Consider the following 144,179-nt stretch of genomic DNA (forward strand, 5'->3'; position numbering starts at 1 on the left):
TCAGACAGGTGACTGCACCCTCAGCAAGAGGGCTTCAGCTAGTCAGATATTCACATTGCCTCTGAGCCCAGAAGCCAGTGTCAGGCATTGAGAAGTCACTCCATGGGAGAAAGTACTAGTCATGAAGCCACAGGCAGGGCTGGGCAGGCAATAACTGCCAAAGTAAGAGTCTAGGCCTGGTCTCAGGAGGCATGGGTGGGCACAGAAGAACTAGGCCTTGGGCTCCATGGGAATCTTGCTGGTCCCAAAGCCTGAGGTGTCTGGGCACAGGAGGCAGCTGAGCTTTGAGGAACTGGGGAAGCTGCAGTAAATCCAGAAATGAGGGGTGACGATGATGTAGGGAAGATGTAGGAGTGGAATGAGGTCAGGGGCAACAGCAGTGGGTGTCTGTGACAGGTGGGAGGGCCACAGACTCAGAAAGCTTACGCTTTCACAAGACGTTTTTCTTTTGGAGAAAAGTGAAAGGAAAAAGGGGATCAGCATGAACTCTCAGGTTGTTTTCTGCTGGGGCAAATTCTCTTGCACACAGGCAGTAGGGAAAGAAAACTAAAACCAAAGCACAACTTGTCCGAACAGCCCTGGTGGGCTGCTTTGCCCACTCCCCATGGTGGCCATTTTGTGCCTTCTCCACTCTCCACAAGTTCATAATCAGTCCAGATTCTTTCTCTCAAATAACAGAGAACATCGGTCATGAAACCCCTCTAACTTACAGACTCTGACCTACACCCTCCTGGGTCTCAGCCACATCCCTTCTCCTTCAAAGCCAGGCTCCCACCTGTGCTAATGTGCCCTTTTCCCCTTGACCATTCCAGGACATCTACCTATCAATTATTCCTTCTAGCCTTTTGCTGTCCACTTCCTTCCCTTTACCCTGGCAGCCTACTCAGATATACTCCATGGAGAGACAGGCACTCCCTGTACTGGCTCCTCCTCACACGAATGCCTCATTGTTCTCTCCTTCCACCTCTAAACTTCAAAGAGTTGTCTATCCTTTCTCTCTCAACTCCCTCCCTTGCCACCCACACTTCAGCACATTGCAATCTGGCTAGGCACATCTGATGCAGTCAGATGCAATCAGGACTTGCTGAAAATTAAGTCCTGATTGCATCTGACCTCTCAGCACCATTTGGTACTGTTGACCAATTCATTTCCTTGAATTTCTCCCTTCCTTTGACTGTACCTATCACAATGATATCCCAATCTACTTTGTTGACTTTTTATTTTTATTTTTTGACCTCTCTGTACATATCAATGTCCCACAAAGCTCTGCCCTCAGCACTCTTCTGTCCTTTAGATGCTCTCCGGCAATAACCCATCCACAAAAAAAATTTCCCCTCTGATGATCCCAAATCTATATCCTCAGCTCAGACACCTCTCCTGAGCTTCAGATGCATACTTCCACAGGTCTACCTGTCAACTCCCAAAAGGTATCATAGACATCTTCAGAAAGGAACTTCCCATCTTCTAATTCTCCCTTCTACTGTGTTATCTCTCTCAGTCAGTGGCTTCAATACATGTGGTTATTTAAGCCATAATCCTGAGAGCTGTCCTTCTACTCTCTGCTTACCAACCTGCCCCAATCCTCATCCTTCTCCTCCTCCTGCTTCTCCTCTTCCTCTTCTTCCTTTTCCTCCTCCTGCTGTCCTTAACCACTGCTCAGCCCTGTTCCTTATAACCTCTTACCCCAATCTTTCCAACAGCCTGCCTGGTAGGTCCACTCCTCCTCTTTGACACTGTTCAAATTTATTCTAGGTGACCAGAAGAATCTTTCTAAAGCACACAGTTAATCATCCTCTCCTCTGCTAAACACCTTCAATGGCCTCCCTGCTGCCTGAAAGTACAATCTCCTCAATGTCATCTATAAAACCATCTTTCATTTGGCTTCCGTTGACTCCTCCAACTTCGCCTCTCCTTCCCTGCCCTGCATTTTACACACCAGCAACACCAAGCTGATGCCTCTACAACTTTGCTTATGCTGTTCCTCCTGTCTGGAATGTCATCCCTATGTCATCCCTTCAACTTTTCCTATTAATTGCTTAAGGCTAATTTAGATGCCCCTCCTCCAAGATATACTTGTCTGGTTTACATGCCCTTTTCCTGTCTTGCAACTAGTTAGCTTTTGTCACTGCTACATTGTAGTTACATATGCACAAGAGTGTCCTAGTTGAGCCCAAACTGGGAGTCAGAACTGGTGGACCAGTCTCCCTCTTGGACTCTATTTACATGAGCTGATATGCATGACAGTATGTACTGTCATGGATAATATATAGTACTATAATTGCTTAAATTATAAGCAATTATAACTTAATTGGGATGGAAGACTGAGAGAAGAGGGAGATAGGATATTTTTGGGGGGTGTATATTTTCTGCCAAGCCCCTTGAAATGTCTGTGAGTCCTGATGGAGAGGTGAGTTACAGATGTTGTGAGACTCTGGGCTCAAGCAGAAAGGGAACAGCCATTTCTGGGTGTGTGGATGCTCCCTTATGCAGATGTGACAACAGAGGACATTGACAAGGGAGAACCAGGGCAAGCTGGAGGGTGGGGCCAAGTGTTGGTTAAAACTGATGGATTGGTTCATAATTCTATGCCAAATATTCCTTGGGAACTTCAAGAAGTATTTGAGAGATGGCGAACCAGAGGCAGGACTAGATTGCAGCTCTAACTTGGATGGACGGAGCAGTGTGAGGAGGCTTGCATCATGAATTTTTGCTCCAGAATGACTGCAGGAATAAATCAGGAAATCTGAGAGGTCCCACAGACCCCCTAAAGGAAGTGGGTTGCTCCTGCAGGACCTGGGAGACACCTCAAATGCTGTGCTGGTATCCACAGCTGAGAGACCCACAGATGGTTCATGTCACAGGACTCCATGCAGACAACCCCCAATAACATCAAGGAGCCTGGTAGACTTGCTGGGTGGTTAGACCCAGAAGAGGGATAACAATCATTACAGCTCAGCTCCCAGGAAGCCACATCCATAAAAAAAAGGGGGAGAATACTACATCAAGGGAACATCCCATGGGACAAAAGAATCTGAACAACAGCCTTCAGCCCTAGATCTTCCCATCTGGCCTACCCAAATGAGAAGGAACCAGAAAACCAACCCTGGTAATATGACAAAACCAGGTTCTTTAACACATCCTCAAAATCACACTAGCTCACCAGCAATGGACCCAAACCAAGAAGAAATCCCAGATTTACCTGAAAAAGAATTCAGGAGGTTAGTTATTAAGCGAATCAGGGAGGCACCAGAGAAAGGTGAAGCTCAATGTAAGGAAATCCAAAAAATCATACAAGAAGTGAAGGTAGAAATATTCAAGGAAATAGATAACATAAATAATTAATCAAAACTTCAGGAAAGAATGGACACACTTAAGAAATGCAAAACCCTCTGGAAAGTTGCAACAATATAATTGAAAAAGTAGAAGAAAGAAATTCAGAGCTGGAATTCAAGGTCTTCAAATTAACCCAATCCAACAAAGACAAAGGAAAAGGAATAAGAAAATATGAACAAAACCTATAAGAAGTCTGGGATTATGTTAAACAACCAAACCTAAGAATAATCAGATTATGTTAAACAACCAAACCTAAGAGAAATCTAAAAGTTTGGAAAACATTTTGGGGAATAATTGAGGAAAACTTCCCTGGCCTTGCTAGAGACCTAGACATCCAAACACAAGAAGCACAAAGAACACCTGGAAAATTCATAGCAAAAAGAGCATCGCCTAGGCACATTGTCATCAGGTTATCTGAAGTTGAGAATCTTTTTTCTTTTTTTTTTTTTTTTTTTTTTTTTTGAGACAAAGTCTCACTCTCTCCCCTAAGCTAGAGTGCAATGGCATGATCTCAGTTCACTACAACCTCTGCCTCCCAGGTTCAAGTGATTCTCCTGCCTGAGTAGCTGGGACTAAAGGCATGCACCACCATGCCCAGCTAATTTTTATATTTTTAGTAGAGATGGGGTTTCACCATGTTGGCCAGGCTGGTCTTGAACTCCTGACCTCTTGATCCACCTACCTCGGCCTCCCAAAGTGCTGGGATTACAGGCATGAGCCACCGCACCTGGCCTGAAAGAAAAAATCTTAAGAGCTGTGAGACAAAAGCAACAGATAACCTATAAAGGAAAACCTATCAGATTAACAGCAGATTTCTCAGCACAAACCCTACAGGCTAGAAGGAATTGGGGCCCTATCTTAAGCCTCCTCAAACAAAACAACTATCAGCCAAGAATTTTGTATCCAGTGAAACTAAGCTTCATACATGAAGGAAAGAGACAGTATTTTTCAGACAAACAAACACTGAGAGAATTTGCCCCTATCAAGCCACTACTACAACTGGTAAAAGGAGCTCTAAATCTTGAAAGAAATCCAGAAAACATATCAAAACAGAACCTCTTTAAAGCATAAATCTCACAGGACCTATAAAACAAAAATACAATTTAAAAAACAGAAACAAAAAAACAAGTATATAGGCAACAAATAGCATGATGAATGGAGTGGTACCTCACATCTCAATACTAACATCGAATGTAAATGGCCTAAATGCTCCACTTATAAGATACAGAATTGTGGAATGGATAAAAATTCACCAACCAACTATCTGCTGCCTTCAAGAGACTCACCTAACATATAAGGACTCATGCAAACCCAAGGTAAAGGGTATAAAAAGACATTTCATGCAAATAGACACCAAAACCAAGCAGGAGTGGCTATTCTTATATCAGACAAAACAAACTTTAAAGCAGCAGCAGTTAAAAGGCAAAGAGGGACATCATATAATGATAAAAGGCCTTGTCCAACAGGAAAATATCACAATCCTAAACATATATGCACCTAACACTGGAGCTCCCAAATTTATCAAACAATTACTAATAGACCTAAGAAATGAGATAGACAGCAATACAATAATAGTAGGGGGCTTCAATACTCTATTGACAGCACTAGATAGGTCATCAAGACAGAATATCAACAAAGAAACAATGGATTTAAACTATATGCTGGAACAAATGAACTTAACAGGTATATACAGAATATCCCATCCAACAACTGCAGAATATACATTCTATTTAACAGCACATGGAAATTCTCCAAGATAGACCATATGGTAGGCCACAAAATGAGCCTCAATAAATTTATGAAAATCAAAATTATATCAAGCACTCTCTCAGACCACAGTGGAACAAACCTGGAAGTCAACTCCAAAAGCAACCTCCAAAAGCATGCAAATAAATGGAAATTAAATAACCTGCTCCTGAATGAGTATTGGGTCAAAAACAAAATCAAGATGAAAATTTAACAATTCTTTGAACTGAACAACAATAGTGACACAACCTATCAAAACCTCCAAGACACAGCAAAGGCAGTGCTAAGAGAAAAGTTCATAGCCCTAAACACCTACATCAAAAAGTCTGAAAGAGGCCAGGCACCACCGTGGCTCACGTCTGTAATCCCAGAACTTTGGGAGGCCAAGGCGGGTGGATCACAAGCTCAGGAGATCACAACCATCCTGGCTAACACGGTGAAACCCCATGTCTACTAAAAAATAACAAAAAAATTAGCTGGGTGTGGTGGCGGGTTCCTGTAGTCCCAGCTACTTGGGAGGCTGAGGCAGGAGAATGGTGTGAACCCAGGAGGCAGAGCTTGTAGTGAGTGGAGATCGAGCCACTGCACTCCAGCCTGGGCAACTGAGCAAGACCCTGTCTCAAAAAAAAAAAAAAAAAAAGTCTGAAAGAGCACAAATAGACAATCTAAGATCACACCTCAAAGAACTAGAGAAACAAGAACAAACCAAACCCAAACCCAGCAGAAGAAAGGAAATAACCAAGATCAGAGCAGAACTAAATGAAATTGAAACAAAACACATACAAAAGATAAATGAGACAAAAAGCTGGTTCTTTGAAAAGATAAGTAAAATTGATAAACCATTAGCAAGATTAACTGAGAAAAGAAGAGAGAAAATCCAAATAAGCTCAATAAGAAAAGTAAAAGGTGATATTACAACTGATACCACCGAAATACAAAAGATTATTCAAGGCTACCATGAACAAACACCTTTACGCTCATAAACCAGAAAACCTAGAAGACATGGATAAATTCTTGGAAAGATATTTCCAGGACTCTCCTCCTCCTAGCTTAAACCAGGAAGAATTAAATACTCTGAACTGACCAACAACAAGCAGTGATATTGAAATGGTAATTAAAAAATTATCAACAAAAAAAGCCCAGGACCATACAGATTCACAGCAGAATTCTACCAGACATTCAAAGAAGAATTGGCACCAATCCTATTGACACTATTTCACAAGATAGAGAAAGAATGAACCCTCCCTAAATCATTCTATGAAGCCAATATCACCCTAATACCAAAACCAGGAAAGGACATAACCACAAAAGAAAACTACAGACCAATATCCTTGATGAACATAGATGCTAAAATCCTTAATAAAATACTAGCTAACTGAATCCAACAACATACCAAAAAGATAATTCACCATGATCAAGTAGGTTTCATACCAGGGATGGTGGGATGGTTTAACATACATAAGGCAATAAATGTGATATACAACATAAACAGAATTAAAAACAAAAATCACATGACATCTCAATAGATACAGAAAAAGCATTCCACAAAATACAGCATCACTTTGTGATTAAAACTATCAGCAAAATTGGCATACAAGGGACATATCTCAATATAATAAAAGCCATCTATGACAAACCCACGGCAAACATAATACTGAATGGGGAAAAGTTGAAAGCATTCCCTCTGAGACTTGGACCAAGACAAGGATGCCCACTGTCACCACTCCTCAACATAGTACTGGAAATTCTAGCCAGAGCAATCAGATAAAAGAAAGAAATACAGGGCATCCAAATCGGTAAAGAGGAAGTCAAACTGTTGCTGTTTGCTGATGATACGGTCGTTTACCAAGAAAACACTAAAGACTCCTCCAGAAAGTTCCTAGAACTGATAAAATAATTCAGCAAAGTTTCCCAATAATATATTATCTGGAAAAATACAAATTAATAATACAAATGGTGTACAAACTAATGTACGCAAACCAGTAGCTCTTCTATAGACCAACAGTGACCAAGCTGAGAATCAAATCAAGAACTCAACCCCTTTACAATCGCTGCAAAAAAATAAAATACTTAGGAATATACCTAACCAATGAGGTGAAAGACCTCTACAAGGAAAACTACAAAACACTGCTGAAAGAAATCGTAGATGACACAAACAAATGGAAACACATCCCATGCTCATGAATGGGTAGAATCAATATTGTGAAAATGACCAGACTGTCAAAAGCAATCTACAAATTCAACATAATTCCCATCAAAATACCACCATCATTCTTCACAGAATTAGAAAAAAAAAATCCTAAAATTCATATGGAACCAAAGAAAAGCCCGCATAGCCAAAGCAAGACTAAGCAAAAAGCACAAATCCGGAGGCATCACATTACTGATTTCAAACTATACTATAAGGCCATAGTCACCAAAACAACATGGTACTGGTATAAAAATAAGCACATAGACCAATGGAACAGAATAGAGAAACCCAGAAATAAACCCAAATACTTACAGCCAACTGATCTTAGACAAAGCAAACAAAAACATAAAGTTTGGGGAAGAACACCCTTTTCAACAAACGGCGCTGGGATAATTGGTTAGCCACATGTAGGAGAATGAAACGGGATCCTCATCTCTCACCTTATACAAAAATCAATTCAAGATGGATTAAAGACTTAAATCTAAGACCTGAAACTGTAAAAATTCTAGAAAATAACATTGGAAAAGCCCTTCTAGACATTGACTTAGGCAAGGATTTCATGACCAAGAACCCAAAAGCAAATGTAATAAAAACAAAGATAAATTGCTGGGACTTAATTAAACTAAAGAGCTTTTTCACAGCAAAAGGAACAGTCAGCAGAGTGAACAGATGACCCAAAGAGTGGGAGAAAATCTTCACAATCTATACATCTGACAAAGGGCTAATATCCAGAATCTACAACGAATTCAAATCAGTAAGAAAAAAACAATTCCATCAAAAAGTGGGCTAAGGACATGAATAGACAATTCTCAAAAGAAGATATACAAATGGCCAACAAACATGAAAAAGTGCTCAACATCACTAATGATCAGGGAAATGCAAATCAAAACCACAATGTGATACCACCTTACTCCTGCAAGAATGGCCATAATAAAAAAAAATTTAAAAAAACGTTAGATATTGGCATGGATGCAGTGAACAGGAAACACTTCTACACTGCTGGTGGGAATGTAAACTAGTACAGCCACTATGGAAAAGAGTGTGGAGATTCCTTAAAGAACTAGAAGTAGAACTACCATTTGTCCAGCAATCCCACTTCTGGTTATTTACTCAGAGGAAAAGAAGTCATTTTACGTAAAAGATACTTGCATGCACATGCATGTTTATAGCAACACAATTCACAACTGAAAAAACGTGGAACCAGCCCATCAATCAACAAGCAGATAAAGAAACTGTGGTATATATATATATATACCATGGAATACTACTTAGCCATAAAAAGGAATGAATTAATGGCATTTGCAGAGACCTGGATCAGATTGGAGACTATTATTCTAAGTGAAGTAAATCAGGAATGGAAAACCAAACATTGTATGTTCTCACTCATAAGTGGGAGCTAAGCTATGAGGATGCAAAGGCATAAAAATGACACAATAGACTTTGGGGACTCAGGTGGAAAGGGTAGGAAGGGGCTGAGGGATAAAAGACTACAAATAGGAGGCAGTGTATACTGCTTGGGTGATGGGTGCACCAAAATCTCACAAATCACCACTAAAGAACTTACTCATGTAACCAAACACCACCTGCTCCCCAATAACCTATGGAAATAAAAAATGTTTTAAAAAAGAAGTATTTGAGAGACACATTGCTGGGAATTAAATGATTCTGAGGGGGTTACTTGAATTAATGGACTCCTGTTTATATTCATAGGCTGATGAGGACTGGGGACATTGAGTTTGTTATTTTCAGTCTTTCCACAACTGCACCGCAAACTTTGAGGACTGGAACTATTCTTATACTTTTGTTGTTGTTGCTACCTGGAGCAGTGTCTGCACCTTGCAGATGTTGGATGGATGGATGGATGGATGGATGGATGGATGGATGGATGGATACAGGGATGGATGGATGGATGGATACATGGATGGATGGATAGACAGATAAAAAGGCTATTCTGTTGATTCTTGCCTTGCCTCGCATCCAAGGGATCTGGGGAGGCCACAGAGCACTGCATGGGTCAGTCCCAACAGCAATTAGTCTCTCTTGTTTCTTTATGCATGATAATAGCCCTCTGAAAGTGACTTGGCCCTCACCCAGGAAGGTGCAAAGAAAAATAACCACTGGTGGGTGGGTGCAGCCTCCCGGGCCTGTGGGTACAAGATATTCAAAGAACACTTTAGAAAGAACACATTCCATGAAAAGTAAAGCTGCTCAAAAGTACAAGTCTATTGATATGTTCAATTTTCCTGATAATTCTGATATCTCAAGCATTGGCAGTCTAGATGAAAATGAGAAAGATGAAGAACCTTAGGAAGGCTTTCATCCTCCTTTACACAGCACAGCTATATATGCTGATGAAGAATTATTCTCCCGACACTGTGGATTATCTATCTCTTCAACTCCCCCAGGAAACGAAGCAAAAAGAAGTTCAGACACTTCTGAAAATAAAGCAAGTGAAAACAAATCTGCAAAAATTAGTGCAAAAGGCTGGGCACGGTGGCTCACACCTGTAATCCCGGCACTTTGCAAGGCTGAGGCGGGTGGATCATGGGGTCAGGAGTTCAAGACCAGCCTGGCCAACATAGTGAAACCCCGTCTCTACTAAAAATACAAAAATTAGCCAGGCATGGTGGTAGGCTCCTGTAATCCCAGCTACTTGGGAAACTGAGGCAGGAGAATCGCTTGAACCTAAGAGGCAGACGTTGCAGTGAGCTGAGATCACACCATTGCACTCCAGCCCAGGCAATGGTGCATGACTCCATCTCAAAAAAAACCCAAAAAAACAACAAAACAAAACAAAACAAAAAAACAGTGCAAAAAAAGCCAGGAAGAAAACACAAGCCCATTAATAATGACTGGGAAAGTACTGAAGAAAGTGATGTAAGAAGAAAAGCTAAATCAGCAGAAAAAATGGGTACACAATGACATGAGACTATTCCAACTACAGCATCTTCAGAACTTTCAGAGAAACCAGCTGAGTTGATCACTTCTAAAAAGATAGGACCTCTTAGTGCCCAGCCCTCTGTTGAGAAAGAGACCTTGGCAACAGAAATTTAATTGAAAACTCAGAAAAAAAGGAAAGATGTCTTATGACAAAAGGAAGAAATCAAGAAGTAAAGCCATTGACTCAGATACTTCCAACATTGGGCATATTTGGTGTCTATAAGAAAACCAGTAACATCATGGAGTTGAATATTGTTTTGCCCACATTTGAGAAAATCCTCCTAGAGTATAAACAAAGAATAGAATCTAAAATTTGTAAGAAAGCCATCAACACATTTTATTTTAACATTAAAAAGAACCCATCAAAAAGTTTAAAGAAGTCCAGATGTTGAAAAACTTGAAAAGGAAGAATGCTAAGATGATTTCAGATATTGAAAAGAAAAGGCAACGTTTGATTGAAGTTTAGGATGAACTGCTTCCATTAGAGCCACAGCTGAAACAACTACAAACAAAATGTGATAAACTTAAGGACAGAAATTCTTCCCTTAGGAATGCAGCATATTTCTTATCTAATTTAAAACGGCTTTATCAATATTATCAGATGTTCAGGAGAAAGAAGCAAACATAAAGGAAACGTATAATTCATCCAGCCTTCCAGCTCTGTTATTTTAACAATTTTGGGAGCTGAAAATCACCTGCAAAATATCAACCATCAATTAGAGAAGCTCCTTGACCAGAAAGAAGAAGCACAGCCTACTAAAATGTGCCTATAGAAATGTTAGTTTCATGCTATTGTTACCTTCTGAAACTATACTTTTATAAATAATTTTTTTTGCAAAGAAGTATGGCCTAGTTATCAGAACCTAATATTTGTCATTCAAATTAAATGACTGTGAACAATGTTAAATGGCATCCGTTTTTCAAATAGTTTTAAAGGCCATGATCATCTTTTCTGGCTAATATCTTGAGTAATAAATTTTAAACTGTTGACATCGTATCTTAATCAGCCCCAGATATAAGAGTTTTAATAAACATAAAATTATCTTGATGTGAACATAAACTGATTTTGATTAAGAAGGAGATATCTACTGAATTTAAGTACACCAAAGCTAATTTTCGGTAAAACTGGTTTATAGAAGTAAAAAACAAACATGGGAAAACAAAGTGATAAAACTTAGTTTATGTAAACAGGTTTAGTGACAATATATTTGTTATCAAATCTCACAGACATCAGGCAAATTATAGCCTGGTGACGTAAGTGTCCATAGTGAATTAGGTACTTGTATAGTACTTCTGTGATTAGTTTATCAGGAATTTCATCCATTTCACTGTTATAACTGAGAAGACTGTTCTCTGCAGCTTCAGCTAATTCGACATCTTCAGTAGCTTCTAAAATATAAGCATCTTCAATGCCATTATCCCAGTCAGTGTCAGCAGAAGCATCTGTTGACACCTTACTGGTTGATGGTTTATGAGGATTCTGGGTTTCATTGCTCTTAATTTCATCTGCTTCAACCCCCCTCATCATTCATGTCCAAATGCCCATACCTTTTCCCAAATGGGCCATGTGTATTTTGCACTTTCTTATTCCTCTTCCGGTAACCTCCTCTACTCTTCTCAACCAAGTGAAGATGTCCTTCATAAAACTCCAGCTCAAGTGTCACATCTCCGGGAGTTCCTCCTGTTCCCACAGCCTCCCAAGGGCTCCCACAGTGGCCGGCCTCCCTCTGATCTAGCTGGGATCTCCTCTATTGGATGGGTTGTTTGGGGGTCAATTTCCTTTGTTACACTTGTCAAAAGACAACATTACCACAAATGTATAGATCTAATTGGCTTTTATTCGTGATTGAATTGGGGCAGCCTCCATTCAACAAGATAGAATAAGAGTTCCCACTGGGCAATGGCAGAAGAGTGGGTTTTGTGAGGTGGGGATGAAGAAACAGAATCAAAGAGGAGAAAAGCTGATCGGTTTACATCAGGTTACTTCAGGCTACCTTTTTGTAAGGATTAAAGCAGAGGGGACTTTCTTATTTTGCTGATTTGGGTAGACTGGAATCTCCTGTTTTCAGGAAAAAAAAAAAAAAAAAAAAGAAAGGTCTGTTTTGGGAGCTGTTGCTTCCTTAAAGTTTCAATTTTATTATGTGGCATTTACTGCGAGTGACTCCACTTTGATTTGGTCTGGTCTGTTGGGCCTAGTGCAGGAGCTCAGTCCAAAACAACAGCCTGGATCATTTTTGTTTAACACACTGCAGCTCCTGAAGAGCTGGACCGTGCCTACCAAGTCTTTTTGTATTTCTCACAGTGTCTAGCAGCAAAAAGTTCTTCACCCGGGAGTCCTCAGGGAACTAACTTGTTTTCCTGAACAAGGTGGGACTGCACTTCAGGGGACCTAGCTGGACCCCAGCGTGGCTTTCACTGCCACGTGGCAGCAGACCCATTGTGCAGGTTTTCATGCAAATGAAAAAGCTGCTGGGCCCCAGGCTAGCCAGCCAGAGCAGCTGAGCTAAGGTCCAGTTACCGCCAGGAGCCAGGATGTTACAGTGGCCACCATGATTATTAGTACTGGGACAACCGCTGTCTATGCAACTATTTACACTTTAAAGAGCTTTGATTTCCCTCAAACCACCCTCAATCTTGTGAAGTCAGTGGAACAGCAATTATTATTCTTATTTTACAGATGGGTAAACGGGTGAATAATACCAGTAACAACATCATCTACCACCACAAAAATAACAACAACCTCTCCTCCTCTTCTTCCACCTCCAGTCTCTCCCTTATCCTAACGATTGCATGCTTAATGTGTGCCAGGCAGCGGGCTAAGGGATTTACAAATATCGTATAACAGACTTTTGAGTTTTGTCCAGGCCTTAAAGCCAAGTGCCCATACATTTCAAGGCAGTGCCTATAGAAATATAATGTAAGCCATATATGTAGTTTAAAATTTTCTAGTAGCCACATCTTATTTTAAAAAGAGATGAAATCAATTTTGAGATATTTTGTTATTCCAATATGTCAAAGATATTATTTCAACAACTAATGAATATAAAAAATATTAATAAGATATTTTACATTATTTTATTTATACAAAGTCTTTGAAAGCTGTTGTGTCTGTTACACTTAGTACAATCCCAGTTTGGATCAGCCATACTTCAAAAGCTCATTAGCCATATTTATGTAGCCAGTGGCTGCCATATTGGATGGTACAGTTCTAAAGAAAGGAATTTGGCCATCTAGGCAGGCCTTGCCAACTGGAAATCTCCAACATGATTATGAGCCTTATCCCGCCATTCTGACCATTTGTGAGAGAAAGTAGGGGCTGGACAAAGAGAGCTGGGGAGTGAGGATTTCTTTGAGAAGAGTTGTTGGAGTGCTGTGTGATTTCCTTCCCCTGCCCATAGAGGAGAGGAGGGTAGTGCCCTTCCTCCGATTTCAGACAAGTAAGGGAGGCTTCATGAGTTTATACAGTACAGAAGCTGATGCCTGACTCATGCCTGGAGAATCCAAGAGGTGAACCTGGCTGGAGATGACTCTGATGTCAGAACAAGGAGAGAGGACTACAGAGTGAATTAGGTGGATTGTGCTGATAGCCGGGCAAGGGCCATGCCCTCCATGGGACATTAATCAGCTTGAGGGATCCAACCCAGGGACCTCATGCCACTACAGAGAAGCTTCCTGGAACGTATCAAAGGATCAGGGGCTTCAGGATGGGAGCAGTTGCATCACTCACAGCTGTGGATGGTATAGTAAGGGAGCCCCGGGTAGTGGGTCTCTGAGAAACCCACGAAAAGTATTCCATGAAAGAAAGAGCTAGTACTTTGGCATATGCTACCTACAGGGATCTAAAGCTGGATTACAATATTATGTATGGAAGGCCTTGCTCTTTTCTTCAAATCTTGTTTCTCCCTGCATGTGACCCAAGAGAAGGCCTAAAATCACAGTTTGAGCAAGGGGAAAGCAATGGAGCAAGGAAGGGACAACACTGACCACGGCCCTCCTTTCCTTCTGTGGCTTCTCCAGTAGTGCAGATGTTATATGAGGGCTGGGGCAGGCAAGCACTGAAATTCCTAGAGAAGGATCCGAGACTATGTGGCCTCAGCTGGGCCTTACCCTGTTGTTTGACAAGGCTTTCATTTACTTTGGTGACAATCATTTATCTCATGAACATTTACTGAGCACTCAACAATGGTAGCTGCTGTTATTACTATTCTAGCCTTTATTTGGGTTAAAATGTATTTTAATAAATTTTGATGGCACTATGAGGTTAATATTGGAAGAGGTATAATACAGGTAGATTAATTAGACATCTCTGTTGTGAACAAAAGAAATCTAACTCAAGCTAGCAAAAGTGAAAAAGTTAATAGAGTGGCTCATATAACTGAGAAATTTAGAGGGGATTAACATCAGTAAGTTTGATCCAGGAACTCAGACAATATTATTAGAATTATTTTTCTTCAATAGATATTTTTTTCCTTACTTCTCTTCGTGTGAGGATCATGAACTCTCTTATCATAAATGGCTTCTCCTGCTGAGCTGGGGAAGATGGCTGTCCATTGCTCCAGACTTGCATCTTTCCAATACTGTAACCCATGGGCAAGATAACACATTTCTGGCTAGTGGCTGCAGGAATGTTGGCCTGATTCATTCCAGTGTCCACCCTTTGGAGTTGGGGATCAGAAGAAGATGCGGTATGGCAATTGACCACATCTGAAACACAAGGATTGGGGGTAAGTTCCCTGGAAAATATGAAGGTGCTGTTGCCAGAGGTGAGATGGAGGTGCAGGCTGAAGTAGTGAAACTCCATTGTCCACCACCTACTCCAGGGAATGAATGCAATGTGCCATTGGATCACAAATGAGGCTGTGACCAATATTGCTTTCTTATTTAGCACCTTTTAGTTATAGTACAATAATAAAAATAATAAATTTTATTTTTGATTTCTATAAGTTGGTACTTTACTTTCTATAGCAGCTTTATGTCACATCAATGGCATGTGCTTTGTTCAATCAGATATGTGTATCTGGCATGAATTTCTTCACTTTTTCCTCAAGGAATTCCTGACATTCCTTGTCAAATACCTCACTTGCGTCCAGATACATTTAGAATATTTGATTTCCATAATAGTCTTCAGCTGGAAATCTTCTATTGGCCCCTGCAGACTTGCTTTCCACCCTGTCCACCCTGCTCTGTGCCCCAGGAACTGACCGCATGGATTACATCAATGGCTTTTTGGCCCTCTGGTTGGATTTTCAGTTGAGTTTGGTCAATGGAGACAAAGGAGATTGGAAGGAAAGAGAAGGATGAGTTTGGAATTTGGGATATCTCCAAATTCCCTTAATGCAGGGTCACTTCTGGCTGGGCAAGTGTCTCTGCATTTAGTCCCTCTGTTTACACGCTGCTAGTTCCAGGGTTCAGGCTGCCCCCACCCCTTCATGCTCAGAGGTAGCAACATCCCCACTGTTACTAGCCCAGGATTCTGTACTACTCCTTGTAATTTTTGTACATCGTGTTCACCTTTGTATATAGTCCCTTTATACAACTTTCTTTTAATGTCATCCTAATTTGAGTATGCCATCTGTTACCTGCCAAGACCCTGCCATAAAACCTGTCTGGAAAGCAAATGAAAATTAGTTGGCTGTGATTGCCCTTGGTGAACTGCACTGATTACTTATGATTGTTGCTTTCTTTTCTACAGGCTCACAGACCTTTCTTTTTACCTATTCCATCTAGATTCTTGTAGAGAGCAAAAGTCAAGCTTGGCAGCCTGTAGTTTCTGGAACATTCTTAAAAAAATACCTGTGTTTGCTGGTCTCAGTTCTTCAAGATCCTCTATTCTCTAAAGTGCCCTAGACATTTGGCCATTTCACCCTGTTAGTGTTTCTCAGTCAGAATAACCAATGTTATGCTGTGATAGCAAACAATCTCCGATACTCAATGGCTTAAAACAAAAACAGGTTTCTTTCTCATTCCTGCTATGTATCTATCATGCATTAGGAGGGAGTTCTGCTCACAGAAAACACCCAGGGACCCAAAATGATAGCACTGACACAATTCAAATGGTGCTGATTGCTGTGCCAGAGGAAAAGAGAGCACTGGAAGGTCTTGAATAGACAATTAAATGCTTGGCCTGAAAGTGACACCAAACGTGTCACATGGCTTCATTCCGTAACAGGGGGCTATGAAGGTAGTCTACTGAGTGCCTGTCTCTTTGTGGGGAATGTAGTTATTTCAGGAATATCTGTTACCTTTCCAATCAGGTTATAAGCTCTTTGGAGGGCAAGGATTTTTTTGGTACTGCTTTCTCTTAGCTTATGTCAGCATGCAAATCATGTGATCACCCACTTGAGGGGCAGCTTGTCCAACTATGATTTTTAAAAGTGAATGACATGAAAGCAGGAAAGCGTGCTACATGTTATGCTGTTTAGCCAGCAGTTGCTAAGGATTTGTTGTGTGTGTGTGTTTTATGTCATAGTAAATACTAGTTTTTCTTATAGTAAAATCTCATACAAGAGGTAAAAACTATAATACAAAAACAAAAATGTATTTTGTAGATGCACTGGTTGTACTATCAAGTTTATTTTGAAATAAATATACAATTTTTTTGGAATCAACACAATGCCTAGCACATATTAGGCTAAATATTTGTTGAATGGATGAGTAAATATCATTATCTCTGCTTATTCTCTTAGCCTCATATATCAGCTTTTTCTTATGTTGCCAGGCAACAGAGAATGTATGTTCATTTTATGGTTAGTATAATACGGAGGAGCTGAGCTATGTGCAAGATGATGCCAATAAGGTGAAGTAAAGAGGGTTCTTATTGAAATACGAAACAGTAGAATCCGGACCAGAAGGGCCTTTTATTATAAAGGGGGTTAAGCAGGAGGCAGAAAGCCACGTAAGCCACACTTACTATTTGTTGGCCTTTGCTAGCCTTACCTATGTCACTTCAAGTCCCCTGGCTTCCTCAGCCTGAGAGTATAAAATATGATTGAATTAACATTGAATCTCACATCATGAGAGCTATGAGTCCCATCTGCTCACAGAGGAGTTTCAGGTGCTCTCATAGTGACCCCCAGTTATTTCTGCCTACCTGTGCTCAGGTGTGAGTCCATTCATGCTTTTCCACTCCTGCCTGCACACTGCTGCCTGGAAGCCATCCTGTCCCTGCTGATGGTGCCCTTGGTTTATTGTACTGCTCTGTCAGGTGCAGCTGTCTGTCTTCTGTTGGTGGCCCCCTAAGCCTTCAGTGGGGGTCTGGTGTGGTGTGAACACCCTCTCCTCAACTCTGAGTCACACTGGGTCACCTGGCTCTTAAAGCAGCAGCACAGATGCGTTCGTGAAGAGTATCCTTAGCCTCTGACTCCATGCCCCGACCTTCCCCATCTTCTGCCCCACTCCCCAGCCAAGCTAACTCTATTCCCCTCTATTCCCCGTCACCTCTGGCACACCCTACCCCGACTCTCCACCCCTAGCCCTGGTTGGGGATGGCCCAAAATGAGTCCCTCAAACTAGGCCAGGGATCTATCAGCCTTTTCTTCTTCCCACCTTGGTTCTCATCGTCCCCTTTGCCCCACCAAGGGCCTCTCTACCCCATCCACACTCTCACTAACTCTCAGGATTCTTAACTCCAGCCAATGGATCCTTGGGCAGTGTTAGCTAATTTTACTTGCTAAGGAGCAGCCACAGACCCAGCCAATATTCCTGTGCACTTTCAATATTCCATTTAGCCCTGCAAATTAGGCAGTTGTTATACCAAGAGGTCACTAACATTGCTCGTGGTCAAACAAGTAGTGGGTGGTAGAGGATTTAAACCCTTGCCTGCCTTTGCCTTTTCCCCTAACAGCACATACTGCTACTGCAGAGCCACTCCTGACCCTATTAAGATAAAAATCAAATAGAGCAATTTGCTATTTCAAGTCAAGACTCTTTAGAACCCTCCCTTCCCAAATCCAGTCCTCTCTGTGTATTCCTTATCTCAGTAAATGGCACCACCACCCACCCAGCTTGCTCACGCTGGAAATCTAGGAATTATTCTCCATCCTGCTTTTCCCTCACCCCTCAGAAAGTCCTATCAGTGTTACTTACAAAATGCAGCTCAGATCCATCCACCACATTGCCACTGTCCCCATCCAAGTCTTAAGCAGTGTTCTCCCTCTCTGATCTACTATTAATGATCTCCTTACTGGTCTCCTTGCCTTCAGGATGGGCCCCTTCCACTTAGTTCCCTGTAAACACCCCCTCTGTTAGGTCTCAAACACCATGCCAGCCTCCCTTGTGTTTGTTGATCACATTTCCAAATATTCTTGAGTGTTTTTTTCCCCACCCCACCCACCCTGTGCTCCGTAACTTCCTTTATACTGGATCAGGAAGGCTTCTTCCCTGCTGGGTTGGAGCAGCTAGACAGACATCCCCCACTGTGGAAGTAGAAGAAAAGCCTGCAGATATTCAACTGGAAGCAAGCAAGCAAGAAAATGTTGCTAGTCTAAGCACAAGACAGAATATTCCAGTGTAAACTTGCAGAGTGAGTGTTTTTTTTTTCTTTCTCTTCAAGAGATTAGTTAAAAAGAGGCCAAGTCCTGCCCTGGGGAGAAGACAAGGCAGGGACAGATGGAAAACTCATCAGGCCCTGTGGACATGCCCCCTTTCTGTTGCCCAGCATGCTCAGTTACCCCTCAGAATGTGACGTGGTGGCAGGGGGTTTGGTACCTTGACAGGTGCAGGGGGGCGAGAAGGGGAACTATTTCCCAGTCAACAGGGGCCTGAGTAGAACAAATTTGTAATTTCCCTTCAGTTGGAACAGGAGTCAAACAGCTCTATCACATTTGTGAGACTAATGTCTGTCTCCCCAGCTAGACACTGTGCTCCATGAGGACAGGACTGAGGTCTGATTTTGCTGTTTGTGTGATTCAACAGTATCAGATACATTGTAGACACTTGACACATATCTCTTGCATGAATAAATTGTAAATATATACACACACACATAAGTATATGTATATAAACATACATGTAACATATGTGTATGTGTTTATATGTATGTGTGTATATCTTGAGTTGTAAAAGATTGAGGCTTTCGTTTGGTTAATGTCTACTCTTAAAGAAAAAATTCAATGATTCTTATTAAAGCATGGTAGGGAAGATTTTATTCAGGACATAGGTACAGGAATTGCTGCAGTGGGGAAGACAGATTGGGCTCAACTCCAATTACAGCATGGAGTGGGAATTTATAGCCAAGGAGCAGGTTGGGGGTCAGTGGATGGAAAATTACTAAAAGAGGAAACACTGGGGCTAAGGAGGATTCTGATGTAACTGGCTAAACTGATCTAACAAGATTATTGCTGAAGATAGGCCAGTGTAATCAGACATCACCTGGGAGATAGTGGAGGATGAGGAATCTGGTCAGATATCCAAGGTGTTAGATATGATTCGGGGATGTTCTTGCTAAACTGACTTAGCAGGGCTCTTTGCTAAAATGAGATTTTACAACGAAGTACACAGGTAGGCCTAGGAGAAGACTCAGAAGCCTGACTAAAGTTTGGCCAAGCAAAGAATCTTTGTCACCACTTTGCTTTTCAAATTTAACATTTCTCAGCAAAATTTAATAAACAGCAGAAAGGACTAAAAAAGGTAGTGAATTCTACAAATCTTTATGTGCTATTATTATATGACTATATGAAGTCCTTGCTTTTTTTTTTTTTTTTTTTTTAATCCTGGCTAAGCAACAATTGTCTATAGAGCTGATCCACTGAGGTTTCATCAGAATCTTTTTGGGGAGTGGGTGTGATGTAAAAGTATCATTGCTTTGATTTAATTTTTAGCCAAAATAGTTTGACTATTTCAAATTACCTTAGAAGGCTGGGCGCAGTGGTTCATGCCTGTAATCCCAGCACTTTAGAAGGTCAAGGTGAGCAGATCATTTGAGTCCAGGAGTTTGAGACCAGCCTGGCTAACATGGTGAAACCCTGACTCTACTAAAAATATAAAAACTAGCCTAGTGTGGTGGCAGGCGCCTGTAGTCTCAGCTATTGGGGAGGCTAAGGCATAAGAATTGCTTGATCCTGGGAGGTGGAGGTTGCAGTGAGCCGAGATTGCACCATTGCACTCCACCCTGGGTGACAGAGTGAGACTCTATCTCAAAATAAAAATAAAAATAAATTTACCTTAGAAGAAGAAGATATGGGATTTTTATGTTTAACAAAAGAGGACAGAGGGTAAAAATGATTGAAAAATTCTGTTCTCAAGTGAGGAAACCAGTGAGCACCACAATAAAGGGCTTGTCTTTTTTTTTTTTTTTTTTTTGATAGGGTATCACTCTATCTCCCAGGCTGGAGTGCAGTGGCATGATCACAGCTCACTGCAGCCCTCTATATCCCAGCCCCAAGGTATCGCAATCCTCCTACCTCAGCCTCCCAAGTAGCTGGGACCACATGTGTGCATTACCATGCCTGGCTAAGTTTTCAAATTTTTCACAGAGATGAGATCTCACTTTGTTGCCCAGGCTGAAAATCGGAATTAGATTTTCAAACTGGTTTCAAACTCCTGGGCTTAAGTGATCCCCCCACCTCAGCCTCCCAAAGTGCTGGGATTACAGGCATGAACCACTGTGCCTGGCCATTTTGGGCTTGCCTTATGTATGTTTTTACTATTTAAAAACTCTGGTTGGTCAGGGGGCCAATTCTTTCTAATATAAATAAAGAAGCTTTTTGAAGGGAGGTAACTATCTCTTTCCTCTGTGTAGATCAGGATTACATTGTAGCAGCCAGGATGGCCTAGAGTACACAGCTTTGATGCTGGCAGAACAAAGATAGGTTATGGCTAGTGAAATGTGGCACCACCTGATAACAGAGTGTGGAGAGAGGGTTGACTTAGAGCAGATGAAAGGGGAGGGTGTAGAATACAGTGGAATACAGCAACAATTGTTCAGAAGCTGCAGGAAAGAGACAGTAGAGGAAAGCAGAAAGTTGTTATGATGAAAATGAATCTGCTATGGTTATTCAAGTGGCAGAGACATCACATCCCAAAACAAATACATGTGGTTAGGACCTTTATCTTCCACCATTAGTGAGACAGCAGATCTGCCATTGTGTGTGTGCCTGTGTGTGTCTGCACCTGTGCACCCACGCATGGCCTTCCCACCTAATGATTGTGCAGAGCCCTAGGTGCTTATGGGTCTTTCCAAAAGAAGTCTCCTTGCAGGTAGGTACAGCTCTTGGTAGTACTTGCCTGTGTCCTGTTGGATCCATTCAGAAGCAGTTGAGCCCATGCCTGTTACAGCAGCCAAGAATACAGATCTTTGCCAAGATTCCTAAGCCTGGTGCCCAGTGTCCTTAACCATCTATTTGTATAACTGCCTGATGGGTTCATCCTGCCTGCTGCACAAAGAAAGATTAGAGCATTGCAGTAAAGAAAGAGTTTAATTGACGTGAGGCCAGCCACGTGATGCAGGAGACACAGACTAATCAATCTCATTGAAGGCTCCTAGGTCAGGAGTTTTTTAAAGGCTGTCTGGGGGAAGGGGTGGGAATGGCCAGGTAATGGGTGCTTGCTGCTGATTGATTAGGGTGGAGATGAAATCAAGGGGGTTGAAGCTGTATTCTTGAGCTGAGTTGCTTCTGGGTGGGGCCACAGGAGTCGGGTTAGAAGGTCCAGGTGGAGCCATGGATGTCAGACATGCAAAAAACATGAAAATCTCCTCAAAAGGCCAATCTACAATAGTGATGTTATCCACAGGATGTATCTTGTGACCAGTCTACACTTCAGCAGTATTTGGGTTCCTCTCCTTCTCCTAGCCTGATGGCCTTTCATTAGCTTTACAAGAGCAGTTGAGTTTTGGGGCCTATTATCATTTAAACTATAAACTAAATGTCTCCCAAAGTTAGCTTAGCCTAAGCCCAGGAATGATTAAGAGAAAGGCAAGTTGTGCGTGTGTGTTCTGGGTGGGTGGGGTGGGGGTTATATCAGATCTTTTTTAACTGCTGTAATTTTCTCACCGTTATAATTTTTGCAAAGGTGGTTTCATTTGTAGTCTCTAGTAGTTGCTCAGCATCCATGTCCTCTCTTGGTCCTTAGTTGTAGTATTCCAATTCCCCCCATTTCAGGGAAGACACATGTGACTTGCCAGTTAGAGTATTGTATCTTATGACTTTAGTGGTTGGCTTAGTAATTGACATATACTCTACTGAGAAGCCAATTAGATTTTTTGGGGTGGAGTCAGAGACAGCTGCTGGGGGCCATTTCATGGCTCCTGACAATGAAACCAACAGAGGGAAACACAATATGGAAAGATGGATAGAATTCGTTTTCATGGTATCTTTTTGGATCACTGGATCAACCTATACCTGAAGGTTAGTTACTCTTCGACTTTCCAGTAATGTAAACCAAAAAATTACCCAACTCCTTTTGTCTTTCTTCTTCCTTAAGCCTGTTTGGCTGTGTTTTCTGTCACATGCAATACAAAGAATCCTAACAGATAATGAGTCCTGCCCCACTGGAGGACTTTGTGTGAGGCAAAGGTCATGGACATTGATGAATCCAGCATCTCTCCTCTATTGTTCAAGTCTCAAAGAATGTAATTCTTTTCTGAGTGTTTTCCCTCTTTGTCAACTCTTGGAATACTTTCCACTCGGGAACAATCCAGCTCTATAGGTTCTATGTGGCTAGGCCTTTGAAAACAAAAGCCTGTTAATTCTCCCATAAGGCAAAGGTCACTTAGGTCTCTAAGAGACAAATGTTTGACTGTTCTTCCAGTAATGGGGGAGGGAAATTTCACCTTTTTATTCGCCTACAGCTGCAGGAGGAAGCTAGAATACATATCTCAATAAATTACCTGTTAATTAACTTTAAAGAGGTAGAGCTAAGGCTGCCATGTCTTGATAATAGAGTACCTGACCATTGACTCAGCTTCAGACATGCCAGAAACATCATAAGACTAGGACAGCAGAGCAAGACACAAGGAACCTGGCTCAGCCCTCCCTCATCAGAGAACACTTGCCAGCTGCCGACCGAAGAGGTGTGTGGCCAGAGTTAAACTCACAGGGCAGATTGCAAACTTAAATGCTTCCACCTCCAGGTAGCTAAGCGTGAAGGAGGCTGGAGGGGCATAGGGCATAGTGGGGACTATTGCAGACAGGAGAGGTTGCTTCAATAAAGGGGCAGCTGTTACTTCACACAAACTACTGCTGCCATGTGGAAAAACAAGCCCAGTGTGGCTCCAGTTTAAGGAAAACCCTAAAATGTGCGAATTCTAAATGTTGGCAACTAATTTTAACAATAAAAACAAAAACAAAAAAAATGGTACTATTGAGCTAAACAAAACACACAAGAAGGCCAGGTCAGCTCGAAGACTTTAAACCTCTGCTAGATAGTACATAATTATTTATATACTTCCATAGTAAATCTGCTTATAAATTCATGGTGTGCTGAGATACTATTCTTCTAAGTTCAAGATAAATAGTCTCCTTCAGATAGCATATTCATCAGAAACCAGATTTCCTTGTCAGGTGCCTGGCTTGGACCACAATGAGTGATGGGTGTCTGAGCTGATCTGTTCCCCTTTCCAGGCACTGCCTCTGTCTTCCTTTTGGTGAAAGACATCTCCCTCTCTTTCTACATGTGGTTTGGGTGGGGCTGAATCAATCCCTGAATCCAAGGGTCAGCCTACACCCTGGCCTGGCCAATCAGAGACCACAGTTGGACCGCAGTAGACTGGGTCAAGTTTGGGGAACATGTACAACAAATAATGTCAATGAGACAGTTCCTGGTTTTTGTGTCTTTTTGGCAAAAATTGGGAAAGAAAAGTTCATTTTCCTCTAGGGTTGCTAGTTCTGAGGATTATGAATCTGGAGAATCCAGGTATCATCTGTAGGTGAGGGCTTGGGAAAAAGAGTGACACCCCCCACCACCAAGGGAAGCAGATTATAGGGGAGGGGGAGGTGGGAGAGGGAGATTGGCACAAGGACCAAATTTTCATCCCTGATTCCAGCTAAGCCTGAAGCCACATCGCATCTGAACTCTTTATTAGGTTAACCAAGCTTTTCTCCCTTTCTTAGGACAGTTTTAGCTGGGAGTCTCTCACTTGTAACCAAAATAACCTTGTCAAATACATACTGTCATGCTAACTAGTATAGCACAGCACCTTGGACATCATAGGAGCCTTGGAGCCCAAAGCCATGATTGACCCCATTTGTCTGGCATACAGGGACATGTGTGAACCTGACATTGAGGCATAGGGAGACAGGCCGGAAAGGGAAGCAGAGCTGATAGAATTCATCCTTTTAGCGGGGGTTAGTGTTAAGATGTATGCTGAAGAAGCATCCCACGCTCAGTCTGTTTTGCTATAACACTTGTGTGTTTGTGTGTGATTTTAACATAAATTAGCTCAAATGTGGTTGATGTATGGTGGAACAATGTCAGTAAAATGGGATATTACACTGGTTCATCTGTGATGTTCCCAGCCAGTCAGCATTTTGCACAGGCAAATGTCAGAAGACAAAGGGAGAAGGCACAAACAGCTGAATGCAGCAGGCTGATAAGGGAAGCAGAGTGGTCCACAGTTCTCATTTGCTTCAAGTCTCTCTGACCTTAGGCGAACCATAATCTCTGGCTCAGGAGTGCCCATGGCTCAGTTCTCCCTGATTCTGTGCAGTTTTTTTCCTTGTTTTCATGACTCAGAAGACTATGAGTTCTCTTACATTGCCTTTCATCAAATTACCCAATCTTTCTTTCTTTTTCTTCTTTTTTGAGACAGTCTCGCTCTGTCACCCAGGATGGAGTGCAGTGGCACGATCTCAGCTCACTGCAACCTCCGCCTCCTGGGTTCAAGTGATTCTCCTGCCTCAGCCTCCAGAGTAGCTGATACAGGCTTGCACCACCACACCTGGCTAATTTTTGTATTTTCAGTAGAGATGGGGTTTCAGCATGTTGGCCAGGCTGGTCTTGAACTCCTGACCTCAAGAGATCTGCCTGCTTCAGCTTTCCAAAGTGCTAGGATTACAGGCGTGAGCCACCATGCCTGGCCTTTCTTCTTTTTTAAGGCAAAGTCCTTTATTTCATGTAGAATTTATTTATTAAGCACTGAGTGAGCATACTCTTTAAACTGTGCTGGTATTTTAATTAAGATGTTATTACCTTTGTTAATGTTCTGGTTGCAAAGCTAAATATGTTTTGAATTGTCTGCCTCAATCCTATTTTCCCTACAAGTCTTAATTATTTTTAGTTTGCAATTTTATAGAAAGGATGTTTCTCTTTTCCCATCAGAAATATATATATTTGATTACTGCAGAAGTACCTGCATTTTCTTTATAGGCAGAGTGATAGCCATAGATGTGCTGACTCTGGACCAGGTTGCTTTGGTTTTCAATCATTTCTTTGCTTTTATAGAGTATCGATAAAGTTCAACCTGACTTCTTATAACTTTCTTGTCTAATATTTAAATATAAAGAACACATACCTGATTCCCAGGTCCTACGCTAAACCCAGAAGCCTGTCTGGAATCCTGAATCAGATTTTCAACCTGGGAGACCTAGCACATGCCATGCCTCTCAGCATCCAGGAGGGGCCTTTAAGCAACACCATGTACACCAACAAGGCAGCATAAGCAGATGCTACACACTGTAAAGGAGGCGGGATGCAAGCAGCTGGAAAATCATGGTACAAAAAAAAACCACCCAATGTCTGCAAATTGGGTAACTCTCATTAGCCCTAAAAAGCTCATTTTCATGGTTAACTAGTTAAGCAGCTGATTAAAGGCACAAGACTATTTAGGCACCTGCTTATTTGTTCATTTTCTTTTAAACTTTGGACAGGAGATGGCGCTCTTGAATGTAATTTGGCAGAGGATCACTCAGCATTAGCGCTACAAGGACAAATTCAGCACCTGCAAATACTTTCTTCTTAAACTGAGAAAATGATTTGGATTTTCTGAGGGGGAGAAGAATGCAATTTTAAAACCAGCTAGAAGTTGAGTGGCTAAGAACATAATAACACCACCTGTCATTTTTAATTTGGATTTAAAAATTCAATTAATGCTGATTCGTGTTGGGGACAGGTGCAGCCCCAATGCTGTGATGTTAAACCAGGAAGTAATAATATTTTGAAGTTGAAAAAGTCATTTGAGGAGGAACTAGTTTTAGAGCTTACCATAATAGAATAAAGACAGGTTGGTACACTGGAGTGTGGTAGACCTGGATTTAAATCTTGGAGACAAATGCCAAATATATCAGCTTACACCTTCCAGATGTGCCTTAGCAGGTTATCTGAGCCCCTTATAAAGCCACTATGCCCAGAACTGAGTAATGAGGGAGGAGGTCTTAAAAACCAAAGAATTTACATCTTCGAATACTGCATTTTAGGCAGTTTCCACCTATATTTGAAGAGCTAGTTCTAGAATGCGGTGGCTTGAGGTCTGAATCTTACATGGAGATGTCGGGGCCAAGAGACTGGAATCCTAAAATAGAATTATAGCAAACACTTATTGATGGCTCACAGCATGCCAAGCTCCACAGGAGGTGCTCTGAATGTGTTCTCTTTTTTAATCTTTACAGCAACATCGGGAGGTGGTTACTTTTATTATCCTGTTTTACAGATGAGGTAACAGAGGCTTAAAAGGGCTAAATAACATGCCCAAGGTCAGAGAGGTAGTAAATATTAGAGCTAATAAATTATTCATCTGGTTGTAGAACCCACACCATTAATTACTATGCTGTACTTAAAACCTTCTGAGGGCTTTCGAAGCCATGGAATAAAGGCCAGATCCCTTAGCCTGACACTCAAGGTCTTTTATGAATCAATTTCAAGCAAGAGTAGATCAGAGAAATGGCAGTGGTATTATCTGAGGCCATGCTAAGGCAGTGACCAGTGATCATCATTACCAAAATTGTTCTGGAGCAGGCACCCACAATATGTGAATGTTTATTCATAATTTACAGGTCCTATTGTCAATCCATACATTAAAAATTATTAGACCTTAATTTATTTCTAGTTTTAAATAAATTAGATAAATAAATAAATAATGTCTAATAGTTCCCTCCTTCACTCCATCGAAGGTCTTTCTTATCTGTTGCTGTGTACACTCTGGAAATCATTGGTTTAAGGTAAGGCCAGCTCTATCTAGTTCTCTGTTCAGAGGACAGAAATTCTTCTCTCTTGTCAATGTTCAGGAAAGAATAGCCAAAGCAATCCTAAGCAAAAAGAGCAAAGCCAGAGGCATTAGGTTGCCCAACCTCAAACTATACTATAAGGCTACAGTAACCAAAACAGCATGGTACTGATACAAAAGCAGACACATAGATCAATGGAACAGAATATAGATCCCAGAAATACAGCCACCTGATCTTTGACCATGTCAACAAAAATAAGCAATAGGGAAAGGACTCCCTATTCAATAAATGGTGCTGGGATAACTGGCTAATCATATGCAGAAGAATGAAACTGGACCCCTATCTCTTACCATAAGCAAAAATTAACTCAAGATGGATTAAAGATTTAGATGTAAGACATAAATATTAGAATCTTAGAAGAAAACATTATTCTGGACATCAGCTTTGGGAAAGAATTTATGACTAAGTCTTCAAAAGCAATTACAACAAAAACAAACATTTACCTCTAATTAAACCAAAGAGTTTCCGCACAGCAAAAGAAACTATCACCAGAGTAAAGAGACAACCTACAGAATGGGAGAAAATATTTGCAAACTATGCATCCGACAAAAATCCAATATCCAGGATCTATAAGGAGCTTAAACAACTCAACAAGAAACAACAACAACAACAACAAAAAAAAACAACAAAAAAAACAAAAAACCAATAATCTTATTTTTAAAGTGGGCAAAAGACATGAACACTTCTCAAAAGAAGACATACAATTAGCCAAAAAACATATGAAAAAATTCTCCACCTCACTAATATTAGAGAAATGCAAATCAAAACCATAGTGAGATACCATCTCACACCAGTCAGAATGGTTATTATTAAAAAGTCAAAATACAACAGATGTCGGCAAGGCTATAGAGAAATGAGAACGCTTATACACTGTTGATAGGAATGTAAACTAGTTCCCCCACTATGAAAAGCAGCTTGAAGATTTCTCTTTGAACTTAAAACAGAACTACCATTTGACTCAGCAATCCCATTACTGGATATACACCCAAAAGAAAACAAATTATTCTGCTGAAAAGACATATGCACTTGCATGTTCATTGCAGCACTATTCACAATAGCAAAGACATGGAATCAACCTAGGTGCCCATCAGTGGTGGATTGGATAAAGAAAATGTGGTACATATACCCCATGGAATACTATGCAATCATTAAAAAGAATTAAATCATGTCTTTGTAGCAACATGGAGGCAGCTGGAGGCCATTATCCTAAGCGAATTAACACAAGAACAGAAAACCAAACACTGCACATTCTCATTTTTAGGTAGAAGCTAACCATTGGGTAATCATGGACGTAAAAAATGGCAGCAATAGAAACTGGGGACTACTGCGGGAGACAAGCAAGGGTTGCAAAATAAACTACTGGGTACTATGCCTAGTACCTGGGTGATGAAATCATTTGTACCCCAAACCTCAGCATCATGCAATATGCCCAGGTAACAAAACTGTACATGTACGCCCTGGATCTAACATAAAAGTTTTAAAAAAAATGTTCTGGAAAGCTCAGGCCCTGAGAGGTATTAGGACTGGTACACTTATGCTGAACAGTCAGAACATTCTTACCCTGGTGTGAGTAGGTGATGAGAATCATAACTTGGTAAGCCTGGAGACAGAACCAAGGAAAGCACAAGGACTGAATGATGCTTATGCCCAGGGCACTCAGGATGGGCAAAGTCCATTGGCCAATGCGTCACCTCCCATAAACAGTGTATCAGATGTATTAGTTTCTAGGGCTGCCATAACAATGTAAAAAACTGGGTGGCTTAAACAGCAGCAGCAGTTTATTGCCTAACAGTTTTGAATGCTAAAGACCTAGATCAAGGTGTCCCAGGGGCTGGTTCCTTCTTAGGGCTGTGAGGGAGAACCTGTTCCATGCCCCTGTCTTAGCTTCTGGTGGTTTGCTGGCAATCTTTGGCTTTTAGACACATTACCCTGATGTCTGCCTTCATGTTTACATGGTATTCTCCCTGTCTGCATAGTTCTTCACAAGGCATTATTTTTACAAGGACACCAATCATATTGGATTGGAGCCCACCTTCCTCCAGTATGACTTCATCTTAAGTATATCTGCAATGACTATTTCCAAATAAGGTCACATTCAGAAGTACTGGGGGTTAAGACTTCAACATACCTTTTCTGGGCACACAATTTTGAAGTTGGCTTCTGTGACTCTCCCTTTTCTAAACTTATCTGTGGGACACCTGATTGTTCCCTGCTCATCAATGTTTACTTACTTTAGATCAGGGTTTCTGATCCTCAGCACTATTGACATTTTGGACCAGATAATACTTTGTTGTTGGTGAGCTGTCCTTTGCACTGTAGAATGTAGAGCAGCATCACTAGCCTCTACCCACTAGATGCCAGCAGCACCCCACCCCTTGAGCTGTGACAATGAAAAGTGTCTTCAGACATTTTGAAATTTCCCCCAGATGGTAAATTCATCAGTGTAGGGAACCACAGCTTTAGGTGCAACCATACATTGACATGAGCTCCTGCTGAACCCTAGAATCAGGGACCCTTTAAGACCTTGTGCTCCCTAAAGACTGATCTCGCAGTTGCCTGAACTCCCCTTGTGCTCCAGCAGGACTGTGACCAGCCTGAGGGCAGGTGCAGCATCTGACCCACTTCTCTATCACTCTGTCTCCCTGCCTGGGGCCTGGCACCCCACCCCTGACCCAGTATATTTTTCAAATGAAAGAATCCTAGTGTCTTCTTATTCTGATGGTTTCCTATTTGTTACCAACATATCTTTTTTAAATAGGAAAATGACTTGATTGAGATATAATTCATATACAATTTCTCGTGTAAACTATACAGTTCAATACTTTTGGTATATTCAGAGTTCTGCAATCATTGCCACAACTTTAGAACAACTTCATTACCCCCAAAAGAGCCACCATACCTATTCTCAGTCACTCTCCATTCTGCCCAATGGTGCCCAACTCTGAGCAACCAAGAACCTACTTTCTGTCTGTATGGATTTGCCTATTCTGGATCTTTCATAGAAATGAAATTGTATAATGTATGTGATTGGCTTCTTAGCATGGTTTTTTTTTTTTTTTCAAATTTCATCCATGTTGTAGCACATATCCGTCATTTGTTTCTTTTTATTTCCAAGTAATATTTTAGCTTATGGATAAAACACATTGTATTTAAGAGTTGGTGGACATTTGTATTGTTTCCACTATTTGGCTATATAAATATTAGCTTTTGAATATGAATGTTCATATGCTATGAACATTTGTATATAAGTTTTTGTGTACCCCCAAACTGGGTCATATAGTAACTCCATGTTTAACCTTTTGAAGAACTGCCAAACTGTTTTCCAGAGCGGCGGTGCCATTTAACATTCCCACCAGCACAAAAGAAGTGAAATTTAAATGGCTTGTTACTGCCTTAACTGATAACATTCCACCACAAAAGAAGTTAAAATGGCCGGTCCTTGCCTTAACTGATGACATCACCTTGTGAAATTCCTTCTCCTGGCTCATCCTGGCTCAAAAAGCTCCCCCACTGAGCACCTTGTGACCCCGACCCCTGCCCACCAGAGAACAACCCCCTTTGACTGTGATTTTCCTTTACCTACCCAAATCCTATAAAACGGCCCCACCCCTATCTCCCTTCGCTGACTCTCTTTTCAGACTCAGCCTGCCTGCACCCAGGTAACTAAAAAGCTTTGTTGCTCACACACACATACAAAACAACACAACCAACAACAACAAAAAACATTCCCACCAGCAGGGTATGTGGGTTCCAATTTCTCCGCATCCTCACTATCACTTGTAGTTGTCTGTCTTTTTAATTATGGCCATCCTAGGGGGTATGAGGTGGTATCTCATTGTAGTTTCGATTTACATTTCTTTGATGGCTAAGGATGGTAAGCATCTTTTTATGTGCTTATTGGGCCATTTATATACTTATTTGGAAAAATGACTATTCAGCTCCTTTGCCTATTTTTAATTGAGTTGTCTTTTTATCATTGGGCTATCTGAACTCTTTATAGAAGAGTTCTTTATACATTCTAGGTAGGAGTTCTAGATACATGATTTGCAAAAATTTTTCTCCCATTCTACAGATTGTCTTTTCACTTTCTTGACAGTGTTCTTTGAAGCACAAAAGTGTTAAATTTTGATGAACTAATTGATTTCTCTTGTTACTTGTGCTTTTGATATCCCCAGTGTATCTTGAATAACACATACACTACAGGAGCCCCTCCCAGACAGTATTGAAATGTCATTGCCTTGACTCTTCCTGATTAAGACAGACCAAATTCCTTAGGTAAGTGGGAACAGGGAATAATCCTACTTTATTAAATTTGTATCCTAAATAGTTCCTGGTGATTGTCCTTGTCTAGTAAAGTGGTTGAAGACATGGGCTCTCCAAATGGGTGCCTAGGCTAGAATCCTCTCTGTCATGATTCCTGCTACCTTGAGCAAATTACTTAGACTCACCAAGCCTCAGTGATCTCATCTATAAAATGGGGGAAATGGTAACCAATCAGCATTGTTGTGAGGATTAATTGGGTAATGCATATAAGGTGGTTCACACAGACCTTGCACATAATAAACATGTTAGCTATGCCGTTATTATCCTTAGTACCTGGGACAGAGAAAGCTGTCTGTAAGTGACTGCTGAATCAATGATTGAAAGAAGTATTATTGTGGAGAACAACCCAATCTCCTATTTAGAGTCACAATCCTGGTGCTCAGAATGGGCAAACAGAAACATTCACTCCCTTAGAAGGCAGGTAGGAGAAACTTCTTCAGTTTTATGAGGGTAGGGCAGAAAAGTCCCTGTGGGAGTTGACATCAAAAGGATTTGCCTGCTATACCAAAGGGATTTGACAGAAACTCCACTGGAGGCTTCCCACAACCTCAGCATTTCCCTTATCTGGGGAGGTCTGTAAGGGTCCTGGGGACAGCATCTTCTGCTTCTCTTGCTTAATTGTCTCCTAAAAATCCAAAGAACATAGATAATTGTTCCAGGAGGAAATAGTGCTAGGCTTTGATTCTTACAGCTGGCATCAAAGCAGTGTCAGCATTTGTTACAAAGTCCCCTAACACACGCTTTGTACCAGTGCTCCTCGCCTTGGGTCATTATTTCATGACGTTTGTTAATACGCTTTCTTTTTCAGTCAGAAGTTTCTTCCCCAAAGCCTGCATCTCTCCTTGGTTTGTCTCAGTCTGTCTTGGTGGGATTGAAGCTGAGTTCATAGGACACTGAACTCATGTCAATCTTTTTTTTTTTTTGAGATGGAGTTTCATTCTTGTTACCCAGGCTGGAGTGCAGTGCCGTGATCTCAGCTCACTGCAACCTCCACCTCCTGGGTTCAAGAGATTCTCCTGTCTCAGCCTCCTGAGCTGCTGGAATTACAGGCATACGCCACCAAGCCTGGCTAATTTTGTATTTTTAGTAGAGACGGGGTTTCTCTGTGTTGGTCAGGCTGGTCTCAAACTCCCAAACTCAGGTGATCCACCCGCCTCGGCCTCCCAAAGTGCTGGGATTACAGGCGTGAGCCACTGTGCCCAGATGCTTACGTCATTTTAGTTAATAGATGCTCCTGAGTAAAGGCAGATCCTGGTTCTGGGGTGTTACTAATGATAACAGGGCAAATAATTTTCAAATCTAGGTGAATTAAAAGATCATCACAACAAAGAAAAAATGTAAAATGAAATTAGTTATATTACCAAAAAATGCAGATTAAGACTACTTTAAATTCAGTTTTTCCTACTCTTTGGGAAGCTCAAAAATTATTTTCCATCATTCCCCAAAAGAGGAAAGCAAGATGGCTACTTTGCTGGAGCTGCATTTATTGGACTTCCCCAGTGTGTCTCCTTAACAATCTGAAGGTGCTGGGGTGATAGCTTCCACAGAACGTCTAGAGCTGGGGTTCTGGGGCTCACCTGCATGAGATATGTAGTATGTTCTATGAACAAGAAAGAAATAGGGGCTTAGAGATCCTTGAAATGGAAGGGGATGTGTCAAAGCAGCAAGGGTGAGGCTTTCCATATTGATGGATGCTGCCCAGGCACCCAGTTGGAGTGAGGAGGAGCATAGAGAACAGCAGCATAAAAGGTTACAATTTCAAAATTAAGAAAAAAAAAGTAACATCAGAAAAGTTATGGCAGTTCCTCAAAAATTAAACCTGGAATTACCATTTGATCCAGCATTTTCATTTCTAGATATATACCCAAAATAATTGAAAGCAGAGTCTCAAAGAGATATGTGTATACCCATGTGCATTGCAGCACTATTCAAAATAGCCAAAAGATAAAAGCAACTCCAGTATTTATCATTGCATAAAAGGGTTAACAAAATGTTGTATCTACAGTCACCCCTTAGTATTTGTGGGAGATTTGTTCCATGACCCTTGTCAGATAACAAAATCCATGGATGTTCTAGTCCCTTATATAAAATGATATTGTATTTGCACATAACCCATGCATATCCTCTTGTATACTTTACATCATCTCTAGATTACTTATAATACCCAAAAGAATGTAAATGCAATGTAAATAGTTGTTGTATTGTTTAGGAAGTAATAAGAAAGAAGTCTGTACATGTTCAATACAGATGTAACCATCTTTCTTAACAAGTATTTTTGATCCAAGTTTGGTTGAAGCCATAGATGCAGAACCCACGAATACAGAGGGCTAACTGCACATACAATGGAATATTATTCAGCCATAAACAGGAGTGAAATTCTGACACATGCTATAACATGAATGAACCTTGAAGGGCCTTGAATAATGTGTAAGTGGTTTGGATACTATTGAACAAGCATTTTCACTTCCGTTGTAATATGATTATGACCTATGGCTCCTAGGCCACAGAGCTGAGAGGAGCTCAGACTAATATCAGGATAGTGGTCACAAATCACACCCTACCCTAGATGCAGTACCAATGGGAACTCTTCCATCAGCTGCACATGCACAGTTCCTTATACTCTTCTGTCAGTGCCTTGTTTCTGAGTATGCCATGGAAACAATGGGTGGGAGGGCAGTATAGGATATTTCATCTTTTACTTCTCTTAGATTGCAGCATCTTTGCCTTTGGATTCAGCATGAGTTCAATGGAACAAGGGATAATCCACATAACAGTCGTCATGCTGTCTTTGGCTTCACTTACCTCCCCAACCGGCCTGCCATCTCTGAATCTAACTTGTGCTCTGTGCCTTTAGGGTGAATTCCTTCCCAGAAGACTCTTGGGCTCTTATTGCAAATACATTCTCAGTAAACTGGCGCCTCTAAGTCTAGTCATACCTCGTTCCTATGGTAACCACAGAGTGGCCTCCAGCTGGGACTCACAGCCATGTTTGCTTTCTGTTCAGGTATGCCCTCTCAGAAATGGGTTCATTTCTCACACTGAATGCATTTTCCACCAGATGTATCATGAAGACCAATTAGATGCTTTATTGTATGAATCATCTTAAGGCCACACATTCTCATGGCAATATCATCCTCATCAAGATGAAAATTCATTCTTAGTTAGGTGGTTTATGTAAAAAGTGCAGACATATATACCATATATAAACAGATATACAGTATATCTGTGGTGTTAAAATTTCATAGGGAGGGTAATTAGGAAAAACATGTCTAAAAAGGCTACTGAAGGAGACAATGAAAAATGTTTGAGAAACATTCTCAAGGTCCCAAGATAAAAGGAATATTTGTAGAAATTACAAATATACTGTCTATATAATTATCTTTATGTCCACACTTAAGATTTCCATTTAAAAGAAGTATTTGTAAAACAAAACAAATGTTGAGATTTCTGTTTTAGAATGTGTCTACAGATGTCAAACATGCCAAGGAAGCCTCTTATATAGGCTATATTTCGGGTACTTCATATATTTGGAACTCTAGGTTCTTTTTTTTTTTTTTTAATGAAAACATGCAATTTCCCAAATGGTTTCATTGACTGGTTACCATCACTGAATTTTAACTGAAAGCCCTTTGGGCAGCTGTGATCAATTAGATTTTGATTATTGGCTAATTATATGCATTTAAAATATATCCAAGAGACAGATAATACAGTTAAGTATAATAATTAAACTAATATTATGATTAAAAATATTTTAATCTTTCATCAGTTCAGAAGAAATGTAAGAAACATGTTTTATATATACAATTTACAAAGAGCTTTCCTATAAGCTCCACTTGATAACTGTGTAGCTCATTTGATCCTCATAACAGCCCCATGATGTAGGGTTATTATTTTACCATTATTTGCTTTAGAGATAAGGAAACTGAGGATCAGTCAGCTTGGTTTGTTCAAGATGACTTAGCTGCAATGGTGCTTATTAGACAGTTTAGCCTGCCATAACCAAATGCCACAGAGTGAGCGGCTTAAACAACATAAGTTTATTTTCTCACAGTTCTGGAGGCTGAAGTCCAAGATCAGATGTTCCCAGGGTTGGTGTCCTCTCTTCCTGGCTTGCAAACGGCTGCCTTCCTCACATGACCTATCTTCGGTGCAAGCACAGAGAGAAAGAGAGAGATCTCTGGTATCTCTTCCTCTTAGAATACCAGTCCTACCAGATTAGGGCCCCACCCTCATGACCTCATATAACCTTAATTGCCTCCAGAAAGCCCTCTGAGTACTGTCACATTGATGGTTAGAGCTTCAACATATGGGTTTCTGAGGGACACAGTTCAGTCCGTAACTGAGATTTGAAGTCCTCTCCTCTGATTCCCAAGCCTACTCTTTCTGTCCCATCCCACAACCCCTTCACATGCTCGCATCCATCCCCCGAGAAAGGGCCAGACCCCTGGCAGCAAGCCTAGAGCAGGCAGGCAGCTGTCTGATCCTGGGGTGACAGCTAGAGTCACTGGGAGGAAGGCATGCATTTTCTGCATCAGGGGAAGGGAGGGAAGTGGACAAGCCAGGCATTGATCCCCCTCGCATGGCCGCTGCCTTAGTTCAGGAGCTCATTATCTCTTGCCCTGATGGCTGGAAGAGTCCCCTGCTTACTTTCTCTACCCCAGCCTTGCTCCACTCCATTCCATCCCCCAAAGAGACAACAGAGTTCTTTTTCTAAAATACAAGTCTAACCACCTCGTTACTGTGCTTAGAATGATTCCTTGTTTCTCACCATCTAGGCAAAGCCTAATTCCTTAATTCTTCATTTAAGAGGCTTAATATGTCCTTGGCCAGGGCCATATTTTCAACATGATCTCCTCACGCTTCTCTCCTAACATTGAGCATTCCAGCCACACAAAACTCTTTGTTCTCTTCAACACACTGAGAAAATGCCCACTTTTATTTCAAAACTCAGCTCAGAAGGTACCACTTCTAGGAAGCTTTCCTAGAAATCCTCCCTAAAAACCAAGCAATTCTTGTTTTTCTGAAGCCATAATTTGATTATAAAGGTGGCATCTTAGTGCACATGCCACTTATAAAAAACAGAAATGTATTTCTTAACAGTTCTGGAGGCTGGGAAGTATAAGATCCAGGAGCTGGCAGACTTGGTGTCTGGTGAGGGCCCTCTTTCTGGTTCATAAAAGTACCTTCTCACCTCACTTGGTGGAAGAATGAAGGCAACTCTTGGAGCTTCTCTTTTTTGGAGATGGAGTCTCGCTCTGTCGTCCAGGCTGGAGTGCAGTGGCGCGATCTCGGCTCACTGTGCAACCTCCGCCTCCCGGGTTCAAGCAATTCTTCTGCCTCAGCCTCCCGAGTAGCTGGGACTGCAGGTGCACGCTGCCACGCCCGGCTAAGTTTTTGGATTTTATTAGAGATAGGGTTTCACCGCCTTACCCAGGCTGGTCTTGAACTCCTGAGCTCAGGCAATCTGCCCGCCTCGGCCTCCCAAGGTGCTAGGATTATAGGCGTGAGCCACTGTGCCCTGCCCGGGCTTCTCTTATAAGGACAGTAATCCCATTTACATTGGCTCCACCTTTGTGACCTAATCACCTCCCAAAAGGCCCCACGTCCTAATACCATCACATTGGGAGTTAGGTTTCAGCATAGGAGTTTTTAGGGCATGGAGAGGCACAAACATCCAGACAAGCATTTACCTTCTGCTGAAATTGTCTCAGTGTTTGCCTCTCCTAATGGAATATGGGCCACATGTACAGCAGGGGCTCAGCAAATGCTTGCTGAACAAACAAGTTTGGGGCAGGTTTCTAACTCAGGTAGATCGTTTCATCCTCTTCATCCCCCAGCAACCAAGAAAACCAGCCTATTGCCATGGGGGGGTCCTCCAACCCTGGCTATTCTCCAATGCTAAAGACTGACAGATAATCTCAATTAGCAAATTGACCCTCGTGGATTTTCTGCACTCATAGCAAATATCTTCAGGAAAACTGAATTTCTCTCCATACCTGGTAACCACAACTTCATTCTCTCCTCTATTTGGAATAACTTCTTGTATGACTTATACAGTAGCCAAACTCCACGTAGCTTTTAGAACTCTGGGGGTCACTGAGGCTCATAGGAAGTCAGTCTTCCAAGCTTTTTTTACAGCAAGCCAAAGCTCCTGGAAGGTCAAACACCAAGTGCTGGTAAAACCCCTTTGGTCAGAGGCCACGCTTGGCTCTTAACTTACCACCTGCAGCCAATTTTCTCTTGAACTAATTGGTTGGCCAATGCATATGGCTGTTTTTCACTGACCAGCTGTTTAACTCAGTGGTCTATCACTCCCTTCCCTCCTTGAGATATACTAAATCTTCCACACATGCTTGCTACAGCGTGCTCCGATTCTACCCTTCATTCTCTTTCCTTTCTCCTACTCCTGGAGCAAGACCACCTTCAGGGTTGATCTGATAGGAGAAAGAACCTATAGTGTAACCTCAAAATTATTCTGCTTATTATGGAAGAGAGGGATTGCAATCTGTAACAAAACTATCTTTCCTTTAGTGAAACACACACACGTTCCCAAAGATTATGAAAATTATTCTTCATTTAGGACCAGAAGGTCTAGTCCACCCTATACCACAGGTGGCAAAGGTTTATGAATGGCTTCTGTATTCTGCCCAGCTTGCCCAGCCGCCTTTTGTTGGCATGGCGCCTTGGAACAAGACTCTCAGAGTGTTCCTTATGCTCATCCCTGTGGTAACAGAGAGCAACATTACTGAACCTTTGTTCTTGTATCCTTTCTTTTTGTCTCCTCTATATTTTATTCCCTGATTTCTTCTACTGAATATCACACCACAAAAATCTTCCACGTTTTTTTACATAATCTTCATCAAGTGAATGACATTTTGGTTATTCTCCTTTTATTTACTAATTGCATGATCTTATTTTTCATTCTTGTATGTAACACTTCAATGAATATATTCACAAATGTAGGTTTTTAAAAATTCTTTTCACTTCTCTAGGATTAATTTTCAGTAATGGAATGACTGGGTCAAAGGAGATCAACATTGCTGTGGCTCTTTCAGGCGATTATCATTTTGCTCTGTGTACACTGCCACCAGCTTTGTGCAAGGTACCAGTTGTAGAGCAAGATCACTGACATACACTTTCCATTTATCTTTACTAATTAAATAAATATAAAACAGGCCAGGTATGGTGGCTCACACCTGTAATCCCAGCATTTTGGGAGGCCGAGGTGGGAGGATGGCTTGAGCTCAGGAGTTTGAGACTATCGTGGGCAACATCGTGGGACCCTGTCTCTACAAAAAGTAAAAAAATTAGCCGGGTATGGTGGCAAATGCCTGTGGTCTCAGCTACACAGGGGACTGAGGCGGGAGGGTCGGTTGAGCCCCAGGGTTTGAGGCTGTAGTGGGCTGTGATTGTGCCACTGCACTCCAGCCTGGGTGACAGAGTACATCTGTCTCAAAAACTACAATTAAATTTACAAATACATATAAAACATTATTTTCAGTTCCATTTTGATTTCTGTTTAAGTCATGGCCAGCACTTTCAAAGTATTTCTTATTAAAGCATGGTCAACTCAGACTTTTTAGCATCACTCACCAAACTGCTATTTCCAGGTTCTCTTAAATTCCATGGATTTTAACTTTGGCGCATGACCTCCTTGACCTCTGGAAATGTGACATCCTGCACCTGCTGCATCAGGGCTCTTCCCTGGTCTTGCCTACACTTGTGTCTACACAGGTAACATCTCTCTAGATCATGTATCAGCTCTGCCATGCGAGATAAGCCTAACTCTGCATTTTTTTCCCCTAGAAACATGTTTCAACTCTTTTTTCCCAAATGTTTGGGATTGTGGTTCTATACCAACAATGCCATCAGAACCCAAAATAGTTTAAAATTTTTCCTTTGGAAATTGCTTTCAAAGCTATTGGCATGTTCTTGTGAATATCCTTATTGGTGGCAAAACTTGATATTTAAAAGGTAGATTTTATTTTCTGGAAGGAAACTAATTTTTTTTTACATATGTTCTATATCAGAAAGTATCCTGTTAGAAACCTGGTTATTGTTTTAGCTATTTGCCAGGTAGAGGAGAACTGAAAAGCCAAAAGGGGGATACTGAGGTATCACAAAGGCAGTAGCTGCCAGAAGCTACCCTAGGGATGGGGGAACAAAGGAAAGATGTAGGGATTACTAAAATGTAAATGCTTATAGGAGGGGTCTGCAGAGTTGGGGCTTAGCCCTCTAAGGATTAGGCACTTCTCAAATAGACCAAGGGCTCTGAGCTTGGAGCCTGCAGAAGAGGCTCCACGGAGCTGAAATTCTGACTTCAGAGGAGCAGGTGTGGTGGCTGCTGCTGTATTTCTGAGAGGCACCAGGAAGCTGGTTCTAAAAGTGTGGAATGATTGCAAACTAGAACGGCCTGTGCTCCTGGAATCCATTGCCGTGCTGCCAGGGCGAAGCAATGTTGCTGGTGGCAATGCTGATAGGATCAGGTAGCAATTGGCAAGGAGGAAGTATCCTTCACTCCTGCAGTGTTCAAGCTGCTGTGGCATACCTGACAGGAAGAGCCTGACAGGAGCCAGCAAAGGGAATTGCAGAGGCCAGTGCCAGCATCAGAAAGCAGAGTGAAGAAGAGAGGATTGGAGTCAGGATGCAATCACTTAATAACCAGCAACGCACTGAGTACCAGGCACTCCAGAAGCATTTTAACAGCTCCTTTAGTTCTCATGCCATCCCTGTGATTGAGAAACTCTTGACTATTTTAGGGATGAGAAAATGGAGGCCCAGAGAGAGTAAACACTAGTAGTGGCACTAGAATGAGAACAAACAGCTTGTCCCACTACATCTTCTAAAGCTGAGCTTCCTTCTGGATGATGAAGAGAGAAATTTTTTCATTCCTGAGGGGAGCTGTAACGAGGGTAGATGAGGGGGAGAAGGGTGATATGGTTTGACTGTGTCCCCACCCAAAATCTCATCTTGAATTATAATCCCCATAATCTCTATGTATCTAGACAGAAACCAGGTGGAGCTAATTGAATCATGGGGGTGGTTTCCCCCCATGCTGTTCTCGTGGTAGTGAGTGAGTTCTCACGAGATCTGATGGTTTTACAAGGGGCTCTTCCCGGTTCACTCATCACTCTTCTCCCTGCTGCTGCCACGTGAAGATCCTTGCTTCCCCTTTGCCTTTCGCCATAATTGTAAGTGTTCTGAGGCCTCCCTAGCCATACGGAACTGTGAGTCAATTAAACCTGGTTCCTTTATAAATTACCTAGTTTGGGCAGTTCTTTATAGCACAGTGAGAATGGACTAATACAAAGGGAAAGGGCCAGATGACGGCATAAGACTATGTTGTGTGCAATATGATCTTTCCTTGTGACCCACTGCCCAAATCCTTAGGAAATTCTACCCAACTCACAGAACATTTGGAGTAAGTGGATTTCTTGTGAAAACTGGTAACAGAACCAAACTTTGCACCAGGGAAGACATGAGGAGGAACAGAGACGACATCTGTAGACTCTGCACAAGAGTGAGTGAGGGCAAGCCCTCTAGTTGCAGAGATCTCTGGAAGTTTTATGACTTCGCTTATGTAATTGGTCTGTAGCTTAAGGCTTGAGATGCTTTGACATTTAAATTATGCCCATTTTGCAGATGGAGAGATCGAAGCCTAGAAAAGTTAGATAACATAACTAAGATCATATAGCTCTTAAGTTGTAAAACTTGGATTTGAAGACAGTTCTGCCCGATTTCAAAAATGAATGGATGAGAGAAACCCCAATAGTACTGTTACTTACCGTTTATACAAAATGTATTACATACCTGGAATTATGCTAAGTGCTTATTTTGTTTAATCTCACAGTTCAGTGAGGTAGATATTACGCCTGTTTTACAGATTAAAAACTGTGGCTGAGACAGGCTCAATTGTGCCTTATTCACAGCTAGCAGTAAGTGAAGTTGGAATCCTCACCTGAGTTCACTGGAAATCTCATGCTCTTAACCAGTGCTTCTCAAAATGAGCCTGAGAATCACTGAAGGATCTTGTTCAATGCAGATTTCTATTCGGTAGATGTGGGGTAGGGCCTAAGATGGTGCATTTATAATCAGCTTCCAGTAAGCCAATGCCACTGGTCCATGAACCTCACTGAGTAGCAAGGCTCCTAGCAAGAATATCACACTGCTTCCTTAATCTGCCCAGCCCACCTCATCATTTTCAGATTGACTCACCACTGAGACTCCAAGAAGCCTCTTGGTCAAGCTCAGTTATGATGTGACACCCAGAGCTTGTCCTTCTTTCTCTTTCCTTCCTTTGAAATTTTTCAGAGTAAAGCAAGTAACCAAACAAATCCATCATCTGGCAGGTCATTAAGAAAAACATGATTTTTCCCCCCTGTGACTACACTCAGTTAATGAAGCTGTCATTAAAGCCCATGAACATGTCAAAAAATTAGTTTCAGGTGTTGGATTGTTTGGTTCTAGAATAATTTCTATATTTTTAATGAGGAGTATTTGAAATATCCTCCAACAGGGGCTTCCGGCTCAGGATACCTAAGAAGCCTGACATATTGGGGGTCGGTGGGGGTATTTATGGGAAGCATCAAACATCAACTCATTGTTGCCTCTTTCCATTACCAAAGGCTGCTCATTGAGAATGTTTTCAGAGCCATGGTATTTATTTGGGGAAAAAAAGGGAAATGTAGCTCGTGAAAAGGGTTGACAACTTCAACAAAGGAACCAAAGAGTGCTAACCAGGGATCTCCCACTGATGGTGATGTTTCCATAAAATGGAAAGCCTTAAGGAAGATTCATTTTTTTTCTCCCTAAGAAAGAACATATGTTTTTAAACTTCTTGTTAAAGGAAATATTTTATTCCAAGAAGTAAATGAGGTGGGTTAATATTTTAAAATAATAACTGACATGTTTTACCTCTACAATTTCTCTTCCCTTCCTTTCTCCCCGCCACCAAGCCTCTGTTAAACTAGACTTCAGCATTCTCATCCCTCAAGTTGGATTGTTATGGTAGAAATGCAAAGAAAATAAAATATTTTATTTTGTTTTGTTTTGGAACTTTAAAGCTGGGCCTGAGCTTCAACAATAACTTTGGAAAAACACGTATAGAGTAATTGCTTCCCTTCCACACAGGGGAGCTACAAGTGTCTGGGCTGGAGCATTGAGGAAGTGAGTCAGGAAAGAAAAGTTAATTGCTGGTAGGGATGTCTGAGAAGGTAGCTTGTTTTGTACTCCACTCCGTGGGGCAATACTCTAGTATGGGGGAGGGGGAAACAACAAACTGAGATAATGGTCCTGCTTGGCATTCATTATGTTCTGCTCTGTAAGAAGGCTTTGGGGACTTCTTCTTATGTATCTTTTCAAATATCCCTTTCTATTCTCCATGTTGTGCATGTCAGCAATTTGGTAGTTTTTATTGTTGAATAACATACCATTGTACAAATATGTTATAGTTTGTTATCCATTCAGTTTCTCATGGACATTTGGGTTGTTTCCATTCTCATCACTTGCTTTGGCTAATGGAATGAGGTGGAAGTGAGGGTGTGCTAGTTTCAAGCCTAGGCACAAGAGGCCATACATATTTCTAATTGCTTCCCAGAGATTTTGCCATCCCCATGAAAAGAACATGCGGGCTGGCCTGTTGGCTTAGACAGTGAGAGACACAGGAGTAGAGCTTAGCCTTAACCTGCCAACCTCCAGATCTGTGATTTAAAAATAAATAATTGTTTTAACCCACTGAGATTTGGGAGGCGGTTTGTTACATGGCAAGGGTTGACTGATACAGCCACTCTTCATCACTAGCGATTGAATGGATGCTCAGGACCTAGCTAGCTGGTACTCATTATGGTAGGCTTCCCTGCTTTTTGGGGCCAAAGTACTAACTGGACCATGCCCACTCCCTTCCAGCTGTTGCCATTACTTTATTCCCCTTGAAACAGTAACAATTTATATGAATTAGGGTGTCAGCTTGATGAATGTGCTCATGGAGTTGTCCTGCCACACTTCTAATTTAAAAAGCTCAGGCATCCTGGGTGCTCCATCTGGCAAGAGAGTATACAGTGTTGGGAGAGGGGCAACTTAATTGTGGCAATGGAGCAGGACCTGACCAGTTGCAGTTCTCTGTGAGGATTTCCCAGAGCAATGTGGAGTGGGGTGTAAAGTGAAAACCTCTGTTAGTATGCAGCATCTTAATACTGACCCCAGCATCCATCCATGCTTTTGGATGGAATCAACTTCTGCTTGTCATTCCTTTCCTCTTACAACTTAATTACATTCAATCTGTCAAGGATGACACTTCTGAGACTGACATTATGTAAGTCTCTTTATAGATACAATTTTTCTTGGCATTTTCAATTTGGTAGGGGAGAAGAGGAACAGCGTCAATTCGTAGTTTTCCACCTTTCCTGCAATGGGGAGGTTCCAATTTTTCCCGTGTTTATTCTGATGTGTGTGTTTGTGTGTGTGTGTGTACACATGCACACGTATGTAAATATTTCTGTGTGTACATACAGATAAGTATACATACACATGTTCTCTACAGATAAATCAATACTTATATGTGTATGTAGGTAGATATATATATACACACATGTATAGGTATGTATTTATACATCATATATGTATATGTAGATATACATATTATATATAAGATATTTGCTCATGATGTATTCATTAGTCTTCTAGTGTTTTCTCACCTCTGCCAAATCTGGAAGAGGCAGGCTAGATCACTCGTAACATTTGCAAGGCCTAGGGCAAGAGTAAAAATGAAGGCTTACTTATCAAATGACCACATATTTAGAAGCTATAAGTCAAGTTAATAAACTGTTAAGTAAAATGTTTTATCTTCTTACCTTGACAATTTTATCTTTATAATAACCAGAAAGGCCAGGTTCAAATGTAGAATTCTTGTATCCCTCAGAGCTCTGTACTGTAAGTAATGGTATGGGAAAAGCTAGTACCTGGCCCAAGGTCTGCCCTCCTTATCTTCCCATCTGCCATGACCTGAATGTTGTGGCCACTCAGAATTTGATCATGGGTCTTTGAGATGTGACTAGATCATGAGGATGGAGCCCTCATGAATGGGAGTAGTGCTTTTATAGAAAGAGGTCCCGGGGAGCTGCCTTGTTCCTTCCAGCATGTGAGGATTCAGTAAGAAGGCACCATCTATGAACCAGGAAGCAGGCCCTAACCAGACACCAAATCTGCCAGCACTTTGATCTTAGACTTGCTAGACTCCAGAACTATAAGAAATAAATTTCTGTTGTTTTTAAGCCATCCTGTTTATAATATTTTTTTCTAGTTGTACAGACTGAGGTATCAGTTCTTACTAGTGCACATGTTAACTAATGCATTCAAGCTGCATTTATACTCTCTGCAATGAGTCACTCTTGACCATACCTTGAGTCTAGGTATGGGCATTCCAACAACACAGTCCACTCTTGTGAGAATGGAAAGAGGCCTGTGAAGCCCAGGTAGGTGGCTTCAGGCACAACTGGGCATGGAATTTCAGGGTCCTAAACACCCAGAGTGTGGTCTATAAGCAGGGAGTGGGTCTAGGGCAGGACTCCAAATGGGCAAATCTCCTTGACCCCAAAGACATCTCAACTTATGGAGAACAGCATAGCCAGCAGAGGACAATATATATATTGCTAACAGTGCTATAGTGCTAGTGACACTTCAATGAGGTATAAATCTGCCTCGATCATAATATATTATTTTTTCAATACACCAGCTGTGAATATTCTCTTTAGAATTTTTTTGCATAGCTATTCATAAGTAAGATTAGCTTACTTTCATTTGGATGCTACTTACTAGGCTTGGGTATTAAGTTTATATTAGATTTATTAAATTACTTGGGAAACTTTTCACTTATATATTTTGGAACAGTTTGAATAATTTAGGTAGGATTATATGATCCTTAATAGTTTAGTTAGAGCTTCCTTGTAAAATAACCACTCTATTCTTTTTAATTTTCATTTTTTAAAGTGGTAGATCTTTGAAAAACCTTTTTAATCTGTTGTGTTTGGGTAGGCTACTTTTTCTCGAGTCAATTTTGGTAATTTATACTGTGCTGGAAAAATTATCCATATCACCTAGATTTGAAATTTTATTGACAATATTTTACATAATATTTTATAATTACTTTTACTATTTTCATAACTATGATTATATCTTCTTATCCCTGATGTACATATTTGTCCTGCATTTTTTTCTTAGTCAAACTTGCTAAAGTGTTGGGCTTATCTATCATTTCTGCTGGTGTTTTGTTTTGTGATTATTTCAGCTTTTTGTCTTTATTGATTCCCTCATATTTCTTTTATTTTGTTTCTGTTTTAATATCTTACATTGAATACTTCATTTGTGTTGACATTTTTGAATACAAACATCAAGGCTAGAGAAGGGTGCAGGGTTGTAAATAGGGAACGAAGCCAAGGGTCAGGAGGAGGACAGAAAAAGAGGTGAAGAGAAGGGATAGGGAACCACCTGAGGGACTTGGAGTGTTAATGACAAGTGGCATAGAATGTCTACAACTTAGTTGTCTGGGTCACATGTCACAAAACACTGCCATCAGGACACTCTGCCTGCCTCCACAGGTGCTGCATCCAACTCTTGTCTCCATTTTGGCCATGAGCACAACAGAAATCCAGATCAACAATGTATATTGCATTTTTGATCCCAGACTTCTAGTTTCATAGTTCAATAAAAAAATTTAAGTAGGAACAACAAAAAGTTCTGCCAATTTTTATATTGTGAAGTAAGGATTAAATATACATGCATAACAATTTACTAACAGCTATTTTGCCAGACTTAGGACATTCAAACATACAAAAGTGAGAAGGTGAAAATCACAATATAAGTTTTATTGAGTTTACAATGTGGTTTGCAGAATCCCAGTTCTAGCATCACAAGGCAAAATATAAAAGGATGAGTTTGAAGCTGAGTTATAATAGCTTAACAATCATCTCACTTGCTGGACATGGGGGAAACTTGGTGAGCCCTACTTGATTTAGGTTTAGGTCCCCAATTTTGTGTTCTAGGAGTAAGCATGAAATGGAGTTTGTAAGTCCATCACAGAGACTATAATTCAGCTTTGATTTATCCCAATCCTTGAAAATTAAGGTGAATTAACAGTGCCAACACCTGGCAGTGGCAAATACCAATCCTCCCAGGAAGAAAGGATAATGTATGTCACAAATTTTTTCCAAAAGAAGTTTTGTAAAGATGGCATCCTGGACTGAATAAAAACAATCCAGGAACACAAGGAGACAAAACAATAAGAATGAAAGCTACTAGAAGCAAAACTGATAGGGCTTCATATATTGGAGTTATCAGATATAGACACTTAAATAATGGTGATTATAATATTGAAGGGAATAAAATGCAATTTCTTGAGCTTAAGCAGAGAATTGAAAGCTATTTTTAAAAAGAATAGTGGGTATTTTAGATATCAAAACCAAAATTAAGGATTCAGTGAATGGGTTTTACAGCTAATGAGAGAATCAATACATTGGAAGATAGTTTGAAAGAAAGCATCAGACTGAAATACAGAGAAGTAGCAAAAACACAGAGTGAAAGATAAGAGGCCAGTGGGGGGTATAGGCATATCCTATATAGTTCTGTATTTGTATTACTGACATTTGTATAAGGGTTCACCTGAGAAACAGAACCAACAGGATATATACATAGAGATTTATTATGAAGGATTCACTCACAGAATTATAATAGAGGCTGAGAAGTCCCACAATCTGCCATCTGCGAACAGAGGCCCAGGAAAGCCAGTGGTGAAGTTCTAGTCCAAACCTAAAGGCCCTAGAATCAAGAACACTAATGTCCAAGGGCAGGAGAAGATGGATGTCTCTGCTCAAGAAGAAAGACTGAATTTGTCCTTTCTCTGCCTTTTTGTTTTATTCAGGCCCTCAGTGGACTGGAAGATACTTAGTCACATTGGTGAGGATAATCTTTACTCAGTTTACTGATTCAAACGCTAGTGTCTTCTCATTTATGCAGCCAACAGACACATGAAAAAATGCTCATCATCACTGGCCATCAGAGAAATGCAAATCAAAACCACAATGAGATACCATCTCACACCAGTTAGAATGGCAATCATTAAAAAGTCAGGAAACAACAGGTGCTGGAGAGGATGTGGGGAAATAAGAACACTTCTACACCATTGGTGGGACTGTAAACTAGTTCAACCATTGTGGAAGACAGTGCGGCAATTCCTCAAGGATCTAGAGCTAGAAATACCATTTGACCCAGCCATCCCATTACTGGGTATATACCCAAAGGATTACAAATCATGCTACTGTAAAGACACATGCACATGTATGTTTATTGCAGCACTATTCACAATAGCAAAGACTTGGAACCAACGCAAATGTCCATCAATGATAGACTGGATTAAGAAAATGTGGCACATATACACCATGGAATACTATGCAACCACAAAAAAGGATGAGTTCATGTCCTTGGTAGAGACATGGTTGAAGCTGGAAACCATCATTCTCAGTAAACTATCTCAAGGGCAAAAAACCTAACACCGCATGTTCTCACTCATAGGTGGGAATTGAACAATGAGAACACTTGGACACAGGAAGGGGAACATCACACACTGGGGCCTGTCGTGGGGTAGCGGGAGGGGGAAGGGATAGCATTAAGAGATATACCTAATGTAAATGACGAGTTAATGGGTGCAGCACACCAACATGGCACATGTATACATATGTAACCTGCACGTTGTACACATGTACCCTAGAACTTAAAGTATAATAATAAAAAAATCAAAAAAACAAATGCTAGTGTCTTCTGGAAACACCCTCACACATACACCCAGAACTAATATTTTACCAGTTATCTGGGCATCCTTTAGCCCACTCAACTTGACACATAAAATTAATCATCACAACATTCCAGTAGGCAGAGGAGACAAAGAATAGAAATGAAGCAATATTTGAAATGCAGTGGCTGAGTATTTTCAAAACTAGCAAATTAAATAAATCCAGTGTTTTAAGATTTTTCTGCAAACTTCTTGCAGGATAAATATTCCACATCTAGCACATCAGAGTAAAGATGCTAAGAAACAAGGAAAGGAGATAATCTTAAAATCAGCCACAGGACAGGCATATTACCTTTAAAGGCACAACAATAAGACCAGCAACTGACACATTAACGGAAAGAATGGAAGCCAAAAGACAGTGGAATAAGTGCTAAAATAAAATAATTGTGAACCTTAGAATTCAAAACATCCATTGTATTAGTCTGTTCTCATGCTGCTAATACATATCAAAGATTGGGTAATTTATAATGGAAAGAGATTTAATGAACTCACAGTTCCACATGGCTGGGGAGACCTCATAATCTTGGCAGAAGGCAAAGGAGAAGCAAAGGCACATCTTACTACATGGTGGCAGACAAGAGTGCTTGTGCAGGGGAAATCCCATTTATAAAACCATCATATCTCATGAGACTTACTACCAAGAGATCAGTATGGGGGAGACTACCCCCTTGATTAAATGATCTCCACCTAGCCCCATCTTTAACACATGGGGATTATTACAATTCAGGGTGAGATGTGGGTGGGGACACAGCCAAACCACATCATCCATCAAAAACATTCTTCAAGAATAAATGTGAAATACATTTTCTAATATAAATGGAGAAAGTTCATAACCAGTAGATCTAAACTAAAGGAAATATTAAAAACTGGAAGGAAATAATACCAGGTTGGTAATATAGGAAGGAACAAAGAGACATAAAAATGAATAAATATAATTATTGTATAAAACTACCTAAAATAAATTTATAAATTATATGACAAAGATCTCATGAGTCAGAAGCAGATAAAGTGTTGTAAAATCTTTACATTGTCCAAAAGAAGGTAAAAAATGCCCCTTAAAACTGAATTAGATAAGTTGATAAGCCATGATGCAATCTCTAGGGTAATCACCAAAAGAATTATAAAACAGCATTTGGTGTCCCAGCTAACATAAAAGAAAACTTGGATGATTCGAACACTTCAAGAGAAAGTAGGAAAAGAGAAAAAAATACGTGGGACAAACAGAAAAAGATCCTAAAATCATGAAATTAAAACCCAAATATATCAGTTATTATAATGAAAATGAATTAAATGCTCTGATTAAAAATAAAAGATTACTAGGTACTACTAAAAAACTTTATGCTTTATACAAGATACAGATAAAACATAAATATATAGAAAAAAGAAGAGATATTATGAAAATACTCATCAAAAGAAAGCTGGTACAGCTATAGCATCACAGTTAAAGACTTCAATACCTTACAAAAGAAAGGGGGACACATTATAATAATTAAAGATTTAATTAACAAGGGTGGTCCTAAAAAGGCATGTTAGTGGAAAATTTACATGTTGAAATACATATATTAGAAAAGTAAAAAAGACTAAAAAACCAATAATCTGAGAATCCAACTTAAATAGGAAAAACAACATCAAATTAAATTTTAAAAAATAGAAGAAAGGAGCTAGGCCTGGTGGCTCACACCTGTAATCCCAGCACTTTAAGAGGCCAAGGCAGGCAGATCACTTGAGTCCAGGAGTTTGAGACCAGCCTTGGCAACACAGTGAAACTGTCTCTACAAAAAATACAAAAAAATTAGCTTGGTATGGTGACACATGCCTGTAGCCCACCTACTTGGAAGCTGAGGTGGAGGATCACCTGAGCCTGGGAAGGTCAAGGCTGCAGTGAGCAGCTGTGATCATGCCACTGCATTCCAGCCTGGACAACAGAACAAGACCCTGTCTCAAAAACAACAACAACAACAACAAAAAACAAAACAGAGATTAATGAAATAATAAACAAACTAAAATGGAAGTCAACATAGCCAAAAATTGGTCTTTTGAAGAGGTTAAAATAATTCTATAAAACCCTAGTGAGACGCATCAAAAACATGAAAGAAAACAATGTAATGAATGAAAAAAATGTAATCACTTTATATCATTCAAATGTTAAAGAGTATTAAGAAATTTAATGTTCTTAAAAATAATGTCACTAATCTGAAAACTGATCAAATTTTTAGAAAATGTTATCAAACTAATCAAAACTGTCACAAGAAGAAATAGAATATCCAGATAGTCCTGCAACTGTTAAGTAGAATACATAATTTAAAATCTTACATGAAGAAAACTGCGGTTCCAGATGGTTTCACTGGTAGATTCTACAATGCTTTAAGGAAAACACAACATCAATCTTAAACTCTTCCAGAGACTATAAAAAGAGAAAATATCCTCCAACTTGTTTCATTAAGCAATTATGATTTTGATACCTGACTCTGATAAGGACATTACAGAAAATAAGGTCAATTTCATTCATAAAAATACATGCAAAAATCTTTTAAATATGTTAGCAAACCAAATCCAGTGATAAGTAAAAAAGTGATAAAATATCACAACCAAACAGAATTTAACCAGGAATGCATTATTGGTTTAACATTCAAAAATTAGTTAATGTAATTTGCCACATGTATGGTTTGAATGTTTGTATCCTCCCAAAATTCAAATGTGGAATCCTAATCTCCAGTGTGAAGGTATTTGAAGGTGGGGCCTTTGGGAGGTAATAAGATCATGAAGGTAAAGCCCTCATGAATGGGATTAGCACCCTTATAAAAGAGTCCCCAGAGAGATCGCTCCCCAACCCCACCTTCCACTGTGTGAGATTACAGTGAGTAGATGGTTGTCTATAAGGAAGCAGGCCCTTGTTGGACACTGAATTTGCCTACACCTTGATCTTGGATTTTCCAGCCTCTAGAACTGTGAGAAATAAATTTCTATTGTTTATAAGCCATCCAGTATATGGTATTTTGTTACAGCAGCCTAAAAGGACCAAGACGCCACATTAACAGAATAAAGGAGGAAAAAATTATGAGATAATTTCTGTAAATGCAGTAGGACCAATTGATAAAATTTGACCAATTGATAAAATTTAACTCCCATTTATGATAAAAACACTAAGCAAAATAGGATCAGGAGAGAACTTCTTAATCAGATAATAAGTACCTAGAAAATGCAGCAAACATACTTCATGTGTAATACTGAAAACCTCTCCTATGAAGTCAAGAATAAGACATGGAACAATAGGGCATGGAAGTCAACTGTTACTACTTCTATTTTACATTAAATTGAAGGATCTAGTCAATGCATTAGGGCAAGAAAAAATTAGAAACTAAAAGTATAAGAATTGCAATGGAAGAAAAACTATAATTATTCACAGATAATATAATTATATGCCCAAAGAAGTCTAAAAGAAATTGTTTGGAGTTACTAAATGAATTGAACAAAGTGCTACTAGGTGAATATAAAATATCAATTGCATTATATATGAAAATATATATAACTGTTAAAAAGAAATTAAAAAGATATCATTTGGATTAACATCAAAATATTAAATATATGTGATAAAAATGTCTAAGACCTTCACTCAGAATATCATTATAGAAACAAACTAAAGACATAAATATATGGAGGAACATGTCATGTTTATGGATTTTAAGACTCAATTTAAAAAATGTATAACCCCCCTGACTAATCTATAGTTCCAATGCAATCCTAATCAAAATCTCAATGTATTATTTTTAAACATTTATTTTAGGTTCAGGGGTACACATGCAGGTTTGCTATATAGGTGAACTGTGTGTCACAGGTTTGGTGTAGAGATTATGAACATTAACAATCTGATTCTAAAAAGTTGTATGGAAATGCAAAAGGCCAAACATAACCAAAATAATCTTGAAGGAGAAAAAGGTGGGAAGACTTGTGTTATTGGATATCAAAACTTATAAAGCTGCAATTAAGACATTATTGACATAAAGATATTCAAACAGTTTACTCAAATACAATATCCCACAAAATAGCTCTATGGACATAGAAACAATTTGTGACAAATGTGGCTCTGAAAAACTGGGGAAAGGCAACCTTTTCAATAAATGATGCTGTGTCAACTGGCTGTCCACATGGAAACAATAAATCTCAACCCCTGCCTCACTATGTACGAAAAATGAATTCCAAGTGAATAGTAGATAGAAAGCAAAGACAGTACAGCTTCTACAGGAAAATCCATGAGAACATCTTCCTAACTTTGAGGTAGGAATGATTTTTTAAACAATATACATAAAACAAAACCGTAAAGGGAAAGATTGATAGATTGATAAGGACAAATTAAAATTAAGAATTTCTGTTTATCAAGGGGCACTACTAAGAAAATATGAGACTATATTTAGAACATACATAATGAGTAAGGGGCTCATATTCAGAATGTGTATATATGTGTGTGTGTGTGTGTGTACATATATATATATATATATATGCATGCAATAAGAAAAAGACAATCCAAAGGAAAAATGAGTGAGATAGTTGAGCAAGCACTTCACAATAGCATATCCCAAATGACCCATAAATATATGAAAAGGCCCCCATCCAAGTTTTACCAAGATCCAAGCCCCCATTCTTTCTGTAACCTAAAGATGATATGTAAGTTTCTGTATCTCACTGGGAAGTTGGGTCTTCATTCTGAAGGTTCCTATGTATACACATTAAATACATTTGTATGCCTTTGGCCCCCACAGTTATAGCATGTGAGCATAAATCACCAAAGCCACTCTGTTCTTCTGCAAGCCTCAGTGAAGAGAACCCAGGAACCTGACGAGCCAGTAAAAGGATACAGGGTCTTGCTATGTTGCCCAGGCTAGTGTCAAACTCCTGGGCTAGGTGATCCTCCTGAGTGGCTGCAGATGTGAGCTACTGCACCCAGTTTGGATTCAATTTTAGATTGGAAAAAAAAACAACGGCTCTTTTGGGGAAACAATTGGAGAAAGTAGACTTTGAACCGTATATTTGATAACATGACTGAAACAATGTTGAAAATACATAAATACAATCTAAGACTAACCTAAATGATATTGATAGAAGAAAACGGGAGAGAGCTTCATGACACTGGATTTGGCGATGATTTCTTGGCTATGACACCAAAAGCACAGGCAACAAATGCAAAAATAGATAAACTGGACTACATCAAACTTAAAAACTTCCATTCATCAAAGGAAACGACAGAATAAAAGACAACCTATAGAATAGGAGAAAATATTTGATATATATGTGATAAGAGTTTAACATCTGGAGATATTTGATATATATACATATCACACACATATATAAGCTTAACATCCAGAATATAAAAAGAACTTCTACAACCCAACAACAGCAAAAACCACATTACCCAATTTTAAAATGGGCAAAGAACTTGAATAGACCTTCTTCACAGAAGATATACAAATGGCCAACACACATGAAAAGATGTTCAACATCACTAATCACTAGAGAAATGCAAATCAGAACTACATTAGATATCACCTCACACCAATTAGGATGGCCACTAAAAAAAATAACAGTTGGCAAGGACATGGAAAAATTAGAACCCTTGTGCACTGTTGGTGGTAATGTAAAATGGTGCAGCTGCTATGGAAAATAGTATGGTGGTCTGTCAAAATTACCGTATGACCCAGCAATTCCACTTCTGGCTATATATCCAAAAGAATTGAAAGCAGGATCTTGAAAAGATATGTGTATACCCATGTTCATTGCAGCATTACTCACAATAGCCAAGAAATGGAAATAACCCAAACGCCTACTGATGCATGAATGGATAAAGAAAAGGTGGTATATACATACAATAGAATAATATTTGAATAACATTCAGTCTTTAAAAGAAGAAAGGTCAGGTATGGTGGCTCACGCCTGTAGTCCCAGCACTTTGGGAAGTTGAGGTAGATCGCTTGAGCCCTGGAGTTTGAGACCTGCTGGGGTAACATAGTGAAACTCTGTCTCCACAAAAAATTATATATAAAAAAATTAGTTGGGTGTGGTGGTGCACACTTGTAGTCCTGACTTCTGAGGCAGGGAGGCTGGGGCTGGGGCAGGAGTCTTGATGGAGCCCAGAAGTTCGAGGTTACAGTGAACTGTGATCACACAACTGCACTCCAGCCTGGGCAACAGAGTGAGACCCTGTCTCTAAAAAAGAAGAAAATCTTGCCACATGCTACAACATGGATGAACCTGGAGGACACTATGTATACTGAATGAAGTAAACCATTCCAGAGGACAAATACTGTGTGATTCCACTTACATGAGATATGTAGGGTAGTCAAAATCATGGGTACAGAAAGTAGCAATAGGAAGATGGTTTCTGGGGTGAGGAACGGGGAGGGAGTAATGGGAAGTTGTGTTTGATGGATATAGGGTTTCAGTTTTGCAAGATGAAAAGTTCTAGAGATCTGCTACACAACAGTGTGAATATAGTGAATGATACTGTGCACTTAAAATAGTTGAGAGGGTGAAATTTATATAGTGCAGCTTTACCACAATCAAAATAAATAATTTTTTATTGAAAAGAGTGTATGAAAAGGCACATTCTCATTAGGAATCAGGAAAATGCTAAATAAAACCACAATCAGGTGCCACTATATATCCATCAAAATGGCCAAAACTAAAAAGATGGATAATATCATATCTTTGGTAAAGATATGGAACAACAGAAATTTTTATTCATTGGTGGGAGTGGAAATTATAATTGTTTGGAAAACTCTCTGGCATTGACTATAAAATTTAAATATAGGTATGCCTTGGAAACCAGCAATTTCACTCCTGGGTGTACCCTTGTGTTAGTTTGCTAGGAATGCCACAACTAAGTGCCATATACTGGGTGGCTTACAACAAAAATGTATTCTCTTAGAGTTCTGGAGGCTAGCAATCTGAAATCAAGGTGTTGGCAGCGTCTTGCTCTTTTAGAAACCTCTAGGGGTAGATTCTTCCTTGCCTCTTCTAGGGCTTGGGTCCTTGGCTTGCGGCAGTGTAACTCCAGTCTCTGCCTGTGTCTTTGTGTGGCCGTCTTCTTTCTCTGTGTCTTGTGTTCAACTTTCCCTCTCTCATAAGGGCACGGGTCATACTGGATTAGGGGTCCATCCTAATTAATTACATCTGCAAAGTCCTATTTCCAAATAAGATCACATTCACAATTACTAGGAGTGAGGATTTCAACATATCTTTTTTAAGAACACAATTCAACCCACAATAATACTCAAGAGAAATGAATGCATATGTGTACCTTGAGACATGTATAAGCATATAAAAATATATGACAGCCTTATTTGTAATAATCCCAAACTGGAAACAATTCATGTTATTAATGAATTATGGCATGGTCATATAATAAAATACAAGAATTTCTATAAAAATACAAGTATTTTATAAAAATAGCTATACACAACAAGGTGTGTTGCACAGTCTATTAAGCTAAGAAACTAGACACAGAAGAACACATATTGTATCATTCCATTCATTACAAGTTTAAACGGAAAGATGTAACTATGCTTTTTAGGGATGCATGAATAGCTGGTTAAATTAAAAAGAAATTCTAGAAAATGATTACCATAAAAGTCAGGATAGCAGCTACCTTGGAGGGAAAGAAGGGGCTACACTTGGGACCAGGCATGAGAGGGGGCTCGTGGGTGTTGCCAGTGTTCTAGTTCTTGACCTGGATATTGACAACGAAGTGTTCACTTTGTGATAAATAATTGAATTGCATACTGATTTTGTTTACTTTTCTCTGTGTGTTTTATTTCTCAAGTTTGTACGCACACACACACCGTTTTTTAAAAAAGGAATAAAGCAAAGAGTGACTCCAGAAGGTTAGTGGAGTTGAGGCCATCTGGGCTACATTTACAATCAAATGAGCCAAACCAAAGCAAGGTATCATTAAATTTGTTAGAAACAACATGTTATTCTCAGTTCTGTTCTGTTGAATAACTTGGATGGGTGTGGCCCTGCCTGAAATATCTCCTGAATACAGTTTTGAAAATGTTAATTCAATAATATGTTTTTGAGACCCCACAACGTGCTGGACACTGTGATGTGTTTTTCCTCTGAGTTGTGTTTTGCAAAGTTCAGAGGAAATACAGTCGATTTTGGTTTGAACTGCTTCTGCTCTCAAACTTCTGCTTGGTGAGCATCTCCTCCCTCACACCACCCCCACCTTGGCCCACACTCCAGTGTGAACAATGAAAACTTGTGAAATACTGTGTATTAAAACACACAGGATGCACATATTAAAAAAATATGGCCGTCTGAGAACAGGGTGAGAAAGGCTGTTGGAAAAATCTATGGCAGCCTGAGGTGAGGAATGGATGTGCATGTTCTCTGAATATTTAAGTTTAGATAAAGAATATAAATGTTATTGCTTGAAAGCTACCCAAAAGCCCAACATGTCAGTCTCCTTGGCCCCTCCTTTCTCTAGAAATATAGATGTCATCAAAACTCAATTATTACAGCTATTTAACAGAGAACAGCAGACTTAGAAGACACTTAAGGAAACAGGTTTTGTTTCTTAAACTTACATTATCTTCCATGCCTAGCCTGAAATTAATTGCATATGATGTTGGTGTCTTGTTTAATTGTGTATGTTGGGACTGATCCATCTGTGGAATATGGTAAGAGTAGATTTCCAGGAATTGGGTTTGCCCCATCCTAAGTAAATCCGTGTAGCAACAAGCCAAGTCAGCTGACTCCAATCAACTTGCCTTCATAGCCTTTGTCTCTTTTTAGAAATCTTGAGTTTCAGGAGAGTTGGGACCCTGTTTCTTTCCTTCACCAATGTATACCTACTGAGTAGAGTGTTAGGCATGCAGTAAACTCCAAAGCTTGTTGATTTGTTGGTTGAGAAAATGAATGAGCTAATACTTGACAAAACACATTTCCCTGGAATGAACAATAATATTTCAGAAGGATTCTGACTTAAGTTGTATTTAAATCAAAAACAAAAACAAGAGCAAAAGCCTCTGACTTTTGGACATTCATTCAATCAACCAATTTTTATTGAACACCTACATAGACCCTAGTGATATATAGTACTTTTGATGACAAGAAATAGAGGGAAATAAAAGAGTAGGCAGTGTTGGGAGAACAGTTTTAAATAGAATGATCAAGGAAGTCCTCACAGAGAAAATAATGTTTCAGTAAGGACCTGAAGGAGGTGAGGGAGCTGGCAGAATAGCATTTTAAGCAAGAGAATAACATGTACAACGTATGCAAGGCAGAGAATCCAAGAGATTTTAAGGAAGAGCAAAGAGCTGAGCAAACTGAAAGGAGAGAGCAGTAGGAGGTGAGGTCAGAGAGGTAACTGGTCTGGATGGGTAGGGCTCTATAAGACATTGGTTCCTACTAACGGTGGGGTAAGAATCCATTGAATGGTTTTCAGCAAAACATTTACGTGAAGGATTTGTTTTTTAACAGGATCACTTTGGTGCTTGTGTTAGAAATAGAAAGACCAAGAGCAGAAACATATGGAGGCAGAACTAGTCTATGGAATATTCTGCTAATCATCAGATATATAAAATTGTAAGCAGAGCATTCAGTTTGCACTGAGGCCAAGTCAAAATGGTAGCTCTCTCCTTTTAGGAATACATTGGATGATAGAGTAGATATAACTATAATTACACAATAAATATCTTCTCGATGAAAGTATATATTTGGTAATGCATGAATATGTTACTGTAAATGCAATTTGGAAAGATGTTTTGAAATGTTTAAATGAAATGAGTGAGAAATTATAGACTACTGTTTTGGATGTTTTTGAAGAGTACCATTTGTCGTCTTTAAATGTATTTCTTGAAGAACTGAGAGAAGATTTAGATAACAATTAATGAAATATGAAACAAAAACAATAAAGATGAATGGTAAAATCAATAGAAATTATGTTGATATTGAGAGGTCAATTGTAACAAATTTTTCGGATTATACTGACAGCAGTAATTCGTTAAGAGATAAATTTAAAATAAATGTTATAAACTTGATAATTCAATACATTTGACAATCCAGTTAATGAAATGAATTAATTAAATACACACATGGCTAACTTTACAAAAATATTTATATTAACGAAGCTAATATAAAGCTCAAAATGTGCCAATAGAATAAGATATTGACAAAACCTGGTTAATGAGTATTATCAATTCAAAAATGTACTTAGATTCAATTACTGAATAGAAAAGCTCAAAATGTTTTGAAATCTTACAGCTCATATAGGAAAGAAATTCAATAGATGTTTTCCCAAATTTGAAAACAATCCTAAAAATATGACATTACTAATAACAAGTTGTGAAGTGGAAAGAAACTTTCAAAAACTATCAATATTGAAAGTTTACTTTTCATTAACCATGTTAAAGGAAGGATCCATTTGCCTTTTTATTCTTGACATAGAAAATGAAGAGTCAAAGAGTATGTACCCCCTAAATGGTAAGAAAATATATTACAAAGCTTATAGTTAATTAATGAAAATGTTATTTTTCTCGATGTTGTGATATTCACAGTTCTTATTGGCTTTATATTTTTATTTTATTTTTTTGAGACAGGGTCTCACTTTGTCATCCAGGCTGGGCTGCAGTGGTATGATAATGGTTCACTGCAGCCTTAACCTCCTGGGCTCATGTGATCCTCCAGCCTCAGCCTCCTGCGTAATTGGGACTATAGGTGCACAAAACCACAGCTGGCTAATTAAAACAATTTTTTTTGTAGCGGCAGGATCTCACTGTGTTGCCCAGTCTGGTCTCATACTCCTGGGCTCAAGCAATCTTCCCATCTCAGCCTCCAAAAGTGCTGGGATTATAGGCAGGAGCCACTATGGCCAACCTCTTGTTGGCTTTTTAAAATTCAGGTTTAGTGTGATTCTTTTTCTCCTCCTCAAATATTTACTTTTGTGCCTAATTTTTTGGTTTTTCTTTTCTCTCTTTAAAGAGGGACCCCCGAATTGTATAAGCTTCAGGTATCCCAAACCTGGATTCACCTAATCCACAGGTCAATTTGTGTATTCTATGAAGATATGGAGAGGCAATTACATATACAAATCTGGAGTTCAGGTTAGAGGTCTGTGTTAGTCCATTTTCATGCTGCTGATAAAGACATACCCAAGACCGGGGAGAAAAAGAAGTTTAATTAGACTTACAGTTCCACATGGCTGTGGGGGCCTCAGAGTCATGGCAGGAGGTGAAAGGCACTTCTTACATGATGGCGGCAAGAGAAAAATGGGGAAGAAGCAAAAGCAGAAACCCCTGATAAACCCATCAGATCTTGTGAGACTTATTCACTATAACCAGAATAGCAGGGGAAAGACCAGCTACTCTGATTCAGTTACCTCCCGCTGAGTGCCTCACACATGGGAGTTCTGGGAGATACAATTCAAGTTGAGATTTGAGTAGGGACACAGTCAAACTATATCATTCCACCCCTGACCCCATCAAATCTAGTGTCCTCATATTTCAAAACCAATCATGCCTTTCCAACAGTCCCTCAAAGTCTTAACTCATTTCAGCATTAACCCAAAAGTCCACAGTCCAAAGTTTCATCTGACACAAGGCAAGTCCCTTCTGCCTATGAGCCTGTAAAAGCAAAAGCAAGCTAGTTACTTCCTAGGTACAATGGGGGTACACATATTGGTTAAATACAGCTGTTCCAAATTGGAGAAACTGGCCAAAGCAAAGAGGTTACAGAGTCCATGCAAGTCTGAAATCCAGCGGGGCAGTCACATTTTAAACTTCCAAAATTATCATCTTTGACTCCAGGTCTCACATTCAGGTCATGCTGATGCAAGACCTGGGTTCCCATGGTCTTCGGCAGCTCCACCCCTGTGGTTTTGCAGGGTACAGACTCCCTCCCAGCTGCTTTCACAGGCTGGCATTGAGTGCAGCTTTTTCAGGCAAACAGTGCAAGCTGTCAGTGGATCTGCCATTCTGGGGTCTGGAGGATGGTGGCCCTCTTCTCATTGCTCCACTAGGCAGTGCCCCAGTATGGACTCTGTGTGGGGTCTCCAACCCCACATTTCCCTTCCACACTGCCCTAGCAAGAGGTTCTCCATGAGGGCCTCAACCCTGCAGCAAACTTTTTCCTGGACATCCGGGTGTTTCCATACATCTTCTGAAATCTAGGCGGAGGTTCCCAAACCTCAATTCTTGACTTCTGTGCACCTGCAGTCTCAACATCACTTGGAAGCTGCCAAGGCTTGGGGCTTCCACCCTCTGAAGGCACAGCCCAAGCTCTACATTGGCCCCTTTCAGCCATGGCTGGAGTGGCTGGGACACAGGGCACCAAATCCCTAAGCTGCACACAGCACAAGGACCCTGGGCCCAGCACAGGAAACCACTTTTTCCTCCTGGGCCTCTGGGCCTGTGATGGGAGGGGCTGCCATGAAGGTCTCTGACATGGCCTGGAGACATTTTCCCCATAGTGTTGGGGATTAACATTAGGCTCCTTGCCACTTATGCACATTTCTGCAGCTGGCTTGAATTTCTCCTTAAAAAATGGGTTTTTCTTTTCTACTGCATTGTCAGGCTGCAGATTTTCTGAACTTTTATGATCTGTTTCCCTTTTAAAATGGTATAATTTTAACAGCATTCAAGTCACCTTTTCAATGCTTTGCTGCTTAGAAATTTCTTCTTCCAGCTACCCTACATCATCTCTCTCAAGTTCAAAGTTCCACAAATCTCTAGGGCAGGGGCAAAATGCTGCCAGTCTTTTTGCTAAAACTTAACAAGTGTCACCTTTGCTCTAGTTCCCAACAAGTCCCTCATCTCCAGCTGAGACCACCTCAGCCTGGACCTTATTGTTCACATCACTATCAGCATTTTTGTCAAAGCCATTCTACAAGTCTCTAGGATGTTCCAAACTTTCCCACATTTTCCTGTCTTCTTTCCAAACTGTTCCAACCTCTGCCTGTTACCCAGTGCCAAAGTTGCTTCCACATTTTTGGATATCTTTTCAGCAATGCCCCACTCTACTGGTACCAATTTTCTCTATTAGTCCATTTTCACGATGCTGATAAAGACATACCTGAGACTGGGAAGAAAAAGAGGTTTAATTGGACTTACAGTTCCACATGGCTGGGGAGGCCTCAGAATCATGATGGGAGGTGAAAGGCACTTCTTACATGGCAATGGCAAGAGGAAATGAGGAATAAACAAAAGCAGAAACCCCTGATAAAACCACCAATTTCATGAGACTTATTCACTGTCATGCGAATAGCATGGGAAAGACCAGCCCCCATGATTCAATTACCTCCCCCTGGGTCCCTCCCACAACAAGTGGGAATTCTGGGAGATACAATTCAAGTTCAGATTTGGGTGGGGACACAGCCAAACCATATCAAGGTCCAAACTGGAGAAATAAGTTTGTGAGTAGTATTGTAAATGTATCTAGAAGGTATTTAAAACCAGAAGACTCAGGGTCACATTATGACTATCATGGGCCCTAGGCAATTTTTCCCTTCGTGAGCCTCTTTCTTCATTAAAGAATACACACACAGATCATCCCCAACTTCTGGTGGTTCAACTTAAGATTTTTCAACATTACAATGGTGCAAAAGTGATACGCATTCAGTAGAAACTGTACTTTGAATTTTCAATTTTGATATTTTCCTGGGTTAACTATATGTGTTATAATCATCTCTTGCAATGCTGGACAGTGCCAGCCCAGGTAGCCATGCAACCATAAGGGTAAACAGTAGATACTGTACTCTATAGTGTGCAGTATTCAATAAATTACATGAGATATTCAATACTTTATTATAAAAAAGTCTTTGTGTTAGGTGCTTTTGCCCAACCATAGGCTAATGTAAGTGTTCTGAGCATACTTAATGTAGGCTTGGCTAAGCTACAATGTTCAGTAGGTTAGGTGTATTTAATGCTTTTTTAAAACTTATTCATTTATTCCACATATGTTTATTAAACACCCATTACACGTCAGGTACTGTACTATGCCCTGAGGGCAGTGATTAAGAAAATAGAGCTGGTGCTAGCATTATGGTGTTTACAGTCTAGCAAACATTTAAGTCAAGGAGCATCTGAACTTATAATGGTTTGACTTACAGTTTTTGACTTTACAATGGGTTGATCTGGGTATTAAATGCATTTTTGACATAGTTTTGACTTACTGTTTATTGGGATATAACCCCATCATAAGTCAAGGAGCAACTGTATATACACACACACACACACACACACACACACACACAAATATATGTATGTATAAAGATGATAACAATCTAGGCTGATTTCATTATTATTATACTCATTTTTTTCCTCTAACTTAAAAAGAAACTGAAACATTTTCATGGGCCCTTAAAAGTATCATGGGCCTTAGAAACTGTGCCCACCATGCCTAATGGATAAACTGGCCATAAAGCTAGAGAAAATTACCAAGAGAATGTGTGTGGGTAGAAAAAAAAGATTCAACGACTGAGTCCTGGAACACTCCAACATTTAGAGATCAGGAAAGTGCAGAGTGAGAATAAAAAGGTTTTACACTATAAACTCAATAGGTCATTTTTCATTGGTCATACAAATTAGTGACCACCAGAACCTGTTTTAAACCCACCCCAATCCATAAGTGACATCCCCCTTCTGAAAGCAAGTCACATCCACACTCCAGGAATCACGTCTATAACTGAAGGTCAACAAAGAGACCCTAAACGCTTCCACTGCTCAGTCCACCAGCTCCTGGGCTTTGTGGCCCCTACACCCTATATAAGACAAGCCATTTACTATTTCTAGAAGCCCACACCTTACAAATAAGCAAAGGAACAGAAGTAGCCACCAGTGACATAGGAGAAAAACCATGAGAGCACAGTGTCCTGGAAATAGAGTGAGGAAGGCTTTGAGAGAATGAAGTGATTCATTTGTGTCCAACACCACAGATGAGTGAGGGGAAAGCCCTGAGAAAGGGTCATCTGGCTCATCAGTGTGGAGGTCCTTGGTGTCTTAAGAGGAGTCTGATGGAGTGACGGAGGCAAAAACCATCTTGATCGGGTCCAAGGGAGGCACTGAGAAAACTGTTTTAAGGAGTTTTGCTATAAAAGGGAGAGAAGTGAGGAGCTGAAGGGAAAGTGAAATCAAGAAAGTTTTCTTTAATTTTTAAGGTGAGAAATATTACAGTGTGGGTGTTTGTTTGTTGATAGGAAGGATCAGTAGAGAGAGAGAGACAGAATGAATGGGGGTGGAGGGTTTCCTGAGTCATGTCCTTGAGTAGGGAGGGAGGTGGGATCTAGGGTTGGCCTTTGCTAACAGCACGGGCTGTTTGTCAGTGGTGATGGGAAAGGCAGAGGACACAGGCACAGATGCAGATGGGCCACGGGAGCTTGTGGAAGCACTTTTTTTATTGCTTCCATTTTCTCTTTGAAATAGCCATTTAGGAACCTGGTAGTGGAGATAGAGTGTAATTGATGGGCAGCATTAAAAGTCCACTTGAGGTGAGAGGCCAGTCAGCAGGTGCAAACATGTCATGTAGCTGATGAAACTTAAGCCTCAGGGCTTCTCATTTGCTTGCACGGATCCTTTCAAAGGCCTGGCTGGGAAGGTTTTAGCCATTTTGCATTTAAAAATTTGCATTATTTTTTTTAAAAGAGCCCCCAAAGATGTAAGCTGCAGGACCACAGACCCTGAATTTCTTCCTGCCAGCCAGCATGGTGGTGTGTGCTTTTGGTAGCTGCAGGTAGCTGTGAGGGCACAGGTGTAGAGTTGGTAAGGTGTTGGATTTAAACGTGGTTATGGTTTTGCCAGGTGAAAAAAATGAGTTGTGTGAAGGACAAAGGCGTTGAGGGAGCATGTAAGGGAGTGATTACAACAAATGATGATAGTATTTCAACGGGGTAAAGAGAGGAATGAGGACATATGGATGAGGGAGTGGTAGTTTTGAACAGTAAAAGGATTATAGGCCTTGGGATGGATCATTGGGGTCAGAGGGTCAGAGAAAGTGAACTAGAAAAATAGGAGGTGGAGGATGGAGAGAGGAAGCCTGAAATTGTGTGAGTTCTTAGTAATGATGAGGTTCAGGTCATGACCATGGAAGGGAGTGGCTGAGAAAGGGTGGAGGCTGAGACACTGAATATACAAATGGACATGGCCAGACCCTAAATGACAGTAAAACTGTGACACTCAACCTTTGCAGCAACCAGCTGGGACGCCCAACCACAACCTCTGCAGCAATCAGCCTATAACAGTCAAGACTTGGTCAAGGACTGCAGCTTCCCTATTTCTTGCCCCATTTCCAACTCAGGACCAACCAAAAAGAAGCCAAATGTGCTCCCCAAACCAATCATATAAGATGCCCCACTTGGGACAAGCGCGGTGGCTCATGCCTGCAATCCCTGCACTTTGGGAGGCCAAGGCGGGCTGATCACGAGGTCAGGAGTTCGAGATCAGCCTGGCCAATATGGTGAAACTCTGTCTCTACTAAAAATACAAAAATTAGCTGGGTGTGGTGGTGCGCACCTGTAGTCCCAGCTACTCAGGAGGCTGAGGCAGAAGAATTGCTTGAACCTGGGAGGCAGAGGTTGCACTGAACAGAGACCATGCCACTGCACTCCAGCCTGAGTGACAGAGTGAGACTCCATCTCAAAAAACAAACAAACAAAGATGCCCCACTTGTAGTGAGCCTGCCTCCAGCTTAACCATGTCAATCACTTCCAATCAGACCAGACCTGAAGCCCTCCCTTTAATTTTCTTTATAAAGTTTTCTGCCTTTGAGACTCCCACAAACACAGAGACGCATTCACTGACTTGGTTGCTGACTCCCTTGCTAAAGGGCAAGCTCTTCATTTATTTCCATAAAGACAAGATCACCAGAGGAGAGAAGGTCAATAACTGGAGCTCAGAATATTGGCAAGATCAAATATATGGATATTAAAGTCACTTAGGATTATAAAAGAGGACAGTTGGAGGGAAGGATATTGAGAGAAGATCTCCAAATATTGAAGAAGCAAGTGGGACTCACCCAGGCTTCAGTGCACGATGGCAACAATGATGGATAGCAGGTGATAAAGTAATGATGTGAGAGTCAAAACTATGGCTTTTAAGGGAGGTGAAAGGAGAATGGCTGGGAAGCAACAATGAGAAATAAGAAAGACCTACACCACCATTGGCTCCAGTGACAGGAGGGATGTGAGAGATCAAACAGCTGCCCCTGGAGAGGGCTGCAGGGGAAGCAGTGTCCTTAAGGAAGGGTCAGATTTTATTAGATCCAGGACATGGAGGGAGATTTTAGAGATGCTTCAAGGGTTTAGGGAATATTGTTTACTATGACCATGAATTCCAGATGGTAGAAGTTTTTGTAAACTGAAGAGCATTATGATATGGGCTCAAAATGTACAGGACATCCTGGGGATTGGATCTAGGGGATGGAAGGTGGACTGAGGAACCAAGGCTTCTTGCAATGAATGACCAAAATGGAGTCAAAGGGGATGTTCAATTCAGCCTTGGAGAATTGAGTATATTCCCAGGGTATTTCATTGGTGGACAAAGACAGCTAGGGTGAAGTTGTGGGTATTGAGGGGGAAGAGAGTTGCTGGAACCTTCTCAAGGAAGATTCTGATCTCTGGTGCTCCCTCAAGACTCCTCCTGGAGGTGTGGAGACCTCTGGAGGATCAGTTGTTCACTGAGCATGTGGGGCACTGTTTTGACTCCAAAGATGGAGCTCTGGAGGGTGGAGAGGGCAGTATTACACCAAATGAATATATTTTCAATGTCAGCATAAAAACTGCTCTGTTAAGGCTGCCTTAGCTGCCTCAAAAGTCCTACCGAGCCATCAACATGGTGTCTGATACACAGACACTTAAATATTTGTTGAATGAATATGTGAATGAAGGAATTCCGTTCACTAAACTGAATACTTAACATTTGCAGTCTGATGCATCTGTATTAGAATGACTTCTTGGGTAGACATCTGCCAGACTTCTTTATAATAAAAAGAATAACAAAGCAAAAGGTGGAGTCTGCCCTAAGGGCAAGTTCCAGCCTCTACCCTACGATGAAGAAAATCCTTACAAATCCCCAAATTGTCATTTTCTATGTCTAATAATTTAAAGATCCTGATTGCATAGAACATAAAACAGGCAATTATAGAAGAAAAAAGGAAGAAAAGTCAGAGGTAAAGAACCAACTATATTGGTAGTAGGCTGGTGGGGTGGACAAAAGGAATATTATGAATTTTCAATATCAATTTGAAGTGAAAGCACTGGGGGACAAGGAGCAAGGGTAATAGGTATTTTCTTTTTTAAAAAATAAACTTTAGACAACTATATTTAACAGAGTTTATTTGAGCACAGAACAATTTATGAATTGGGCAGCACTCAGAGCCCAAAGAGATTCAGAGACCTGTACCCCAGCTACATGAGCAGCCAGCTTTTATAGGCTGAATGAGGAAGCAAGTAAAGAAATTACTTGATTGGCTATAGCTAGGCATTTGCCTTTCTTTGGTATATTCTGGTGGAAAGTCCCTAGTGAGAGGGAGAGACTTGTTATTTCATTTGTCCTTAATGAGCTGCCCTGTGGGATCACCCAGCATTGCTGGGTGTCTCTTTGCAATGGCAGCCAGGAGTCTCTGCACATGGGAGATAGCCCAGGGAGTGCTTCTTGGCTTCTGTTCTAGGCTTGCTCCGGGTGCATAGCCCTGCTGCAGCTCCTTGAAGAAACCATATTCTGCTTCCTGGTTAAAGTGTAGAGCCCTGAAGGCCACACTCATAAAGTGACATATCAAAGGGACCTTAAAACATTTTTAGTCTAATTCTCTGCCCGATGTGTGAGGCCCTTCAGAAAATGGCATTTTGCTTCACAGTGACACAATATTTACTACCCCAGAGGCAGTCCATTTCATTTTGGTTCTTTTTGATGAATAGAATGTTCAGGTTCATTGAGCTGAAATCCCCATATCTTCTTTAGCAGCATTTCTGCCAAGATTCTGTAATCAGTTTAACAAGATCAGTGGCCACCAATTATGTGCCATAAGATATCTCTCTGGTGACCAGAATTCAGTCTCTCTTTTGGAAACAGCTTGATTCAACCCTACTGCAGTCTTATAATAAACTTTTTTTCTGTATGCATTATTTTAAAATGCCCTTCATTTACATTATTAATTAGATCATTCTTTCATCCAATAAAACAAACATTAAGGAAATTATGAAGTATCTACCATGTGTCACACACAGTGGTTACATTGGTAAAAACCAGAGAAGGTTTCACTTTTTTTTTTTTATTATACTTTAAGTTTTAGGGTACATGTGCACAACCTGCAGGTTTGTTACATATGTATACATGTGCCATGTTGGTGGGCTGCACCCATTAACTCGTCATTTAACATTAGGTGTATCTCCTAATGCTATCCCTGCTCCCTCCCCCCACCCCACAACAGGCCCCAGTGTGTGATGTTCCCCTTCCTGTGTCCATGTGTTCTCATTGTTCAATTCCCACCTATGAGTGAGAACATGTGGTGTTTGGTTTTTTGTCCTTGCGATAGATTGCTGAGAATGATGGTTTCCAGCTTCATCCATGTCCCTACAAACGACATGAATTCATCATTTTTTATGGCTGCATAGTATTCCATGGTGTATATGTGCCACATTTTCTTAATCCAGTCTATCATTGATGGACATTTGGGTTGGTTCCAAGTCTTTGCTATTGTGAATAGTGCCGCAATAAACATACGTGTGCAGGTGTCTTTATAGCAGCATGATTTATAATCCTTTGGGCATATACCCAGTAATGGGATGGCTGGATCAAATGGTATTTCTGGTTCTAGATCTCTGAGGAATTGCCACACTGACTTCTACAATGGTTGAACTAGTTTACAGTCCCACCAACAGTGTAAAAGTGTTCCTATTTCTCCACATCCTCTCCAGCACCTGTTGTTTCCTGACTTTTTAATGATTGCCATTCTAACTGGTGTGAGATGGTATCTCATTGTGTTTTTGATTTGCATTTCTCTGATGGCCAGTGATGATGAGCATTTTTTCATGTGTCTTCTGGCTGCATAAATATCTTCTTTTGAGAAGTGTCTGTTCATATCCTTCACCCACTTTTGATGGGGTTGTTTGTTTTTTTCTTGTAAATTTGTTTGAGTTCTTTGTAGATTCTGGATATTAGCCCTTTGTCAGATGAGTAGACTGAAAAAATTTTCTCCCATTCTGTAGGTTGCCTGTTTACTCTGATGGTAGTTTCTTTTGCTGTGCAGAAGCTCTTTAGTTTAATTAGATCCCATTTGTCAATTTTGGCTTTGGTTGCCATTGCTTTTGGTGTTTTAGACATGAAGTCCTTGCCCATGCCTCCTGAATGGTATTGCCTAGGTTTTCTTCTAGGGTTTTTATGGTTTTAGGTCTAACATGTAAGTCTTTAATCCATCTTGAATTGATTTTTGCATAAGGTGTAAGGAAGGGATCCAGTTTCAGCTTTCTACATATGACTAGCCAGTTTTCCCAGCACCACTTATTAAATAGGGAATCCTTTCCCCATTTCTTGTTTTTGTCAGCTTTGTCAAAGATCAGATAGTTGTAGATATGTGGCATTATTTCTGAGGGCTCTGTTCTGTTCCATTGGTCTATATCTCTGTTTTGGTACAAGTACCATGCTGTTTTGGTTAGTGTAGCCTTGTAGTATAGTTTGAATTCAGGTAGCGTGATGCCTCCAGCTTTGTTCTTTTGGCTTAGGATTGACTTGGCAATGCGGGCTCTTTTTTGGTTCCATATGAATTTTAAAGTAGTTTTTTCTAATTCTGTGAAGAAAGTCATTGGTAGCTTGATGGGGATGGTATTGAATCTATAAATTACCTTGGGCAGTATGGCCATTTTCACAATATTGATTCTTCCTACCCATGAGCATGGAATGTTCTTTCATTTGTTTGTATCCTCTTTTATTTCATTGAGCAGTGGTTTGTAGTTCTCCTTGAAGAGGTCCTTCACATCCCTTGTAAGTTGGATTCCTAGGTATTTTATTCTCTTTGAAGCAATTGTGAATGGGAGTTCATTCATGATTTGGCTGTTTGTCTGTTATTGGTGTATAAGAATGCTTGTGATTTTTGCACACTGATTTTGTATCCTGAGACTTTACTGAAGTTGCCTATCAGCTTAAGGAGATTTTAGGCTGAGACGATGGGGTTTTCTAGATATATAATCATGTCATCTGCAAACAGGGACAATTTGACTTCCTCTTTTCCTAATTGAATACCCTTTATTTCCTTCCTCTGCCTGATTCACCTGGCCAGAACTTCCAACACTATGTTGAATAGGAGTGGTGAGAGAGGGCATCCTTGTCTTGTGCCAGTTTTCAAAGGGAATGCTTCCAGTTTTTGCCCATTCAGTATGATATTGTCTGTGGGTTTGTCATAGATAGCTCTTATTATTTTGAGATACGTCCCATCAATACCTAATTTATTGAGAGTTTTTAGCATGAAAGTTTGTTGAATTTTGTCAAAGGCCTTTTCTGCATCTATTGAGATAATCATGTGGTTTTGTCTTTGGTTCTGTTTATATGCTGGATTACGTTTATTGATTTGCATATGTTGAACCAGCCTTGCATCCCAGGGATGAAGCCCACTTGATCACGGTGGATAAGCTTCTTGATGTGCTGCTGAATTTAGTTTGCCAGTATTTTATTGAGGATTTTTGCATCGATGTTCATCAGGGATATTGGTCTAAAATTCTCTTTTTTTGTTGTGTCTCTGCCAAACTTTGGTATCAGGATGATGCTGGCCTCATAAAATGATTTAGGGAGGATTCCCTCTTTTTCTATTGATTGGAATAGTTTCAGAAGGAATGGTACCAGCTCCTCCTTGTACCTCTGGTTGAATTCGGCTGTGAATCCATCTGGTCCTGGACTTTTTTTGGTTGGTAAGCTATTAATTATTGCCTTAATTTCAGAGCCTGTTATTGGTCTATTCAGAGATTCAACTTCTTCCTGGTTTAGTCTTCGGAGGGTGTATGTGTCCAGGAATTTTTCCATTTCTTCTAGATTTTCTAGTTTGTTTGTGTAGAGGTGTTTATAGTATTCTCTGATGGTAGTTTGTATTTCTGTGGGATCAGTGGTGATATCCCCTTTATCATTTATTATTGCGTCCATTTGATTCTTCTCTCTTTTCTTCTTTATTAGTCTTGCTAGTGGTCTATCAATTTTGTTGATCTTTTCAAAAAACCAGCCCCTGGATTCATTGATTTTTTGAAGGGTTTTTCGTGTCTCTATCTCCTTCAGTTCTGCTCTGATCTTAGTTATTTCTTGCCTTCTGCTAGCTTTTGAGTGTGTTTGCTCTTGCTTTTCTAGTTCTTTTAATTGTGATGTTAGGGTGTCAATTTTAGATCTTTCCTGCTTTCTCTTGTGGGCATTTAGTGCTATACATTTCCCTCTACACACTGCTTTGAATGTGTCCCAGAGATTCTGGTATGTTTTGTCTTTGTTCTCGTTGGTTTCAAAGAACATTTTTATTTCTGCCTTCATTTCGTTATGTACCCAGTAGTCATTCAGGAGCAGGTTGTTCAGTTTCCATGTAGTTGAGTGGTTTTGAGTGAGTTTCTTAATCCTGAGTTCTAGTTCGATTGCACTGTGGTCTGAGAGCCAGTTTGTTATAATTTCTGTTCTTTTACATTTGCTGAGGAGTGCTTTACTTCCAACTATGTGGTCAATTTTGGAATAGGTGTGGTGTGGTGCTGAAAAGAATATATATTCTGTTGATTTGGGGTGGAGAGTTCTGTAGATGTCTATTAGGTCTGCTTGGTGCAGAGCTGAGTTCAATTCCTGTATATCCTTGTTAACTTTCTGTCTCGTTGATCTGTCTAATGTTGACAGTGGGCTGTTAAAGTCTCCCGTTATTATTGTGTGGGAGTCTAAGTCTCTTTGTAGGTTACTCAGGACTTGCTTTATGAATCTGGGTGCTCCTGTATTGGGTGCATATATATTTAAGACAGTTAGCTCTTCTTGTTGAATTGATCCCTTTACCATTATGTAATGGCCTTCTTTGTCTCTTTTGATCTTTGTTGGTTTAAAGTCTGTTTTATCCAAGACTAGGATTGCAACCCCTGCCTTTTTTTTGTTTTCCATTTGCTTGGTAGATCTTCCTCCATCCCTTTATTCTGAGCCTATCTGTGTCTCTGCACTTGAGATGGGTTTCCTGAATACAGCACAGTGATGGGTCTTGACTCTTTATTCAGTTTGCCAGTCTGTGTCTTTTAATTGGAGCATTTAGTCCATTTACATTTAAGGCTAATATTGTTATGTGTGAATTTGGTCCTGTCATTATGATGTTAGCTGGTTATTTTGCTTGTTAGTTGATGCAGTTTCTTCCTGTCCTCGATGGTCTTTACAATTTGGCACGTTTTTGCAGTGGCTGGTACCAGTTGTTCCTTTCTGTTTTTAGTGCTTCCTTCATGAGCTGTTTTATGGCAGGCCTGGTGGTGACAAAATCTCTAAGCATTTGCTTGTCTGTAAAGTATTTTATTTCTCCTTCACTTATGAAGCTTAGTTTGGCTGGATTGAAATTCTGGGTTGAAAATTCTTTCCTTTAAGAATGTTGAATATTGGACCCCACTCCCTTCTGGCTTGTAGAGTTTCTGCCAAGAGATCAGCTGTTAGTCTGATGGGCTTCCCTTTGTGGGTAACCTGACCTTTCTCTCTGGCTGCCCTTAACATTTTTTCCTTCATTTCAACTTTGGTGAATCTGACAATTATGTGTCTTGGATTTGCTCTTCTCGAGGAGTATCTTTGTGGCGTTGTCTGTATTTCCTGAATTTGAATGTTGGCCTGCCTTGCTAGATTGGGGAAGTTTTCCTGGATAATATCCTGCAGAGTGTTTTCCAACTTGGTTCCATTCTCCCCATCACTTTCAGGTACACCAATCAGATGTAGATTTCGTCTTTTCACATAGTCCCATATTTGTTGGAGGGTTTGTTCATTTCTTTTTATTCTTTTTTCTCTAAACTTTTCTTTTCCTTCATTTCATTCATTCGATCTTCAGCTCACCTTAGATAAATTTGGGTAGGTCCTACATTTTCATTAGTCACTCATTTACAGACCATCCCTAGTGGTGAAGTGTATGGGTAGGTTCCTCCCGAGTGGGCAAACCCAGTATTGGGCAGTCAGAGAGGGAAATAAAGGCTGGCAGGAGTGGAGGGGTGAAGAGGTAGGTCTTAGCCCTGGGCACTTTTGATTGCTATCAAATGCCAGACTCAGCGGTCTTTTCCCTAATGAGGAAAGTCACTGTTATTTCTCAGAGTGACACAAGTTCCTGGGCTTCTGCTGAGAAAACAGACATTTTTTGTTTATTGATTAGTCAATAAAGGAACAAGTTCAGAAGCTTTGAGCACAAATATTTCAAAAATAAATACAGGGATTCATCAATTTCTTTTTTGAAGCAGGGGTTGGGGGCATAGATTCAATAAGCCTAGATAAAGACAAAAACAATTAGGAGAAAGACATTTTCTTAAGACATTGTTAGATATTTTAAGATAAAATTGATTACTAAATATATTTCCCAGATGTCAAATCACATAGGTTAAGAGCTTCATTTCCCTGATAGCATTCCTGGCTTCAGGCCATCTTCATAATTTTTACATTTTCTTTAACTTAATGAAATCTGCTGTGATAAAAAAATCTCCATAATTATATTCCAAGTTAAGGTTGAGAGGAAAGAAGGGGTCTAATTATTAGAAATTCTATAAGAGCTGCTGCAGGAAGGGCCTGTGGCGAAGCATGTGCGCTGGGCTTTCATCTCAGCTCCTCATCCTCTTGCTTTGTGATTTCCAACAAGTTACTGAACACCTCAGCAAATGGAAGCAGAAGGGATCCCTACATCATGGGGTTGGTGTGAGCATCAGCTATCCAACCAGCCAGTCATTCACTCAACAAATCCTTATCAAGCATCCCCTCTAGGGTTCCAAGTCCCCAGGCACTGTTCTTGGCAGCAGTGGAAAAGATAAGCATGGATCCCTGCTCTTATGGAACATGCATGGTGCAGGGGATGGCGGTAGACAGTAAGTATAATTAATAAGTAAATTATATAGAAGATGAGAAATGCTATGAAAAAATGAAAATATTAATATGATAGGGTAAGAGGAACTTGAGAGGGCAGGACGAAGGGCAGGATGGAGCCATGCAGGTCCCAATGTTAAATCCGGCAGTGCAGGAATGCCTTTGTTGAGAATGTGAGATTTAGGCCAAGACTTGAAGAAGGTAAAATAATGACCAGGTAGGAAGGGTCCTGGCACATTTGAAGGTAAACAAGGCAGTGCATCTAGAACAGAGTTAGGAGAGGGTATGTGAGTGGTGAGGGTCGGGTTTTCAGAGGATCACCTTTCCCTGTTAGTAAGCAAAGGAAACTAGCTAGGAGGCAGTAATAGAGGTGAGAGATGATGGTGACCCATAGATGACAGGAAGCTGTGAGAAATGGAGGGATTCTAGACATATTCTGAAGGCAGGGCTAGCATGATTTCCCTTTGGATTGGATATGGAGTGTCAGCATGTTTGTGGGAAAGAATCAGGGTCTCCAATGGCTATGTTTAGTTTGAGATGTCTACAGATACCAAAGTAGAAACGTCAAGAGGCAATTGTATACATGACTCTGGAGGTTGAGGGATGTTCTAGGATAAAGATATAAATTTAGGAGTCACCAGAGACTCACTAAAATACATAGCAAGTTAATTTATTGAGATAGTTATTTCTATTTTATTTATTCTCCACCCCCCATGACAAAAAAAGAAGCCAGGTCTTTTTTTCCTTTTGCCTCAGGGAGAGTTGGCAATGGAAAGTATCCATCACTTGATGGCAAATCCTTTTTATTGCTTTTGTCTTCTAAAGCCTAAGCTTCCTGGAAAGGACCCCCAGGGAGGTATGTGTAATAGTCAGGTGGTTTGCATTAAACTCATCCTCCTTGTCATAGTTCAGGTAACCCAGGGCTTTCTCAGTCAGCATATAACCTTCCCCTAACCTCAGAGAATGGGTCAGGGGTGGCTCAATTTGTCAGAAGCTGAAGACATTTGCTGGGAATTCTGATATATCTGTGCATTCTCACCTCATGGACAGTGTGGTGTATGTTTGTTGGACCTGAAACTAATACAACCATTTCACCCCAATGAGGGAAGTATGCTTGAAGACTAAGCCGACATGAAATGGGGCATAACAGAAAATGACAGCAGAAATGAGGCTTATTCATGATCTATTGCTAAGTATATATTATCCCAACATTAAGTAGTTTAAAACAACAGACAGGTCTTATTTCCCACAGTATCTTTGGATGAGGAACTTGGGTGTGGTTCTGACTCATGCTTTCTCAGAGGTTCAGGCCAGATGTCAGATGGGGCTGCAGTTATCTGGAAGGCTTGCCTGCAGCTGGAGGGTCTTGTGTGAAGGTGGCACATTCAGAGATGGCAGGTCTCTGATGGGTATCGGTGGGAGGCCTGGAGTCTTCTCCGTAGGGCTGCCTTAGTCTTTGTGACAAGGCATGGTAACTTGCATCCCCCAGAGTAAATGATCTGAAAGAGAGGAAGAAAGAAACCTTTTATGTTCTAGTCTCCAAAGTCACACACTATAACTTCTTCACATTCTGTTCATTAGAAGCAGGCCACTAAGTCCCTCCCATAATCAAGGGTAGAAAGGAGGAAATTGGGCTTTCCTTTTAGAAAACAGAAGTTTTCTAAAACCATCTTTCAAGAGATTAGAGTGCTTATATAACCATGTCCAAAACCTTTCCTGCCAGGAGGTGAGCCAATAGCTTTCTTTTATTTTTAAAGCCAATTTGAGTTTTTTGTTTCTTTTGCTACTTGTAGTGGAAAGCATTCTAATTGCTACAGACAGGTATAAGTTGAAGTAGCTGATCTGAGAGAGGAAAAAAGTCCCTAAAGCTGGGAAGGTGATGGTTTCTTGGAAAATGATAAGCTCTGAAAGAGGAAAGAGGAAATGGCAACTCCTAGGGAGACTAGACCTTCTATAGTGGGGCCCCTAGCCTCCCCAAAGATCTGTGGCCCAACCCCAGCACTGTATTAACCAAACCTTTTATTATTTATATTCTGATGCTGTGACATCTGGGGCTTTGCTGACTCTGGAGGGACCATACCTCCCATGCTTAATCAATTTCTAGAGATACTAAACATTTCATTCACAAGAGAGCTTTTCAAATACAAGCCAACCAGTCCAGAGCCCAGACCCCAACACTTTGAGTCTTATTACTCAAAAAAATTATACAGATATTTTTATAAGTTTTAATCATGATTTCACTTCATTGGTTATTTCTATTTTACCTTTCTGCCAACCTACTGATTTCTCTAAAACCTTAATTTATACCATGTCTATCTAGTAGGTTTATCTAGTAGATAAGAGGCTTTCATTTATTTCATTTATTTCATTCAGCACTTCCTTTGTTGGGCTTCACGCTTTGGGCCACTCTCCCTCCTCTTGCCCTAATCACTACAGGGCAGGTGCCAAACAACTAGGGACAGCCCTTATGCCCCAGAGCCCACGTTATTCAAATTAGCCAATCCTAAGTCTGCTTATCCTGCTTTACCCATTCCTCCCTGCAGAAATAACAGTAGAGGCTCTTGCCCAGAATTTCCCTTCTCCCTCTGTCTCCCCACCATCCTCAGTGCATCCCAGGTGACCCTGTGGCATGGTGTGCTCCCTCCTCTTAGAAACAGTATGTCATAAACTGTATTTTCTATGGTAATCATCTTCTCATCTGTTGGCCTTCTTATACCTCAAATTTTCTATTAATAAAATAGATTTTAAGTCGGCACACAATCCATGGAACTTCTCACTTTCAAGGGACCATGCAGATAACCACAATGGCATATCAGCTGTGACCAATATTGTTCCTTCCAGAATGTTCTGAACTATATAAGACCCTAGAGTAAGGGAAAGAGGGGCTGGCTAGTGGAGAAAGAGTCAGACTTAGTATAAATTTAAGAAATAAAATAACATGATGCTTCTTTTTCTGAGTGTGGTGATTACAAACTACTACCATCTACATGTAAGTTTTGGTTTTTGAGGAATCTGTGATAATCCAAATAAGTAGTTATTCCTATTCATTTGCTGCTTTAAATTTTTGAAGTAACTTGCAAAGATTTATTTTTAATCATCTCTAGCCCTTACCATCTCCCCCTTTGATCTCATGACACATTTAAACACTGGGATGTGTGAAAGCATTTGCTGACAATTTATTTTACACAGATGGTACATGCCTCACCTCATCTACAAAATTTGCCAAGCATGTTCAGTCTTACTACTTAAAAAAAAATCACACAACTATTTTTGTAAATTTAATCATGAATTCACTTAACTGGTTATTCCAGTTTCACCCTTCTGGCAACCTACTGGTTTCTCTAAAATCTGAATTTACACCATGTCTATCTAATAGGTGAAAAGTTTTCATTTACTCTTTGGGATTTATTTCTTTCTTTGTTATTGGGGAACCTGCGCTGATATTCATGTAGGTTCTTTTCTATTTTCCTTAAGCGTTGGCCAGCTTGAGAAATAAAGGGACAGAGTACAAAAGAGAGAAATTTTAAAGCTGGGCATCTGGGGGAGACATCACATGTCGGTAGGTTCCGTGATGTCCCACAAGCCACAAAAACCAGCAAGTTTTTATTAGGGATTTTCAAAAGGGGAGGGAGTGTGCAAATAGGTGTGGGTCACAGACATCAAGTACCTTACAAGGTAATAGAATATCACAAGGCAAGTGGAGGCAGGGCGAGATCACAGGACCACAGGACCGAGGCAAAATTAAAATTGCTAATGAAGTTTCAGGCACCATTGTCATTGATAACATCTTATCAGGAGACAGGGTTTTGAGAGCAACCAGTCTGACCAAAATTATTAGGTGGGAATTTCCTCTTCCTAATAAGCCTGGGAGTGCTATGGGAGACTGGGGTCCATTTCACCCCTGCAGTCTCGACCATAAAAGACAGGCACACCTCGGGGGGCTGTTCATAGGCCTATACCTCCAGGTGTGTATTCTCTTTTTTAGGGATGTTCCTTGCTGAGAAAAAGAATTCAGCGATATTTCTCCCATTTGCTTTTGAGAGAAGAGAAATATGGCTCTGTTCCATCCGGCTCACCGGCGGTCAGAGTTTAAAGTTCTCTCTTATTCCCTGAACAATTGCTGTTATCCTGTTCTGTTTTCAAGGTGCCTAGATTTCATATTGCTCAAACACACATGCTGTACAATTTGTGCAGTTAATGCAATTATCACATGGTCCTGAGGCGACATACATCCTCCTCAGCTGACAGGATTAAGAGATTAAAGTAAAGACAGGCATAGGAAATCACAAGGGTATTGATTGGGGAAGTGATAACTGTCCATGAAATCTTTACAATTTATGTTTAGAGATTGCAGTAAAGACAGGCATAAGAAATTATAAAAGTATTAACTTGGGGAACTAATAAACGTCCATGAAATCTTCACAATCCATGTTCTTCTGCCATGGCTTCAGCCGGTCCCTCCGTTTGGGATCCCTGACTTCCCACGACACTTTGTGGGTAGGAAGGTGATCCTCCTTTATAGAAGCATCTTTCAGTAACCTTTGGTTAAGACTGACATTCCCAGAAAAGCTCTCTCCTTTGCAGTTATTCTTAGACCTTCCTTGTAATGTTTTTCCCAGCCCCCTTTGCTATCTGGGTCTCTATCTTCAAGCTGCCCCATCATCATCCTCAATAAATGATTATACATCTTTCATCTCAGATAAGATAAAAGCTGATTTATATGAGGGAGTTCCCACATTCGCCCTCAGGTTCCAAATTCTCTTTATCTCTGTGTTAAATTATTTCATTTTCCCTTAGATTTCAGAGGAAGAGGTTGTAGGAAGTCATTCTTCTTTTAAGCTAAGCTGTTCCTTTTGTCCCCTTATGGGAAAAGGATTCCTATATTCATCACCATGCATGCATTCATCCATCTTGCCAGTCATTCCCCCAGCAATTAGTTAGTGAGCACCTCCTATTTTGGGGAATCAGAGATGTTTAAGACACTGCCCTTGCTTTTAAGAATGTTGGAATAAGGCTGACTAACGAGCAAACCAACAATTGTAAAAGTATGTACAAAAGCACCTAAATAGCACAGAGGAGGTGATGACTTACTGTGGCATAGGGTGGTGCTTCAGTTGTCTGTTCCTATGTAACAAGCCACCCCAAAACTTCATGGCTTAAAACAACAATAATTCATGATTTTTTAGGATTCTGTAACCTGAGCTTGACTTAGCTGGGAGACTCTCCTACTTTGTGTGTTGCCTGCTGAAGCAGAAAGTCCAAGATAGCTTCTTTAGTTGCACAGCTGTTGATTTTTCTGTTGATTTCACTGGAAGAGCTGGACAGTGGCCAGGCAGCTCTCACCCTCCATGTGGTATCTCCACCTGGCTTACTTGGCCTTCCTCATAGTACAGCTGTCTTGGGGTTGTCAGACTTCTTTTGGCAGATGGCTTCTAAGAGCTGCTAGTTCTCCTAAGTCCTGGGCTTGGAAATCTCAGAGTATCACTTTAACCACATCCTATTGTCAAAGCAGGTCATAAGTCCACACTAGATTCAGGAGAGGAGACATAGATTTCACTTCTTGATGAGTGGAGTGTCATGGGTGTATGTGGAGGGAATTCATGGCAGACATCTTTGGAGAGTACCACAGGAAGAAAGGTTAGGGAAAACCTCATAGAGAAGTGACTGAATTGGCCAAGGAAAAACTGTCCAAGCATGAACTCACCATAATGTACTGAATGTTTATTTTCCTCCAACATTCATATATTGAAATCCTAACCTGCACTGTGATGGTATTAGGACATGTGGCCTTTGGGAAGTAATTGGGTTGTGAGGGTACAGGCTTTATGCCTGGGATTAGTACCCCTATGAAAGGAACCCCAGAAAGTTATCTCACCCCTTTCCCACATGTGAAGACATGGAAGAAGTTAGCAGTCAGCAACCCAGAAGAACCTCACCAGAACCTCAGCATGCTGGCCTCTCCATTCCCCAGAACTGTGAGAAATAAGTTGCTGCTGTTTATAAGCCACCTAGTCTATGGCACTTTGTTATAGCAGCCCACACTAAAACACTCACTTAATCTTTTGGTTATGAATAAGGACTTTCCTTCCCCACCAAGTTTTACCACTCCTCACCCCCGCTGCCCAGAGAACCAAGCATGGCTCACTTCTGGCATAAAAGATAGGACATGGAGAGTAGCTATTTGAGATGTGATCAAGAGTCTATTGTCCATACTATGCCCTCTTTTGGTGAGCCTGATCCACAATTGGCCTCTCCACATTCCCGGAATTTATTTGTTTCCCTGTGTGACACACCCCAGTCAATGACAAACATTTCAATAACCTGGAGAAGAGGCCTTGTTTTCCTATCCTGCCAGATCCCTGCACTTTTCCAGAGCACTTATGCTCTGCCTGAGTGATCCTCCACCTGGGAGCTGCCTGCCCTCATTATCACCATCTGAATCAATCCCTTCTAAGTCAGCGAAGTATCTGGGAATGCATTGTTGTTCCAGAATCCAGATGCCACCTTATCTAGTCTAAAGACAAATGGAATAGCACAGTTAGTTGCCCTTCATGAAACAGAGGTTAACTCAGAAATTAACAGCATAGGCTATGAACCCCACAGGACACCTTCCTCTTAGGGGTCTCAGCTGGGCAGGACATTGCCGTTGTTCTTGGAATAGGCTGTTCAGAGAAGAGACAGGACCAAGTAGACTCTTTGTATCTAGGGAGTCCAAATGCTTTGTTTTTTTCCCCCCCTAAATATATTTTGAGAACTAAAACTTTCTGAACATTTTTTATATCAAGGCAAGGAGAAAAAAGAAAAAAAATCACAAATTTTAAACTTTTATTTTAGATTCAGGGGTACACGTGCAGGTTTGTTATATAGGTAAACTTGTGTCGTGGGGGTTTGTTGTACACATTATTTTATCACCCCAGTACTAAGCCTAGTACCCAATAGTTATTATTTATTTATTTATTTTTTTGCTCTTCTGCCTCCTCCCATCCTCTACCCTCATGTAGGCCCAAGTGTCTATTGTTCACTTCTTTGTGTTCATGAGTTCTCATCATTTAGCACCCAATTATAAGTGAGAACATGCAGTATTTGGTTTTCTGTTCCTGTGTTAGTTTGTTAAGGATAACAGCCTCCAGCTCCAACTATGTTCCTGCAAAGGACATTATCTCATTCTTTTTTCATGGCTGCATAGTATTCTATGGTATAGATGTATTACATTTTCTTTAACCAGTCTACCATTGATAGGCATTTAGGCTGATTCCATGTCTTTGCTATTGTGAATAGTGTGGCCATGAACAAGGAATCACCACAAATTAAGAGGTCAGAATTCCTATCACATTCATTTTACAAAGCACAGGGAGATGAAGACACTGGCTTATGTTACACAGCCAACAATAACAGAGATCTGAATGAAGGACTCCTTGCCCTAGGTAGCTCCCCTTCCCTGGTTAGATCCTGCCAGTCGGGTAACATGTCAGGAGCTTTGGGCCTTTCCACTGCTCTGCCCCAGGATGCTTTCTCAGGCCTGGCCAGCCTCTACCCTCTCCTTTTCCTTCTCCTGACACAAACCCAGTGACTTACCCACTTTTCTTTCCTATGAAGATTCCATCACCCCCTCTAGCTCTGGTCTTCTCCCCGCTAGTCTTGGATGCATTATGGGTCACAGTTTTCCCAATTCCCTTCTTCCCCTCTGCTCTCAAACAAGAACTCACACGTTTTGTGTTTTAAGGATTTCACTGCAGTTGTCTCTAGGGACCAGGGGGAGGGGGCGAGGACAGAAGCAAAAGCCCTGCAGGTCTTTATCATTCTGGTCTTGGGTCTAGAGTCTCTGACCACCTCATAGGTAGCTGAGGAAAGCCCTGGTAACCATCAAACATCCATTTTTATTTCAGAAGGTGGAGCTACTACACCTGCCCTCTGTCCCCACTGTCCCCAGCTTAGGGATGAACATGAGGATGCTTCTCTTCCTGAGAAAGTCTGCTCCCTGCCCAAAGACTCCGGCTGAGCGAAGCTCTTGTAATTTCTGGCCTCACCTGGGCAGTTTGCCTCTATGGAGTCTTCCAGATTGGGAGTCACTAAATTTCCTGGCTTCTGCCATTCCCACCTTGTCCTCTGGAGGCACTGTCTCATGACTTGGCCCCAGTCCTTTCAGACCACCAGGACCCTGGCTAAGGGAATGGGCAGCTGCCCCCGGCTGATTAGGTTGCTGGCCTCAGAAGGCATAACAGGACACTGCAACTTGAAGTAGGTCCCATCAGCCGGAGCACTTACGAACAGACACACATCTCCTCAAGATTTAAAGCATTCAATTTCTGACTGCTTAAGAAAAATTCCATAAGGGAATTTGAGTTATGAATCAAGAGGGAGACTGCTGTGGATTTATTTTTCCTTTTTCTTTCTATTTTTTTTTTTCCCCAGTGGAGAGCTGATACAATTAGGTTAGAATAGAATAGGTCATTGTCTCACCAGGTGATTCTTAGGGGAAAGCAGAGATGGTGTAGCTTGAAAATCATTCGGCATCAGCCACAGCCATAGAGTAGGAGGGAGAGTCAGCATTCTCAGCAGGCTATGAAAGCTAGTTATTCATTACTACCAAGACTTGACAGTACACTGAACACCCAACATTATATTTATGCTACATAAAATAAAGTGATACAATTTTCACGACCCAATTTAAACCAGTAGAGGGTATCGGTTTAATAAAGACAAGGACGATAGAATTATCTATAGATAGATCTACATAACAAAAAGCTAATAAAAAGGGAACTGCACTAATTTGACAGGAAATAGATTGTATTGTCATAAAATTTGCAAAATGGAGAAAAAGTGCCTCACTCTGAATTTGTGTGAGTTAAGTTGACAGGTGCTGAGACCTGCAAAAGGAAAAAAGCAAGAACCACACAGCAGTTTTTTCTGAATTCCCAGGCCAAGGACAAGTTTCCTTCCTTTATTTATCCTTCTGACAACAAAACAGACAATCTGCTGTGAAAAACTTAAACATTTTAACAACTATGCAACAAACAAGCAAAGTTTCCTCGGGTTGTATAAGATTTTTCAAAGTGGAATTTCACTCCATGTTGATACTTTGCTTTACCTTCTAGATATCCATGGCAACTGATTGGAAATGCCTAATATAAATATGGAAATATCAACTTTAGCTGCTCCCTGGACTGGTGAGAGCAGTGGGCTCAGAGCTGAGTGTGACTTCACTGAGAAAGGAAAATGTGCATGATATATGGTGGATTTCAATTTTGTGCCACCCACCATGTGTTCATGGAGCTTCTCCTAATGGTCCACCTCCACCTCGGAACTGGGTTTGGGGGGACAAGAAAAGTCTGATCTTGTCTCTGTCCTCCACAAGCTCACAGTCCTTAGGGGATGCAAATTACTTTGATGTGTTGGCATTTCTTTTAAGGGTTTGGGGTTGAAGGTAAATCCTAACGAGCTTTGTTCATTCTGCCTATAGAATTTTCTCACCCATGCTCCTAGTACCAAGGTCATGGTGGTGTCAGCCCCTTAAATCTTTTTCCTCTGTTCATCAGTCAACTCCCTTGAACTACTCATCTTCCCTTCCAGCTGGAGCCCAGCCCTGGCTCAATCTAACCACTGGCTTCCATTACCGCTCCTCGGGGTACAGAGATGGACCTGGGGACATCAAGTATCTAATCCCTTGTCAGACTATTGTCAAACCCTGGGCTGCTTAGTCTCTAGAGTGGTGTGCTAGTTAATTTTATGTGTCATTTTGGCTAGGCCATAGTACCCAGATATTTGGCAAGCCTCCACGACTGCATGAGCCAATTCCTTAAAAATAATCTTTCTCTCTCTCTTTAGTTTGATTTCTCTGAAAAACCTGTCTAAGAAAAGTGGCATTCAATCTCTGCTCCTCAGAACTCCAGGGCTTCTCTGAGGAGCTTCGGGGAGTCCTGCAGGGAGGGAGGAGAAAGAAGGAGACAGGAGGCTGAGCAGGCTGGGTCAGGCCTTCTCCCTGCTACAAAGTAGCTCCACTTCCATTTGTTTTATATATTAATGCCACATAAACACTATCAAATCCATCTAAGTCTCAGGAAGGTTGGAGGCTGAGAAGTGATCATTCGATCTGACCACTGGGGAATCTCTAGTGGCCTTTGCTTGGTTTCAGAAAAAGGCTGGGGGCAGAACCGGCTTAAATGTGCTGAGGGAGGTGAGGAAGTGAAGGTAGTTAATATGAACTTATTTTTTTCTAGAATGGAGGTAAGGAAGTAGCTTGGGGGGTGGGGAGGGAATACAGTTTAGAAAGCGTTTCTTTTGAGAATTCATAAGTTTGAGGGAAGAGAGGAAACTGCCCACAAGTTGAGAAGGAGTCATTGAAAGTACATGTGGGAAGGGCAGTTGGTGGCACAGCATCCCTGGGAAGTGGACAGGGAGGGAACCAAGAGCCCTACATGGCTGTGTGAACTCAGACAAGTTACTTGTCCTCTGGAACCTCCATGCCTTCATTTGTAAACTGGTGATCACAGTGCCCATCTCATTGGCTTGTAAGGATTAAATGAAATGCAGTGTGTAAAAGCAGATAACGTAGGGCCTGGTATACAAAGGGGCAGTCACGCTTGCCTTCTCTCTCAGCTTTCTGATACCACTGTGCACTTTCTCCTGGCTTCCACGTCTCTGTTTGCACCTGTGATTGGAATCAGGAAGATAAGGGTTTAAGCCAGCGCTGTCCCACATAATGACTATTTGACTGTAGGCAGGTTATCCAATCTACCCAATCCTCAGTATTGATATGTGAAGAATGGGATTATATTTCTACTTTAGGGTTCTTTGTAAAGTTTAAATGAGATAGTATGTATAAGGCACCCACTGAACTGCCTAACTTACAGAAGATGCAGTCAAGGAAAAAATAGTTTAAGTGACTCAACAGAGGTCAAATGCTTTGTGAGCCTGATATGAGTCAGGCAGCACCTGAATCAAAGCACAATTGTAGTTTTATGGGGTGAAGAGAAGAGAGGGGTACGTGTCCTTGTGGTTTGGCTCAGGTAGCCATTTCTTCACTAACTGCAGTAAACTTGAGCTTGGAACTGTGCCTCTTGTTCAGGATCATTGGTGCAACCCCAGAACAGTTCTTTCAAGAGCCTTTTTCTTTCGTTTTAACTTTGCAGCTTTTCTGCTAGTAAAGTTACAGAGAAAGAGAAGGCAACAAAAAGAAAAAAGAGAGAGAAGGGGGAAAAGGAGAGAGGAGACAAGGGTTAATGAAAAATACCTGGGGGCCTCAATCATGTCTGTTTTAATTATCTTACAACATTGAGTAAATGTGCTGAATGAATTAACAAATGCATGTCTGGCCTAGGAGCTACCTTAGTACACTTAACTGAGATGCACAGTTATTCAAATAACTCTGGGTAAGAGCCCATGCTTATTTTTTAAAACAAGACACTAAAAATATATACAACCCGGGTTTCCCCAATCTCTCTACCCTATAGTCACCCTTTCTTTAAATTCCCAACCGAGATGATTTAAGATTCCCTCCTTGCTGATTGCAGAAATTCTGGCCTATCATGGGGGTTTTCTTCAGAAACATTTTTGCGATTTCCCCAAGATGATTTTTGTTAGCCACAAATGGGTCCTGACTATTGTGCCATCTTACTCCAAAAGGCTGCCTTCTGACCTCTGGGTCATCATTTGCTACCTTCTAACTTTTCTCCAGGTTCTCTCTCTTCTCCTTGGGACAGGTCCTTTCCTAAGATCAAGTTATCAATTTCAACAAAACTTAATGAAAGGTTTAGGGGTAATAGCTTCAACATATAGGAAGTCCATCTTAAATGAGGACCTGGGCATCTCAACCTCTAGCACCATAAGACCTGGCTCCTGCAGAGGCCAGCCCCTCACCCTTGGCTTCCTGTTGCTGCCCGTTGCAGGCCCATCTGGCTATCTTCCCACATAAACAAGAATTCCCACAGGCATCCCCTCTGTCCAAATTCAGGCCTCCAACATCCTTTGAGGCCCACCAGGAGAGGAAGTGGGAAAGCCTTTACCTTCCTCACCTACATTTCCTCCCTGTCCTCATCACCACCCCCACTCCTCACTGGGACAGCTATTGCCCAGATAAACAATAGCTTGCCTCCTCCATGTGTCCACATTCAAACACAGCAGAAGAGGCTTTATCTTTTCCGAACCAAACTGCTGCCTTGAAGTGTTTCCCTCTCCCAAGGAAAAAATTAGTCTTGCTTCAAAGATGATGTATTAGTTTCCTACGGTTCTGTAACAAATGGTCACAAACTTGGTGACAAACTTGGATAACAAAAGCTTATCACTTAACAATTCTAGAGGTCACAAGTCTTAAATGCACTTCACTGGAGTAAAATTAAGTTGTTCCTTTTGGAGGCTTGAAGAGGGAAATTGTTTCCTTGCCTTTTGCAGCTTCTAAAGGCCTCCTGCATTCCTTGGTCTCCTTGTGTCTTCAAAACCAGCAGCAGCCAGTTGAGGCTCTCTCACTTCTGAGTCTGACTGTCCTGCCTGTCTCTTTCCCTCATAAAGACTCTTGTGATGATATTGGATCCACCTGGAAAATTCAGGCTGCTCTCCCCATCTCAAGATTTTGAGAATGTCTGCAAAGTTGCTTTTGCTATGTAAGGTAGCATATTCACAGATTTGGGGAATTAGGACTTGGACCTCCTGTATTTGTGGGGGAAATTATTCTGCCTACCACAGATGAGTTCTCTTTTACTACTTGAGAAATAGGAAAAACATTTTAAACTTTAAAATAACTTTAAAAGAGTGGTTTGGGCTGGACACAGTGGCACACTCCTGTAATCCTAGCAGTCTGGGAGTCTGAGGTGGGCAGATCACCTGAGGTCAGGAGTTCGAGACCAGCCTGGCCAACATGGCAAAACCTGATCTCTACTAAAACATACAAAAATTAGCTGGGTGTGGTGGCAGGCACCTATAATCCCACCTACTCGGGAGGGTGAGGCAGGGAGAATTGCTTGAACCCAGGAGGCGGAGGTTGCAGTGAGCCAAGATCATGCCACTGCACTCCAGCCTGGGTGATAGAGTGAGACTCAGTCTCAAAAGAAAAAAAAAGAGTGGTTTGTTCTGAGCACATGTATAAATAATTTATAATCAGATGGAGATATTTTTGTTGTAATTCTTCATGGAAAGAGCCCGTATTTCTTTGGAAGAAATAAGGCAATATGGGATGTGGAGGAACGAGAGGGGTGGGATGGGCGATAGGGAAGTGAGTCCGTTATGACATTTTAATATAACAAAAGATGGTCACTATAGTGTGTTCTGCAGATAGCGAAGCCTGTGGAGGACCCTTTATTTACAGAAGAGGGTAATAGAGTCGATATGTAAACTTGAGAGTGGGAACAGGGGTTGAGTTACTTAACAGGGGAGATAGAAAAATGAGATTCTCAAAGGAAAATTTAAGATGAAAGGATATAAGAACTGAGTACCGCTAGGAAAGGGGGAGGGAAAGAAATAATATAACCAAACTATACCAGTCAAAAAATTAAACTTATGGCTAGAATGGGCAATGGGCATGTGAGATATGGGGACACCCTCATTCATTTTGTGGGGGTCTTCATTCAAGTTCACCTTGCTCACTAATGTCATAGGGGAGAATGAGATAGGAGGAGATGAAAAAAATGTAGAGTTCTACCCTGGGGCAGTACATGGTAAAAGGAGTGGTACTTGTAGGGTTCAGGGCAAGAGACAAACTGCATTTGGGTTGCAATTGACATACGAGTTAACTGTGGTTCCTCCCATTATACGTAGCACCAAACTCCTTGTCTGGTCTACGTGAGTGGTCTTGCATCATCTGGCTGCTGCCATCTCTCTGACACCCTTCTAAGCACTCTTTCCCCTCACTACATCCACCCACTGTCTCCCCTAAAGTCCCTGAAGGGCCCAACATGGTCCTAATTTTCACTTGTTTATTTGTTTTTACATCCCTCTCTACAACTAATCTGTAAACTCAACAAACTCATGCATACTTTTTTAAATCACAACATGGCTCCTAACCTTGAACCTGGAGCATAGACAAGTGTGTGGGATTTTGTTGAATGAATGAATAAGTCATCGTCTTTGGCTTATTCTCCTTAATTTCATTTTTTCAGCTTATTTCTAAGTCCCAGTTTGTTCTTTCTCACTCATTTCAGATGGCTCTTCCTGTCCATATCACTTGCTTCTGCATAAAGTGGGTGCAGAAGATAATGAGACGGATTTGACCACGGTGAACAGACAGGCACACAAGATGGAGCAGGCCCTGGTGATAAACCCCAATTCAAGTGAGAGGAAGTATGAGGAACCAGATTGGAAGATGGAGTCCAGTGCCCAGAGATCATGGTCCAGGCAGGTAGTGTGACCATGTACTGCTGTACAAGAGGGAACCAGAGGGTTTTCTGACAGGTGTTGGGATCAGTGAGATAATGGAAGGAAGGTAGATATGTGGGGGACTCGAGGTTTAGGACTGAAACCAGAGCATGAGTGTCTGTGTGTGGATATATGTATGCTGGTTTGGGGGCATCCTGCCTAACCTCGCAGAGCCTTGCTTTATACATCAGTTAACTGGGAAAGACAATATCTGTTTGGCAGGGTTGCTGGGAGGATTAATTGTGATGTTGCGTGCTAATGTCTGGCACACAGTTGGCACTCAAAACTATTGGTGTCCCATTCTTCAAACTTAGCTGACATCTCTTTCAGGCACCCCTCAACCATATGTGATCTTGGCTCTCCGCAACACCCACATATAGTTGTTGGTACCTCTCTCTAATGGCATTTGCATTTTCTGCATTTTATTAAGAGTGTCGTTTCCCTTGTTCTATCTCCCTGTTCAGATTTTAAGCTCTTGAAGGCAAAGCCTAAATTGTCTTTATCTTAGCAGCCTCCACAGAAGGTGCTACGGAACTGGCACAGTGACTTGCAGCTGTGCTCAAAGTGTTTAACAAGCATTTGTTGAATGTAATTGAAATGTCGAAAACAACCTGATCCCATTGTCATTCTGAGAAATATCAGTCTTAAGAGCCAGGCTATCATGCATTATTCATGAGAGAATCACCCTCAACGTTCTTGTTTCCTGGTCTACCATTAGAGGAGGAGGCAGGTCAGTGGTGTGGACAGAAGATCTGATCTCTCTCTCCATTAGCTCACCCCAGGCCCAGTGAGGTTAGCTTGGCATTGCCAATCACAGAACCAGAGTCCTTGCAGTTCTCTCTCATAGAAGCTCTGATGGGAATATTGGTCTTTTAATACAATGCCAGCTTCAAATATATTATTTTTTCACATTTTTAGTTGTTTTAAAAAAGTAAAACTCTAACACTAAGTGCAGTCCCAGAGGAGAGATATCGTTTAGTGAAAGAAGGCATACCTTTGGCATTAAAACAAATGTTTGGGGAAAGGAAGTACAGAAAATCTGGATATGACCATAGTTGGCTCCTCCATGAGATGGCACACACAGAGCCTTCCTTTATTTTTATTTCCTAATTTGATAAAAAGTTTGAGGTTTTATGCTGTCATAGAGTGGGTGGGCCTCTGATATTTATGTGGCTGATTTCATGTACTTTGACAGTTGCATCCCAATTCTGACAGTTGAAAAACCATCTCCCACCTGTCAGCACACTGGGGTGTTGATATTGTGCTGGTGTGTTCTGGGAGCATCCTGAAGCTACACTTAGAGACCCAAGGATTTTCAGTCTTTTTAGAATTTAAAGCATACTTAGTTTGAATCGATTCACTCACAAAATTACACGTTTCTGGAAGGACTAAACAATCAACTAGAGATCATTTCGAGTTGAGTTTGTAGGAAAACACACAGTCTCTTTGCTCACACATTATTTTTGCTACGTTTCCAGCAGACCCTCGCCAATCAAGGCACCTTATCTTTGCAGATGCCACTTCTTCTCCTTGGGATGTTTCCCATCCCATGTCCTTATGGGGGATAAGGTCATCTTTAGCTAAGGTCAAATGTCATCTTCCCCAATCCCAGCTGGAGTGAATTGCTCCCTCTTTTCATTCCCACATAATTGTATACACCTCTCTCTGGTGCTGCTTTTTATATTGCTGCAATTATCTGTTTAAATGCCTGTCTCCTTTTGTAGATTGTGAATCCTTTAGTGACAGAGATGACTTTCTTTCCTGAGACCATTTTCCTGCTTCTCTTTGTATCCCATGACCTGCACGAAAATGAAAAAACTCGCAGGCCAGTCTCAAGGAATTGACAGTTATGAATATACAAACAGAACAGTTTAAAATCCTGCTCTACAATGATTAGAATCATAGAAAACTATAAAAAAGTAAAAAGGGTACTGTAGATTATAATGGTGAAACAAAAGACACATACAATCAAAATATATATAATACTTGCAAACAAGGTGTACCTAAGAGATGGCAGGAATGCTTCCTGCCCCCACCATTGCCTGCTGGACTTAATGTAAATAAGAAACAAGCATCTATAGTGTTAAATCACTTCTTACCCTTCTACTCATGTGTTACTTATTCTCTGTTCTCTTAGCAACCACTCTTTTCCACACTTAGGTTATTTTTATCTTCAAAATAAGTAGTTGAAATAGTAGTTATATTTCATGCAGAATAGTTTCACTGCTCATTATTTATGCATTTCTGTAGCCAAAATTTCTCCTTTTAACATTCTTTGTCATTCTAGATAATGCCCTCCAACGACTTGAATGAAATAACTATTTGGGTTGTAAAGTTTCTGAAGAATTTCACATCTCATTACATTCATGAAAAAAATAGTAGCTTGAATGGACATGGCCATTTCTTATCATTCTTTTTCTTTAAAAATTTTGAAAATAAAATTCATTGTCTTCTGACACTGTAAGTTAAAGTAGAGAAAGGCGAAACTATCTGATATGGGCCCATTGGAATTTTTCTAGATAATACATCGTGAAGAGATTAATGCATGGCTAGAGGGGTGGGAGATAGATCTATGAAACGTGCATGTCCCCCAGTCCTACTCACCATCTTCCTGGTTCCCACCTCCCTCTCACCACAGGTAATAATTATTATTCTGTATAGCTAGTAGATACAACCATTGGAAGAAGTTTCTTATGTGTCAACAAGTAAACATTAATATATATTACTATTCCCCATCCTTACAAAACAGGAGGGGAAAAAGTGAAGATAATTATTTTAATTTGGTTGGAACGAAAGCAGAATACAGAAGGCATAAAATAGGTAGATTAGCTCTCTGATTAAGCTAATGATTAATGAGAAAGCACAAAGGAAGAAAGAAAATCCAAAAAGGTCCAACTCCTTATCTGCCATAAAAGGACCTCAAGGTTATGCTACAATAGACAAATATAAATTGATGGTTATAGGACATGGGCTATTTATGCAAGTTCTGAAGTTAATGATGAGTAATATGAAAACCAAGTATTTACCTTTTAAGTCATACTAGAATAAAAAAGGAAACTAATGTTGTTCATATATCAAAAAGCCATAATAGAAAAGGGGCCTCAAGGAGAAATAATGTTTAAAAGCATAAACTAGGATGACACAACTAGTATTGTAATGATCATCATGCTATCAACATTGAAATAGTGGTTTGATAAGTTAAAGTTTATTGGCCCTCTGGAAGGTGATGAAGACAAAGGAAATAATCTTTTTAAGGACTAGGTGATGAGCAAAAGCATTTAAGATGTGAAGGTAAGTGAAAAGCTGATAAGTTCATTGGGATTGCAGCTGTAAAACACATCTGTGGACAGGTGAGGGGTCATGTGGCAGGGTGGGGGTGGTGAGATTACAGGATTTTTGTTACTATTTTTCTTAATTAAAATATTCTAAAGTTTTGTTTTTGTGTTGCCTTTCTTTTATTACATTAAAAATGATAGTATCAATGATTATGAGCAATGAAATCAGCCTAAAATATGTTTTTAGAGGTTTAAAAACCTCATCCAAGTGCTCTCCTTTCCAATCCTCCTGAGATTATTAACATTGACAACCTGCCATGTATCTTGCCACAATTTCCTTTATGCTCAAACACACACATATATTTAGGACATTTTTTAGCTGGTGTTGGTGTTTGTTTTCATAGAAATTGAATTGTACTATAATGGTAACTCTACTTTTCTCATATAACAATATATCATGGGCAATAAAGATAGCTCTATTTCCATATCTTCACAGTTGTATAATAGTTTACAGTATGGAGCCATCACAATTGAGTCAAGAACATTTCTTCTTGCTGGACATTGAGGTTTTTCCCAGGTTTTTGGTTTCATAAACAATGATACCATAAATATCCTGGTACATACATCCTTATGTATAAGAGCTTTTATTTCTATTAGATTTCCCAGGGTGGGATTTCTGGCCAGTTTTTTGTAATGCCTACTAAAAAAGAACTTGGGTGAAAGAGTGAGATTTTTGTAAATCCATGCATATTTACTTTTGCCCTAAGTTTTCTGAGATGATCATTGTTTGTAGGATTGAAGATCAAAGTTTGAAGTTGACTTCTAGGCCCCATCCTGGTACATTCTGGATGAATTTTGGGGTTGGAAGATGGAGGACCTATACATTTTGAGGGAAATAAGAAGGATAATAGGAGTCAGTGAAGAAGTGGTCAGCACCAAAGGAGGAGAGCGTTTAAAGGAAAAGAGGTAGTCAACCTAGTTAACTGCTGCAGAGAGGCAAAGGAGCAGGAAAAGAAGCCTGTTCACAAAATTTCTGCATCCCTCTCCTGGGCACATGGTAAAACAGTACTTCTTCCATTGCTTTGATGTTAGGCCTGACCATGTGATTTGTCTTAGTGAATGAAACAGTGCAGAAGTGACATGTGTCTCTATGAGGTAGAAGACTTTAAGAGCTGGTACTCAATTTTCTATGTCTCTTTGTCCTCATCACAGAGACTGGTGGCATTGTAGATATGGAGACTCTATCAGCCAGAGTCCCCGAGTGATGATGACACAGGACAGCACTCCCTTAGCTCCCAGCCAATGCCAGATGGACACAGGCAGAGTCCGTGAGATATAAACCTTGCTGTTTTAAGCCACTAAGATTTTAGAGTTACTTGTTACTATAGCATAACTTAGCCCAGCCTGACTGATACAGTCATTTAGAAAAGAGATCCAACTGAGAGACACTGACGTCAGATCCCAAGGAATGAAGAGTAGCCAGGTCATAGCTCAGGGGGTTAAAGAGTGGAAGTGTAGTGAGGAAGTGTAAGTAGCAAGCATTGAATTTCTTTCAAGGTTATTTAGGGGCTATGAGAACCCAGTTCTGCCAATTAGTTACATAAATGCTCTTGGGGAGAATCTAGGGATAATTCTAGAACACTTTTAAAATAAACTTAGAAAGATTAACTGCATAAATAATGGCAAAACCAGGACAGTCACTGCAGAATTCTTTATTATATAGACTAAGATTCCAGCAGCTTTTATGCATCTTAATGTGTGCTAAAGATATAAGAGTATCACACAATGAATTCTTCTATGTCTACTACTAGGAAAAATATTCATTTCTCCTGATAAACTACATTTCCTTTTATTTATGAGAATTATGTCAGCATCCCTAGAAACCCTTGTTCCTTGCTCTCCTCTTTGTCTTGACTGCCAGGGCCTTCCGAGCTGTGTTCAAGTGAAAAATTGATCCTTTACCTGGATGGTTTGGTACAGTTCTTCCTCTGGGGATCAGCTTGTGAAGCAGGGATGCATTAGGCATGGGGTCTGTGTTGGAAGATCTGGACAACTTAGACGGCCCGGGTGGCTGAAAGCACCAAAGCTTCTCTTACTGTGGCCCAGACAATTTGGGATATTTTATAGCTGGAAAAGACCCATCAAAAATGCTATGAGAGCAAAAGTATAGAGTGAGGGAGGGAGGGAATGTGTGTATAGGGGAATGTGTGTTTGTTTTTGCCTATTTTACTGAGGATGACCCTAAAACCAGTAGTCATATAACTAGCAAAATCCAGCAACACCTTCAGAATCATTCAACAATAGTTGGACAGTCTTAATGTAGAAAATGTTGTAGATAAGAGCCTGGTTCCCCTCAAGGTAAGATCAGAACTGTTTATCACACAACATCAGTTTTTGAAACTGTGGGCCACACGTTTTTAGTGGATTGTGAAATTGAATTATAGCATTTTGACCACAGTTTACAAAAATAAAATGGAACAGAAAACACCTGAATGCATTCCATGTCATAAATGTAGGTTTGGTTTTTCGTTTGTTTCTTTTGTTTTGGTTTTTAGAGATGGGGTCTTACTCTGTTGTCCAGGCTGGAGTACAGTGGCACAAACACAGCTCACTCTAGCCTCGACCTCCCAGGCTCAAGTGATTCTCCCACCTCAGCCTCCCAAAGATCTCAGACTGCAGGCACACACTGCCATGCCCAGCTAATTTTGAAAAAAACTTTTATTGTAGAGACGGGATCTCCCTATGCTGCCCAGGCTGGTCTCGAAGTCGTGGGCTCAAGTGATCCTCCCACCTTGGCCTCCCAAAGTAATTTTTTTTTTAATGACACTTTTTTTTTTTCTGTGTGTGTGTGTGTGTGTGTGTGTGTGTGTGTGTGTGTCCTGGGTTGTGATCCAGAATGTGTTCTTATTGTGGGCTCTGGGGGGAAAAAAGAACACCACGAATCTAGAGCCAGTGGGGAGTGTGAAGACAGGGATAGACCTGCACCCTGTAGAGACCAAAACCCAGTAAGACCACAAGATAGGCAAAAACTAGATATTGCCAAGGAGAGAGAGCTTTATGAAGCTAAAGCCAATGGTAGTAGGGTCACTGATTCTGAGTGAGGTGGAGCTGCCCGAGCATGCAGAAAATAGGGAACAGTTTAAACAAGTGTTCAGCCTTGGCATGGCTGAACATAGTTTGTTAGAGTCAATAAGTGTTTAAATTGGTATTCCATGTCAGTAGCAATTTGTATTAAATCTCTCTCCTTGATCTTGGATCAATTTCCTCCAGCTTGATAAACCAGAGGGATAGTCTGAGAGAGAAACTGAAGGTCAAAATCAACGCAGTGGTGCCGAACAGAAGGGCCCGAGGTGCGATGAGTATAATATGAACACGAAGGAAAATAGCGAGTTCAGAAGCCTGGAGAATCAGAAGCAGGTCAAGCGCTGGGGTTCAGGGCAAAGACCCTAAACACTGTGAAGGTGTTGGAGACCTGTTTTGAGGTGGCACTGCGGCTCAATGTGAGTGCAGACCTGAGAGATTAAAGTGCCCACGAAGGGCCAAATACCTGTCCCTTCATGACATGACTTTTGGCTCTGTGACTTTATTTTAGGGCAATTAATGTCTTTGAATCTTTCATTAAAAGCCACTTCAAATCCTTTTCCTAAACCAATAGTATACAAGTGATAAGTACATGGAGATTGGTAAGACTGTAGCTGATTTTATTTCATGTCATATCCTCTTGTTTATGCTACCCTTTGGTGAGTTTACAGGCTATAGGCATTTTTCCCCTATTAATAGAAGTTTTGGAGGGCATCCAACACCAAAAGTGATCCTATACTTGGGATACACAGATACTTTAAACTGCAACAGTAGTTTCTCTTCCATCTTTATCTTCTATCTCCTTTAAATTTTCTTTGCAGGCATAATTATCTGACCTCTGAAAACTGTTAGCTACAGAACCAGTTATGACAGTATAGATTTTTTTCTCTCTATTTTCAACACCTTGGCTGTGCTTGGCATGCTGCAAATACCATATCGTCATCCAGACTGAAATTGTAATTCTGGGTGTGTACAATGTCACTGTGGTTAAATTGCTGATATAGAAGAATTCTGTTCAGGTTATTGTCAGTGATAGAGAGCAAAGCATGTGGTTGTTTGAACATTTATCTTTTTCCCTTTGTTTTCAGGAAGATTATAAGAATGAAAAGATCTTCATTAGGTTAGTAGCATATTCTATTTAACCTAGCACTGTTTAATAAATAGAAACACATTTAAGGGAAGATACAACATAGAAGAAGATTTCTTGTTTTTTTTTTTTTTTGATATAGAGATTTTTTTTTAGAGCAGTTTAGGTTCACAACAAAACTTAGCAGAAGAATGTTTCAAAAAAACATAAATCTTTACTAAAATTATCAAGCATTGTCATAATGGTAATTGCCCTTGGCTAGCACTTAACTACACTTTTGTTTTTATTTATTTCTTTCTTTTTTTTTTTTTTTGAGACAGAGTCTGGTTCTGTCGCCCAGGCTGGAGTGCAGTGGCGCAATCTTGGCTCACTATAACCTCTGCCTCCCAGGTTCAAGCGATTCTCCTGCCTAAGCCTCCTGAGTAGCTGGGATTACAGGCATGTGTCACCATGCCCAGGCTTTTAATTTCATTATTTATTTATTTACTATTTGCAGAGAAAACTGGTCTGTGAAGCTCTGCCCATTGACCCTTCAACAGTCTCTAATGATCTGACTCCCACTTCTAGCTCCAGTTTGCATCATGATCACTGGTCTTAGGCAGTCTTGGCTCTAATTCTAAAACTCCAGTGTTTCCCACTATACCACATTGCTAATTTCTTAAAGGACTTAGGCTTTCAATTGCCTTAAGAACCTATAGAAAATTGCCTTAAAACCTATAGAAAAAAATCAAAAAAAGATAAATTTTAAAACCCAGATTTAAAAAAATGATCTCAAGTGCTACTTTTCTTTTTTAGGAAACAATCAAATGTCTACTTTGATAAAAAAGATACAAAAATATTTAAGAAAAAAAGAACCTGTATGCCCCTCCAGCCACCCACATCCCTGACCCCTTTCCTCCCCAGAAAAGCAAGCATAATTTCTCCTACAGGAAGGTTTGGTTTGTATTTGTGGGTAGCAGAAGTGAATTCTGAGGATAACATGGTTTACACGTGTGCTGGGATTTCCACTCACCCCTTCTTTGGCTGGCTTGAAAAATTAAACATGCGTGTCCTGTGTACAACCAGATGTGCATGACTCCTCATTGCTTTGAACAGTTCCAGATCCTTAGTAATTTGAGTTTATCTCAAAAATTACTGAACTGCACGGCAAGAAATTAAACTAAAAATTATGTTCATCCATCATCTTTTATGAGCCATGAAAAACTACATGGGGAATAAATCCTTGCAAGCAAGACAGTTTTGTTATAAGTGGTTCTTCTGCACTTCAAATGCATTAATATTCAAAACCATAACCTGTCGTGTGCTCAGCTTTGCATGAGAAGGGGAGCAAATCGATCCCCTCCTTCTGTTTACTGTGTTGTTTAAGACTGTTCTTGTCTTTGCCTGGGATACAGGAGGTATTGTTGCTTTTCCCTTAAAGAAGTAGGTGCTCAGGAAGCCCAAAACAGAAAGAGGGAATCGATGTTTCTTATGAGCCTGCTGTGGACCATGCTGAATTCTCCCCGCATTCCGAGAAGTTTATTATTATTATTATTATTATTCCTACATTGCTGTGGAGAAAAATACAGCTCAGAGAGCCTATGAAACTCTGGCGAGCTGACACGGCTAGTAAGTATGAGCCGGGGTGAATCCCGCTCAGTCTAACTCCAAACACTTCTTGGATTCCTCCATGACATCCCTCACAAAGCAATAAAAGGAAGTAAGAAAATGCATGCCTCAAGCAACAAGAGCCCTTCAAGTGTCTGCAGAGAGGAGAATGGAGCATTCTGCCCATCTCCAGTTCCTAACAGCTCCTTCACTCTGCTCACAATTCACCCAGAAGTCACAGCGTGCTGTTCACTCTCTGTGTGTGATTGCTTTAGTTGTGAGTGGGAAGCTGCCATGAGTGATTCATGTCATGTGCCCCCACACAGCCCTCACGAGGGTATGGAATGCTCCCACCTCAACGTGTTCTGAAGCAATTCATTCCTGCCTGCATGGCATAGTTGTTCCCTAGACATCTGGCAGTGGGTCCCCCTTCCTAACCTCCAAATAATTATCAAAGTCAGAATCAATGTCTTTTAAGCAAAAACCCACTCTCTCTACTCTTTGCAGAAAGTCAAGTTGCAGTCTCCTTGGCTGACAACTGATGTCATGAACTGTGGCCTTGTGAGCTCTTTCCTGCTCTCTGCTTGGACCCGTGGCACTGGTGGGTGCTTACAGGAAAAAACCAGAGAGCAGTTCCTCCTCCCAGCTGTCTTCCACCCAGCTGTCATGGCTGTTTAAGCAGCAGCCTCAGTTGGTACTCACATCTTTCATGGCTGGGAAAAATCTTGAGCTTTTTCTGAAATCAAGATGTGCTTTTTGTAAACAACCAAAACTGAAACTGTTTTCCTGGCCCATCACAAAGGGGCTAGGATGTCGGGACACCTACTGCTCCAGCAGTCCCCACCTTGTGACACCCTGTGAAGACTGAAGAAAGTGTAGTACCATGAACAACATTCTTATCTCCATCCACAGCCTGACACCCACGGCTGGGCTTATCCTCCTCTATGGTCTCCCTCAAATCTCCTGTGTCCTCAGCCCCTTTTGTGTTCACTGTGCCCACCTTGCCAATCAGTTTTCTAGACACTGCCCATCAGCATTTAAGCCTTGCTGGAGAAAAAATTCACACAACCAGGCCAAATGGTGCCATAACTGTCATAGTGAAGCTTTAGCAGGGCTCTTGACATTGGTGGGCAGTGCTCTGAGTCATCTCCAAGCAATTTTCCATGACGTCTACATCCCTCAGGGACTGGCCTGAAGCTCTTTCACTGCCCCTGGGATTACAACTCACTCCTATTCTCTTAACCTCCAATTCTTGCAGAAAACTTCTAGGGTAATGATTCTGAGCCCCTCAAAGATAAGAGCCACACTTTGTTCATATTTGTGGCAATAATGAGCTGGACAAATGATCGAAATGAACAAACAGAATAAAACTGTTTAACTTGAGTCCCCCCAAATTTAGTCCTCTTCCCCATTAATCTGAATCAAGGGGAAGGGAAAGAGACTCATTTAAATTAAGCACTCAACCATTTTTTAAGCCCTGTGATCAGCACTTTCTAATATATTATCTCATGTAATCCCCACCCAAGCCTGTGAGGTAGGTAATGTTATTTCCATTTTATGCATACAGAACAGTAATTGGTCCAGATTTGTCTAATTCCAAAGCTCATGCACTTTTCCCTGCATTTGCTATCTGACTTCCCACCTGCTTTTCCATCTTTATCTCTTCTAATTCTCTAATAGCCAAGGGAGTTTATTAACAGTTGGCATTTGAGGAAGCAGAGCGTGAGCTGGCTTCTGCAGATAGTAAGAGGGAGAGGTCCCCCAAACTGTAATATTCACTGGTAATACTTGGCAAAGGAGGCAGAAGGGGGCTGAGAATGTGTATTAGTTTGAACATGATTGATTTTTATTGCAAGCAAGAAATACCCAACTTAAAATAGAGGAAAAAGGGAGAATTGAATCATGTACCTAGAAAATCCTAGACACATTTGTTGAGTGTTTAGATATCAGGCTCCAACAGTGCATCAGGCTGGTGTCATTCTCTCTCTGGGCTTTGCTCTCTGCTGTGCTGGCTTTATCATAACATAGGGTGCCTCTACTTGGTAGCCAAGTGGCCACCGTTCTCTCTAGGCTCACACTGTCCTCCTGACATTTGCTACACTGTGGCCCCTTCTCCCACCCTCCAATCTCCTGTCTCTGAGCTCCTTCAGATTAAAGTCTGCACCTTCATCTGTATCCCCAGGGCCTGGCCTCCTTGGTGATCACTTACTAAATAGATGAATGAATACAACCTGCTGTTCCTCCTCCAATCTAAAGTGGTCAAGTTCACTGTGAGGGATGGGGGAGCAGTCAGAACAGATCTGGGACAAAGTTTCCCTTTGTACATCTTCCCACTTAGTTTTTAATTCTAGCCCTGTTTGCCTTTGTTCTCCAGTGATTTTTTTTAACAGATCTTTCCCTCCCTTAATCTCCAATAAAGACTTAGAGGGTTGGGGGAGGAGGAAAATAGGGAATGACTGCTAATGGGTACCGGGTTTCTAGTAGAGGGGAAGAAAATGTTCTAAAATTAGATTGTGGTAATGACTGCACGACTCTATGGATACACTAAAAAGCACTGGCTTTTACACTTTAAGTGGGTAAATTGTGTGGTATGCGAATTATATTTCAACGAAGTGGTTTACACAAAGATTTAAAGAAAAATATCCAAAAAAGGATATCCTTACAACACAGAATAAACAGAAAGCTCACTCTATATTGCTTTCCCCTATATTTACAGCTACTATACAATAATAGCAGAATATCTACATAGTTTTCATATGCTGCTGTAACTATGATGAATAGAAAAAGCAGGGGTCTGGGTGCAGTGGCTCATGCCTGTTATCTCAACACTTTGAGAGGGTGTGGCTGGAGTATTACTTGAGGTCAAGAGTTTGAGATCAGCCTGGTCAACATAGCAAGACCCTGTCTCTACAAACAGAACAAAACAAAATTTAAATTAGCTTGGCGTGGTGGCTAGGTCCTCAATCCCAGTTACTCGGGAGGTTGAGTGGGAGGATTGCTTGAGGTCAGGAGTTTGAGACCAGCCTGGGGAACATGGAAAGACTTCGTCTCTAAAAAATTTTTTTTTAATTAGCTGGGTGTGGTGGCATGCACCTACAATACCAGCTATTTGGGAAACTGAGGTGTGAGGATTGCTTGAGCCCAGGAGGTTGAGGCTGCAGTGAGCTATGATTGGACCACTGCACTCCAGCCTGAGTGACAGAGAAAGACCCTGTCTCTGAAAAAGAAAAAAAAATAGCAGGGATGTATGTGTGTCTGTTTCTACATGGTAATATCTTCAGTGCCTAGAACAATGCCTGGCATCCAGTAGGTGTGGTAATTGCAGGAAATGGGTACAAATCCTTTGTAGTTCCTCCCATCAAAGGGTCAAATCTGTTTCTCCTCCCCTTGAATCTGAGCTTGGCCACATGACTTGATTTGGCCAAAGCAACATTAGCAAATGTGATGCAAGTAAGGCTTTGAAAGCCCTGAGCACTGAAGCTTACCCTCACGTGCAGCTGGAAACCCTCCCATGACCATGTGAGGAATCCCAGGTTGGCCTACTGGAGGATGAGAGACCCAGTGGAGCACAGATGAGGCGTCCCAGTGAAGGTCCTCTAGAACAGTCACGCTGCCAACTGCTGGACGTGTGAATGAGCCCATGCTAGACCACACGGTCTCAGCCATGCCACCAGCTGACCACAGAGATTCCATCCCCCACGGTCCCCCAAAACCCTTAACAGACCAGAAGAATTGTCCAGCTGACTCACTGAATCATAAGCCAATACAATGATGGTCGCCTCAAACCACTAATTTTGGGGTAGTTTGTTCCAGAGCAATGGATAACTGAAACAGTAGGCAGTCCATACATACAGAATGAGCAGACGCAAAGGTATCTGCAGATTGGCTGAGGAGAAAAGCATGCCCTGGAGACTGGAATTGTAAAGGATGATTCCAGCTGATGGCAGAACAAGAGGTAGAAGGAAAGCAGGAGAGACACATGGGCAGCAAGCAGAGAAGCAAAACTTACTCTCCTCCCTGTTAGGGAATCTTTTCTCTTCTGCAACATTTACCTGATTCTTTAAACACAGTGTCCTCTTACCCCATTCCCATGGTACTTGGCCACACAAGCCAGCTGCAGACAGTAATGTTCCCCAGACCCCTCCTAGCTGCTTTGGCTCTCAAACTTCAGATTTTGACCCTTTGACCCTCAGAGTCCGCAATTATATTTTGCTGTTTGCTACTTCTGGTCCTTTTGGTTATGCAAACATCAGGGACTCTCTTCCTTAGCTTTTTGGCCTCAACAGTCTATTCTAAGCTTTGTTTGCTTCTTGGTTTCTGGATTCCCAGCAGTTTAAGCCTGCTTCTAGAGGAAATCCTCTGGCCAGGGGTAAAGACTTCAGTCATCTTGTTTGGAACCCATGAAGGCCTCCTGCCACCCTGGGCAGAATGTGATGGGGGAAGCTCTCCTACCCCTGCCACTGGAGAGTGCAGAGCACTGGTGCAAACCATGGGGCTCTATGACAACTACTATAGACTGTATCGTCCCCAAAGTCACATGTTGAAATCCCAATTCCAAATGTAAGGGTATCTGGGGGTGCGATCTTTGGGAGGCAATTAGATGATGAGGGAAGAGCCCTCATGAATGAGATTAGTGCCCTTTTAAAGGAGGCCCCAAAGAGATTTCCTCTCTCTTCCACCATGTGATGTTACAGTGAAACGACAGTCATCTGTGAACCAAAAAACAGCCCTCACCAGACACCAAATCTGCCAGCACTTTGATCTTGGACTTCCCAGCCTCCAATACTGTGAGAAATAAACTTCTGTTGTTTATAAGACACCCAATCTATGGCATTTTGTTATAGCAGCCCAAAGGAACTAAGACAACAATTCTCCCCACTCCATTGGAGAAAAGAGCATGCAGCTGTTGCCCTGTACTCCCTGGTGACATAAAGTAAGTGACCACTCCTGCCACTGCTTTTCCTGAGAGACCTGGAGAGGTGGGGTTAAGTGGTGGGACTGGAGAGAATGCCAGACTGCCCTGGAACACAATGTGGTAAGGTGCCACAGGCATTTCTGGAGAAACATCAGGACTACCCATCTATGGGAAATGGACAGGAGCAAAACAGAGATGTCTGCCCCTTATCTGCCCCCCTAACTTACCTGACTCTTTAAACACACTGCTGTCTTACGGCTGACCCACCATGTATCAAACTGCAGCTCACAAGTAAAGTCCACTTGTCCTAATTGTGCCAGACCACACTGAAGTATTTCAACCCTGTGTTCTCACATTCACTCTCCTGACCTGAGCATCCTGCCTCTGTGCTGTGGCTTCTGGCTGCTGCTTGACTTAGTTTAGATGAACAATTTGGACACCTTCTTTGGCTTGTAGGACTCATCTTTCCACTCAGCATTTGAATCCGTTCTTTCTTAGAATCTTGATGTCCTCAGCAAATCTCATGTGGCCAGAGGGTGACCAACTCATCCTGATTTCCCCAGTTTTAAAACTGAAAGTCCTGAGTCTCAGGAAACCGCCTCAGTCCTGTACAAACGAGGATGGTTGGTCACTGTAGGTAGGAGTTCCCCAGAACGCCTAGATGGCCAAGTTAATCCCCTCTCCCCAACATGCAGCTAGGGAAGCCCCATCCATTGATGCAGCATCTCATCTATCAGATGAGGGATAAGAGATGTGTGCCACATAGAGTGGTTGTGAGAATTAAATGAGACAGAACATGCAAAGTGCTTACTGGCATGTCATTAAGTTACGAGTAAACATGTCTTATTGTCATCGTTGTTGTTGTTATTTTATTATTTCAAAACATCCTAGAAGAGGTGAATTCGTATAACACTGTACAAGAGTCTATGGTGTTGTAGATTCAGTGAAATCTAATGTTACACTAGATAAAATGAGTAAGATCAATAACTCTGGGCCCATTGAGATGCCTACTCTCTATAGCAATAACCAAACTAATATCATTTGACGTGAATTAGACACTGTTCATTTAACTTCAGGGTCTCTGGAGGCTCACACACAAGCAGGGCTCCAAAAGCCTCTACCCTGAGGTAGCGTGAGCAAACATCTCCCTTTCCTTTCTCCCCCTCCCCACTAACTTCCCTGCCTTGCTCAGGTTGCCCTTGTCAGATTCAGATTCATTCACTATTTCTAAAAGCAGGTCCATCCCATATTTAAAATATTCCCAAGAGTGCTGGGAATAAGATATTCCCAGGAAAGGAGGTTGATGCCAGCTGGACCCTATTACATGAGATAAGCTATCTTTTGAATGTCAACTGATTCAGACTCTCTAAGAGTGGACCCCAGAAATCCACACTTCTAATGCATTCCCCAGGTGGCTCTTAGGCACACTAAGGTGCCAGAACCCCCACAGTAGACCTGGGCTCCTAGTAGAAGGTATTTGTGCCTTGTTCACTACAACATCACCATCCTCTAGGACGGGACCTGTACTCAGTAGGCACATCCTGAATGTGTGTTTATTTATCAGTCCGTCCTTTTGTTTCTGATGCTAAAGATTTTGTGTGCCCAGAAAGTATTTCTCCAGAATGAGACAACAACACATGTTCTAGTCACTGAGGCATTTGTTTACACCAGTTTTTCACCCTGGTGGTAATGATTAGGACTGAAAACACTTAGAAAATAAACAAATTTCATGAGGAAAGGAGCAAATTAAGTCTGTGCCGGCAAGGGGCTTCGATTAGATGGAAACAACACTATAAAAACAATCGCCTGGTCTGCCAAGCAAGGTACACTCGCTCCTCTCAAATTAATGCCATCTGGTTACCCACTTCGAGACAAAGGCCCCTCCCCAGGAACGCCACGCACGGGAATGAGGACGAGTAATCTAATTCTCCACGACACTTCCATCTCCATTTTAATATGGAAAATCTCGATGAAATGGATTCTGCAAGAACAGATTTTCATTATTGAAAAGCCGTGTCAGAATAAATTAGCATGAAGAAGAAGCAGGAAAATACTGGATTGGATTGTTCAGAACAATTAGATTATCCACCTATTGGCAAAGTTGTTTCATATGCATTTAGTAGGCGTTAAAGACACTGAGTATTGTTCTTCCTACCAGTGAAAAGGTTGAATTATCTGCCTGAATTTCTGAATTGATAATTTGCATGCTTTCCCTGCTATTTCCAAGTCATTTGGTTATTTTGCATCTTGGGTCAGTAATGATAGCATTGTATTATATCAGGTCTCATAACTGAGCTTACACCTAGCAGGAATCTACCTGGAAAACATTGTCAGAGGAGAGGGAAGAGCAAAACAGATACAGACTGCCAAATTCGCAGGTTGTGGGGAAATACTTGAGCTGCCCTTTTTGTGGGTGAGCCAGGGAGATGGCCCCAGGGACCTGTGCTGCTGGGGTCCTTGGGAGATAGCTGGGGGTATGGAAGATGGCTCACAGCTGATGCCAATGTGGCTGGGGGCTTACAGACAAGCAGGGCTCCAAAAGCCTCCACCCTCAGGCAGCATGGGCAAAAGTCTCCCTTCCTTTCTCCCTCCGCCTCACTAACTTCTGTGCCTTCCTCAGGTTGACCCTGTCAGATGTAGATTCATCCGCTATTTCCAAAATGCCTGCTCTGTTTCAGGCTCTGCATTAGTCTCCTTTCTGATCATTCTCCACAGATAATCAGGTATTAGAAAACACACATACAAAGCAGGAAAAGCTGTCAAGCATCTCCTCTTTGCTCTGTGACCTTGTGTTTCTGTGCCTAGCTTCCTGGTAGATGGTGAGACCCTGGAGGGTGTGGACTATGTCTGTTTATCCGGCAGTGATCACAGTATTTGGCACTTGGCACACACATAATAAATGTCCAGTGAACAAATAATTACTCTGTGGCATTGGTCTGATCTCATTTTATAGAGGAGGAAATTGAAATAGCATTTAAATGATGTGCCTTGGTTCACACAGCTGGTATGTGGGCCGCAGAGCCTCGCCCCACATTTGTTTGTTCTTGGCTGAACACTATGAATGGTGGGATTGAGGACTAAGTCTTCCTTCCCCTTCTATACTGTAAGTCTATGGATCCCATACCTCTCTATAGGGGACATCGCTCAGGGAAATACCTGACTTCTTCCTTTATCAAGGAAACTTCAATTTGGCCCCTTCCCTTGCTGATAAATGGCATTTCTTAAATGACAATCAGGGCTGGGTCTCATCTTTGCCCAGTAGCTCTTCTCTCCTGATATTTTTTTTCTGGTCTAGAGGCCTTGCAGAGCCCTGGCTGAACATGGCTCACAGCACATTGCCACCACTGGGCTACCACCGCCGGCATTGTGTTGCTCCTTCTGGTGGGCTCTGCAGCGCCAATCACGTAGGCCTCCAGCATCTACAGTGTGCTGCCCAGGCCTCTGTCCGGGCCCAAAAGGAACAGAGCTCCAAGGGTCTCTGCCACAGACTTCCTGCCTGCCCAAGACTGTGTTCAGGAAATCATGAATGATGTGTAAAGTGGGAAACAGGGGTTAGGCGGAACACAGTGCTAGAGAAGCTACTGGGACCACGTTGTCAAGAATCTTATGTATCGTGTTATTCATACGACCTCTGAAGGCAACTAGCTCATTGGCTATCACCTCCAAATTTCCTAATTCACTATATTAGGCCATTCTTGCATTGCTATAAAAGAATACCCGAGACTGGGTCATTTATAAATAAAAGAGGTTTAATTAGCTCACAGTTCTGCAGGCTGTACAGGAAGCATGGTGCCAGCATCTGCTCCACTTCTGGGGAGGCCTCAGGGAGCTTTTACTCCTGATAGAAGGCCAAGTGGGAGCAGGCATGTAACATGGCCAGAGCAGAAGCAAGGAAGGGGGTGGGGATGCTACACACTTAACCAGATCTTGTGAGAACTCACTATCACAAGGACAGCACCAAGCCTCGAGGGATCTGCCCACGTGATCCAATCACTCCCACCAGGCCCCACCTCCAACACTGGGGATTACAATTCATCATGAGATTTGGCAGGGACACAGATCCAAACCATATCACTCACCCTCTGCAGGGTGAAGGTAAATGTTCTCTCCAATCTGGATCATGCTACATAATTACTAATCAATAGCAGAAACTTTTCTTCCCCAGAGCTTACACAAGGAACTGAAATTCTTCTCAACACAGTCTTTCAGGCAGCCACTACCAATGGGCTGGATTGGCACTTGAGATGAAATGTATTTGCCATCCTGATTCTAGGCATGCCCTCCATTTGGATAAGTGGAGGAAAAACTTGTCATCCAGGTAATCTCAATGGATTTTTCTTCCTCACTTCCCTCCCCTGCTCCAGGGATCTATAAACAAATAATGCTCCAAGGGATAGTCATAAGCTCCCTCTCCCATTCCTCAGTCTTACCCCAAAGAATGAACCTCCCCACTCGCTCCCTAGAGCAACAGCATCTGTGGCTTTTGCAGAGTCCCTATGCAATGGGTCAGAGACAGCTTTACTGCTAAAACTAATACACACAATAAATTAGTAGTGAAACTCAGACTTTCACTAATCAGGGGTCTAGTTTTGCTCCCTCTGTCAATACCACATGGCGGTACCCATTTTCTAAAGTTGCATCAAGGCAGCATAACTCAATGGGCATTATGCAGCCATTAACCAGAAAAACCTGCCATTAGATAAAATCTGATTCTGCCCAAAAGTTCTGTCTGGGCTCTCATGTAATTTCAGCTTTCTTTGTTAGGCCAGGCCTCTTGGCTTGGAGCTTCTCCCAGAGCAGCGCAGAGCCGAGCAGCCGAATGACTGATGGCTCTGAAAGGCAATGTGGGGGTCCCCATCGCTGCCCTCTCTCTAGGGCTCCAGGCTGCAGGACTAGGATTCTGTTACAACTCATAGAAAATGCAGACTGTTGTCACCCATGAGCAGAGACTGATGTGTGAGGAATTTTAAAGTGGAGTTTATTCAGCCCCAATTAAATCCCATTTTACAAATTCCATCCTACTCCTCAACAGAACACTCATTAATTTTTGTCACACTAAGCGGACTAGGTGGCACTGCTGGGCTGGGCTGGTTGGGCTCAAGCTCTCGAGGAAGACTGTCAGAGCAGAGTTCTGTGGTTTCTTAGAAATGGCAAAAGGATTTATGTGGTATAACTAAGTACCAGAAAGACAAGGTTATTTCTAAGCAGGTATCAGAAAATAAAATGATGGGCATGAAATGGGAAAAATAATCTTTGAAGAGAAGCATTTGAGCAACCCAGGGCTCACAAATCAAAAGAGAAAAGGTTTCTTTTTCTTTGTCTTTGCTTCTTTAAATAAGGCCAATTTTATCCAGTCAGGGATATCCAGTGAGCATTACGGGCTTTATAATGGCTTGTGATTGAAGCAATTTTTAAAAGGGCATCACAGATAAAGCCTCCTGGGCTGTCTTTTAGCTATTGAATGGGTCACCAGAGGATTAGCCTATTATTCAATCAACAGAGGTCCAGAAACTGGAAATCATCAGAATTTTATAACGTTAAGATTTCCTCCCTCCATCCCCAGTCACCTTTTTATCCTCTTAGATACCTGGACAGTCCAAATTAGCGGACACAAAACCAAATTCTCTCTCTTTATTCCTAACTCGGAGTTGGCCTCAAGTCCACCCACTGCTGCCGCCTTGCTTTTCACCTGTTAAGTGTGACTATGCATCACCAAAATGGTCAGGGCCCTTTGCACCCCTATTAAGGTCTAGGGCTGCTTTCAATCCAAGAAGCCAGCTCCTTCTCTACTTCCTTGGGCCTTGCTTGACTTCCTCAGCTCTCTAGAGCCAAAGGGACCTCCCATGCACTAGGCATCCCCAGACCCAAGCCTGGCCATGGGCACTGCACCTTAAGGATGAGGGAGAGGATGAGCGGAATGGGAGTTGGGGAGAGACCATTATCATCTCCTCCTTGCACCTGAGGTTTGTCTATCTCAGATCTCTGGGAGTCACAGAGGAAGAACTCAGAGAATGAAAGATGAAGGTTGACCGTCTGCTCTCTCCCTCTCTCCCTTCTTTCCTTTTTCTATCCTTCCTTTTGGCTTACTGTAAAAAGTCTAATTAGGTAAGAGTAAAATAAATGAAAGAGCCAGGGCTTCCACTTCAGAAAGAACCTTGCTTTGATGAGTCATTCAGTTCTCATAGATTCACTATTGGCAAAAGGACACTTTAATTATGAAGAAAGGAAATATAGAAAACCTGCCTTTTCTGCAATGTTTCCTTTGGAACCAGCGAAATCCTGTGTAGAGCTCTGGGAGAAGCAAATGAGAACAGAGTGTAGCAACCTTTCATCTTTACGCAGATTTAAAAGACGAGGGGATGAAAGGTGCATCTATTAGAGGAAAGCTGAACACCTGTCTTCTTCACTTTTATTTTTTGTGCTCAAACAGGAAATCTGGGGCTCCATGTGGCAGATCTCCCCAGTGACCCTCCAGCGCAGGTGCTTCAAGACAGGAAGTCTAAGCAGGACTGAGCCAGCAAGACTGAGTCTGAGGGCAAGGCCTAGGATGGCTGGAAGCCAGGAGCTGGCCCAGGTTGAGGCAGGCAGGGACAATCATGCCAGGGCCAATGGCAGAAATAAATTATCCAAGGGAAGAATGGAAGTCAGGGAGCTGTCAGAAGGGGAAGGTAGGTGTTGGCCTTGGTAGACTTACAGAGCGAGGTTACATAGTGAAATGCCTGCAAAGATTTAGCTGGTAACAGAAATGAGGGTGAAGGGTTGGATGTAAAACAATAGGGAGTGAACTAGTTTACAGTCCCACTAACAGTGTAAAAGTGTTCCTATTTCTTCACATCCTCTCCAGCACCTGTTGTTTCCTGACTTTTTAATGATTGCCATTCTAACTGGTGTGAGATGGTATCTCATTGTGGTTTTGATTTGCATTTCTCTGATGGCCAGTGATGGTGAGCATTTTTTCATGTGTTTTTTGGCTGCATAAATGTCTTCTTTTGAGAAGTGTCTGTTCATGTCCTTCGCCCACTTTTTGATGGGGACTGTTGTGGGGTGGGGGGAGGGGGGAGGGACAGCATTAGGAGATATACCTAATGCTAAATGATGAGTTAATGGGTGCAGCACACCAGCATGGCACATGTATACATATGTAACTAACCTACACATTGTGCACATGTACCCTAAAACTTAAAATAAAAACAAACAAACAAAAAAACAATAGGGAGTGGTGGGGACTGTGTCAAACTGGAAGTCAAGTGCCCCTGTCTAAAAGAGACCAACTGTCCTGGAATCCAGTAGATTGTGCCTATGAAGGAATGCAGGCCCAGGATTACATCTTCCCGTTTTTTTAAAAAAAGCCTAAAATCTGGATTTCTATTTGAAACATTCCAGTTCTAAAATGATGAGGAAGTCAACAAAATACAGGTGGGGGTGCTGACATGACACAAGCCTGCATCATGACCTGTGTACAATTTAAATAAGAGAGGAGAGAAGCAGGCACAAGGCTGAAGGAGAGCAGATGGAATTCCAGGAAGCGGTGAGGTTGGAAGGGACAGGAGCAACTCTGTGGAAGGCAGACAGGGCATGACCACACCAAGTCTTTCTTTTATTTTCTTTTTTTAAGTTTGAGACAGGGTCTCACTTTGTTGCCCAGGCTGGAGTGCAGTGGCGTGATCAGCTCACTGTAACCTCTAACTCCTGGGCTCAAGCCATCCTCTCACCTCAGCCTCTCAAGTAGCTGGGACTACAGGTGTGCACCACCACACTCAACTAAGGTTTTTATTTTTTTTTGAAGACGAGGTCCCACTATGTTGCCCAGGCTGGTCTCAAACTCCAGGCCTCAAGCAATCCTCCCACTTCAGCCTCCCAAAGCACTGACATTACAGGCATGAGCCACCATGCCCGGCCCACGTCAAGTCTCTTAACACAACCTTGCTGCACTGTCACTGGGCTACACACCTTTAGCTTCCTCTCTACTTTATTCTTTGAAGACTGAACTTTGGAAAATTGCAGAGAAAGAAGTAGACTGATTCTGAAACTAGGATGTGGCTAGTGTCATGGAAACAGTGTGGATCTGCATGGATCAGTGAACATGACAGAGGTAGGAATGACAAAGAATGGGGATTTGGACTCAAACTGGAAAAATCCCATTTCCTAGATTCTGAGACACCTCCCATTACACAATACCACTAACTTAGAAATGGCTTTCAGGAAAAACAAACATGCGTTAAAGAACAGTTTTTGGTTATTACTCATCTTTGTATAATTATATACTACTTTCTTTTCTTAGTAATTCAAGTCTTGAGCCTAAGCTTTTTCAGACGATGAATTCAAATGTTTTCTGAATGTTTTTGGTGAATAGCAACTATGCTTACCATCATATGATATACTGATTTTCACAAATAGTGCTTTTTGACTTCTTTATTACCTTTAGGATATTGGCAATGTAATTTATGAGTTGTATTAAATAAAACCCTTGCCTGCATTTCCTATTTGGCAACTGTAATTCCCCTCGCCACACCCCCCTACTCAATTACTAGAAATTAAACTGGTACTGTTGAATAGAGAGACTTAAACCAGCTGCATGAAAAAGCATTTTTCTTTTAAATTTTTAAAAAGTATTAAAAAAAAACTGTGTAGCCAAAGTATACAGTTTAAAATAAGCACCCTCGTGGTATGAGAAGTTTCTGAAAAAACCTTTCCTGGGTGTGTATGTGGGATACCACCAAGAGATGCTTAACACATGCATTTTTCTTTATTCAACACAAAGCAGGGTATTAAAAATCTAATTTCTACAAGCCACTCTACTATGCCCTTTATTCCAGAGCAGAAAGGAATTACAGTGCACCTGCTGTGTGCCAGGGATTTGGTGACATCTTCTAACCACGAATTTTATTTACTCTTTACAATGATTCTGAAAGCTATTATTATATGTATTCTGTAGTTGGGGAAATGGAGGGTCAAGAAGTTATGTAATTTGTTTGAAGTCACATAGAGTTCAAACATGGATTTCACTGATTCTGCAGTCCATGAGATCCAAAGAAGTCTCCAGCTGTTGTTTATCTTCCTCTGCAATCAAATGAAGAATGGGCATCTGGGAACTCTCACCATTAGAACCACATCATTTACCACCTTTCTATATTCCTTGGCCCCATCTACTCTTAGCTGTTTTAGTCAGTTCATCTCGTCCAGTGCCCTGACACAGGAATCCAGTGCTTATTCCCTACACTTTTTTTTGGTATAAATTTAAAAGGTACAAGTGCAATTTCGTCACATGAATATATTGGGCAGTGGTGAAGTCTTGGCTTTTAGTGTGTCCATCACCCAAATAATGTACATCATACCCATTAAGTAATTTCTCATCAAGATTCTCCTGCCCCCAATCCCAACCCTGCCCAAGTCTCCTGGAGGCTATTATTTTAAACAACCTACACCCTTTTTTGGCCTCAGGTGCATAGTTTCTGTCCTTTAAAGCAGGGCTCCCCAGCCCCCAGGTGCAGACTGGTACTGGTCTATGGCCTATTAGGAACTGGGCCATACAGCCGGGGGTGAGCCTTGGGCTAGTGAGCATTACCGCCTGAGCTCTGTCTCCTGACAGATCAGCAGCAGCATTAGATTCTCAGAGTAGCTCGAACCCTATTGTGAACTGCACATATGAAGGATCTAGGTTACATGCTCCTTGTGAGAGTCTAATGTCCGATGATCTGAGGTGGAAGTTTCATCCCCAAACCATCCACCCCCATCCCCCATGTCCATGGAAAAATTATCTTCCATGAAACTGGACCCTGGTGCCAAAAAGGTTGGGCACCGCTGCTTTAAAGCCCTTGAAACCTTTTCTGATTTTACCCTTCCCCCAGTCATTAGTTATTTCTTTCTTCTTTACAATCATATATATTATTGATCCTCTCTTATGAAACTTATATTCTATCTTACATTATGTAATTCTCTTATTTTCTTTCCATAGCTTAGTGGGAGACTGTGACACCAGCATTTAAGGTTTTGTACAGAGTACCAGCAGCGTGATAGTTCTCCCCAGACAGCATAGCATTCAAGTCACCTGAGCCTCATTCTTCCACAGAGGCTATGGCTTGTAAATCGGTATACTCAAAGTCCTCTGATACTCCAGTCAATAGACAGAAGATCTATGGGCCATTCAAAACATTTTTTTTAAAGAAATCTTTTGGTGTAACAAAAAATAATACAAGTCACCTTTATTTATTTATTTCTTATTTATTTTCATGGATATGGATGTAGTGGATAGAATAGTTTTTCTTTCTTGAAACGTCTTTATCTGGTGTTGATGTTAGGTTAATGCTGGCCTCATGGAATGCTTCTATTTCCTGGAAAAGATTGAAGATAATTGGTACCATTTCTTCCTTGAATGTTTGGGAAAATCCACTGGTGAAACCCTCTGGTCCTGGATGCTACTCCTTTCGGAATGTTATTGGTTATTTATTTAATTATTTTATTTTATTTTTATTTTTATTTTTTTTCATTTATTATTATTATATTTTAAGTTTTAGAGTACATGTGCACAATGTGCAGGTTAGTTACATAGGTATACATGTGCCATGCTGGTGCGCTGCACCCACTAACTCATCATCTAGCATTAGGTATATCCCCCAATGCTATCCCTCCCCCCTCCCCCCAACCCACAACAGTCCCCAGAGTGTGATGTTCCCCTTCCTGTGTCCATGTGTTCTCATTGTTCAGTTCCCACCTATAAGTGAGAATATGCGGTGTTTGGTTTTTTGTTCTTGCGATAGTTTACTGAGAATGATGATTTCCAATTTCATCCATGTCCCTACAAAGGACATGAACTCATCATTTTCTATGGCTGCGTAGTATTCCATGGTGTATATGTGCCACATTTTCTTAATCCAATCTATCATTGTTGGACATTTGGGTTGGTTCCAAGTCTTTGCTATTGTGTATAATGCCGCAATAAACATATGTGTGCATGTGTCTTTATAGCAGCATGATTTATAGTCCTGTGGGTATATACCCAGTAATGGGATGGCTGGGTCAAATGGTATTTCTAGTTCTAGATCCCTGAGTAATCGCCATACTGACTTCCACAGTGGTTGAACTAGTTTACAGTCCCACCAACAGTGTAAAAGTGTTCCTATTTCTCCACAACCTCTCCAGCACCTGTTGTTTCCTGACTTTTTAATGATTGCCATTCTAACTGGTGTGAGATGGTATCTCACTGTGGTTTTGATTTGCATTTCTCTGATGGCCAGTGATGGTGAGCATTTTTTCATGTGTTTTTTGGCGCACAAATGTCTTCTTTTGAGAAGTGTCTGTTCATATCCTTCGCCCACTTTTTGATGGGTTTTTTTTTTTCTTGTAAATTTGTCTGAGTTCATTATAGATTCTGGATATTAGCCCTTTGTCAGATGAGTAGGTTGCGAAAATTTTCTCCCATTCTGTCGGTTGCCTGTTCACTCTGATGGTAGTTTCTTTTGCTGTGCAGAAGCTCTTGAGTTTAATTAGATCCCATTTGTCAATTTTGGCTTTGGTTGCCATTGCTTTTGGTGTTTCAGACATGAAGTCCTTGCCCAAGCCTATCTCCTGAATGGTATTGCCTAGGTTTTCTTCTAGGGTTTTTATGGTTTTAGGTCTAACATGTAAGTCTTTAATCCATCTTGAATTAATTTTGGTATAAGGTGTAAGGAAGGGATCCAGTTTCGGCTTTCTACATATGGCTAGCCAGTTTTCCCAGCACCATTTATTAAATAGGAAATCCTTTCCCCATTGCTTGTTTTTCTCAGGTTTATCAAAGATCAGATAGTTGTAGATATGCGGTGTTATTTCTGAGGGCTCTGTTCTGTTCCATTGATCTATATCTCTGTTTTGGTACCAGTACCATGCTGTTTTGGTTACTGTAGCCTTGTAGTATAGTTTGAAGTCAGGTAGTGTGATGCCTCCAGCTTTGTTCTTTTGGCTTAGGATTGACTTGGCAATGCGGGCTCTTTTTTGGTTCCATATGAACTTTAAAGTAGTTTTTTCCAATTCTGTGAAGAAAGTCATTGGTAGCTTGATGGGAATGGCATTGAATCTATAAATTACCTTGGGCAGTATGGCCATTTTCACAATATTGATTCTTCCTACCCATGAGCATGGAATGTTCTTCTATTTGTTTGTATCCTCTTTTATTTCCTTGAGCAGTGGTTTGTAGTTCTCCTTGAAGAGGTCCTTCACATCCCTTGTAAGTTGGATTCCTAGGTATTTTATTCTCTTTGAAGCAATTGTGAATGGGAGTTCACTCATGATTTGGCTCTCTGTTTGTCTGTTAATGGTGTATAAGAATGCTTGTGATTTTTGCACATTGATTTTGTATCCTCAGACTTTGCTGAAGTTGCTTATCAGCTTCAGGAGATTTTGGGCTGAGAAGGTGGGGTTTTCTAGATATATAATCATGTCATCTGCAAACAGGGACAATTTGACTTCCTCTTTTCCTAATTGAATGCCTTTTATTTCCTTCTCCTGCCTGATTGCCCTGGCCAGAGCTTCCAACACTATGTTGAATAGGAGTGGTGAGAGAGGGCATCCCTGTCTTTTGCCAGTTTTCAAAGGGAATGCTTCCAGTTTTCGCCCATTCAGTATGATACTGGCTGTGGGTTTGTCATAGATAGCTCTTATTATTGTGAGATACATCCCATCAATACCTAATTTATTGCGAGTTTTTAAAATAAATAAGAAATAAATAAATAAAGGTGAAAAAAACTACACACGAATAACTCTTATGAACATAGTTGCAAAATTTCTCAACACACTATTAGCAAATGGAACCCAACAATTTACTTAACAATATTGCACAGCCAATTGAGCTTTATTCCAGGCATGAAAGTATGCATGGCAGGTCCAATATTAGTTAATCAATCAATGTAATTTGGCACATTAACAAACTGAAACAGAAATCATAAGATCATATCAATATATACAGGAAAAGCACTGACAAAATTTAGCACCCATTTATGATTAAAAAAACAAACAAAAATTTAAAAAAAGTCTCTCAGAAATCTAGGGCCAGGGGGACCTTGTTCAACTTGATAAAATACCCTATAGCTACCATCATATCTATGGTGAGCAACTGGATGTATTTCTCCTAATATCAGCAATAGTGCGATAATGTCTTCTCTTACTTCTCCTAGTCAATACTATGCTGGAGTATCTAGTTAGTGCATTAAGGTAAGAAAAGAAAAGAAAACTCAGTTTACATGCTTGATGTTCTTCTCAAACACCCATGAAATCAGTCTAATTATGAGAAAAACATCAGGCAAATGCTAATAGAGTAATATTCTATAAAACATTTGAAGATTACTCAATACTATTGAGGTAATCAAAAACAATGCCAGAGAAAAGTATAGCCAAGAAAAGCCTAAGAAGACATGACTACTTCATGTAATGTGGTGACTTAGATGATATTCTGGAACAGAGAAAGGATACGAAGAAAAAACTAAGCAAAGCTAAATAAACTATAGCCTTTAGTTTAAAAAAAAAAACAAGTCATATTTTATATATATGCGTTACTTATATTTTACAATACCTGGCTGGTGCTTAGCCTTGCCTCTCTGAAAATCTTGGTTCTAGAAGTGCATAAAAGGAAAGAGAGGATCTTTTTTAAAATTTATTTTATCAGTATAAGTATTATTATTATTATTTTTAAGAGACAGGGTCTCACTTTGTCACCCAGGCTGAAGTGCAGTGGTGTGATTATAGCTCACTGCAACCTCAGACTACTGGGCTCAAGTGATCCTCCTGCCTCAACCTTCCAAAGCACTGGGATTACAGGAGTGAGCCAACACACCTAAGAGGATCTTTTCTACCTAAATTTATGCTAGTCAACAGTATAAGCAGTAACAAACTTTAAACCAAATAGAATGAAAAAAAAAAACCAAAAACTCCAGAGCTTAGGTAAGGAAATTCTTATCTAAGTGGGTTGGCTTAGCTAGCATGAATTCTGCCTAAAATCCCAACACGTCCCACATTTCCACCTCAAGTATTGCAGCCTGTGCCCTCAGGGTAACAGATCATCAAAGCTGTGTTTTTGCTCTTCACTTTCTCTTCTCTGTGTGTATTGACTCATCTTTTACCACTTCCACAACCCCACTACTCAGCCCTGATGCTCTAATATATCAAAGCCAAGTTTATAATCAAAGCATCATACAACTACCATTGACATCATGACCCACGTTAGTATCTGTTTTTCAGGAAGTGTTGAGATCAAAGGAGTAGATATGTTTGGTCACCTCCCAGCTCAGGAAAATCTCCAAATTCACGGAAGCCCTGCAGTAAAAAAGCCTGTTTAAGTTAATTTAATGCCTACATGACCAGATTTATTTTGACAGAATACACCCTCTTCCACACCCACCCAGCATTTGTTGCTTTTTTTTTCTAGTTAAGGGACATTAGCCTTCTTTGGAACACAATTTGGAAAATGTGAACGTCCCCTGTCTGGTACATGGCTCTATCTCTTCTACATTCTTGGTTTTCTAAGAAAAGCTACCCAGGATCTCTTACCCTACTGTATCCCCCTAAAAATTTTCTATTTTAGGAAATACAGTGTTATAACAAAAACAGTCAGAATATGGACTGTGATGATCTTTGCCAAATACAGAGTCATCTCATTAAACCTCAGAGGTAGTGCCTCAGTAGGGCCTGAGAATGTGGCACTATAAAATTTTCACTTAACATTAAAACACCCAAAAAATATCTGGGGTAAGAGCAGGTGTCCTTTTGTTTTGTGCAATAGCTTATATGGAAACCTACTTATAGGTGGGCCATTGTTTGCAATATTTTATTTAAATAAATTTGTTGTTTGGGACACTACCTTTTAATATACTCTCTTTCATAAACTAAGTTTGGTCTTCTGGAAATGCTGTATAATATTGAGAATAATTTACATCCAGGAAAAATGTCTTGTTTGAAGAACCTCGAGTGACTTCTCACTTCAAAATATATCAAGTTGTTTATTCTTAAAGGCTCAAAGGAATCTGACCATGTGTATTAGTCCATTTTCACACTGCTATGAAGAAATACCCAGGACTAGGCAATTTATAAAGAAAAAGGGGTTTAATGGACTCACAGTTCCACATGGCTGGAGAGGCCTCACAATCATGGCAGAGGGTGAATGAGGAACAAAGTGACATCTTACATGGTGGCAGGGAAGAGAGCATGTACAGAGGAACTGCCCTTTATAAAACCATCAGATCTTGTGAGACTTATTCACTATCATGGTAACAGCAGGGAAAAACTTGCCCCCATGATTCAATTACCTCCCACCAGGTCCCTCCCACAACATTTGGTGATTATGGGAGCTACCGTTCAAGATGAAATTTGGGTGGGGACACAGCCAAACCATATCACCCTGGCTCTATTCAGAGCCTACAGAGGAGGTCCAAACTTTAAATATTCATTTATGCAGTCTGTTATTTAGTTGGTAAATACTTATGGGACACCTACTTTGTGCCAGACTCTGTTCCAGATGTTGGAGATAACATGGCAAAGAAAGAAAGAAAAAGGCCCATGACCTCTTGGATCTTACACTCTGCTGGAAAGAAACAGGGCATACATAAGTGAGAGCATGTCAGAGCATAATAAATGCTATGAAGGAAAGAAAGTGGGGTAAAGGGAAAGAGGGTGACTTACGGAGGCAGGAGAAGAAGGGCCTCTCTGGAGAGGTGACATTTGAATGAATTGAAGGAGCCAGCCATGGGAGAGAAAAAGATCACAGACAGAAGGAGAAGCTAATGACAAAGCCCTGAGGTGGGAGCAAGCTCGGGATTTTCCAGGTTTAGAAAGAATGCTGTGTGCTTCTATGTGGCATGGGGGACGAGAGCCTGGGGACAGAGTTAGACAGGAGGTCAGGGACCAGACCATGTGAGGTCTTGAAGGCCAGAGTAAGGAGCTGCAGTTTATTCCAGGGACAATGGGAAGCCATTGGACAGTTGTATCAGGGGAGTGATATTATCTGATTTATAGATCACCAGTCTACACCAGCACTGAAATGACTTTTGGCAGCATTTTATTTTGAGACTTGACACTACCTATTCCCACCCATATCCCCGTCAACCTTGGCTGAACCTCCAAGCTCAAGTGCCTGCATCGCCATCCTCTTCTGGGCCCTTGTCTCCTCATATTCCATTCTTTTTTTTCAAAATGTTTCCACCCTGCCTCCTAGAACCCCACATTCTAGAATAACTGCCCCCCTTTCTTCTCAACATCTTCACTATCTACTGTTTTCATCTTCTTGTGTTAACTAGAAGCTTGTCCTCCCTTTTGGGTGCCTCCTGGCTTTGTTCCTCCTTTGAGTTAGCTATTTGTTCTCCTAAGGGCATGAGGTGGAAGGTGGACACTCTCCCTCCTCCACCCAGCTGCTTCCGTGCACTTCTGCCTCCCTCTTGCCCTCTGTGATGATGCTCCATTTTTGTTTACAGCACATCCCTTGGATAGTTCCTTCCAAGTCATCTCTGCTGGTTCATTTTCCTTTGCCTGCCCCTTATATTTTGGGATGGTAGAACTCTTTCCTGGACTCCCTTTCCTTCTTACTTTACACACCTTTCCTTGGTTATCAATTCCTCCCCCAGTCCCATGAATTCAATCTTCATCTATAACCCAAAGGTGTCGGAATCCATATTTCCAGTTCAGACTTCTTTCTCAAGTTGCAGACTCTTTTTGTTTGTGTGTTTTTGGAGATGGAGTCTCACTGTGTTTCCCAGGCTGGAATGCAGTGGCCTGTTCTTGGCTCACTGCAAACTTCACCTCCGGGTTCAAGTAATTCTTGTGCCTCAGCCTCCCAAGAAGCTGAGATTACAGGCATGTGCCACCATGCCGAGCTAATTTTTGTATTTTTAGTAGAGGTAGGGTTTTGCCATATTGGCCAAGCTGGTCTTGAACTTCTGGCCTCAAGAAATCTGCCTGCCTCACCCTCCCAAAGTGCTCGGATTACAGGTGTGAGCCACTGTGCCCATCCAATGTTACATACATTTATAGGTAGTATATCACAAGCTCCTTGGAAGAGGGACAATATTCTACTCTTACTTGTAGCACTCATAGCATGCATTGGGCTTCATATATAGTATGCACTTAGTAAATATTTGTTGGGAAAAATGGATGGAGAAAACATATGTCACCTGCTACCTAACCTTGTTGTCATCCACTGATCTCTGTTTCTCCTCATCATTCATTGAGGGCTTAAGCTCTCCACACCACTCCTGACATTAGCAATAATTCTGTTAATATCAACATCTGTGGAGAAGATGCAGCCAACAACTGACCTCAGGTTTTCAGCTCCTCCCTCCCATGATGAATTTCTCTACCATGCTTCAGTTTCCAACTCCCATGGGATGCCTCTGTCTAGATTGTGTCATCACAAATAGGTACACCTCCTTCTAAAATCTCAGTTCCATGCCCCACCCCCATCACCTCCTGCCAACCTCCTAAAGCCCAGGCTGTAACCATCCTTCATCCTCACTTGGACCTTCAATCTCTAGGTCCTTTTTTACCCCTCATGTCCTCCTCTTCCTCCCTATCCACCTTACAGTTCATCATTATCATTGATCCCTTTCAGTTTCAGTGATAGCCCAGGCAAGTGCCAGGTCCTGAAAATCGGGCAGGGAAGAAAAGGCAACCTGGCTCTGCACTCCCAGAATTTATAGTCTAGTGGGGGGATAGATATTAAAAACGTGAGGAAACATATAGATGTATGATTAAAAATTATGAGAAGAGCTTTGAAGGGAATGTACAGGAGGCAATGAGTTTGCATAATAGGCTTATCTAATTCAGTCTCAGGAGATGGAGAAGTCTTCCCTGAAGAATATTAAAAGAAACTCCTTGGGAAAAAAAAGAAAAGGAAAAGCATTTCTGTAGTTTAAATGTTGATTTTTAATTATTTCAAAAATCCTCTCAACTTTTACCTAGGAAAATCACTAACAATGATTTCTAAAGATCTCAATACTCTGCTCTTTCCCGTACCCTCCTGGGCATATCGCTTCTTAGACGTTTCCCATTGTCTGTATTTTCTGTCTGCCTCTCCTTCTGCCTCCGGGTGCTTCTGAGGCTTCTAGAGCCAAATGATCAAAATAGATAAGTTTATGGAAAACCCTGGAAACAATAGTTACTTTTCCTACCATGTGCAACACAGAGACATTATGTTCCACATTTGCTAAATAAAATAAAAGTCAACACTTTGAACGTTGCTATTAAAAGCTGCGCATTGGCTCGCTGGCCCTTTCCCCATGTCTCTCTGGGGCTGACTGTCCTATTTGTCCTTCACCAGTAGGCGGCTCGAGCCTGCCCCAGAATCCGGGAACCTAGCTCTATGCAAGGGCTATCTTCACCTGACCTGTCTCCGGTCACAATCTGACAGTTTAATGTCTGAATCACTCAGTTTTCTTTCCTCTCTGGCAAGGACATGCTGGGTTTATTACATGGTGCTATTGTTCCTGTTTTACGCCTGTAAAGCCCATCCCACTGCACCAGGGAATAAATCATCCCCTTGTCGTGGCCCGAACGAATTATAACTGCTCTCTGGGGCCCAGGGCAGACCCCTGCTGAGGTCCAGCTCTCCAAGAAAAGAAGCGCCTGAGTCCTCTGAGCTGCTACGTCCTTCTTCCCACTCATTGGCCATAGGTCTGTATCTTCCCTTTAGCTGCCCTCTGGGCACCTGACTCCTTTGAACAAGGAGCAAAGTGACCAGAACAGATAAAGAGGCTGTTGGAAGAACAAGATAAAATTATTAACTTTCCTAGAATTCAGACCTTAAAGAATAGAGGTCTTTGAACCATTTACTCCTCATACTTGAATAAGGATCCTTTAGAAGGCATTTAGATCAGTTAACAAGGTAAACAAATGTGTGTGTGTGTGTGCATATGTGTGTGTGTGTGTGAGAGAGAGAGAGAGAGAGAGAGACAGTGCAGGGAGCAAGGAAACTGGAGAACTGTCTTGAATTTCAGCCACTGGGAGACCAAGGAGTTATGATTTTCCTGGAGCCATCCCAGACAGCTCTTTCACCATTTGAAGAGCTCTTCTTCTCTGTGCTGAGGCTCTTGGAGCCTCTACTCTTTTTGTTTGTTTGTTTTGTTTTTTTAACGCATTAGAAGAACCAGTTTGTGGAAACTAAATGAGCCAGAATTCAAACTTTTGGGTTTCTTAAATTGATACATTGTAGTTGTACATATTTTGGGCATATACGTAATACATGTATACCATGATACATGTGTAATGATCAAATCAGGATCATTAGGCTATCCATTACCCAGCCATTTGTCTCTTCTTTGTGTTGGGAACATTACAAAATTTTTTTCTAGCTATTTTGAACTATCCAACAAATTATTGTTAATTAGAACTTTTCTACTGTATTATCAAATATTAGAACTTATTCCTTTGATCTAACTGTATTTGTATTTTTATAACCATTAACCAACTTCTCTTTATCTCCTACCTCCCTTCACTTCCCAGCTTCTGGTAATTACTATTTTACTCTCTACCTCCATGAAAACCTCAAATTCTTTTAAGAATAATATTATTTATTTATTTATTTAGAGATAGGGTCTCACTATGTTGCCTAGGCTGGGTTGATCTCCTGGGCCCAAGTGATCCTCCTGCCTCAGCCTCCTAAGTAGCTGGGATTACTGGTGTTCTCACTTGTGACATAGCATTCCTGGGATCACTCTGGTGGTGGGTGTGGTGGGTGGATGTCAAGCTGCATGAGAAGAAGCCAAAGTCAGATAGTCCTGTTAGAAGGATGCTGTACTCACCAAAGTGACCACAAGCTGAGACAAAGGCTATGAAGGGAGGAGTGTGGATTTAAAAGATCTTGAGAAGGAACTGAATGGATTTGTAAAGTACCTGTGTCTGGAGAGAAATGGAAAAGAAGTTCATGATAAGATCTAGGTTTCTCACTTCAGCAATGGAATATGTTTTTACTCATGGGAATGGGGCAGATGGAGGCGGACAGTAGTCGGTCCTGAGAGGAGTCTAGGGAAGGGAGAGAGCCTGACAGCCATTAGGATGCATGTGGAAGGGGGTTAGGGCAGGGATGGCAGAGAGGGGCGTACGTTCTGATAGTCCCAACCCTTCACAACCAGACCTAGGACAGATATTACTAATCAATTGTACCAATCTTTCCCACTGAGCTTGAACCCAGTGTCAGAACATTTTGTAATATAATAAATCCTGGTAGCCATTATCAATTAATGAAATGTACTTCTGAAGATGAAAGGTGATTGCTTCCTTTTATCGTCCTAGAGGTTTAGAAGCAGAGCTTACAGGTAAGAAGGCTGGGCCTTGCTCAGTGCCTGCTTGGCAAATTTATTCCCTCCCAGGCCAGCTTTCCATGCTCACCTCAAGCCTCTGCCTTTTCTGTCACCTCTGAGGCCTCGGGGCAAGTCTTAGCAGCCTTGATCTAAAGGTGAGCATTGCACCCCTGACCTAGATTCTCTACCTGTCCATAGTCTTCATGCAAGCCAAACAGCACCAAGATCCCCCAATTAATGCGTGTCCTCTTGTCCTTCCCCCTTTACAAAATTATGTGGACACTGGTCCTGGCCCGTCCTGAACTTGAGAGCCCGAATCTTGGGAGGCTGAGTGACAAGCATTACCCGTCAAGGGAGACAATGGCAGTATTGACCTGCTGACGGGAAGCAGGCCTGTCCGCGTGCTCCGAGGACAGCTTGCAGACAGGCTTTTCTTCCCACACAATTGCTGGCTGTTTCCCATGTTCCACAAGAAAAGGGGCATACATTCCAGACAAGGAGACTATTTATTTTCCCACCAAAGGTGACACGTGGCATCCAGAGGTCAGGCTCAGGGCAGGGCCATGTTTGCTGGGCTAAGCTTAGCCTTTTCTCAGAAGCCTGAATTGTTCTGACAACCTCCCAAGCTGTGTCTCTGGGCTGGGAATGTTTCCTCAACTGCTCTGTACAAACACCCATACTGGCTACTCCATCTTCTGGGTTTGTTTATAGACCAAAGTCAAAGGCGTGAGCACCCAGGCTCCAGACAGAGCTTTGATGCAAATAGAGGGGTGAGGGGCAAGGGTGGTACCCTTAGCTTGCTCTTTCTCCACACAGTCTGAGCAAGAAAGGCAGAATTTCTACTATAAAAAGGTCTTCAAATACAATTTGACCCCTCGAAAAGAAACTGCATGACTGTGACCCTGTCTAGCAAGAAAGAGGAAGTTAGAGTGGCTTTTCTTTCTACTTACCTGTTCCAATGGTACCAAAATTCTGCAACAGTCCCTCAAATAGCTGGGATTTTTTTTTGAGACATCAATAACAATAATGACAAATTTTATCTGAAAAGCACCTTACGCTTTAAGAGACACTGTTACAAATATTATTTTATTAAATTCTCAGTATAACCCAGGGAAATCAGTATAAATAACATCATGTGTTCAAAGCATGTACTGGGTTGAGCACAGTTCAGGATGAGAGGGTAAGGGGTATGTGGAGCTGAATGAGAGTCCCTGAGCTGCGGCGGCTCACTGTTATGTGTGTGAATGATGATAAGGAAGGCAGCAAGGCCTTTTGATCCTGTCTCCAGGCTCTTAGGGCCTCTCAAATTTTGGCTGCCCTCCAGGGGAAAATTTGTTCAGAGGACTAGCATAGCACTTTAGCAAAAATATTGATCCTAACCAAAATCCACTAGTCCTAGGTAGTGGCCAAACCTGAATAGGTTGCCTCAAAAGCTGCCTATACCTCACTTGAAGGATCTGCTTAGAGTTATGCATAGACAGCAACCAGGTTGTATCTCGAGTGGCTGTTCTGGAGGGAATCTCAGCGGTGCTACTGTACCAGCTGTGCGACCTCCGGCAAGTTGCTCAAACACTTGGGCAAGTGCATGTTGGCTTCTCTATCCTTAAAGTGAGGTTACTATTATTGTTTATCTCATTTGTTGGTACTGAGGGTTGAATAAATTAATGTATGTGATGTGCTTTGAATTGCACCTGTCATATAATGCATGATTAATACATGCTAGTTATTATTATTCCAGTGACCACACAGATAGTGGTTAGAAGCAGCAATACAATTTCAAGCACTGGTGAAAAAGTGCAGAGTAGCATTAAGAGAGCCTAACTTAAACCCTTTCATCTTTCCTTTTCTCTCTTCTTCCTCCTTCCCTGCCACCTGCCCTTATTCCTCACCTCTTTTCCTTTCTCAGTGGAAGGAGTATGAATAGTAAATGGGAAGAGTTAAGGCAGATTGAGTGACCTTTGGTTGGAACTAGGGCAGGGTCAGACCCCAGGCTTTGGGAGGAACCAAAAGGCCCAAAACCATGCGGGAGCATCCACAAGTCAACACCAGGAAACCAAACATAAAATCTACATGCAAAAGGCAGAGGCAGCTGGGTGCAGCTCACACCTGTAACCCCAGCTCACACCTGTAACCCCAGCACTTTGGGAGCCCAAGGCGGTCAGGAGTTCGAGACCAGCCTGGCCAACATGGTGAAACCCCATCTCTACTAAAGATACAAAAATTAGCCAGGTGTGCTGGTGGGTGCCTGTAATCCCAGCTACTAGGGAGGCTGAGGCAGGAAATTGCTTGAATCTGGGAGGTGGAGGTTGCAGTGAGCCAAGATCGTGCCACTACACTCCAGCCTGGGTGACAGAGCGAGACCCTGTCTTAAAAAACAAACAAAAAACAAAACAAAACAAAACAAAAAAAAGCAGAGGCAAGATTGGAATCAAAAGGTTGAATGCAGAGACCAGAAATCACAATGGGGAGAATGGAGTCAGAGTGTAAGCAGGGTGGAAACAATTGGGAAAGTCCCCAGGAATTGCCACTAACAGGCCTGGGAGGTTTGGGTAGCTGTGTTGGATGGTCTTAAAGCGTCAGAGACTGGAAGGGTACAATCACTCACCACTACCACCACCAACAATAATGGCCAACATCTGTTGAGCACTTACTCTGTTATGGCAGCACGCTAATTCCTTTATGTGCATTTCTCATATAATCCTCACACTATACTGAGTGACTGCTATTGTTTTCCTCATTTTAGAAGCTAAAGTTCTGAAAGGCAAGCTTCTGCTCAAGGTCATAGAGCTGGATGTGATGGAAAATTGGACCCAGGAGTATTTGATGTGGAGCCCATTCTCTATGCTCTGCCATCATCCTTTACTCAAAAAAACAGCAACTAAATGTCTGTAGTGTCCTAGTCTCAGGGTAAAGCATTCTGAAGGTAACACAGATGAGTCAGATGTGGTCCCTGTTCTCCTAGCTAATGAGGTAGCAGTGAAGGCAGATAGAGAATCAAAGTGTAATTTGTTAAGGACCGTGATTGCTTGGTCCTTACAATAAATATACCTTCTGGTAGAAAGCAATCAAGGTTTTCCAAAAGCAAAACCAGGAATATGAAAGGAACTTGATCTAACAGGTTCTGAATTCAAGGAGGAGACCAGTAGAGGCAGCCAACTAGCAGGGCTTATAGAGGAGACACCTGAGAGAGAGAGGATCAGGGACTGGCTGGTGAACCCAGCCCAGGTGAGAGGCAGCCAAGTACAGCAGAAAGTGCTTTGGAACCCAAGGGATCTGCTGCTCCCTAGCCCTGGGGACTTGTACAAGCAAGTCTCTTAACTTATGTAAAATGGGGATGCTGGTACCTATCTTGGAGGTTGGCAGTAAGGATTAATTGAAGTAAATTATATACAGAGGCTATTACAGTGCCTGACATTGCAGAAAATACTAGTAAGTGATGAATCGATGGAGCGAGATGAGAGGAAGAAGATGGAGAAGAGAAGAAGAAAGAGAGGACCACTTGTAAGCAGCCCCTGGAAGCAAAGCTTGCAGCTTTGAAACAGCCATGTTATCCACAGTGGTGAAGCAATGTAGCTTCCTGGTCTCCAAATCCATGCAAAGCTATAGAGCAAGGTAATCACACTTACGAGTTCTCAGAAACACATTGAAGGATACCCCAGTTCTCTCATGTTGGCAAATTTTACTTGTACACTTAAATGTGAGTGTGAAACTGAAGTGCACATGCTTTTTTAAGGAAAAGGGACTATCCTAGAAGCCAGAGAATGTGTGTCAGGGAGAGGGAGAACAGCACAGAGTATAAGGGTTTGGCTGTTAACTGGAAACGCTTCACTCAATAAGCAGTAATGGAGCACCCGCTGGTGTGCACCTAAACCTTGAAGGGAAGTCTGAGCCCTAACCCAAGGAGAGGACAAAGCATCGGGCCCCATGACAACAGGCCTATGAGGAGGAGGTGAAGAAAGGTGCACTCTGAGGAAAAGGAGGAAATGTGCTGCTCGGGAAGCAGAATTTGCAGAGCTCGAAGGCTAATTGGGAGTGGGGATGAGGGACGTTGTTACCTGGGCTTCCGGCAGCAGTTCTGCCAGGAACTGAGCTTTACTGAAGGGTCTGGGGATTCCAACAACACGGAACGCTGCCAGGTAGAGTTCACTGAGTGTTTGTTCCATCAGCCGATGGGAGCAAAGTTAAATCCACGCTGGCTCAGCCCCAAAGACAGAAGCAGAGAAGCTGGTTGTGCATTCTTGCCATGTCTCTCTCCAGCCCTCTCTCCTTTGGCACCTCTGGCATGTTTATCCTGGGTGGACCTTCTCTGTCCCATTTTCTTAACCCAACCAAACATAGAGCTGTCATCCTTTGCTTGTCTTCGATCTGAGTCTATAAACTTGCAGGCCTGGGTCAGTTCTCTGGCTGGATTTCTTGGAACCTCCTTTCTACCCTATTTTGTTTCAGGCCTTTTCAGGCTGGTGCCAGTAACAGCTCCTCTCCCACCCCCTAATAGCCACAGATACCTAATTTTAAAAATTTCTTGCAGGTTTAACTTCCTTCTAGTGCTCTCGGCTTCAGACCTTCTTGTTCTGGTTGGTAATTTAATGCGGATGTCAGCTACCTGAGTATCCCCAGTCCTCCAAGCTACAAGGGCATTTTCTTCCTTTAATAAATATAGAAAAATGACTCAAACTCCAGCCCAGGTACAGGGAGGAACACAGCATCCTCCTGGTACCTCCTTCTCCTCTGACACCTCCTTGCTCCATTTCATGCATAACCCCAATTTTCTTTATTTCTCTCTAGTTTACTACAAACACAAGGCCTCTTAGAGTAGACATTCCTGAGGCTTTGGGGTAACAGGTAGATTTAGCATACCACATTAGAGATTACAACCTACAACCATCTCTTACTTGTTGGTGTCTCGATAGCTAACGGGCATTTTCTGCCCTGGGAAATCTCTCACTGGCCGGGCCCCTCATTAGGCCTTGCTGTTATCTTTGCTGTCAGCCTTGAGGGTCTTCTCCCCTCCCAAGCTGCCAAATTCCCAACCTTACCACCAAAATCCTATTAACTTCATACAAAAAACACCTCACCTACCCACCCTCTACCCACAACCCTAAACTCCTTTGCATATTCAAAGTTTATTAAGGGGCTCTACTGAAATCTGCCATCTCAGGAACTTCCTCCAAGGCACCCAATGAAGCTCTGAAAGAACAGTTTTCCCTCTAACATGGCAGACTCATTAGAAAGAGCTCCCTCCTTTGTTCGAAGACTCCCCCTTCCCCAGGGTGTAGGATTTTTGTGTCTTTCTTTCTCCATCTAGTTTCCCAGCTTCCCTCTCATTACCTTGCTGGATTCTTTTGCACCGCTTAGTCTCTGGGTTGACCATTAGGCTGCCTGGATTTGATTTCATTTTCTTGCCTCACTGCCCTTGACCACACACGCTGCTGCCCAGGCCAGACCCCACACTCCAGCTGGGCCCTGTGTCACACACTTGCCCCCTGGAGGGGGTCCGTGACATTTCCTTGGAAGTCCCCAGTAATCTACTCACCCCATTTCAGGCAGCTAGGCCATTTGTTCAATGAGTAATCATGTCTCATCCTGTGCACAGGGCCTGGAGCCAGAGAACCTGGGACTACCCTCTAATGTTAGGATGTCAACATTAATGGGACACAGGGAGGACCAGGAAATCCATAATGGGGCAGGTGGAATGGAGGGGATCTTGGCTTGGGGACTGGCTGCTTGAAGGTGACATTACCAGGAATATGAGCAAAGCAGGTTGGAAAGTTCCCTTTCATGCTTGTTAAGGCTGAGGGACCTATGGGGCAACCCAGGGCAAAAGGCCTTCAGGTGAGCAGCTGGGAAAATGGGTCTGCAGCCCATGAGAAGATGGGGAGGGGGTGGGGAGCCAAGGGCACAGAAAGTAATGTGAGGGCCAGAAAGGCTGTGTACTGAATGGCTTGGCTGTACCCAAGCTCTTGGAGACCAGCAAAGCCTTGAGAGTGCAGATCTCTCCCCAACAGGGGCCCAGCTGCGTCCTGCACCCTGCACCACAGTCACAGCAGCCCTTACACTTAGCCGGTGCAGGCAGGAAGATAATGCGCTCTGGTGTTCAAGGACAATCAGATTCAGCAAAGCGTGAAATCAGTTTTTTCCAACGAACTCACTGTGGGCCAAAGGAACAGTTTCTATCTTCAGAGAGAGGAGAAACCTGTCATTCCCTGAAGCAATTTACCTGTTTCAGTGGAAGCGGATGTTCTTTCAAAGAGCAGGGGGCATCTGTGCCTAACCAGGGACCACCCATGGGCTCATTTGATGGAACAGACCACAAGGGCTAGGCTGACTTTCCTCTCTGCCTCGTGTCCAAGGGCTTGGGATAATGGTGGCTGCATCAGGAAAGCAGATGTTACATATCAGCAGCCCAGGGTCACTGCAAGCCAAGAAATAGGTTTCATTTGTTTGTTCATTCACTCGTGTTTATTAAGCACTTTCTATGCATCAGGTTCTGGGCCCCATTGTTTCATAAAAGAGACAGAAAAATCCAGTCTTGTATTAGGTATGTGGACTGTGTACTCAGACCACTTGGATTCAAGTCCCGGTTCTACCACTTACACGATGCTGACCTTGAACAACTTACCTCCCTTTTTTGTGCCTTGATTTCCTTATTTATAAAATGGGAATGTGAAAGTTCCATCTACATCATGAGAGTATGGTAAAAACTGTTACAATACATGTAAAAGCTCTTAAAATCATGCTTTGCACATTGAAATGCTCTGTAAATGCCAATATAGAAAAAGAAAACCATTCATTTTTTGTGATACATGCAGTGTTGAAGGAATGATGTACCAGTTTCTCTGAGAGCACTGAAAAAGGAGTATTTTGTGAGACACTGGTATCTGCATCGAGTCTTGAAGAATGATCAGGAAAGTGTGCAATGAGTTTGCTGGAACTGGAAATGGCCCCTCATGGCTGGAGCCAAGTTCACTCAGGGAAGATCAAGGAGTGAGGGAGGAAAGGTTGACAGGGGCAGATCCCAGGATCCCAAGATCACAGAGGGCCTTGAATGTCGCACCAAGACACTTGGGGTTAAAATTAGGTTAAATGTTGTAAAGACGCTTCTGGAAGGGTTTCTGGGCACTGAAATGCCATGCCATTATTCATTTGCCTTGGAAATATTCTCTAGTCAGGAAGGTGGAATTATAGTTTGTTTATTTTTAACAAAATTGATTTTTTTAACTGCCCGTCTCTTTGCCAATAAACCGTTGTGCCACTGAGGCTGCTTCATAAGCTGGTGACTGTGCTAGCTGGAGTGTAATAATTGTTTTTCCTCATGGACTGACTGAAGCATTGGTCTGTGAGGCAGGAGTTCAAGTTCAAATTAGATGGCATTTGTTCCTTATTTAGGTCCACCTGTTATGAATATTTACCAAGCTGGAAAAAAAAAACAGTGAATAAATGGATGATTTGGGAAGGCCTTAGGTTGAGTGGAACAGCCTCCTGGGAGGAAAGAGTGGGGCTGTATATGTATCTCTCATAAGAGGGTCTCTCCAGGTCTAGAGCATGTCTTGAAGGAGCATTTCTAAGTGTCCTTATCAGGATCTTTTCCATTTTCATCTGCCAGTGACCTTTCCCCCTTGCCTAGGGGGTGGGTCCCCGAAACAATGTAATTTGGGGAGTCACATGCAGTACATTAGGAAGTACATGGGCTTTGGTGAAAAAGGACTTGGTCTTGGTGCCAACTCTGAGCCTTTATTCCCTTGGTCATAAAGCAGGTATCAGGATGCTGCTTACCTCATGGGGTGGCTGAGAGCTTCAGACCATGTGACAGTTCTGAGAGCACAGTCAACTGTGGCACCTTCTGAGTGCACTCACAGAGCCACGCCCACAGAATTCATGCTTGCACAAAATGTCAGCACAACACCAGGGGAAAATGCTACGTTGGACCCATGAGACAATGCTGCTACTACAGTTAAGAGATTGGGTCTGAAGGTGATCCAGTGCAGTGGGGAGGGGAGAGAGGTTGTGCTTCCTCGGCTTTATGCATATAAAGTGTTCTTCTTGGTTCCTAGCAGACAGTGAACACCCCATAAGTGGCAGGCACTGGTGGGGCAGCAGGCGTTGGAGAGTGGAGCATGGTGGTGATGGGGAGCTCATAAAGAAATGGAAGGGAGGGACTTGAGAAAAAGACAGAAGACTCAAAAGCACAAGGAGAATGTTAAGGGGACCAGAAGGAGCAAGAGAAGGACTCACATAGTATAGGAGTGCAGAGAAAGTGGGAGGCGAGTAGAGAGTAAAAATAGAGTCAAACAAGCACAACGGGAGAGTGGGCCGCTGCCTTGTAACATGGGGCAGGTGCCACTGGAAAACTGGCTGGTGGCAGTCGCTGTGTTCAAGTTGTGTCAGCTCCCTGAGCCTCAGTTTCCTCATGGGTAACACAGTTGGGAAGCGTGGCAGGGAGAGGCATTGGTGCAATGCCTGGGGAGCAGCATCTAGTCCCTCGTCACAAATAATGTGGCCTGATGTTCTGGCATCATGCTTGGCATACAGGAGGCCATACTATTGATGGTTCAAATTGGCTCACTTTGTGGAGTGAAAGACAGAGCTGTTCATAATCACGCCAGGACAACAGGGCAAATCGGGACTCTCCGGGGCACACTGCTTCGTGTGACCTCCACACATAGTAAGCTCTTAAAGACACAGTTGCAATCCCTAGGATTCATTAGTGGGAATCACATAGTTAGAGAAGGCACTCACCTAATTCATTATTCTTCTGAAAAGAAGGTAGGTTTTGTAGAAACAAATGCCTGATACCTATAAATAGACTGTGTCAATTAATGGTCAGGATGCAGTGTTGCCAGATGAAATGCAAGTTTAGTTAAGTTTGAATTTCAGGTCAACGGTGAATCATTTTTAAGGTAAGTTGCAGTAGACATAGTTACCTCCCTTTTTGTCTCCCCGTCTGATTCTTTCTCTTCTCACTGCCGAATGCCTTCCTCTGCTTAGTCACAGATTCCATATCGTCAGAACGTTGGCCCGTGCCTGCTCAGCATGGTTTCTAAGGACCTGAATCTACCTTCAGGATTACAATTTCAAATACCCATTACCAAATGCCTCAGTATTTTAAAGTTCATGGTTTAATTTTTAAACAATTTTATTGAGGTATAAAATGCACATGCCATAAGATTCACCCACTTCCTAGTTTAAATTTTGCTAAAAGCTCTATCTAGGCTAGCTTATGAGTCAGCATCTTGGTCAGGTGCTATCCCTGTGTCAGGTACCTACCCCTGGTACAATAGCTATGACCCAAGGACAGATCATGACTATCCTTGGGCAAGTGCTGAAGGTTATGTAGCTTCACTTAGATAGAAATATGGACCCTCAGACACTGAGATTAACATCTCTAATGGCAGGATCTAAGAGGAGATGACATTTGATATGGGTTTTGCAGGATGAATTAGTATTAATCAGCAATTTAAAAAGGGAAACAAGACATTCTAGCCAAGGAACATCCTGTGCAAAAGCAAAGGTGCATGAAACAGGAATGGGCAAGGAATGGGGAGTGGTTTAGAAGGTCTGGAGCACAGGGTCCTAGATGGGAAGACAGGGTAATGTAGGTGAATGTCGACTTCCAGGTTTCCAGCTTGGCTGCTTGGGTAGATAGAAGTGTCATTGAGTGAGATTATACTTCCAGAAGAAGTACAAGTTTGGGAGGGAAGATGGGGCCTGTAGAGCAATCCAGAGAGAGAAAGTCTAGTAGGTAGTTGGATACATAATGAGGAACCTATAATAATCTTCACCAAAACTTGTTCTGAATTTCACCAATAATCTAGCCCTTGGAGAGCCTTGATGATGAGCTGTCAGACAATGCAGCAGGAAATGAGTCCATTCTTCCAGGGAGACCAGCTCAAACCTTCCTGAAGGTGAGCCCTGCCAAATTCTGCATTGTTGATTCAGCCCAAACTCAAGCACCTGTGTACCTTAGAAGGAAGTAGAGAGTGGCAGAAACCTGGAATGCTGTATGTGGAATCTGTGCTTAGCCAGCAAGTTTAGATATTAAATGTTGAAAAGAAAAACAGAACCTGCCATAAATTCTTGTTACACACACTATTGCCTTAATAATAGAAGTACAAATAGGCCCCTAAAGAATTTTCTGTTTTAGAGTCCATATTTAGTTTTAGCTTGTGATTTATTAATTTGCTCATTTTTCATGGTTGCTTATGGTAAACTTTTTAGAACATATAAATACTTGTTTTAAAAAGAAAGAAAAGAAAAATCACCATAAATCCCCTTCCTAAAGATGACCACTATGAACAGTTTTAAGTATATACTTCAAGTTTTTTTCTTTTGCAAAATTAAATGTTAATTTCTATCTATGTATACATACAGTTGCACATCAAGTAGTGCAAAGATTTTCTAATAAGAGCACCTGGGCTCCATGTCACCTCCTCATGCTATTCTACTTTCCAGAGAGAACATATTTCAGCGGATTTTGTTTCTCATGGTGGTATCTGTGCTGTCCAATATGCTGCTTTCTAGCCACATGTGGTTCTTTAAATTAAAATTAATTACAATTAAATAAAACTTAAAATTCAATTTCTCATTTTCACTGGCTGCGTTGAAGTACTCAATAGCTTCATGTGGCTAGAAGCTAACATGTTAGACAAAGCAGATATAGAACATTTCTATCATCACAGAACATTCTATTAAACATCACTGTTTTAGGTAAAAAGATGCTTTTATATTTATTTATTTATCTTTAGGTAGTATCAGTTGCCTTCGTTCTGTTTCTATTCAGATATATCTTTTAAAACTTTTAGAAAAATTAAAATATAACATACATACAGAGAAGCATATTTGTCACATATATAAATCTTAATAACTTATTACAAAGTGAATAATCCATGTGACTGTCCTCAGAGAAATAAATGGAACATTACCGGGAACCCAAACTCCCTCTTATTCCTAACCCTTCTCCAATATCTCATCTTCTATCAACGTGGGTTAGTTTTGCCTGTTTGCAGTCTTTCATAGCTGGCTTCTTTCATATAAATTATGTATGTGGGATTCCTCCATGTTTTTGTGTGATGGAGAGTATATTTACTGAAATAATACTACCAGTTGTAATGTAATTCTTGTAATTTAAGAATACTAATATTTCTGTATGAATACTAATGTAAGAATACTAATATTTATTTATTCTACTAATTAGACATTCGAGCAGTTTCCAGTTTGAAGCTGTTATGAATAATGTAGCTGTGAACATTCTTGTACATGTATTTTGATACATGTGAGTACACATTTCTGTGGGATGTGAAGCTAGGCGTGGAACTGCAGGGCCACAAGTCCGACTATGCTTAGCTTTCGTGGAGCTTCTATTGTACCATTTCACACTCAGCAGCATCTGACAGTATCAGCAGTTGTTCTACAGCTGTCTGATATTGTTTGGCTCTCTGTCCCCACCCAAATCTCATGTCAAATTGTAATTCTCAATGTTGGGGGAGGGACCTGGTGGGAGGTGATTGGATCATGGGGTGGATTTCCCCCTTGCTGTTATCATGATAGTGAGTGAGTTCTCACCAGATCTGATGTTTAAAAGTGTGGCACTTCCCTCTTAGCTCTCTCTCTCTCTCTCTCTCTCCTGCTGCCTGTGAAGATGTGCTTGCTTCCCCTTTGCCCTTCTGCTATGACTGTAAGTTTCCTGAGGTCTCCCAGCTAGGCTTCCTGTACTGCCTGTGGAACTGTGAGTCAATTAGACCTCTTTTCTTCATAAATTATCCAGTCTAAGGCAGTTTTTTACAGCCATGTGAGAACTGACTAATACAACACCCTCACCAATTCTTGATACTCTAACAGTTATATCATTATGTTTTAAATTTGCATTTCCCTGATAACTAGTAAAGATTAACACCTTTTTTGACATACATCGACTATTTGGAAATTCTTTTTTTGTCATGTTTCTCAATGTCTTTTGTATTTTACTGTGAGATTTTCTGACTTTTAGAAAAATTAATTTGTAGGCACTTTAAATATTTTCTAGATATGAGCCCCTTTTCAGTTATATGTGTTGCTAACATCTTCTCCCAGACTATATCTTGCCAACACGTTTTGATGAAGAAAAAGCTCATAATTTTTATATAACCCAACCTACTAATCTTTTCTTTTATGGTTAGTGCTTTTTGTGTTCTTATTTAAGAAATATTTTTCTACCCATGAATATATTCTCTTATGTAATTTTCTAGAAGCATTATCATTTCGATTTTTTACATTTATATCTAGAAAGAAGCTGGAGTCTATTTTTGTGTATGCTGTGAGGTAGGAATCAGATTTCACTTTTTTCAATATGGCTAGCTAATTGGATCAATTGAATCTGTATTATCTGTTTTAAGAACCATTCTTCCCTCATTGCTCTTTATGGCCACCTGTGTCACAAGTCATATCTATATGTCTGTATATCTATACCTATATCGATGTCTATAGATGTCTGTTTCTGGATTCTCTGTTACAGGGATAGGCAAACTGAATCCTGCTGCCTGGTTTAATAAATTAAGTTTTATTGAAACACAGCCATGCCCGTTCATTTGTGTATCGTGTATGGGTACTTTCATGCCACAGCAGCACTTGAGTTCTTGTGACAGAGACCAGTTGACCTGCAAAACCTCAAGTATTCAGTATCTGGCCTTTTTGAGAGAAGGTTTATGACCCTTGAATTCTGTTCCTTTTTCTTTTTAAAAAATTATGCTTGCACTGATGCTATACTGTCTTCATTGCTGTAGCTTTACAATCAATCTTGATTTTTGGTAGAGTAAGCATTTCAATATTGTTCTTCAAGATTGTCTGGGCTATTTTGGGGTCTTTGTATTTCCATACAAATTCTATTCAGATATATTGTGATTATAAAATTTTTTTTTACAAATCACATAATTTTAGCAACTTGTTTTATAAATGACTTAATATGTAGTGGAAATCTTTCCATAATATTAAATGTTCTTCTACAATATTATTTTTAATGGCTTCATGATATTCAATTATGCAGACAAACTATAATTTATTCAATCCAATAAATGGCTTGTTGTGTCTTTCCTATTTTCTTATCACCCCATTAAACTGTAAATTGCTTCTTTAGATTGTTCATACTCTTACACTAAGTAATTCCATTTAAGGGAATTAAACCAAAATAAATTATCTTAAATGGGAAAAAAAGCATGAAGATGTTGATCATAGCATTGTTTATAATCATGAAAAACCGGAAATGACAATTCACTGACACTTCGTAAATGGTTATGGTACTTTTGCTTATTGGAATATATAAAAATGCTTAAAACCATGATCAAGGAGACTGGGAAATTATTATGGAATGTTTTATGCAAAAAAATGTGTGTACTCTTGCAAAGGCAGCTATACTCACCACTGTACCACCAATGCCACATGGTGTGTACTCTTTATTTATGAGTATTAAAATATAGCCCTTAGGAAAAGATCTAGAATGATCTAGACCAAATCTAAGTTGGTTAATACTAGGGAGTGGCATTTGTGGGGGAGGGAAAGGTATAGTACTACATTCCCTTTTGTGTCGCTTGAATATTTCATAGAACTTATGTTATCTTATAATAAAAACATTTGACAATCACTTTCAAAAATAGACTGTATGATGCATGAAATGATAAAATAGCAATGTCCTAGGGGAAAGATAAGCCTTCTGTAAAAAGCAATCCCAGAGACTTAGTGTTAAGCAAGTCTATAAACAGAGGCTAAGATTTAAAACAAGACTAACATCCCAACTTGGCAGATGAACACAGCACAAGAGCATGGAACTCACAGAGGACAACCCCAGTTTGACCAGATTTATTCCCTTAGTCACACTGGATATGGTGAGTCCCAGCTGCTTAGTGAAGATGAACTGGAGACTCTGGGTCCTTAGAGGCTGTTGAGTATGATCACAATAAACTGCTTGTGATTCTTATTTTTGAGTGTGAGTACAAGGTAATCCTGGAAGAGACTGAATATCATCCTTGAAAATGCATAACATGGGACTGTCCTGTGGGCATCTTGTGGAGACCATAGAAATAAATCACAATCTGGTGGGTGGGGTGGGATTTTTCTCTGAAAAGGGTAAAAGCCCCAAAAGCCAATCATCTTAGATAGTGTTTATAAATTGGTCTTTGGTCCAGTGGAGAGGGGAGCGCACCCCCAGCCTGGTGCAGTTGGGCCTAGACGCTGAGGGAGGTCTGAAGAAATGGTGGTGGTGGACATGACCTATCTCTGGCCATAAGGAGGCAGAGGGGATGGAACAGCAACGTGACATAGTTAGTGTCGGGAGCAGCAGCAATAGCAACAGGGCAGAAAGGCTGCTCTTATGGCAGCTGGCATCCATAGCTGCAGGCAGTGTTTGCAGAACCAGGCCTCTGACCACAAAGGGCTCATGCCCCATTGCCAATGCCATTATAAAAATACTGATGTCCGGGCCTCACTCCAAACAAGTTCAATCAGATGGTTAGGAGTATAGCCCAGGCACCCATTTGTTTCCAAACTCTCCAGGTAAGAACCACTGTTTTAGGATCTATACTTCCCCAACACCCCTGGGTGTCAGACTCTTATAACTGCATCCAATTTGGATTGTGCTGCCCTGCAGATTAACGGAGGGTAAGAGTTTCATTCTTCAACAAGCCACGGTCCTGCAAAACAACTCCATTAGCCCTGGCGAGCTGCCAGCCCTTCTCTTCCCTCTTTGCCAGAAAATTAATGAGACCATTTATTGAAAGGAAGAAAACTAACCACTCCATTTTGTAGTGTCATGGGTCAAACTGTACACATTCTGCTATACTTAAGCTTCCATCAGGAAGGGGTAAAGGGGAAGGACTCTGCTTATGTGCCAGGCACACTTTCCACAGGTTATTTCTCTTAATCTTCACAAAACACCCTGGAGAGTAGGTAATACCATTAGTTTCTTTTGACAAAAACACTGAGACATAAAATGGCTAAGAAATATGGCCCAAATTACATAGGTAGTATAAGTGGTAGAGTGGGGATTTGAACAAGGTTTATCTAACTCTAGAATTCATTTTTTGTCTTTCTCTTTATTATAACCCTTTCCCTCCTTCAGTTCATTGCTACACATAAAGTATTTAAAATAATGTCTGGCAAATTGCAAGTGCTCAATAAATATTAGCAATTCCTCCTGGGAGCTTACTGTGAGAAGGAGGGGAGGCATGCAATCTGACCCTAAATTGCAGTAATTAAACTTTGTTGGCAAAAAAATATAGGCTAGAAGTTGGGGCTGGGTGAAGAAAATTTCCCAGCCTGTGGCTGAAATCCTTAATCCAAGGAGGCAATCTTAACCAACTCATTTATACCAAATAAAAGATTGAGATTCAACTTTGCTAAAACAGAATGCATGTACTGGGTTAAGTTATTAAAAATGCAAAGCAGGTTCTAGAAATTACTGAACTCTTCTCTTAAGCAAATTCTTTATCCAGCAAAGGGCAGGAAGGTCTATGAGTTTCAGGTATCTTGGTGATTTCCACTGATGTTGCTTTCTTGGCAGGCATGTGGGCTCCTTTGCAGTGAAAGGGCAGAAACAGCAGGTGAGGGCCGATCTGAACCATGGCAGAGAATGAGAAGTCTACAGAAGAATCATCTCAGAACTGGCCCCTTGTTAAAACAAAGCACAGCCCCTTCCAGGGTGGAGCAGCGTGGCTCTCTGGTGAGTGAGTGCCTCTCCATCCTCCTGAATTCTCCTTCCCTTCAGCGACCTCCCACTTGAATCCAGCTGTCACTGCTATCTAATCTCCTGAGGATGCTACACATTGTCTTTGAAGACTAGCCTTGCAGAAATGGAAATATCTTTTGAGACAGTCTGACTTCCCAAAGAGACTTTACTAAATAATGAGAATTAAAAAGAGAGAAATTCTAGAAAGTATAAGCAGCATAAAGGACATTCTAAATAATGTTTTACATTTGTTTCTTTTATTCCACCATAAGTGGCTTCTGTCCCCAGAGTGTGGTTTCACATCATGGATCCTTCCTCCCCACGTCACACTTGTCAGGTTATTTGTATCACACAGAAATCTGTCTCCTAGACATTCCTGACCCTTCAGGGAAATGACCAACTTCCCTTCCAGCATTCCCTTTCATTCTAGCCTGTGGTCTCGGGCACGGCCATGCTCTCCCCCTAAGCTAAGAAAAGGCCCCCAGTGGTTGATAGACACACACAAAAGAAACTTATTCCTCAGATAAGAATTCTGCTTTCTACTCACAAAGGTAGGCGTTGTCCATTTGGATTCCAATGGAATAATATCTCAAGCACTAAACAATACCTCCTCTATTAGACACACAATAACAGAAATATTATTTTTTAAAATAGAGGAATCATGAGCATAGCAAAGACTTTTTCCTGATTCAATTCCTGGTGGTGTATAACAAAAAGCTCCCAGTCCCCTTGCCAATAGGCCTTGTTATAACATTACAAAGTGTCAACTAATAAAGTGGTGGATCCTTCATTTGTGATTTGCACATTACTTAGAAGATGCAAGTTTTCTGGGATTTTAATCAAGAATCGCAAATTCCTAAAAATGCAGTCTCTGCAAGCAAATATTATAGCAGTGGTGCAGACAGGAAGAGCTCTGTATTTGTTCATACTGCAAGTGTACATTTTCATGTGCTTTGTAAACTCAAATAGCAAAGGATCAGCCAATAAGGTCTATAAGAGAGAGCACCTGCCTAGTTTTGCAAAGTCACACTAGATGGACATCTGCTATGAGGTAATAGTCATGGCCTCTGTGAAATGGTAGCATAAAGTGACAGGAGAAGATAATCTGACTAAAATACAGTTGAAACAGATGTCAACAAAGATAACTGAGATAAGAATGAATTACAAAGAAGCTAGAAATGCAGGAGATGGATTAAAATCTTTGGAAGATTTACAAGCAGAAAAGGTGTTGCAGAAAATCAGACCAATAAGGTAGAGAGCAAATTGCAGAAGGTCTCCTAGAATTCCGAGGAAAAATAATGAAGAGATAGAAACAATATAAGAGTAATATGATAGCCATTAAAAGAGAGAAAAGAGGTCTAACCTAAGAATTGGAGATGTTTTTTATCAAAACCAAACAATTAGAACAGAAGTAATAATTAAAGATGTACTGGAAACTTTCCTAAGCTAAAAATCAAATAGGCCTTTTTTTTTTAAATAAACTTTTTATTTTGGAATAACTTTAGATTTACAGAAGAGTTGCAAGAACAGAGTTCCTGGATGCCCTTTACCCAGTTTCCTCTATTGTTCATGGTTTACATATCCACAATGCATTTGTCAAAGGTAGGAAATTAGCACTGATACACGACAATTAACTAAACTACAGACTTTATTCCGATTTTGCCAGTTTTTTCACTAATGTCCTTTTACTGCTCCAGGACGAGATCTAGGGTACCATGTTGCATTTAGCCTTTATAGTTTTGTAAAAATAGAATTGTAGGCTGGGCGCAGTGGCTCATGCCTGTAATCCCAGCACTTCAGGAGGCCGAGATGGGAGGATCGCTTGAGCCCAGGAGTTTGAGACCAGCTGGGGCAGCATAGCAAGCCCTCGTCTCTATTTTTTTTTATTTGTTCTTACCACAACTTTTTAAAATTATACTTTAAGTTCTAGGGTACATGTGCACAATGTGCAGGTTTGTTACATATGTATACATGTGCCATGTTTGTGTGCTGCACCCATTAACTTGTCATTTACATTAGGTATTTCTCCTAACGCTATCCCTCCCCACTCCCCCCACCCCATGACGGGTCCCGGTGTGTGATGTTCCCCTTCCTGTGTCCATGTGTTCTCATTGTTCAATTCCCACCTGTAAGTGAGAACATGCGGTGTTTGGTTTTCTGCTCTTGCAATAGTTTGCTCAGAATGATGGTTTCCAGCTTCATCCATGTCCCTATGAAGGACATGAACTCATCCTTTTTTACAGCTGCACAGTATTCCATAGTGTATATGTGCCACATTTTCTTAATCCAGTCTATCATTGATGGACATTTGGGTTGGTTCCAAGTCTTTCCATTGTGAATAGTGCTGCAATAAACATACGTGTGCATGTGTCTTTATAGTAGCATGATTTATAATCCTTTGGGTATATAGCCAGTAATGGGATGGCTGGGTCAAATGGTATTTCTAGTTCTAGATCCTTGAGGAATTGCCACACTGTCTTCCACAATGGTTGAACTAGTTTACAGTCCCACCAACAGTGTAAAAGTGTTCCTATTTCTCCACATCCTCTCCAGCACCTGTTGTTTCCTGATTTTTTAATGACCACCATTCTAACTGGTGTGAGATGGTATCTCATTGTGGTTTTGATTTGCATTTCTGTGATGGCCAGTGATGATGAGCATTTTTTCATGTGTTTTTTGGCTGCATAAATGTCTTCTTTTGAGATGTGTCTATTCATATCCCTTGCCCACTTTTTGATGGGGTTGTTTGATTTTTTCTTGTACATTTGTTTAAGTTCTTTGTAGATGCTGGATATAGCCCTTTGTCAGATGGGTAGATTGCAAAAATTTTCTCCCATTCTATAGGTTGCCTGTTCACTCTGATGGTAGTTTCTTTTGCCATGCAGAAGCTCTTTGGTTTAATTAGATCCGATTTGTCTATTTTGGCTTTTGTTGCCATTGCTTTTGGTGTTTTAGTCATGAAGTTCTTGCCCATGCCTATGTCCTGAATGGAATTGCCTAGGTTTTCTTCTAGGGTTTTTATGGTTTTAGGCCTAACATGTAAGTCTTTAATCTATCTTGAATTAATTTTTGTATAAGGTGTAAGGAAGGGATCCAGTTTCGGCTTTCTACATATGGCTAGCCAGTTTTCCCAACACCATTTATTAAATAGGGAACCCTTTCCCCATTTCTTGTTTTTGTCAAGTTTGTCAAAGATCAGATGGTTGTAGATGTGTAATATTATTTCTGAGGGCTCTGTTCTGTTCCATTGATCTATATATCTATTTTGGTACCAGTACTATGCTGCTTTGGTTACTGTAGCCTTGTAGTATAGTTTGAAGTCAGGTAGCGTGATGCTTCCAGCTTTGTTCTTTTGGCTTAGGATTGACTTGGCGATGCGGGCTCTTTTTTGGTTCCATATGAACTTTAAAGTAGTTTTTTCCAATTCTGTGAAGAAAGTCGTTGGTAGCTTGATGAGGATGGCATTGGATCTATAAATTACCTTGGGCAGTATGGCCATTTTCAAGGATATTGATTCTTCCTATCCATGAGCATGGAATGTTCTTCCATTTGTTTGTGTCCTCTTTTGTTTCGTTGAGCAGTGATTTGTAGTTCTCCTTGAAGAGGTCCTTCACATCCCTTGTAAGTTGGATTCCTAGGTATTTTATTCTCTTTGAAGCAATTGTGAATGGGAGTTCATTCATGATTTGGCTCTCTGTTTGTCTGTTATTGGTGTATAAGAATGCTTGTGATTTTTGCACATTGATTTTGTATCCTGAGACTTTGTTGAAGTTGCTTATCAGCTTAAGGAGATTCTGGGCTGAGATGATGGGGTTTTCTAAATGTACAATCATGTCATCTGCAAACAGAGACAATTTGACTTCCTTTTTTCCTAATTGAATGCCCTTCATTTCCTTCTCCTGCCTGATTGCCCTGGCCAGAATTTCCAACACTATGTTGACTAGGAGTAGTGAGAGAGGGCATCCCTGTCTTGTGCCGGTTTTCAAAGGGAATGCTTCCAGTTTTTGCCCATTCAGTATGATATTGGCTGTGGGTTTGTCATAAGTAGCTCTTATTATTTTGAGATACATCCCATCAATACCTAGTTTATTGTCTCATCTCTATTTTTTAATAAAAAAATAGAATCGCAGTGGGCGACAAAAAATTGCTCCTTACATTGCCTCTGTCCCACTCTCTGCTTTCCTGGTCTCTGATTTTTTCATTCCTCCTGAATTTTCTCCTTGCCCTCAGCTGTGATGCACACCATGACCTCAGAACGCCTATTGATAATGACTTTATTCTTCATACACTCTGTACTGCCTCAAGGGCCTTGGGTAATGTCCATTCCATTCCCAGGACCCTCTCACCCTGTGCTGCCTCCTCAGGGGGCACCATTGCCCCAGCTTCCCCTGGCTTCTGGTCAAAAAAGAGTCATCATTAATTTCTCCACTACAATGCATTCTGACTGAAAAGACAATTTTAGTCTAGAGAAGTCAAAAGAAAAATGAAAATCAAAAACATTCCTCTTCACACACAACTCAATATGTCTCTCTCTTTTTTCTTGATAAATGTTAGACCCTTTGAGAATGTCATTATTTCAGTTTCACAAAAGAAAAAAACGTTTAATGACTGGATTTGGGGGATGGGGTGGTTCTCTGCCGGGTACTGTCCTGTGAGTTCCCTGCAGCCTAGGATCTGACCCTCAGCCTTGCAGGGTGAGGAACTTAAACCCATCAGCTTTCCAGAGGTGATCACACTTAAGGAATGCCCATGCATACTTGAAAAATCTCTGATAAATGTGAATGAAATCAAACAACAATTTATTTATAATGAGCAACACAACTGACAAATCTGGCAGATGTGTCATTGGATGGGCCTACCCAGCCAGCCCCAACAGGAGCCACATTATCAGATAGATTCTTGGTGAGTACAGAAGCAGAACAAGGGAGTTATGGAATTGAAAGCTGAATGACATCGGGCCCTGAAAAATGGATGCTCCCATTTCCCCAGTAAAGGAAGGCCTATCCAGAGAAATAGGACATTACACAGCCTGTCTGGGCACTTCTCCTCTGGGGATGATTTAGGCAGCACTTCTTTCCTTTGTGCTTCTTTTTTTTTTTTTTTAAATTATACTTTAAGTTTTAGGGTACATGTGCACATTGTGCAGGTTAGTTACATATGTATACATGTGCCATGCTGGTGCGCTGCACCCACTAACTTGTCATCTAGCATTAGGTATATCTCCCAATGCTATCCCTCCCCCCTCCCCCCCACAGTCCCCAGAGTGTGATATTCCCCTTCCTGTGTCCATGTGATCTCATTGTTCAATTCCCACCTATGAGTGAGAATATGCGGTGTTTGGTTTTTTGTTCTTGCGATAGTTTACTGAGAATGATGGTTTCCAATTTCATCCATGTCCCTACAAAGGATATGAACTCATCATTTTTTATGGCTGCATAGTATTCCATGGTGTATATGTGCCACATTTTCTTAATCCAGTCTATCATTGTTGGACATTTAGGTTGGTTCCAAGTCTTTGCTATTGTGAATAATGCCGCAATAAACATACGTGTGCATGTGTCTTTATAGCAGCATGATTTATAGTCATTTGGGTATATACCCAGTAATGGGATGGCTGGGTCAAATGGTATTTCTAGTTCTAGATCCCTGAGGAATCGCCACACTGACTTCCACAATGGTTGAACTAGTTTACAGTCCCAACAACAGTGTAAAAGTGTTCCTATTTCTCCACATCCTCTCCAGCACCTGTTGTTTCCTGACTTTTTAATGATTGCCATTCTAACTGATGTGAGATGATATCTCATAGTGGTTTTGATTTGCATTTCTCTGATGGCCAGTGATGATGAGCATTTTTTCATGTGTTTTTTGGCTGCATAAATGTCTTCTTTTGAGAAGTGTCTGTTCATGTCCTTCGCCCACTTTTTGATGGGGTTGTTTGTTTTTTTCTTGTAAATTTGTTTGAGTTCACTGTAGATTCCATGCTCATGGGTAGGAAGAATCAATATCGTGAAAATGGCCATACTGCCCAAGGTAATTTACAGATTCAATGCCATCGCCATCAAGCTACCAATGACTTTCTTCACAGAATTGGAAAAAACTACTTTAAAGTTCATATGGAACCAAAAGAGAGCCCGCATCGCCAAGTCAATCCTAAGCCAAAAGAACAAAGCTGGAGGCATCACACTACCTGACTTCAAACTATACTACAAGGCTACAGTAACCAAAACAGCATGGTACTGGTACCAAAACAGAGATATAGATCAATGGAACAGAACAGAGCCCTCAGAAATAATGCCGCTTACCTACAACTATCTGATCTTTGACAAACCTGAGAAAAACAAGCAATGGGGAATGGATTCCCTATTTAATAAATGGTGCTGGGAAAACTGGCTAGCCATATGTAGAAAGCTGAAACTGG

General features: G+C 41.2%; 2 long non-coding RNA genes and 1 pseudogene across 6 annotated transcripts; 2 read left to right on the forward strand and 1 right to left on the reverse strand.

Moving 5' to 3' along the window:
• The first annotated feature begins 9,320 nt into the window (after positions 1-9,320).
• LOC100615985 (centromere protein U-like) lies at positions 9,321-10,729 on the forward strand (annotated as a pseudogene).
• Positions 10,730-37,675: 26,946 nt separating this feature from the next.
• Positions 37,676-94,717, forward strand: LOC134807331 (uncharacterized). The gene is made up of 4 exons (XR_010147495.1): positions 37,676-37,688; positions 38,682-38,744; positions 39,300-39,423; positions 94,422-94,717. It is a non-coding gene; the product is annotated as an uncharacterized LOC134807331 (long non-coding RNA).
• On the reverse strand, positions 84,433-119,185 carry LOC134807330 (uncharacterized). 5 transcript variants are annotated; one of them, XR_010147493.1, is made up of 6 exons: positions 119,095-119,172; positions 117,281-117,368; positions 116,011-116,104; positions 115,365-115,404; positions 93,114-93,278; positions 91,778-92,028 (listed from the first exon to the last, which is right to left on the reverse strand). It is a non-coding gene; the product is annotated as an uncharacterized LOC134807330 (long non-coding RNA). The 5 variants fall into 5 exon arrangements; XR_010147494.1 differs by lacking the exons at positions 91,778-92,028; positions 93,114-93,278 and adding an exon at positions 84,433-84,670; XR_010147492.1 differs by lacking the exons at positions 91,778-92,028; positions 93,114-93,278 and adding an exon at positions 112,041-112,152 and having other exon boundaries at positions 115,992-116,104; positions 119,095-119,185.
• Between the last annotated feature and the right edge of the window lie 24,994 nt (positions 119,186-144,179).

This window comes from Pan troglodytes, chromosome 9, assembly GCF_028858775.2.
Source record: "Pan troglodytes isolate AG18354 chromosome 9, NHGRI_mPanTro3-v2.0_pri, whole genome shotgun sequence".
In the NCBI taxonomy this organism is placed as follows: domain Eukaryota; kingdom Metazoa; phylum Chordata; class Mammalia; order Primates; family Hominidae; genus Pan; species Pan troglodytes.